Consider the following 144179-nt stretch of genomic DNA (forward strand, 5'->3'; position numbering starts at 1 on the left):
CTGCCTGCCTGTCTGATCACCCCTAACCCTCAGCCTGCCTGCCTGATTGCCCCTAACTGCCTCTGCCTGCCAGCCTGATCTCCCCTAACTTGCCCCCCTGCTGGCCTGATCGACCCTACCTAGCCCCTCTGGCAGCCTGATCACCCCTAACTGCCTCTGCCTTGGCCCCCAGCCTGGCCTCCCTCTGCGGGAGGCGATCTGGCAGATCAGGGGAAGGCACCGCCCCCATTACCCTGCTGCTGCTGCCACTGCCACCCTGTGCCTGGGCCTTTCGCAGCTGCCCGTGGCTGCCTGAGCCTTGGCCCTTGCAGCTGATGTGGCTTTGTCAGGAAGGTTGTCCGGAAGACATCTGTTCTAATTAGCATATTATCCTTTTATTAGTATAGCTTTGGGGACCATTACAACCACGCAGAACTTAAGAAAACACATGGCCCTGGATGATGGAGAGAGCATTGGCCTGTGGACTGAAGGGTCCCAGGTTCAATTCCAGTCAGGGCACATGCCTGGGTTGCAGGCTCTATCCCCAGTAGGGGGCCTGCAGGAAGCATCTGATCAGTGATTCTTATCATTGATGTTTCTATCTCTCTCCCCCTCCCCCTTCCTCTCTGAAATCAATAAAAAAATATTAAAAAGAAAAGAAAACACAAGATCTTCACTTTGGGCTTTGTCATTTTACAGTATCCTTTGTGCAGTATTTTAACTTCCCTGAACTTTCCTTTACACACCCTTAAAATGCAATCTATTTGGGGGAAGATGATCAGGAAAGTGATTCTAGTGGGTAGAAGTTTTTTTTGGAGGGGATGGGGTTGTGAAGATATTTAAAAATTGAGCATGGTGCTGGTTGCACCACTCTGAATTTACTTTAAAAAACCAGCACATGGTACACTTTAGGTGACATGTACAGTATATGAATTATATCTCAACAAAGCTGTTCTTTTATTTCTTTTTAAATAAAGACCAGTCTTATAATCAACTAGTGGCCCGGTGCATGAAATTTGTGCAGCAGGGGGCAGTGTCCCTCAGCCCGGCCTGCACCCTCTCCAATCTGGTACCCCTCGGAGGATGTCCGACTGCCGGTTTAGGCCCGATCCCCTAAACTGGCAGTTGGACATCCCTCTCACAATTCGGGACTGCTTGCCCCCAACTGCCCCTCCTGCCAGCCTGATAGTCCCCAACTGCTCCCCACTGCCGACCTGCTCGCCCCCAACTGCCCCCTGCTGCCCCCCCTGCCAGCCTGCCCACCCCCAAATGTCCCCCCACAGGCCTAACCGCCCCCAACTGCCACCCTGCCCCCAACTGCCCCACCACCAGCCTTCTCGCCCCCAACTGCCCCCCTGCCAGCCTCCTTGCCCCAACTGCCCCTCCCCCCTGGCCTGATCGTCCCTAACCTGCCTCTGCCTTGGCCCTGCCACCATGGCTTTGTCCAGAAGGACGTCCAGAAGGTCTCCTGGTCTAATTAGAATATCACCCTTTTATTAGTATAGACTAGAGGTCCAGTGCATGAAATTCATGCACAGGGGGTAGGGTGTGTGTCCCTCAGCCCAGCCTGCACCCTCTCCAATCTGGGACCCCTTGAGGGATGTCCGACTGCCTGGTGGGATCAGGCCTAAATGGGCAGTTGGACATCCTTCTCACAATCCAGTACTGCTTGCTTCCAACTGCTTGCCTGCCTGCCTGCCTGATTGCCACTAACAACTCTGCTGCCAGCCTGATCTATGCCTAACTGCTCCCCTGCCATCCCGATCACCCCTAACTGCCCTCCCCTGCAGGCCTGGTCCCCCCCAACTGCCCTCCCTTTCAGGCCTGGTTCCTCCCAACTGCCCTCCCATGCTGGCCATCTTGTGGTGGCCATCTTGTGTCCACATGGGGGCATCCATCTTGTGTGTTGGAGTGACGGTCAATTTGCATATTACCTCATTATTATATAGGATTACGGATGAATATTACCCCAGGATTTGCTTACCACATCCAGTTGCCTCCAGTCCTGGCAAATCTGGATGGTATGGTTTGCGAAGGAGAAGGTGGCAAGAGGCTTGTGGAATTTCTGCAACCCCATTCCCGTGGTCTCCTCATAGGGCACCAGGGCCATTTCCATTGTGCCAGTTCTCTGCTTCCTTTAACTTGTTGGCAAAAGAATCCTGCATGCTCTGGCCAGAAAGTGCATTCTTTCTTAGGTGGCCCAAATGCTTTTTTTAAGGTCATTTTATGGATTCAAAAGAATACACAGAGATGTGGAAAGCTTTTTTTGAATTCCTTTTACATGGTTCTTCCAGTCTCGTGGGAAGTGAGATGTGGCTCTGAATTCATCCCAAAGGATGTCTTCAGGCAAAAGCACCCAGAACGGCACAACTCCTGCAGGATGCCCTACACACTTCGCTGTCAGGACTCAGGGGGGGTTGGGGGTGAGTGAGGCGGCAGTGCCAGCACAGGACCCGGAAGAAGGTAGTGCTTTCTACACTGTCCAGGCCCATGTGGACTGCAGCTGCACCCACCAAGGTGGACAGGGTGTTTCTGCTGTCTTGCTTTGGTCTGGCATCCACCCCCTCAGCCACAGACCTGTGCCTGCACTGAGACTGTGAACAGCTCGATGGTCCTACTTTTTGGTGGACACACTCCCATCTCCCTGGCAGTTAGACATTGGCAGCTTCCTAGTCACTCACGGGGAGAGCATGGCCCTAGGTCCAGAACAGACTCGGGCATCTGCAGCTAGGCGGCTTCCCTGGGGTCCCCCAAACCTGCTGCTGCCCCCTCTATAGCACCCTCATGTGCACACTTCCTTCCCGTGGGTCCTGGAGCTCCCGGAATCAGGGTGGAGATGGGAGGTGGCAGAGGGGTCCACAGGGCCCTTGGGGACCCTCGGCCGAGCGAGTGGGATGTCCACCCACCCTGGGGTGCCTGGAGCTGCCTGGAGAAGGGCCAAGAGTGCACCAGGCCACTCCTGGCTGCCTAAGCCTGGGCCCTTTGCAGCCACTGCGGCTTTGTCTGGAAGGACATCTGGAAGGTCATCTGGAAGATGTCCACCCTAATTAGCATATTACCCTTTTATTAGTTCAAACTTGCTTAATTAGACCTGCTTTCTGACTTAAACTTTTTCCAGCCCAGTGAAGCACCCCAACTTCTCTTTCAGGTAATTGTCAGCAACACAGCAGTAAATATCACCATGAAGCAGATTATTATTGTAGATTATGCAGGGAAAACAAAGGGTAAAATATTTAACTGCAGCAGTGTTTACTATATTCTGTGCAGGGAGAAAACGTGAAATCATTTTCAAGGTCCACCATTTCTTACTTCTATTCAGTCAGGTCAAGTTTCTACACTTTCTAAATCTCCATTTTCTGGCTAATGAAAAGAAAATAGGATTCCATAGAGCAGGGGTCCTCAAACTTTTTAAACAGGGGGCCAGTTCACTGTCCCTCAGACCATTGGAGGGCCGGACTCTAGTTTAAAAAAAAAACTATGAACAAATTCCTATGTGCACTGTGGGCCGGGGATGAGTCGGCTGCTAAGCAGGACAGGCAGTGGCACCCGGCAGGCTGGATAAATGTCCTCGGCAGGCTGCATGTGGCCCGCGGGCTGTAGTTTGAGGACGCCTGACATAGAGTCTCCTATCTACTTAATCCAGGACTTCTGTGAGGATCAAATGAGACAAGGCACGGGAAAATGCTTCACAAACATTTGGTTAGTGTAAAATGTTTGCACCTGGCTATAAAGCAAGTCATGTTCCTGGGCTGAAGAAACTCCAAGGAGGCTAGTCACTAGGGAGAGGAAGCCGGGCGTTGCTACATGATATAATTCTCTGGTGCCCACAGTGACTGTTTCTGGGCTAGGCTGCATTTTGCACCATGGGTGTTGGCAGCATTGGCTGCGATTTGGTGGGGTGTTGCTCCGGGGTGGTTGCAGGGCCTGTGTCCCACTGGAGGGAAGCTGAGTGTTGCTTTGTCAGCGCCAGGTCTGCGGTGCCATTTCTTTGTAAATGGTCAGTGTGAGTCACAGCAGCTCCTGTGTTGAGCGTCTGCCCCCTGGTGGTCAGTGCCCATCACAGCGACCGGTCAGACAGTCAGAGGGACACTTAGCATATTAGCCTTTTATAGATACACCGGAAACCCATATAGATACACCGGAAACCCATAATTATATTAACCACTGTCACCCAATAAACTCAATTTCTTAAAAAAGAAGAAGAAAATATTGACCAAAGCATATTGCAAAACAGAAGCAGGTTGTAGTGATGGACTACTTTTGCTGGGAAGACAGTAGAGATGTATTATCCTTTAGATGTGTCTATTGCTAACTTTGTGGACACACATCTCTAAGATAATAGAAAAGATACTGCTTCAGGAGAAATGGACTAATTTTCCTCATCTATGATTTTGCATTTTCCTGCTTAATCTTCCTTTGGGGGACTATGGGCCCTCTTCAAAGGGCTTATGAACATTAATAATTCCACTTTAATTATTAATATTACATACTAGAGGCCTGGTGCATGAAATTCATGCATGGGGGGGGAGTGTGTCCCTCAGCCCAGCCTGCACCCTCTCCAATCTGGGACCCCTCGAGGGATGTCCAACTGCTTGTTTAGGCCCGATCCTACTGGGATCGGGCCTAAACAGGCAGTGGGACATCCCTCTCACAATCCAGGACTGCTGGCTCCCAACTGCTCGCCTGCCAGCCTTCCTGATTGCCTCTAACCGCCTCTGCCTGCCAGCCTGATCACCCCCTAACCAATCCCCTGGCAGCCTGATTGATGCCTAACTGCTCCCCTGGCAGCCCGATTGTCCCCAACTGCCCTCCCCTGCAAGCCTGGGTTCCCCCCAACTGCCCTTCCCTGCAGGTCCAGTCGCCCCCAACTTCCCTCCTCTGCTGGCCCGGTTGCCCCTAACTGCCCTCCACTGCAGGCTTGATCGTCCCCAACTGCCCTCCCTTGCAGGCCTGGTCCCTCCCAACTTCCCTCCCCTGCTGGCCATCTTGTGTCCACATGGGGGCAGCTATCTTGTGTGTTGGAGTAATGGTCAATTTGCATATTACTCTTTTATTAGATAGGATTGCTCTGCTTTGGTTGAGGTAGGTAGTAGGAGTTTAGGATACAGACAGTGCCATTAAGTTGGGCCAGAAAGTTAGGGTCCTCTTATTTGCTGTTATACTATTGAATCTGCATGACTAGACCAGGCCCACCACTACACTGACTGCCATTTCCCCAGTTCATCACATATTATATCTGGTCTGCAACTTTCCTTCTATCAGATCCTTGTGTTAACATTTGAATTTGTAAACTCCGCCAGAACAAAGCTTGGGCTAGCATTCCACACTATAAATGAGTATTCCCCAGTAAAATTTTATTTTTTTAGAAGAAATCCATTTGAAGTATCAGTGTTTGCCTCATGTATTTTTTTAAGATCTGAGAAATGAATATATACATATTTGTTTACATATATGATCTAAGCCAAATTCCCCATTCTCATCATAACTAAGGAATGACATTGATAATGTGCCATTTCAGAGTCCTTCCTGCTACCTCTGATTAAGAAAAGCTATACTGTCCAGATGCAGTTACAGGCACTAGATTTATTCACCCACTTGTAATAACCAAAACCAAACGAAACCAAAAACAAGAGACAAAATACATGAAACAATCGTTTTCATGATAAAATATAAGTTTATATTTTCAAATAAACACAAAATGGACCAATTAATTCTGAATAAGTAGTAACAACTTTATTTTAACGCAAAGTGCTGAAATGCCAAAAATATTTTCAGCAACAAGATACCAAAAGTATGTATCTCATTAACATGAGCTGATTAAAAATGAGGCTGAAAAGTTCAATATAAGTCTTTATATATTTGAAACTTGAAAATCAATTTCCCCCAGAACTAATATTTAAATAACTTTAGCAGAATTTTATCTTCAAAAGTGGGACTCAAGTTTTATCTTCATTCTAAAAACCTGAATGCACAATTAACTGGGTTACAGTATACAATGATAAACTCTAACAGAAAAAATTTAAATATAAGAATTCCTTTTCAAACATTAAGTCCACATACTGCAAGCAGAAAACACGGTGTGATGATTTAATTCCTAGTGAAAAGGAAGTCTTGCATATGGTAGGCACTCTATATTTATTCAAATGGACCTAAAATTTACATCATTCCATGAACACTTAAATAGAGCTCATAATCTGTATAAAAGAGGTTTGCAAAATACTCTTGTGTGTGAAAGTGCTGTCTTTATAATCTGAAAACACTAAAACCCACCCGCCCACCTTATTTTGCAAGAATATATTGAATATTTTTATTTTATTCAACAAAGAGCATGGAAGTCCAACTTGGAATAATTCAATACTTGAAGTATACTTGGCTATGAAAAAAGCTTGTGAGTTTAACAAAACAACTTACTGAAGTCCCCAGTGTTATATTTTAGTAACACTGGGTAGCATCTATGATTCACAATTTTGTAAAGAATTCTGCTTAGGTTTTAAAATTTATGCACAAAACTTAAATGGGTAAGTAAATTAGTAATTATACTTTTGGCAATTTAAGCTCTAACTTAGGTTCAGTTTTTTAAAAGCCAATAATGTTCATGACAACATTTTAAGAGATCATTAATATTTTAAACTTAATTTTAGAATTAATGATGTCCTAAAAAGGCACTGTTTGTCATGCAATAAATTAGTCACATTTTTGAGAATTATAATTTCCTCTATCCATCAACTGTCCCAAGTAAAGCACATTTAAATGATATATTTCAACTAGCCTGAACTTTCAATGTTTAACTGAGTCCTATTTTTAGAAATTCACTCTTTTGAATATATCACACACAAGTCCAAGTGAAAACAAGTACATGTACACTCACGCACACACATGCACGCAAGCGTGCACACAGATGCCTAAATAACCACATAATACATGCAAGGTTTTCCAATTACTATTTTAAGACAATGACACACGAATATTCAAGGAGGTAACAATGGCAGCCATAATATTATGGCACCTTCATATTTGTGCTCCAAATACCAATACACATTAAAATTCAAAAACAAAAAAGGCACAAATATAGTGTTTCCCTATCTGAATCTAAAGAACAGTTTTCCAATGATTACTTTTGTATTTATCTAATGTTTAAAACCAGTCACTACTTTTTAAAAAAAGTTCTGTTAAGGTGACAAAAGAGAAACAGGAGCAGGCTGATAATCAAAAGGCAAGACTGCTCTGGACAGAATCTGTGCCTACTGAAAACAATGAATTTTAATAACAAAAAAAAGGCTATTAGAGCACTTATTTCAGAATACATTAACAGTTTTCTATCACAGCCTCAAGAACCCACACAATACCAAAAATATACATAATAAATAAAAAAAATAAATCAGCTACCATATGGTTCTGTTAGTATAAAGGTAGGCATTATATTATCTGAAAAGTGGACATTTCTACAAACATGGATCTTCTTACAGCACAGTGTTTGACGTTTTTGGTACAAAATGTACTACCAAACTAAAATAATACTTATAATAAAAACCTTAAGATTTGCAATAAACATGAAAACAAGTGAGGGAAATCTGAAATGTTCATTATATGGTATTAGTGAAGTCACTATAGTTAGAAATGTAGATTCAAGCAGTGAATTAATTCACAATGTGCCTTTGTGCATTTGATATACATGGGTACACCAGCATTTTTTTTATATATATGACAACAAAATTCTATAGCCCGAGGAAGGAGTTTTTGTTTTCTTATAAGACCCAGTCAAAATTTAAATTAAAATCTTAGTATATATGTATGTGGGCATGTATTTTTTTAAATTGTACATTGCAAATTTAATGAATTCAATCTTATGGTGAAGTTAAGAAAGTGAATTTCTGCTTACTATAGCACTGATGGAGACCATTAATATGTAAGAATCTTTCTTCTATCCCAAGGTATTCTTCCAATTTAAAACTTAAGTTAACATAACAAATACTCAATGAAATTACAAAGAACAAAATGAAGATATCTGAAGAAATAAGATCTTTCAAACTCGTTTGTTATGGACAACAAATGCGTATTTGAAAGTGTTGTTCAATGTAAATATGAATCACTCTTGATATATTAGAATTGCTCAGTGAGAATCTAACAAAGAAATACCAAAAAAAAAAAAACTATGTTAAGACCTCAGGCTTAATTATATTCCTTTTGTACTAAATTAAAAAACTAAATAAACAAATTATACAAATTTTAATCTGGAGAATAGTTATGTATGCAAATATATAGGTATGTGCATTTTTTTCCCAGTGACACACTTCCCCTTGTGGTCCAACATCAATCTTGTCTAAGAAGCATGCTGTCCCTATTTCAGGAAACCAGATGTAGAACAGACCTCCACTGTGAACAGAGCTATCCAACACTGAGCATGTGTATGTGTTTAAAGCTGAAATTCATTTATAATAAAGAACTGGCCCATGAAAAGCAGTTTATAAATAGTTTATCCTGTTCACATTATGCAGAATTTCAGTATCATTCACACACAATGTTAGTACAGTAACTGAAACAGAAAGGAAAAAACTAAGGGGATGGGGAAGGTTCAGAATGTGGCCTGACAAGTTTCTGAAGGTTCTCTCCTTTAGTCTGCAAATAATATCAGTTTGTTGTTTTTAGGAGAGTAGACCGTCCAGGATTCACTTATTGTTCAGATGCCTTCTCCAATGTGTGATAAAAAAAAGAGTGAATTTAATGATGATTAACTGAAATGGAAACCAATTTAACTATAATGAAGGATATCTTTATCTATTACATCACAAACAGCCAGTTACCTCCATCTGTCTTAAAAAATTATTTCAAAAGTTAAGACACAATTAACTATACCTTATTAATTCCCTCAAAAGCAAAAAAATATATGTACCATTCAGCATACAAAAGTTACACATTAAAAGTGCATATATCTCTCTCTTAATTGGCCCACTCATTGAATTTACATTTGGTCATCCTTACTTTTAACATGTACAGAATTCTTCATATAAATGCAGGCCACTATAAATTTAAAAAAAATTAATTCAGCACAAAACATGCTTTCTTCTTATTGAAATCTTATCCTCAATCAGTTCTCAATAATTGTAAACTTGGATAAACCCACAAAGAAACACAAAGGTTTGTTATGCTTCTTAGTTTTCTAGACAGTTAACATATAAACATCACAAATTCTACTAAAAATCTGGGCCAACTCATTGCATAATTGCCCCTGAAATGAAAAATAAATTAGAACTGAAGCTGTGTATTGCCATAACTTACCTTGAAGGTAAGCAGGTTCTCCTGTATTTATAGAACTCAGACTGGAGACATTAACAGTTATCTCCAATACAAGTGCTTTTAAGAAGCTAGTCTTAAACTTTGAGATAGCATAGCACAAACCCTAGAAAATTAATTTTGTTTTTCTGAAGCTAATGGAAGATCCTTTTGAAACTTAGTATCTTCAGTTGTCAATATTACTGCATTATGGAGCTAGTGCAATCCTGCATAGCCTTGGTCAAAATGACAAGGCACAATAAAAAAATTAAAGTATCATATGAACAAGAGAAGTCACTGGAGATAATTTAAGGCCTTGAAGTGAATTAGAGTATAGTCAGTCTAATTTAAAGCTGAAGAATAAACCATAAATTATCCACTTGAAATGCAAGCCATATGCTTTTTTAGCTTCTGTTCCGTGGACAAGACAACAGAAACAACTCTTGCTTATGGTTTGTCTATTAGAATCCTTCTGGACCTGGAGGAATAAAAGTCAATTCCATTTTTCTACAGTTCATGGAAGATTTCAGGACTGTTTTAGCCGTTTGCGTGGAATGCCAAACTGTGGACACTGAGCAGATGCTAGTGCTCGGAAGGCTTCTGCTACTAAATGAGGGTGAGATTGAATCATGGACTTCCACCCTGATGTTTCCATTATGTCTGTTGCTTGGCTGAAAAATAAAATTAAGAGATGTTTGTTAAAGAATACTTTTCAAAATGCATTGTTGTATTGTCAATTTTTTTAATTTACGGATTTCAAAATGTTTTCAACACTCTGCCTCTGTATGTATTCAAACCACTTGAATTCATTAAAATATCATTCACAAAATACCTTAGTAGTATTTCTGTAACAATTGAAACTATTAGAATTTTCTGGAAATTCTATTATCCTGAAGCATGTGACACTTGTCCCCACAGTTTCATTCCCATTGTTACCATTTCTGAAGTGGCTCTTTCAAGAGCTCTTTTCCCTGGCTTACACTCAGGTTTTTTTCTAGAGTTGCAACTTTTGCCATCTACTCTTTTAACATTCATTACTCATCCTATCTCATCCATTCTTCACAATTTTAGCTATCATATTCAATGGTGACAACTACTGATTTGCTAAATCCTAAGTCTCCTACAAGGTTCATTCCCAACCACTTGTACTCTTTACTTGGATGTGTTTCAAGTTCTATAAAGTCAGCATTGTTAGATAAGAACTCAACATATCACTCCTATCCCCAAATTCTTCCTCTGTCATTTCCAGTCAGCTAATGCTTCCACCATCATCCAGTGAAAGTCAGAAACCTGGTTACCATCCTAGACCCTTTCCTTTCCAATCAATCATCAAAGCTCTGATGATTAATAAAAACACAAACCTGATCGGGCCCTGCCCTAGGCTGAAATCTTTTACTGGATTAATCTTTGAGTAATGTCTTAAAAAGCCCTTAATGTTAACTTACATGGCTTCCAGGATCTTATCCCTGCCTGCTTTCTCCAGCTTCTCACAACCTCTCTTTCACTCCATACTGTTGTTTCTTACCACCTAATCTCTGCATACCTGGTTCCCTTTTTCTGGGATACACTTTTCCACCTCTTCCCTCTTCTTTACCAAGGTACCTCCTACTAATGCTTCAGGTCTTTATTTATAGAATTCCTTGAAAAGGCTTTCTCTGACACCTAGATTAGGTTAGGTTCCTTTGCTATATGCTCGGATGGGTACGCTATACTTTACCTATCATCACACTTTATTTCAAATACTTGTTTAATTACCATTTATCTCCTGCTAAACCACAGACTCTGGGAAGCCAGGGAAAACATTTATCATATTCACTATTATATTCTTGACTAGTGGCCCGGTGCACGAAATTCCTGCACATTAAAAGGGGATTAATTAGAGGAAATAATTTAATATTGCTATTTGCCCTTTCTCTATAATAGAAGTGTCAGAGATGAAAGAAAATTAGTAAAATGTATATGAAAACCTTCCTCCTGTCGGAGTCTGGGGCACACCACGGGACCCAGAGTCAAGTCCCCACCCACCCACATGCGCCTCAAAATTGCGTGAGACCCAGACCCAGCCACCACCCCTCTCATTGGGATAGATCCAGACCTGGATAGTCCCACCCTTGTCAAGCCCCACCAGGCAGGGAACATAGCCTCAAGTCCCCTGGCCCGGCGCAGGACTGGGGGGGCATGGCCTGAGGTCCCCCGGCCCAGACCGGGGTGGGGGGGCATGCCTTGAGGTCCCCCATCAAGTCCCACCAGGTGTGGGACATGGCCTGAGATCCCCTGTCAAGCCTCACTGGGTGGGGGGCATGGCCTGAGGTCCCCTGTCAAGCCCCACCACGCAGGGGGGTGGGGGGCGGGCACAGCCTCAGGTCCCCCGGCCCAGTACTGGGAGGGGGGAACAGCCTCAGATCCCCTGTCAAGCCCCATTGGCAGGGGGGTGCAGCCTCAGGTCCCCCCTGTGCGGGGGACTTGGCCTGAGTTCCCCTGACCCAGCACTGGGGGTGCACCTTGAGGTCCCGTCAAACCCCGCCAGGCAGGGGGGCACAGCCTCAGGTCCCCTGGCTTGGTGCTGGGGCGGGGGGTGCAACCTGAGGTCCCCCAGCCTGGTGCCGGGGTGGGGGGCACAGCCTGAGGTCCCCTAGCCCAGCACCAGGACGGGAAGCGCACCTTGAGATCCCCTGTAAAGCCCTGCCAGCCTGAGGTCCCCTGTCAAGCCTCATGGGGGTGGGGTAGGGCGTAGCCTCAGGTCCCTGCTGATTGCTTGTTAAGACTCCTTATGGGAACTTGGCCTCAGCTGTGGGTGAGCCATCTTTGTGATGGAGTGATGGTTAATTAGCATATTCCCTCTTTATTAGATAGGATATTGAGCACAGTGCCTTGGGCCATATTTACTGAATAAATATAAATACCTATAAAATGAATGATTACTGCCTTTAGGCTTCTGTACTATAAGTTATCCTTTCTGTCTGCAATGCCTGTTATTTCCTTTTTAGTTCCTCTAATTCCTCTTCATATTTTAAGGCACATCTGACATCTCCAGTAAGCCATCCCTAAACCTCCAGCACATAACCTTCTTTTACCACACTGCTTACCATAGTATTAAAAAACTAGAGGCCCGGGGAACGAAATTCGTGCCGGGGGGGGGGGGGGGGGGGAGAGGGTGTCCTTCAGCCCGGCCTGAGCCCTCTCGCAGTCCAGGACCCCTAGTGGGAATGGCTGCCTGCCAACTTAGGCCCGATCCCCATAGGGCCTAAGCTGGCAGTCAGACATCCCTCTTGCAGTACAGGTCTCTCACAGTCTGGGACCCCTCGCTCCTTACAGCCTGCCTGCAGGGGAGGTGGGAAAGGCTCCTGCCACTGCCACTGCACTCTCTAGCCAGAAGCCAGGCTCGCTGCTCCTTAGCGCTGCTGCAGGGGCAGGAGAGGCTTCCACCACTGCTGCTGCGCTCACCAGCTGTGAGCCCGGCTTGGCTTCTGGCTGAGCGGCGGTCCCCTGTGGGAGTGCACTGACCACCAGTGGGCAGCTCCTGCACTGAGTGTCTGCCCCCTGGTGGTCAGTGCGCATCATAGTAACCATTTATTCTAGTCTTTCCACCATAATGGTTGCTTAGACTTTTATTATATAGATAACATATTCATATATTTGTTTCTTTCATTAGATTTCTATCTATATATAAATGACATATTCATATATTTGTTTATTTTATTAGACAAATTTCTCAAGAATAGGGACTTTTCCTCATAATTGTTTTTAAAGGCAGCACATTAGCATGGTGTTTGAGTCACAATAGATACAAGGTACATGTTTGTTAAACTAAACAGTAGCTAATAATAAAACTACCTTATTTGCCTGACATCAGAGTACCAATGTGTTTATAATTTCAACTATAGTTGTTTAGAATCACACAGATATCTCTTAATATACCTGACATTTTCACTTATTTAACAAATATCTACTGAAGGTCTGTACATACAACAGCTTCTTCAGGGGATATTAAAATATTCTGATATTTTTTGACATTGAAAAAGTTATACAAAGTAAAATATTTTCTTAACAGAATAAAACTAGAGCTTGTAAGTGGCTAAGTACAAAGGATCATAAAATTGTCATTTGTTGCATACACATTATGTTTTAAATTTAAACTGATTTTTGTCTAGATGACATACCATAATGATAACATAATTATCACACTGATCAATATTCAGAAAAACCAATAAACTAAAAGTAATCACTTATTTTTACTTTCAGAAAAGAGAACTCACAAACTGATAGGAATTCAGTTAACTTCACACATAGCAAAACAAATTAAAACAATAGGAAATAATTAAGTAAAATAACATTCATTTTATTGTCTCTAACACGGACTTCTCTGACTTTCTTTTATCCACTTGTCTTTTTTGACATACTTTTATCAACTTTTGATAACTTGCAAAAATGGAATTTAAGGGTTTACAAGCAAAAACGAATCAAAAGATGCAACTTTCAACCTATCAACTCTTTATCCTTTTTTATTTTGAATAATTATAAAGAATAAAAAATGCTCCCTAAAAATGGGAGAAGAAAACAAAGAAAGGAATAATAAGTTCTAATATTCAGAAAGTCTGGACTTAGAAAAGATATAAGAACTATGCTACCTCTTACAGTTTTACCAGGAAAAGTAAAGATCAAATTACTCCCATTTTTAGAATATTAGGCAGCTGGCTTAATAAAGCATTCAATGCAAAGTATTTGGCTAACCTAAGAAGCAATGGGTTAGCATTCAAATGTGAAGATACTTAGGGCAAATATGAAGGGTACATTCCTCAGAGAATAAAATGAACATTTTCCATATTCTTAGAAATGCTTTCTGAAGGGACAGGAAAAGGATCTCCAGTAGCCATTGAAATACCTGGACTCAGCTACATACTATGTGAGCATATGTGCTTAATAAATTAGGGCATTCATCTCAGTTCACATTAGCAGCTGATCTTCAAGGGGGCATAGCCTCAAGAATCCACTAAGTTAGTGAAATTATTATTTCTTTTTAAATAACCAGCAGTTTACTCCATATAACTAATATCTGGATTCCTACTTATTGTAGATGAACAAAAGGCCTATGCAAACACTTAATTCTATGTAGGCAGATCAACTTTAAGTCAGAAACTGATGTCATCTTACTTGCTGTTCCAGTTTTTCCCATCTTTGCACCCAAGCTGTCGAAGTACACTGCACCTGCATTGAAGATTTAAACACACTTAAAAAAGTCTGGTGAAAAACATTGAAGGTGTCATGCCGCTGAAATACAAGCATAGCTTACCTATTAATAAAGTCTATGGCTTGTGCTTTCAACTGTTCTGCACTGTGCAAATCTGCAAGGACAAGGGTATCAGCAACATTTTCCACTGAGAGGTTACTACACAGAGCTTCTTCACACAGGACCTTCAGCCGTTCCAGTGCATACTATTCAAAAGGAAAACAACCATTAAACATTTATTGAAAATAACAAGTTTTAAATACATGATAGTTGGACTTAGGAAATAAAGCACATTATACTTTGAGCTAAGGGTATTTTAAAAGTCTCTAAATTATTTTTAACCTAATATGAAGAAAATATTAATGAATATATTCAAGAGAAAAACCAATTTTCTTTAGGAAATTTCAATTTCTATAAGTGTAAAATAGGGTTTAATTCTTAAAAAACACACTCACCTTATTACTCAATACTTTTAATGAGTACAGTTCTCTTCTCTATTATTATGAACATGTGTGTACCAACCAGTACACTCACTGCATGTGTCACAATCCAATCTTAAAGAATGAATTACAAAGCTAAAGAAATCATATTCATAACCACTAAAAATCTTGTGTATATGTTATAACATCTTTAGTAGCTTTATTGAGGTCTAATTAACATACAATAAACTGCACTTATTAAAATTTATACTTTGATAAGTTTGTAGAAATATAATCACCATTAAATCAAGATAGTGAACATATTAATCATCCCAAGTTTCCTCCTACACCTTTGTAATCCTTCTCTTTCACCCCATCCCAAGCCAACACCTCACATGCTTTCTACTGCTAAAATTTTGTCCACAAAGTATAATTATTTTGAGATTCACGCGTGTTGTTGCCTGTGCATCAAAAGGTTAATGCTTTTTATTGCTGAGTAATATTCCATTGTATATAAACACACCACAATTTGTTTATCCATTCATCTGTTAATGAACATTTGGGTGCTTCTAGTTTTTAGCTATTACAAAGAAAGCTTCTATAAACCTTCATATATAAGTCATTATATGGGCATATACTTTCTTTTCTCTTGGATAAAAACCTGAAAATGGGTTCATTGGGTCATATGGCAAGTGTACAATGTTTTAAGGAACAGCCAGTCTTTCAAAATGGTTGTACCACTTTATATTCCCATCAGCAGTGTATGACAGTCCTAATTCTTCCACAGCTTTGGTCTGTGTAATTTCTAGTTATTATGATATGTGTGTAAAAGAATCTTGTGATAATTTTAATTTACATTTCTCTAATGGCTAATGATGTTGAGCATCTTCTGACATTGATTGACATTATTTTGGAAAAAGGCTGTTCAAATATTTTCTATTTTTAGAAATAACATTGCTTTTTTTAAAATTGAGTTTTGAGAGTTCTTTATATAATCTGAAATAAAAGTCCTTTATCAGATATCTTCTGAATAAAAGTCATGCATCAAATATATACTGTGAAAATATTTTCTCTCAATCTGTTACTAGTCTTTTTGTTTTCCCATGACTTTTGCAGAAAGAAGTTTTAAATTGTATTGAAGTCCAATTATCAAATTTTTAATTTTATGTAGTACTAGGGGCCCAGTGCACAAATTCATGCACCTTGAAAGGAACTGTGGGCCGCGAGGCTGTGGTAGGCACAGGGGTGGGTCTCAGTGCATCCTCCCCGGCCCCGCCCGGCCCCTCCTGCCATGGCCCCCAGTCCCATCTGCTGGCAGCCCTGCTCCCGCTGCCACCGCTCCCACGTGATGGCGCCAGCCCCGCTCGCACCCACTGACGGCACGGAGTGATTGGGGCTGGTGCTGGCTGCGGGTGCGAGTGGGGCCGGCACCGGCAGTGGGTGCGAGAGGTGGCTGCCGGCCCCGATCGCCCCTCAGGAGCAGGGGGAGGTGAAGAAGCCCTGAGGGGTAATCGGGGCCTGGTGCTGCCACTCGCACCCACTGATGGCTCTGAGTGATTGGGCCTGGTGCCAGGCGCCGGCAGCAGGTGCGAGCAGCGGCTCTGGCGCCAGCAGTGGATGTAAGCGGCGGCACCAGCGCCGGCTGCAGGTGCAAGCAGGGCCGGTGCCAAAAATTTTAATAATATTCAGATTTCCAGTCCATAAACAAGATTTATCTCTCCATTTATTTTGGCCTGCCTGCATTTCACTTTGAAATTAATTGTAATTTTCTGTATACATATCTTGAACATTTTTTGTCTATGTATTTATTTATGCCTATGTATTTAATATAGTTGATGCTAATGTAAATAGCATTTTTAATTTAAATTTTTATTGAGATAGTTATAGATTCATGTTCAGTTGTACAACATAATAGATTCTATACACATTTGGCTCAGTTCCCCTCAATGTTAACATTCCACAAAACAAGTATAATAACACTTTGCATACACACACACACACACACACGCACACACATTCACATATGCATATACATGGATGAAAGTCGCATGACAATACTTTTGGAGAAAGCTCCCAATGTGCTCTCAGGATTGAAAACTACTGGCTTTAAGATTTTTTGGCATTTTTGCACTGTTTCCCTACATTAAAAAAATCACCATCATAAAAGAGCATAAAATTATCATTATTTTCTCTTACTACACTATTAAATTAAAAAATCAATCTATAAATACAGAGAATTGAATTAGTCAATATAAAAAATTTTTAATTATATACGCTATTGTGTGTGTTCTTATAAAACAGTAAAGATGCACTAAACAACTGAGTTTATAATTTAATCTCCCATAAAAAATTTACTTTCTTCCATATAAAGATATTTTTGTCTTACTGATTAAAAAAAAATCTCACTTCCTTATTTATCCTATTGTATGCTATTTTTTAATACTCTCAAGAGCCACCTACAAATAGTATAAATTAATCCAATATTTCAAATTATTTGGGGTTTTCATTTGATGACAGTGTCTAGATATATCAGAAGCTTGAGGACATTTTTCAGCAATGTCTAGATATATCAGAAGCTTGAGGACATTTTTCAGCTCTTTAAGACCTAATTACTTACTTTGTCTGCAGCTGCCAACAAGTTGTCAGCCATTTTGTCAAGGTTTGGTGCTTTCCCTGTGTAAATGAATCTCATCATTTCTTTAAAAACCTCGGGGTCTACATCGTTTATTTCCACTCGATTCTGATATTGAAAACAACACAAAAGAGTTATACTTAAAGAACACAGATACGCAAACAAACCAAGGAGAAACTTTGACAATAATTTAAAAGCCCCAAATCTGTACAACTCAAATATAGATTATTTTAAAATTTATCTTCAGTAAGCTATGCAGGCAAAGTGAAACACTCAGATCTAAGAGGAAAGTATATGCACCAAAGACTACCTGTAGAAATATAAATCCAATTTCTTAATTTAAAAGAGTAAAACAAAAGTCTGTAGGCCAAACAAAATACATCTGCATGCAGTTTCTGACCTCTACCTTAGAGAAAGATGTCTATTAAGTTTTTCTTTGCAGAATTCCTAACCTGTAATACAATGCCTAAGATCCTGTAACCACCTTTAAGCAAAAGAATGGCCAGGCATCTTACTTAATAGACAAACATGTAAATTGACCATACCTCCGCTATGCCCACAGCCAATCAGAGTGAGTATGCAAATTAGAAGGCCAAAGATGGCTGCTGCCCAGCTGCTCCAGGCACGGAGTGGCCAGGCGGGGCAGGATGCCTGTTATGAGAGGGAGGGCGGGGGCACGTGAAGGGATCTACAGGAGCAGAGTGCTGCAGCGAAGACAAGACTGCAGACTCCGGAGTCTGCAGCGAAGATGAAGATGACAGACTCCGGCTGGAGTCTGCAGCAAAGATGAAGATGGCAGTCTGCAGCAAAGATGGCAAACTCTGGCCGGAGTCAACAGCAAAGACGAAGACAGCAGACTCCAGCTGGAGTCTGCAGTGAAGCCACGAAGACAAACCAGCTGGAGTCTGAAGCGAAGAAGATGGCAGACTCCGGCCAGAGTCTGAAGCAAAGATGAAGATGGCAGTCTGCAGCAAAGATGGCAAACTCTGGCCGGAGTCAACAGCAAAGACGAAGACGGCAGACTCCGGCCGGAGTCTGCAGTGAAGCAGCGAAGAGTCTGCAGCAAAGATGAAGAAGGCAGACTCTGGCTGGAGCAAAGGCCTGGGTCCCGGGTACCAGAGGAAAACCGGTGCTGGAAGCCAAGGGAAGGAAGGCCTATTGCACAAATCTCTTCATGCAACGGGCCTCTAGTATGAGATAATTCCAGAGCACCCATTACACCTCAGAACTCTTCCCTTTGCAAAATGGCATGTACTATTATCTACTGGCACCTCACCTCTTTGCTTAACACATGCTCAAATCCAAAAAGGACTAGTTCCTTTTTTATTCCTCTATCTTTGTAAATTTGGTTTCTTTCCTGGGATTAATCAAGCTAAATATCAAACAGTAAACAACAGTAAACTTTTTGAACCTTTGCTGACAATAGCACTTGACACATCATTGATGTAGCTTTTACTTGGAAGTGATCAGAAAGTTGATCATAGTACCTGCCCAGACCAACAATCAAAGGAAAGAAAACAGCTATTTTGTTGCAGCCTCTAGTTCTTCAGAAAGAATAAAGCTGAGCCCACATAAACCCTGGAGTCGTCCAATTGGAGCACTAAGGATGGATCACATGTAAAGCAACCAGCAAACAATCAACCTCTGATCTTTAATCTGGCATTTCAAGATGACAGGTGACAGAGAAACACCTGGGAAAACCAAATAGGTATTATTTTGATTATAGCTAATTTATAATAATGTAATTTATGCCATTTTTTGTTAAATCTAATAAATAGCAACTTATTTTAGTGGTTAAAACGTAGGCATTATTTTTGCTCTAAAAAACAAATTCCAAAATCAACTAATAAAATCTAGAAAGGAGAAATATACTTCTTTCTTTATTATGTTTTTATTGCTTTTTAGAGAGAGAGGGAGATAGAGAAATAGAAACATTGATGAAAGAGAGAGACGTTGATTGGCTGCCTCCTGCCCACCCCCTACTGGGGATCTAGCCCACAACCTAGGTATGTGCCCTCACAAGGAATTGAACCAGGAACCTCTTGGTTCATGGGCTGATGCTCAATCACTGACCCACACCGGCTGGGCAAGAAATATACTTCTTAACCAGAGAACTCCCAAATAGCTATGGCCAAGAACAGTCCTTTGATAACTACCCTTTTGGATAAGAACTACCTACTTATTTTTCTACCAAATGGGCACCCAAATAGCTATTATTTGGAATATTCATCAACTTTAGGTTACACTGACTGTTCTGCTAGAGAACCCATTTTTCCCATCTTTCTATTTTTTTTCTAAAATCATAGTATAACAATTGAGAACATGCACTGTTACTTTTAAAATATACAGTCCACTATTCTACTTTTGCACAAATTTATTGTTAACCCTTAAACTATGGTTACCTTTTTGCTTTCTTCCATTTCATGTTCAAACATTGCATTAAAAACTGGGGATCGAGCTGTAACAAGATTAAGCATCATTATTTAATGCACACATTTATAAGAGAAATGTACTATATTACCCAAAAGTAGAAAGTACCTGCAAGTACAGATTTATGAGCTCTAAATTCGTGTCCTCTCACAAAAAAACTGCAATCTGTAAATCTTGTGTTTTCCCAGAGATTACCTAAATCTTCTGCTAGTCGACATTCAGGAACCTTCAAAGTATTTGTATTAGTATGCCCTGATATATTTACTGAATCTTGGACCACACTCACCTAATAAAAAAGGGACAGTAAGAAAAACACTTTTACAATTTAATATCAATAATTAGTTACTAAGACTATACTTAAATTTCTTATCATTAAAATTATTTGAATAAGTAAATGCATTCCTGCTAAAGATGCTAATACCTGATAATTGAATTTAAGGATACAGTTTAAAGGTTGTAAAACTACAGTCTAGGATATGCAATTTGGGAAGTATTTTAAGTGCTATTCCTACATGTTTCCACTCTGGTAAAACTGATTTAAGTATATGGTTAAATTGATTTAAATTTTAAAGTATAAGAATTCTCACAAAAGCAACTGTAGTTATTAAAAGTTCATGGGATCTTTTATTTTTAAAAAAATCAACATTAAGAATACAAATATGATTTAGTTTGATTTTCAGACCTTTTATTTACCTAATTAACTAATCAATAAAAACTGATATAATTTCAATATTGCTTTTATACAAACTCAAATATAAAATATGGATTAAATTATTTCTCAATGAAGATGACCACTGTCTACTGAATATAATCTTAAACACTATTAAGTCTTATACACCACTTTAAAAGAATTCTACTATAAGAAATTTCAAATTGCATTTAATAAATTGAAGAAAATACTACCTCAACAAGTCAAGGATATGTTTTAGAGTAAATAAATCATTTTTTACAAAAGTGCTATATTAGTTAGCCATTGTTTTTAAACTTTTAAGTTTTGTGGTCATTTCTTTTTTTTTTTTTTTAAATCCTCACCAGAGGATATTTTTTCCATTGATTTCTAGAGAGAGAGATGAAAGGCAGGGAAGACAGAGAGAGAGAGAAACATTAATATAAGAGAAACACATTGATTAGCTGCCTCCACCACATGCCCTTACTGGGGCTGGGATCCTGCAACTGAGGTATGTACCCTTGACCGGAAATTGAACCTATGACCCTTCTGTCTACGGGCCAACACTCTAACCACTGAGCAACCGGCCAGAACTGTGATCATTTTTTTTTTTTTAAATATATTTTATTAATTTTTTTACAGAGAGGAAGGAAGAGGGATAGAGAGTTAGAAACATCGATGAGAGAGAAACATCGATCAGCTGCCTCTTGCACACCTCCTACTGGGGATGTGCCCGCAACAAAGTTACGTGCCCTTGACCGGAATCGAACCTGGGACCTCTCAGTCCGCAGGCTGACGCTCTATCCACTGAGCCAAACCGGTTTTGGCTGTGATCATTTCTTATGCAGCAATAGATACCTATGTTCATTTGAAAACATTTCATGTGGCTTTTATTAAATAAGAATAGGTATAAATAAGGACACATATAAATACAGTAAACTATGTAGAAAATGTAAATTACAAATAGGTAAATTGGACCAAACTACTAACATGCTAACACGTAAAGTGTAATAATAATCCAGTATAAAATATCTGGAGAATATTAAATCTCAGAAGTTCTCATTCATCTAGATGTATAAACATGTATCTCACTCATGTGAATGGGCACTTCTAAAGAAAAATTTTATTGAGGTATTTTTAATTAATCATTTTGTCTTTCCAACTTGCATTATTAACCTTTTGTAATCATGTGTCATAGAAAACATCTAATCAATCACCTTATTTGGTAAAAGTTTTCAAAGTGAGAGCAAGAGAAGGTAACCAAAGTGTCCTAAATCACACTGCTAGTCAATATCAGATGGAGAGTAGACCTATATTCCCAGATTCTATTTTTTCAGCACTCTCTTTGTACTGCACAATATTTCTTTAGATATATGTTTTTTAAATTAGTACTACTTTAGTGCAATTATGATTCAGAAAGGATTTATCACAACACTCTTGTGAGATGCTTTCCTAAATACAAGTGCCAAAATATTGTGTATATAAAGAAAGATTCTCCCAGTCTAGTGGTTGGCAAACTGCGGCTCGCGAGCCACATGCGGCTCTTTGGCCCCTTATGTGTGGCTCTTCCACAAAATATCATGGCCTGGGCGAGTCTATTTTGAAGAAGTGGCGTTAGAAGAAGTTTAAGTTTAAAAAATTTGGCTCTCAAAAGAAATTTCAATCGTTGTACTGTTGATATTTGGCTCTGTTGACTAATGAGTTTGCCGACCACTGTTTTTAATTAAGTTTTTAATTATCCAAATAGTTTCTAAAATTCTAATAACTACAAAATAGAAAAAAGCATCATCAATCTTTGCTTTATTGCCCTGTTACACCATTCTAAGTTAATGATACATAAACCAAATATGTTCGTGTTAATACTCAGGATTTAGTTAGGGATCAGTTTTTTATCACATAGTTAGTATTTATTTGTTCATAGAAAACATTTCTTTGAGATTTCTAGGCAGCAGGAACTCCATCAGTTCAATTAGTTGCATAAAGTATGCAGTGGAGTTATAAAAATGTAATGGTATTTACTTTAGGAATGGATTTCTTAAATTCTATACATTGCCTATTATCCTAACTCAAAACAGCACATTTAATGTAAAGATTTGGCAATAATCTGGTAACAGAAGAAATAAAAGCATCAAAAAATAAAGCCATTATTATCAGGCTAGAACGTGATGTTACATTTGTATTTTGTATATGTAATTATAATTCAAAAGAATTTATATTATTGACATACACATCTATTGTCATAGCAACCACAAATTTTAATTAAGGCATTCCATTCTTCAAAGGGTATTCAAAGGACTATTTATGGAGAAGTTAATCCTATCTAATAAAGAGGGAATATGCTAATTAACCATCACTCCATCACAAAGATGGCTGCACCCACAGCTGAGGCCAAGTTCCCATAAGGAGCCTTAACAAGCAATCAGCAGGGACCTGAGGCTATGCCAGCCGTGGGCAAACTACGGCCCACGGGCCGGATCCGGCTGTTCTATCCGGTTCTCTTGCTCTCCCCTCCGCTCCTTTACTTTGAATTTATATTAGTTCACACAAACACTCCATCCATGCTTTTGTTCTGGCCCTCCAGTCCAGTTTAAGAACCCATTGTGGCCCTTGAGTCAAAAAGTGTGCCCACCCCTGGCTACGCCCTCTTCCACCCCCGTGGGGTTTGATGTTTGACAAGGGACCTCAGGCCGGCAGGGCTTGACAGGGGACCTCAGGCCGCCTTCCACACCCGGCAGGGCTTGACAGGGGACCTCAGGCCACCTTCCACACCCAGCAGGGTTTGACAGGGGACCTCAAGGTGTGCTTCCCGTCCTGGTGCTGGGCTAAGGGACCTCAGGCTGCTCCCCCTGCCTGGCGGGGCTTGACAGGGGACCTCAAGGTGCACCCCCAGTGCTGGGTCAGGGGAACTCTGGCTGCGCCCCCAGCCCAGGGGAGACCTGAGGCTGCACCCTCCTGCCGATGGGGCTTGACAAGGGACCTGAGGCTGTTCCCCACTCCTGGTGCCGGGCTGGGGGACCTGAGGCTGCACCCCACCCCAACTGGCAGGGCTTGACGGGGGACCTCAGGCCATGCCCCCCACCCAGTGAATCTCAGGCCATGTGCCACACCTGGTGGGGCTTGACAGGGGACCTCAAGGCATGCCCCCCCACCCCGGTCTGGGCTGGGGGACCTCAGGCCATGCTCCCCATCCTGGCGCTGGGCCCGGGGACCTGAGGCTACATTCCCTAGTAGGGCTTGACAAGGGTGGAACTAGCCAGGTCTGGATCTATCCCAATGAGGGGGAGAGGGGGCGGCCAGGTCTGAGTCTCACGCGATTTTGAGGTGCATGTGGGTGGACGGGGACTTGAATCTGGGTCTCACGCGATTTTGAGGTGCATGTGGGTGGACGGGGACTTGAATCTGGGTCCTGTGGTGTGCCCCAGACTCTGACAGGAGGAAGGTTTTCATATACATTTTACTAATTTTCTTTCATCTCTGACACTTCTATTATAGAGAAAGGGCAAATTGCATATTAAAATATTTCCTCTAATTAATCCCCTTTTAATGTGCACGAATTTCGTGCACCGGGCCACTAGTAATCTAATAAAAAAATGACATGCATTACATTTTGATAATTATTTTCTTGATACCTATATTAAGAAGTTGGTTAAAATTTTAGTTTGTCTCTGGTACATGTTCAAATACGGGGAATAAAACATTCTTATTGAATGAAACCTAGAGTAAAAAATTCAGAAAAAAGGCTGAGATTCTTTCCTGAGGTTAAATTGTTCTTTCAAAATAAAAGGGCAAATGCACAATACTCAAAATTGACTACTGCTGCAAAGCAAAACCTCAAACTCATTTGACAGTTCTTTTTCAAATGTGCTTTTGGCTCAACTCTGAGACTACTATTCAGACTAAAAAGAAACATGTGCAGGCTCTTCTCAACTACAAGTACTCTGAAAATCTGGGTTTCCTCAAGTGTGGAATTAGGTGATAGCTGGTTCCAATTTTTAAAAAAATCTCAATTCTTTAAATTAATTCTGAGAGCTAGGAATTTACAAAGGTGTATAGGACTACAAATTTTGCTGCTCAAGTTAACTACCTAACCATCCCTCACACTGGTTCCAAAGTAAGAAAGTTTTAACAGTGCGGTTTCACAACATCTTATAGAATAGTGGGTCTTAGATTTTTTGATTTTCCTAAATAGGTGGTATCCTTTTTTAAAATCTGGGTGACAGAAACAATGTTTTCAACTTTTCATTATGCTATGAAAGAGCTTTTTAGAGAATAAAAGCCAACGTTACAAGTATTTTAAAACTAAAAGAATACCTTGGCAACAGAAAAATATTTATATGTGTGTGTATATCTATATCTATCTATCTATCTATCTATCTATCTATCTATCTATCTATGATCTATCTATAGCCCCCCCTCACCCCCAAATATGTATCATAGAATGGCATGGGTCTATAGACTACAAGATTATTTAAAATCTTTTGGATTTAAAAGATGAATTAACCTAAACAATATTTTATTTTTCCTATTTTTCTACTTGTTCCTCAATTCCTGCCCGTTGTATCACTGTGGGAGAGAAGGCACAGAGCTGTTACACAGCTAGGAATTTCTACCCCTGGCTACTTGATTTACAGTATGGAACTTGCAAGATTAAGTTATGTCTTGCACAAAAAAGGTAGCACCAAACTGCCTTACCTGTCTACAGCACCACTTGCAGGGGAGGGGGAGGAGGCAGTTCTTTACGTAGGGCAGTGCAATGCTTCCTCCTCTTCTGCAAGCAGTGCTGGAGATGCTGTAGAAGGAAGGGCATCAATGAGAGGTGTAAAGAAATGGTGGAGGGCATGAGGAATGTTTGTTCAAAGTACTTTTTGCCTTCCTATGCCTAATATGGTGCCCAGGGTATAAATGTCTACATTGATAAAAGCGTACTTAATTACAGTATCCAAACTGAATCTGATCAATGCCAACCTAAAATGCAAGTCACTGTGGGTTCTATTTTAAGGTCACTAGCACGCACAATGTATGTTGTAGTGGGTTCTATTTTAAGGTCACTAGCGTGCACAATCTAGCAGATAAAAAGTATACCTCAAAAAAGTATATTTTAAATTTCAGCCTTTATTCTGAATTTCTTGGTTGTCTAGGTTCCAATAAAACATGCTTAAGAACAATACTGTAAATAATATTTCAATTCTAAAAAAAGAAATAGTGCCTTAAAAAGTTAACATTAAAAGTTAATAGTAAAAGTCTTTACAAAAAGACTTTTAGCTACAGTAGTTTTTAATTGGATTACATAGCTTTTAAGGTTTTTTAAACTCTAAGATTACAAGATTTAAAAAAAATTAATATGCTAAAATTTAAGATAACTACTAAAATACTTGGAAATTTTATATTAAGGATGCTACAATTTTAAAATAATATGACATATTTATTTAATATACTTCTTAGAATCTCTATTGATAACAAACGTTTAGTTATTTAAAAAATTATTTAATAATCATTTCTGCTCAAGACATTTGTGGTAAGTACTTTATCAACCAAATAATTGTATTCATAACAAACTCATCACACAGTTCATTTAACTTGTCTAAGTAAAAATAAGATGTACTATATTTGCACTATTTCGTCTCTGGGGCCATGTTTCAATTATTCTTCTAACAGCATAATGGCATACAATTAGTTTGTAATCTTGCCAAGAAATTTTACACATTTTCTATGAAGAAATTAAAGCTAACTTAGTAGTAGTTAAGGAAGTTACTAAGTTTCCAAAACAATCATCTGTCTACAATAACCTATTGAAATATATTTAACACTGAATTTACCTGATTTATAACCTATTAATTGGCACTCCTTTGGAAATTATCAACTACTTTAAATTTTTTCAATAAAACTATGTAACCAATGCATATTCTTTATAAACTCTACTGGTAACATAATATAATTCTTGAATTCACTCGAAATCTCAACAATTTGTATATATAAAACTATATAACGATAACATGCAGACATGGGCATACTTAAAAATTTGAGAAGCTATTGATAAAAACATTATTTCATTAAATGAACCCAACTACTTGAATGAATAAAAAGCTTCCCAATCTTTTTCAGGCAGTTCACTGTTCAAGTATGGTTTCAAACTGATAAACTACTACTAATGTCTTAATGTTTAATATGTCCAATCTGAATATGGCAAAAAATATTCAGCATCTACATTAGAATTATTCAGAATGATGAAGATATTTACATTTTTCAAATAAAGATATACACACTCATAGTCTTCCTATAAGAAAGAAATGTTTAGTATGCATTAGTATAATTGCATATATAACTTACAGAAGAGATATGACCAAATTTTTTCATAGTGGGCTACTATACTGATTTCTAAGATTATCTAGTCAGCTTTTACTGGTAAAATATTTTCAAACAAAACCTTATAAATTATCCCAGTTACTATTTTTTATAATATACCCAATATTGTTGTGGTTTATAATTTTGCTCCATCGCTAAATATAACCACAAAGTTCCTTGAAATAAAAAATGTACCCACCTCACAAAATAATGTAAGCTTGTCATCTGGTAAAAGACCATTAGCTTCATCAAGCAAAAAATCCCTTCGAATGAATTTTTTAAAACCCCAGTCCTTTCCTTGTACAAATCGATATGCTCTTTGGCTTTCTAGTGGGAAACAGAATAGAAGTTTAAATAAAACAAGTATCCAAGAGACATTTTTGTAAATGATAACACAGTTAAGTAAATATGAAAAAATAGTAAGAAGTACAGATATTTGTGTTCATAAATAAAATGTGTCATAGGAGTTATATCAGGTAGAGCCAGATCATTCCTCAGCACTACTCAAATTTTGGCCATCAAATGAGCTCACTTTCAGATTCCTGAATCTCTAGGTAGAAGAAAATGCAGATCAAATCTCATGGATAAGAAAGATCTAGCCCTATAATAATAATAAAGTAAGATCAAAATACACTGGCATGGGTATATTGTTCATCATCTACCATCAGCACCTGATTACAAACACAACTCTCATTTCCTTCTTCTCCCTTTAAAAGCAGATGCTCTAAGTCATCAGGAAATCCCTTAAGCTTAAGCTTTCCTGGGACATCCATCCCACTGACTTAAGTTTACTGAACCAGAAGACACCCATTAACTGGTGAAAAGCTAAATAATGTCATTTATCATTCCCAGGTCTTTAGACATAATCCCCTAAAAACCATTTTTGTAAAAGTCTAAAAGACAGTGTTTAGTATAATTTAATAAATAAATGTCTGAAGTAAATGTTTCAAATGCCTATCATAATAGTATATAACAACTGTATGCTATGAAATAAACAAGATCCTCTACAGTCAAGTATTCATTGTCTGTTACACAAAAAATTAATTGGAGGTGGAACCAGTAGTAAATCTAATTGAAACACACTATGTTATGGACTTAATGTGTGTATCCCATCAAAATTCTTATGTTGAAACCATACTGTTACAGGATTCCAGGGCGGGAAAAATAGGGAAACTCAGAGAGAAAAGTTAAAACAAGGCCAATTTTGCAGCTAGCTTGTAACTAATAAGCCATTATCTTCCCCAGCCAAGGACAGGAGAGCATATTGTTAAAAAAAAAAAAAAAAAAAAAAAAAAAAAAAAAACCTCCCTAAGGAGAGAATGCAGAAAGGGAGGTGGGGGAAAGGGAAAGGAAAAAAGGGCAGTTTTACTCCCTAAGTAGAGAAGCCAGCAGTCTGAAGGGTTGGCAAGATAAAGTTGCCAGGTGCTTCTCATGATTTCTAAGAAGGCCACAATAAAGTAAAAAAAAGGGACCTTGAGAATTAACCTGTACCAAAATATTCAGCAAAGGAATTTTGAAACCTATAGACAAGAAGGTATATAAAGCCTCGGACCCCCTCCCAACTCGCTCTTCAGAATAGCTGAGAGCCCATCAGTGCTTCATAACCAGATGTACAGGTTTGCTTGCTTTGCTTCTTTAATAAAGGTGCATGCTTTAATAAATGGGCTTTTCACAATACAGTCAAGGTCTCTCGTATAAATTCATTTATATGAGACAACAAGGATTGAGGTTGGGAACAGCCCTCTCCCACTGACTCAGGGTGCTGTCCGGGAACACACCTCTCTGGAGTTGGTGAGAGGTGCCTATAATAATACCTCCCAATGTGATGGTCTTAAGAGTTCAGTGATTAGGACTAGGTAAGTACATGAGGGTGGAGTCCTCATGAATGGGAATGTTGCTCTTATAAAAGACCTCACAAAGCTCCCTAACTGCTTCCACCATGTGAAAACATGAGTAGTCCACAACCCAAAAAAGGATCTTCATCAGAATCTGACCATGGTGACACCCTGATTTTGGACTTCCCAGCCTCTAGATCAGTGAGAAATAAACTTTTGTTGTTTATAAGCCATCCAGTCTGTGGTATTTTGTCATGGCAGCCTGGACTAAGACACTCCCACTGTCTTAAATGCCAGATAATGTTAAAATACATGTGAAACTGTATTACTTTGGCAATAAAAGATATTAAATAGTATGTATTTAGAGGAGGTTATTTCGTGATGTTAACTTGACTCTGTTAAAACACTTAAAATTTAATGCGGCAGTTATGATATGTTGTCCTACTATGCACATTATACATCTTCTTTTGAAACTCCAGGTACATGATTTCAGCAGGTTACATATGGGAACAAATCTTAAGGCTAAGAAAAACTGACTTCCTTTCAGTCAATGTTCTGGTCTATTATTTAAAAAAAATTCTAGAGACAAAATAGCAAGACATTAAAAATCTTTCCAATATTCTTCAGATTTTATCTAACAAAAATAGCAAGGGAGAAGAGAAGTATTTCCTGAGCACCTATTACATATGCCAGGCATGGGATCAGCAACTGTGTTTTCAAATGACAAGTGAATGTCATTTTAGAACATGAGAAAATTAAATTTTAGTATTATTTTAAGTAATTTTACATGTCTATGAAGTCTAAAACTTACTACAAAAACTATAGCTCTACACTGGTGTTTAAAATTAATTAATAGCAAAATTAAATGTTTCAGGTTAAGCAGACTTTAGTGGGAAAAAATATCCTAAGTTTTGTAGGCAAACATGCAGAAGTCACAGCAGGTAGTTACAAGAGTCTTCATTCAGTTTGCAAATCACTTACCCATTGCTTTTGTTTCTTCCCTTTTAGCGTTCAGAAGGGAAAATTTGAATTTTGCTCGAACTTCACTTTTTGGGCAGCTGACTAAAAGCAAATATAAGGACAAGTAGTCTTTACTTTCATCATCTAATCCTTTTGGATTTACCCTCAGGCACCTAAAATAAAACAACAGGCTCACATGGAGGAATATAATACTTGAAACATTCAGAAAAGAGAGGCAATACTGAAATCATTTGTTATTATCCCATCAATACCCCACAGTTCTTTACAATTCTCTATACTATTCTTAGAAATCTAAGATAAAATAGACTAATCTCTGTTCAGGAACAGTAACAACAAAACAATAAAGTAGCCAATGATAACATCTAAACTCTAAGCAAACAAAAATCTTACCATTTCATTTTGTCACTTGGGCTAGATGAGAACGTTGAACTTTTTAACACTTCACCCATTTCTTCTCGACAAAAACTGAAGTTATTAATGGTCCACATGTAGGAAAATTTTACTACTTTAACCTAAGAGAGTCAAAAAAACACTTTCATAATGAACTTTATGTTTTTAACCTGTCAATTTTTAACCTGTCACGTGTTAAAAACATCCTATGAACCAGTCTTTTAACATTTTGGTATTTCTAATACCAAAGTACTTCATAATAGTCTCAAAATACTGTAAAATTTGTAAGTAACAAAGTGAGGCATTTCTACAACATGTACCTGTGTATAACACCAGCTTTCTGCTATAGGAGCAGTAGACATATCTCCAGGGAGAGGTGGGGTGGGTTCCCGAGACATTGCCGCTTTATTGCAGTCTTCCAAGATTTATGCACTATCCCATACAGTTGAGTACTTTACTACAAAGAAAAAAAGTTTCATTTACTGATCAAAAAGCTTAACTGACTAAATTCAGGGAAGAAATATTTAAACAATCATAAAACAATTATATGGGAACATGTATTTCATTATTTTTATGATTTTAAAAAAATGAAATCAGCCTTTGTAATATAATACTAGAAACATAAACAAACCTAATACTTGTAGATAAGACATCTACACCAGTGGTCGGCAAACTGCGGCTTGCAAGCCATATACGGCTTGCAGTCTGCCACTCTGTTGACTAATGAGTTTACCGACCACTGATCTACACTAATAAAAGAGAAACATGCAAATTGACTGTCCCTCTGCTATGCCCACCAGCCAATCAGAGCGAGTATGCAAATTAACCCAACAAAGATGGAAGTTAATTTGCATACGCAGCCTCAGCAGGCTTTGTTCCCTTCTCTGCTTCGCTCCGGCCGCAGGAAGCCCTATTCTTGCAGGAATCTTCCTGCAACGGGCCTCTAGTTATTTTATAAAGGTAAACTTCCCAAAATATCATGAATCAGAAATTACATGGCTTAACAGTACGATCATAAACACAAAATCACAAAATAATATGGAAACAATATTTGATTCACCTTCCTTCATCTTTTTATTGACATATTTGCAAGAATCCAAAGGGTTCTAAAGTCAGAAGAGCTTTGGAAATTACAAATATTGGTCACTCATCTGGTAGATCCCAAAATTTTGACCAATGAAACACAGATGGGACCTAACTATGATGCTGTACAGTAAGAAATGCATAGATTTCCACAAAAGTCTAATTTTATTTCAGAATAAAACTCCATCCCTATCAGTTTGTTCCCTATTAAAGACTATTTATCATATCATAAAATTTCCTCCCAGTTAGCTATTCTCATACTATATCCATTTGGGTGCATAATTATTTCCTGATAACCTGGCCAGGACATTAATGTCTAGATGATTATGCTTTGTAACTTGGAAAGTCTATGAAAGAGCTGCGTATTTAGCTTAGCAGTGGTAAAGGTAGTGGTGGTGGGGGGGGGGGGGGTGTGACAATTACATTCCAACATAGAAACTCAAATCTGGAGAATCCTCTTTTCATTTAAGAATAATTAATAAGGAAAGAAAACCTCATGAGTCCTATAAAAAGAAACTATTTGGGGGGAAAAAGGGGAGAATTTCAACCAAAATGGAGAAGAAAATATTTGCTATATGTCTATACCCAGTAAAATAACAGTGTAAAATGAGAAAACAAAGACTGAAATATACATAGAATCAACTGGCTAGCTCAGTTGTTGAGTGTCAATATATGAACCAGGAGGTCATGGTTCAATTCCCGGTCAGGGTACATGCCTGGGTTGTGGGATTGATCTCCAGTGGGGCGTGTGCAGAAGGCAGCCAATCAATGATTCTCTCTCATCATTGATATTTCTTTCTCTCCCTTCCTCTCTCTGAAATCAATCAATAAATATATGTGTGTATATGTGTGTGTGTGTGTGTGTGTATATACACACACACACATACATATAAACTAAAAAGACCTATAAAAGGTATGAAAACATTTTAAACTACAAATGAAGAAGGATGTTAAAAATATGCACTAGACTTGAAGTTGTGGCCTCGTGTAGCAGATGACCATTGTTGAACCTTGCCCGATCTCTTGATGTCTCTCAAACCTTTGTGCTTGTCCAAGGAGCCTATTATTTTTTAACTAGAGGCCCGATGCACGAAATTCATGCAAGAGTAGGCCTTCCTTCCTCTGGATGCTGGCACCAGCTTCCCTCTGGCACCTGGGACCCGGGCTTCCCTTTGGCAGGCATCCAGGACTCAGGCTTCCCTTACAGCCCCGGCTTCGTCGGGAAGATCATCCAGTGTAATTAGCATATTATGCTTTTATTATTATAGATAGCTCCCAGTAGTTAAGCATATGCCAATACTTGTCAGTGTCCCAAATGGGAGGATGTAAGCACCTAGATACAGGATGATTGGCAGCCATGCTCTCAGGAAGCAGCTTTTAAAAGTATGCAAATATATACAGTCTATGGGACCCTGCTACCCATCAGAGCCAGGTGATCTGGAGGTGTCCCCTGGTGGCAGTTGCAAAAATAAGGGCTCCAGATGCATATAAAAGCTTTTTGTCTGGAGCAAGGCAGAGGGAGAACACCAAAAGGTGTGCAGAGCCTATAATCCTTGAGAGCAGCTATTTAGGACACTACACTTGTGCCAAACGTAAGGCCTGCCCCTCAGGCCAAAGCTCCAAGACAAGCAAAGAGGTCTTGCCTGGTCAGCAAAGCTGCTGGCTGTCTGTCCCCTTTCCTTCAGATCCGGTTTGCTACTTTTAGCTGACAAAGCCATAGGTTCCCCACCAGCAGACCCAAATCCAATTCACCTATCTGGCAGCAAAGATACTTGGTTTTTCTGCCTAGCCCCAAGCTGGTAAAATTGTGCTGGGTATGAAAATAGGAGTAGAAATATGAGTTGGATATTTCTCTTTAGCAAATTCATTCTATATAATAAAAGGCTAATATGCAAATCGACCAAATGGCAGAATGACCAGTCGCTATGACGCGCACTGATCACCAGGGGCAGACACTCAACACAGGAGCTGCCCCCTGGTGGTCAGTGTGCTCTCACAGGGGGAGCGCCGCTCAGCCAGAAGCCAGGCTCATGGCTGGCGAGTGCAACGGCGGTGGTGGGATCCTCCCCCCATCTCCGCTGCAGGGGGGCAGTAAGGAGCAAGGGGTCCCGGTCTGTGAGAGGGCGCAGACCGGGCTGAGGACCCCTCCCACCCAGTGCATGAATGTGGTGCACTGGGCCTCTAGTAGCTAATAAATATACTGAAAGAGTAATGATTCTCAGAATTACCAGTTAGAAATATGTGAAAGGGTCTGAGGCAATACTTCTGCCAGTGACTCTGACACCATGACCAATTTCAAAACAATAAACCAAGAGAAGTATTTGCAATGCATATAACACATAAAGGTTCATTTCCCTAATATATAAAGAATTCCTAAAAACGATAAAGAAAAAGTAAAGACTATAAAACACACAGAAAAAGAACCTAACTCATAATTAGACAACTACAAATTAAAACTAAATTAAGACACAATTTTTTAGCCTATTAGACAAGCAACAATCCAAAAGATTGGTGAAAATATAAGCACAGGCACTCTCATACATTTCTAGTGGAAACATAAATTGTAAAGTTGTTTAATAATTTCCCTTTTCACTTTTTATGGTGAAATTTCTGGCAAAATAGGAAGAAAATGATAAGTTATATAAAAATGCTGACAGAGTATTTGATGTCCATGAGAACCATTTATATGTAGTTCCTGACAACTAAGAATGATTTTAGAAACATTCATAAAAAGGTATTGAGATGAACAAGCAATTTATAAGAAAATAACTACAAAGGGAAGAAAAATCTTAACCTCATTTATAATCAATGAAATACAAAAAGAAGCCATACCATTTTTCACCAACAGTATCAACAAAGATTCTTTTAAACTGTCAATCCCTACAGTCAACAAAATTGCAGACATTACTAATAAGACTTCTCTGCAGGACAATTTTACAATTTGTATCATCAAAAATTCTTTCTCAGAGTCATCCTAGAAATTAATCCTGAGAAAAATGTTACAACTGTGGGGGGAAAAAGTTAGCTATAAACATAGTATGTGTTGGAATATATTTATACACGAAGAACTATGCAACCACTAAGATTGTATTAATGACAGGGTAAGTATTCAAGATATGCTATATATTTAAAAAATCAGACAGAGTATGCATGCCTGAAAGGACCTCACTTTTAAGTAGAGATTGAGAGATGTTAGGTCAAAGAGGATGATAAATCAAAGAAAACTTTTATAAGACTCTAATTTATTACTAATAAAATACTTAAATAATAAATAAGTTTTAAAAGCCTGAAGAGTAAAGAAGAAACAGTTCTTTAAAACCTGTGTAGGAGTTATTACCTTCCTAAGTGTAACTCACAAAATAATCTATACATATAAAGAGGTAATATGCTAATTGCTGTTACAGTGTCCCAGTAACGACCAATTTGCTTATTGACAGACCAGCAGGAGGCTGTGTGCGTAGCAGGGGGCGGGTGGCCACAGCCAAGTTCCCAGGGGTCTGAGGAGAGTGCCTGACAGGAGCCCGAACTGCAAAGAAGGAAGAGGAAGCAGCCACGGGGAGCTCTTCCAATCCCTCTGCACGGACACCCTACCCCAGCCCCCGCACCCCCGGGGGGACAGGGAGGCTGACCGGACAGGGAGAAGACCCAGCCTTGGGGGTAGCTGCAGCCCGCACCTCCAACTCCCAATCTCTTGCCCCGCCATCCCCGCCAGGGGCACCCACAACAACAGCATGCCAGCGACCACCAGTCAGCGCCCCCAAGGCACCCGGGGCCCATGGTCTGCCGCTGCTGGGCCCCTACGCTGGGGCCGGGCATGCCTCTCCTCCCCCCTACAACTCCAGACCCGGGTGGAGGCAGGCCAGCCTGAGTGACCCCGCAGGGTCAGACCCTCCCCACCCCCCCACTCCCCGACAGCAGCAGCGCCATCTCTGCAGCTGAAGTGCGCTGAACCTCGCTGGGGGCACAGCTAAACCTGCCCTCCTAGTCCGCCTGGCTCCGCCCTGGCCCGTCCCCCAACTCCAGGAGATTGGAGCCCCACCCCGAGTAGGTACAGCTACGAAACAGCCACATACAATTTAAAGAATGGCACCAAGAGGGAAGGTTTGACAGTTACTCCCCCTTTGACCTCGCCGCCCCCCTACTGCCCCCCTAATGCCCTACCCCCGCCAGCGCCTCCAGGGACGACCACCGCTACAGGGCTGCTGGCCAGAGCCCACACCTCCAAGGCCTGTGGAACCCTCTGAAAAGCTTCCATAGCTACAGTCCCAGGAAACAATCATGCCCTCCTCCCCTAATCAGCACCTGCTACCTTCTAGGGTACCTGTGGGCTTAAAAATAACAATCCCTTCTCGTTTAGACATCACTTACTTGATGAAACATTTCTAGGTTTATTAGCTCAGAACCTCCTCATGACAACCCAGTGAGGTAGGCGGAGAAGAGATTACAATTCCCATGGTATATGTGTATGTATGTATTCAGAAATGAAGCTCAGAGAGGAAAAGTGTCAAGCCCAGTGGTTCCCAAGGTGCAGCACACTCCCCACGGGGGGGGGGGGGGGGCAATTTGATTTTAAGTGGGGGCAATTCGAGAATGAGTTAACAGTGAATTTTTTGAATTTCTTATGGGTCTAGGGGGCCTCATCTACAGTGTATCCTACATAATAAAAGGCTAATATGCAAATGACCGAATGGTGGAATTACCGGTCACTATGATGCGCGCTGACCACCAGGGGGCAGACACTCAATGCAGGAGCTGTCCCCTGGTGGTCAGTGTGCTCCCACAGGGGGAGCGCTGCTCAGCCAGAAGCCGGGCTTATGGTTGAGGAGCACAGAGGCAGTGGTGGGAGCCTCTCCCACCTCCGTGGCAATGCTAAGGATGTCCGACTGATGGCTTAGGCACACTAAGCCGTCAGTCAGACATCCCCCTTGGGCTCCTGGACTGCGAGAGGGCACAGGCCAGGCTGAGGGACCCCCTCCCCAAATGCACGAATTTCATGCACCAGGCCTCTAATCCTATATAAGAAAAGGCCAATATGCAAATAGACCAAACGGCGGAACAATCAAACAACTGAATAACCGGTCACTATGATGTGCGCTGACCACTTGGGGGTGCACACAGAACATGCTTGGCGTCAGCAGCAGGCGGCAGAGCATGGATAAATGGCAGGCATTGGCCGCGGCAGGATGGTGGAGCAGGTGAGCGAGGGCGCCAGACCGAGGTGGGCACTGGTCACTATCATTGGGGCAAGCCTCTGCTGGTTACTAAATTCTTTGTTCCTGCATGCCATGGTCCCACCCAGCACTCACAACTGCTGCTAGCGCTGGCCCCATTCGCACCCACTGCCGGCGCCAGAGCCGCTGCTCACACCCACTGCTGGCGCCAGCCCCAATTGCTCCATGCCGTCAACAGGTGCGAGCGGGGCTGGCGCCGTCATCACATGTGATCCGCGGCAGCAGAAGCAGGGCTGCCGGCAGACAGGTGACTGGGGGCCGCAGCGGGAGGGGCTGAATAGGGGTGCGGAGGATGGGCTGAGACCCGCCCCTGTGCCCACCACAGCCTACGGCCCACAGTTCCTTTCAAGGTGCACGGATTTGTGCACTGGGCCCCTAGTTCATATATAAAAGTAAACTAAATAAAAAGTAAAAAAAAATTGTTTTCATTCCAGCTACTCCTTCAAATGATATAGTTGTGGGATGGAGACATGGAGAACGCTAGTGAGCAGACTGCATTGGTTAGCACTTATAAGACATTATGTACCAACACTGTTTATTCTTCAGCAACTCTATGAGATGGGGTGGTTATAATCTCATCTTAACCATGAGAAAATTATTAGATTGGCTAGATAGCTTACTTTACACTTTAAGTAACCAGAAAGTAACTGAACACAAATTTATCTGGCTCCAAACTCTATACTCTTTCTACAGAATCATGCTAAACCTCCTAATATTATAGAGCTAAAATAGCCCTTAACTATCTGGTGCCACTCTTAACTAACAGATGAGGACCAAGATGAAAAATAGGTTAGACTAGAAAAATAAACTGTCCATGCTTACACTTAGATAATTAGGAGAAAAAGATGTCCCAAATATTCATTTCAGTGCTATTTCCAGTATTCTATTTTTTCCTTCTCTTCAAAAGGAAAAAAAAAAAAAGATAGAATATCCACTACATCAGTGGTCGGCAAACTGCAGCTCGCGAGCCATATGCGGTTCACGAGCCATGGTTTGCCGCTCTGTTGACTAATGAGTTTGCCGACCACTGCACTACATTGAGGATGCTCAAGACTTCCTATTCTTGTTCCTGCAGAAAAGCTTGCAGAAAGAGAGAGAACAACCAAAATAAGATCTAGAGGATATAAAACAAGCAGTCTATACCAATTATCAAATAAGTAAAGGATTCTTCCATGTAATTTTTTTATTTTAACAAAATATTTGCATGTCAGAATTAATGTTCTATATGCACATCATAGACACATCCATAGCTACAGAAATTATAAGAATTTCAAATTTTCAGAAAACATACAAAGAATCATGTCAAACAACCATCTTTTCACCATCCTTGAGTATCTATCCCCGCCACTATAATCAAATCTTCTCCCCTACCAGAAGTTATCTGTATCCTGAATTTGTTACACCAATGACATTATGTACCAACACTGTTTATTCTTCAGCAACTCTATGAGATGGGGTGGTAATAATCTCAATGAATTCCTTCACATTCTTATTATTTTTCTGTGAATCCTACACTGTAGAGAAAGAAGTTCACAGATATGTTATAAAGTATATGCACACAGAAGTCAATAAAAATGGCAAAGTGGGGAATTCTAAAACTCCATCCTTCCACAAAAGCAGTGAATAAGCTGACAGTAACTATCAGAATCATTTTTTTGGAACTCTGGAATCAAATCAATACTTACAATCTGGGTATCGCTTAATGAAGAATGCAGCTGCAGGTTTTTAGGGGAAAACTGGTATTTTAACATACTCACTTACCATGCTCCCCTCCCCAATTCGGCAGCAGTCATGAAGACATCGGCCTGGCCTGGTGCAGATTGCTGGTACCAGAGGGAACTACATATTAGACCTATTCAAAAAGAACAGTGTGGTTGTGTGCTTTTTCTAGTCTGGTAGGTCCCTAAAGATTCAGTTCAAGGTCTTAGCTTTGTTTCACCTTCCCTGGAGCTTCCCCAAGGGAGAAGCACTTCTGGACAGCAATATTTGTCAAAAGCATTTAAAAGAAAATGTATTAGCACAAGGAGTAAGAGTTGGGACTAGCAATAGCCAAACAGGAAAGCCTGGGAAAAAAGAAGCTGAGAAATATATTTGGGGAAAAGGGGATTTGAAAAGTTCCCATACTAGAAAAACTAGAAGGCTATGTGCATACCTGGGACCCATCACATGCTTGAAAAATATGTGAGAAGACCCTAAACTATCAACTTGGCTGACCATTAAAATACCAAGCAAACAGAAGGTGAAGACTAATGGGCAAAACCGTAACTGGCCTAAGAGTTGAAGGAGTGTCCCCAAAACAGAACCAATCTCTACAAATACAAACAGCAGAAAAAGAACAAGTGGTGATCACCAGGTTAATAATTTTAAAAACAGCATTTGGGCTACCTGAGAAAAGTAGGGCCCTCCTCTCCCCTCCCCCAAGCATGGCAGCTGTGGCTTTTACCATCATACCAAAGCCCAAGAATTGTCCTCTAAAGGAACTGGGCCATCTGTCTTTATAATTCTGGAGTAGGCAAATATTTCTTAAGCAATACATATAGTGAAAGTACATGCAAGTTCTTCCCAACTGCACAGAAAACATTTACCCAAACTGATCACATATATTATTGCATGATAAAGAAAACCTTGCAAACAAATTTCAGATCATTGAAATCACAGTGGAACTAAAGTAAAATCAATAAACAAAAGATAACAAGAAAATACCCAAGTCCCCAGAAATTAAACAATAGCTTACTAAATAATCTTGGGTAAAAAATGAAATCACATGGGAATCAGAAAATATTTTGAACTTAATGATATTAACGATAAGAAATTTCCCAACTTGTAAAACATAAAATTTTACTTTATAATAAGCTACTGCATAGCCAATATTGCAGAAACTTATCTGTTCTGTAAGGAAAGAGATATCTAAAATGTATAACTAACATTTTTCTGAATAGAAGCAATTTAATAAGACCAAGATTAGATATGTTTTAAAGACTTTCTATATGCCAGGCTTAAGTATAATTTGATTCCCAAAATAACTCTATGAAGAAGGTTGTAAGTGCTTCTGCCAATACTATGGATGAGTAAACTAGAGTACAAAAGGCTATGTAACCTGCCCAAGATTATAACTCTAAATATGGCAATGCCTGCCTGGATTTCAGCCAAAGCTTACACTAAAGACATGTATGTTATTAAAGATACCCTTTCCAGCACGTTAGTAACCCCCCTGGACAAAAACACACACAAAACACCTCATTTAAAAAAATTTATAACAAGGGGAATTACTCACTCTTCTAAACTCATGACATAAATATAAATATAAATATAAATATAAATATAAATATAAATATAAATATAAATATAAATATAAATATAAATATAAATATAAATATAAATATATAAATATAAATATAAATATATAAATATATATATAAATATATATATATATATATATCAGATATTGTACCCAAGATGGAACTTTGAAAAGAGTATATTGCAGAGAGAGGATCCAAGATGGTGGCGTAGGTAAACACCTAAACTGCTGCCTCGCACAACAATTTCAAAACTACAACTAAAAGACAAAACGTTTATCACCCAGAACCACGGGAAAGCTGGCTGAGTGGAAGTTCTACAACTAGAAGGAAAGAGAAAAGAGCATTGAGACGTGCACAAGCACTGAAAAGCTGAGGTACAGAGGCGCGCGATCCGGGCTGGCAGCAGGCGTTGCTTTTTTCAACCCGAAGGGAGACAAGCCCCCGATTACGCTGAAATCCAGTTTCTGGGGAGACGCGGGGGACCCAAACTCTTACGGGGAGAAGGTGGACTGTCTGCCATCGGGTCGGAAAGTGAGGGTGGCTTGCTTGCAGAGCTGCGTGCAGGAGTAATTGTTTACTACGCTGGGGCGCAGGACACCAGACGCGGTTGGAGACACAGAGCCGGCTAACTGGCAGCCATCACTGTTTGCCACGCCCTAGCCTAGTGACGCCCTGAGACCCCGCCCCGCACAACCTACAAACCCACCCAAGCTCCAAGCAGCGGCTTTAGCATATGAATGGCCAGCCCTATTGCAGCTTAACCTAGCAAACTTGCAGCCAGGGTCAGACAGCTCCAAAACCTCCAAACCCCAAGCAAAGAGGAGAAAACTGTAGTTCTCGCTGTAGCTCCTGCTGGGTGGCCTCAGACAGTAGCTGACCTGCCCCCCATTGGAGATCCAGAAGCCAGTGTACCTAGTGGTCAGTGTGAGACACCAGATTTCAACTCCTCACATCCATAAGTGACACATTCAAGAGGCAGACTCAGTGAGCACCAAAGCCCCACTGAAACAAGTCCTGCACCATAAGCGTGTCTCCAGCGCAGCAGTTCTTCCATTATAGACACAGCGGGTCCTCACAGCCAATTGGCCTGGAGGTTAATTCCTCCCAGTGTACCAACAGCAATCAAGGCTTAACTATACCAAGACTTTGCACTCAGCCCACAAAGGGGTGTACCAAGAGCGTCCACCTCAGGTGATTGGGGAGGCTGAGCTACTGGTCCCTATAGGTCACCTACCACACAAAGCCACTCCATCAACACAGGGAAGCAGCCAAAATGCAGAGACAAAGAAACATGTCACAAATGAAAGAAATGGAGGAAAGCAAACTACTGGACGACATAGAGTTCAGAACCACATTTATAAGGTTACTCAAGAATCTTCTAAAAACCTCTGAGGAACTTAGTGAGACCTTTAAGGATCTTAATGAGAATGCCAAAAAAATGGAAAAGGACCAGTCAGAAATTAAGCATACACTGTCTAAAATAAAGAATATACAGAAACTCAACTGTAGATCAACGTACCCCAAGAATCAAACCAAAGATCTGAAATATGAGGAAACAAAAAACAAAAAGAAAAAAGAATCCAAAAATATGAAGATAGTGTAAGGAGCCTCTGGGACAACTTTAAGCGTACCAACATCCGAATTTTTGGGGTGCCAGAAGAAGAGAGAGAGCAAAATATTGAAAACCTATTAGAAGAAATAATGACAGAAAACTTTCCCTACCTGGTGAAAGAAATAGACTTACAAGTCCACGAAGCGCACAGAACCCCATACAAGAGGAATCCAAAGAGGACCACACCAAGACACATCATAATTAAAATGCCAAGGGCAAAAGACAAAGAGAGAATCTTGAAAGCAGCAAGAGAAAAACAGTTAGTTACCTACAGGGGAGTACCCATACGACTGTCAGCTGATTTCTCGGCAGAAACTAAGCAGGCCAGAAAGGAGTGGAAAGAAACATTCAAAGGGATGAAAAGCAAGAACCTACAACCAAGATTACTCTACCCAGCAAAGCTATCATTCAGAGTTGAAGGTCAGATAAAGAGCTTCCCAGACAAGAAAAAGCTAAAGGAGTTCATCACCACCAAACCAGGATTACATGAAATGCTGAAGGGTATTCTTTAAGAAGAGGAAGAAGAAGAAAAAGGTAAAGATAAAAATTATGAACAACAAAATGACATCAAATACATACCTACCAACAAGTGAATCTAAAAATCAAGTGAATAAAAAATCTGAAGAACAGAATGGATTGGTGAATATAATAGAATCAGGGACATAGAAAGGGAGTGGACTGACAATTCTCAGGGGCAAGGAGGTGTGAGGGGTGCAGGAAGAGTTTGGACAAAAATCTTACACCTATGGATGAAGACAGTGGCGGGGGGTAAGGGCATTGGGGTGGGGTGGAGAATCACGTGGAGGGGAGCTATGGGGGAAAAAAAAAGAGGAACACCTGTAATAATCTGAATAAAGATTTATTAAAAAAAAAAGATTTAAATTAAAAAAAAAAAAAAGAGTCCATTGCTCAAGGCAGTGAAGTGAGAACACTTATCTGTTTCTTTTATTTCCCAACATAACAATGAGATGACAATGAACATTTACAAAAGAATGAAGGCGCCCAGCCAGCATGGCTTAGTGGTTGAGCATCGACTTATGAACCAGGTCATAGTTCAATTCTCAGTCAGGGCACATGCCAGGGTTGCGGGCTTGATTCTCAGTGTGGGGCGTGCAGGAGACAGCCAATCAATGATTCTCTCTCATCCTCCTCCCTTCCTCTCTGAAATCAGTAAAATTATATTTTTAAAAAAGAATGAAGGCATAAAAAGGGTTGGAATATAAGAAAGGGTGATATTGGTAATCAGAAAGTGAGAAATTCAAGGCAGATATATGGAAACAAATTAGCAGAGAAATCAATCAGATGGGAGCAAATTAGCAGAGAAGTTAAGAGAAAAAATCACAATCCAAGATACTATAGGTATCTATCCACAGTTTTTTCAAGGAGGCCCAAAGAAGAACCACCTCTTCATCAAATATAAACAGCAGAAAAAGGGCAAGTGGCGATCATCAGGTTAATAATTTTGGAAACAGCATCTGGCCTATCTGTGAAAAGTAGGGCCTTTCCCTTTCCCCAGGCTGGCAGTTGTGGTTTTTACCATCATACCAAAGCCCAAGAATTGTCCTCTAAGGAACTGGGCCATCTGTCTGGGTACATTCCTTATGAAAGTGTCAGTGCCTGAGAGACAAACAGGATTGTAAAAGTGTCAGTGCCTGAGAGACAAACAGGATTTAAACTGGACTATCTCTGAATATCATAACATATAGGGATAAGATGGTGAGAAGAGATAATTCCTAACAGAAATTATATATTAAATCTACACAAAATAAAGCCCTCTTTACTTTGACATGTGTGGAGGTTCCCAACCTACAGTGAAAAATCATTACATTGAAACACTTTGCCCACTTACACTGAATGCATCCATAGCCCCTTCCCTTTTAGGGGAGAGGCCTGCCCCAGGTCTACTTAACTTTAGAGAAAACCAAGCCAGCCAGATACCATTACTTATTAACTTAATTCTTCATCTCAAAATATTAATGGAAAACCAAAGGCAACAGGTATTTGGGAAAAGAGCCAAAGAAAATAAAATAAACCAATTCAAGTAACCCTGGTAGAAATAGAGACAATTAAGGGGCAAAATGGTATACTTAAAGTATACTTGAATAAAACAAGAACAAGATGCTTTAAAAAAAGGTCAGAAAACAAGAAAGGATTCTTGGTAATTCTCATTATGTATTAATAACTTATATACAAGGCCCAATAAAACAAATATAAGCCTATCTGAATCTATATTAATAGCCATAACTACTTAAAATATATAAAGCAAATATTTCACATTTTTAAAGGAGGCCGTTTACAGAAATCTTATAAGGACAAAATAGGGATTTTTGAAAAATCAGCTTTATTTAGTTGATATGACAGTTTATAACTATGGTTAATAAATCTCACGAGGTAAGATTTTAAATTATAATAATGTATAAACTGTGGTGAATTAAAAAGGGGAGAGACTATAGCAGTCAGGAGACTACTCACTGTGGACAAGTTTCAAGACCTTTCTGGTTCTTTCTTTCTTTTTAACCATTCATTCATTCAGTTATTTTCTTTCTTTCTCTCTTATTCACTGACCCATCTGAAATATTTTGGGGGAACTTAGACTGAGGCAGGACCTGTGAAAACAAAGAAGGACAATAGAAAGGCAACACCTGATCTCATAATTTGAACTAGATCTCAGAGGTCCTGTGGATAAAATCCTATGGAATAAAAGGCTAATATGCAAATAGACCGAATGGCGGAACAAGCGAAGAACCGGTCGCTCTGACGTGCGCTGACCACCAGGGGGCGAGTGCAGAACATGGCAGGCGTCTGCAGCAGGCAGCAGAGCATGGAAAATGGTGGGCACTGGCTGTGGCAGGATGGTGGAGCAGATGAGCGAGGGCACCAGACCAAGGAGTGGCGCCAGTTGCTGTCATCGGGGTGAGCATCTGGTTGTTACTGAAAATTCTTTGCTCCCGCAAGCTCTCACCTCTGCCGGCACCGGAACTGCCACTTGTACCTGCTGCCAGCGCTGGCCCCAATTGCTCCATGCAATCAGTGGGTGTGAGTGGAGCTGGTGCCGTCAGCATGTGGGAGCGGCAGCAGCAGAGCAGGGCTGCTGGCAGACAGGGGGCCGGGGGCCGTGGTAGGAGGAGACAAGTAGGGGCACAGAGGATGAGCCAAAACCCGACCCTGTGCCCACAGCAGCCTCATGGCCCACAGTTCCTTTCAAGGTGCACAAATTCATGCACTAGGCCCCTAATCATCTATAACTTCAAATGTGCTTAAGAGAATAAACAACAGCAAAAGCTTGATACCTTTTCTGATAAAAATTTCAAATAGCTGAAACCAGCCCCTCTTCCCCCATTCAAGCTCTAATCCTATATAATAACTCCCTTAACCGGGAGTTCGAATGGGAGTTCAACCAGGGAGCAGGGCCGACTAGCCACCTGCCCGTGGCCCCTCCCCGTGGCTAGCCCTGCTGCAGATCGGCCCCCTCACCCCGATCGGGGGTGAGGTCAGCCCACCAACCGCCCGCGGCCCTGCCCCCGGCCAGCCCTACCCCTGATCGCCCCCCACACCTCGATGAGGGTCAGGGCCAGCTAGCCAACCTCCCGTGTCCCCTCCCCCTAGTTGAGCCAGCTGGGCCTGACAGGCCCTGATCGGGGTGGGCTGGCCAGACCCCGATCGGGGTGGGCTGGCCAGACCCCATCCATGCACGAATTTGTGCACCAGGCCTCTAGTTTATAAATAAGGTAATACCCTTATCCAAATCAGAGAAGTTATCTCAACTAACAAATCATAATTTAATCTTATCCCTTCTTTAAACACCAACACTGTACTGGAATCTGCCCATCTTTTTTTAAAAAAAATTATTCAACTATAGTTCACATTCAATACTAGTGGCCCCGTGCATAAAACTCATGCACATTAAAAGGGAATTAATTAGAGGAAATATTTTAATATTGCTATTTGCCCTTTCTCTATAATAGAAGTGTCAGAGATGGAAGAAAATTAGTAAAATGTATATGAAAATCTTCCTCCTGTCAGAGTCTGGGGCCCACCATGGGACCCAGAGTCAAGTCCCCACCCACCCACGTGCACCTGGAAATCGAGCGAAACCCAGACCCAGCCGGCCCCAGCCCCATTAGGCTAAATCCAGACCCAGCCGGCCCCACCCCCATCAAGCCCCGCCAGGCGGGGGGCGCAGCCTCAGGTCCCTTGCCCTGGCCCAGTGCCACACAGACTCAGGTCCCTGCTGATTGCTCATTAAGGTTCGTTACGGGAACTCCGCCTCCGCTGTGGGCGTAGCAGCCATCTTGTGTTACAGGATCCCCACCTCTGTTGTGGGCGCAGCCATTTGTTACGAAGTGAGGGTCAATTTGCATATTCCCTCTTTATTAGATAGGATTAATTTCAGGTGAACAACATAGTGGTTAGACAAAGTCATGTACCCACCTGACACCACATATAGTTATTACAATATTGTTGACTATATTCCCTACACTATACTACACATCTCTGTGACGATTTTGTAACTTCCAATTTGTACTTAGTATAATACCTTCACCTTTCTCATCCAGTTCCTAACCTCTCCTCCCACCTGGCAACTGTAAGTTTGTTCTCTGTATCTGAGTTTGTTTCTCTTCTGTTTGTTCATTTATTTTGTTTTTTAGATTCCACATAAAAGTGAAATCATATAGTATTTTTCTTTCTCTGACTTATATCACCAGCATAATACCCTCTAGGTCCATCCATTTTGTCACAAATAGTTTAAGTTTCATTCCTTTTTATGGCCCAGTAATATTCCATTGTAAATATGTACCAGTTCTTCTTTATCAATTCATCTTTTAACTAAAACATTTAATCCATTTACATTTAAGTGATTATTGCCCTAGCCGTTTTGTTTCCGTGGATAGAGCACTGGCCCCCAGAGGGTTCCCAGGTTCGATTCTGGTCAAGGGCACATTCCTCAGTTGCAGGCTCTGGGGCATGTGCAGGAGGCAACCAATCGATCTCTCTCTCTCTCTCTCACATTGATGTTTCTCTTATCTGCCTCTCCCCCTCCTCTTCCAGTCTCTCTAAAAAATCAATGGAAAAATACCCTTGGGTGAGGATTAACAACAAAGAAGTTATTATTGATAGTTATGTAACAATTGCCATTTTATTGTTTTCTAATTATTTTTGTAATTCTCTGTTCCTTTTCTTATCTCTTCCTCTCTTCTCTTGTATGGTGATAACATTTTGTAGTGTTGTGTTTGGATTCTTCTCTTGCTTTCTTATATAGCTCTTGTAGACTTTTGGTTTGTGGTTACCAGACGCTTCATATACAAAAAGCTATGTTTATAGCAGTCTTAAGTTGACAATCCCTTAAGTTCCAACACTAAAATCCCTACCATTTTTATTCACCCCTTCCACATTTGTTTTTGTCATTACTTTATACTTCTTCTGTGTGTTTGTGTATAACCCTTAATTTATTGTTGTAATTACACATGATCTTAATTTTGCCTTTTGACCTGTGTTAGTTGACTGCCTTTGTCAGTAAATTTCTTCTCTTCTCTTAAAGAAGTCTCTTTAACATTTCTAGTAATACTGGTTTTTGTTTTGTCTTTTTAAAAAAAATATATTTTTATTTAATTCAGAGAAAGAGGGAGAGGGAGAAAGAAACATAAATGATGAGAATCACTGATCTGCTGCCTCCTGCATGCTCCGCACTGGGAGTGAGTCCGCAACCTGGGCATGTGCGCTTGACCGGAATCAAACTCAGGACTCTTCAGTCTGCAGGCGGACACCCTATCTACTGAGCCAAACCAGCTAGGGCTAGTAATACTGTTTTGATGGTGATGAACTCCTTCAGCTTTTTCCTGCCTGGGAAGCTCTTTATCTCTCCTGCAATTCTGAATGATAGCTTTGCTGGGTAATCTTGGTTGTGTAGGTCCTTGCTTTTCATCAATTTGAATATTCTGTGCCAATTCCTTTGGCCTACAAAGTTTCTGTGGAGAAATGAGTTAACAGTCTTATGAGAGCACCTATAAGTTATTATGTAACTAACTACTTTTCTCTTGCTGCTTTTAAGATTCTTTGTCTTTAACCTTTGGCATTTTAATTGTAATGTCTGGACCTCTTTGGGTTCATCTTGTTTGGGACTCTGCACTTTCAGTTCCTCCCTTTATGTCCTGGGCACTTTTCTAGCTGTTGTCTCTTCACTGTAGCTTAGGGTGAGTGTTTCTGAGCAAGTGAGTCTATGCAGAGAGGGCTGTCCTTTAAGAGGATGCCTGCTTCTGCAGCCCTCTGTCTCACCCACACTGAGTTCCTGCTAATTTTCAGAGACATTTATTATGAGGACTCCTCTTTGCAGCAATGCTGCTCCAGACTAGGGAGCTTGGGGTGGGACTGAACCCCTCGCTCCTTAGAGAGGATCTCCGTAGCCAAAATATCCCTCCAGATTTTTTTTAAAAAAATATTTTTATTGATTTCAGAGAAGAGAGATAGAAACATCAATGATGAGAAAGAATCATTGATCGGCTGCCTCCTGCACACCTCCCACTGGGGATCCAGCCCGTAACCCAGGCATGTGCCCTGACCAGGAATCAAACCCTGACCTCCTGGTTCATAGATCAATGCTAATAAACCACTGAGCCATGCTGGCTGGGCTCTCCCAATTCTTAACCACCACACGTGAGTGTGGGGTTAAGCTGCCCATCTGTGTCTCTGCCCCTTTTACCTATCTCAATATAGCTTCTTCTCTATATACTTAGTGTAAGACTTCTGTTCAGCTAGTCTTCAGTTAGTTTTCAAGGGTGGTTGTTCCGTAATTCAGTTGCAATTTTAATATGATCATGGGAGGAGCCAATTCAACATTGACCTACTCTGCCATCTTGAGGAGAACTTGAATCTGTCCATCTTAAAAGTCACCCTTGTCATAAAACTTTTAGTAACCAACCTATGTCCCCCCCATACCATTTTCGATAGTAAAATCACTGAATTATTCCCTAGCTACCTAAGCACTTTTATCATAAATGCCTCTCACATAGAATTAATCAAATTCATTGTAGTTATTAGTATAATAATCTATAAATCTTACTTCATACTTTAGAACTTTACTCTTACAGATATTATCTCACTTGATCCTCTAAACTACCCTGTAAAGTAAGTTGTTACTTCTATTTTACAGATAGAGAAACTGAAACACTGAAGCAATGTGCTCTAAGGTCACAGAAGTTAAAAAACAAGCAAACAGACAAAAAAAAAACCCCAGCAAGGAGTCATAAATTGAACCCAGGATTTAACTGAAAATTCTATTATTTTTCTGGAGAAAAAGGAGACCTTGTGCACTGTTGGTAGGAATGCAAATTGGTGTAGTCACTATAAAAAACATTAAGAATGTTCCTCAAAAAATTAAAAATTAAAATGCCTTATGACCCAGCATTCCACTTCTGGGTATATATTCTTAGAAACTGAAAACACTAATTCCAAAAGACATATGCACCCCTATGTTCAATGCAGCATTACTTACAACTAGAGGCCCAGTGCACGGATTAGTGCACCGGTGGATTCCCTTGGCCTGGCGTGAGCCCTCTCGCATTCCGGGACCCCTTGGGGGATGTCAGACTGCCGGTTTCAGCCTGAACCCCACAGGCCAGGCCAAGGGACCCCACTGGTGCACAAATCCATGCACCGGGCTGGTTTTGGCCCGACCCCCACAGGCCAGGCTGAAACTGGCTCTCTGACATCCCCTCAGGAGTCCCAGATTGCGAGAGGGCATAGGCCAGGCCAAGGGACCCCTCCGATGCATGAATCTCTGCACCAGGTCTCTAGTATGCACATAAGATCTTTAATTAATCTCTTCCCGCCCTCCCTGCTTCCCTCTGAGATTCATCAGTCTGTTTCCATGCCTGTGTGTTTAGCGTCTGCCCCCTGGTGGTCAGTGCGCGTCATAGCTACCAGTCGAATGGTTGAACAGTTGCTTAGTCTTTTTTTTATTTTTTTATTTTATTGATTTTTTTACAGAGAGGAAGGAAGAGGGATAGATAGTCAGAAACATCGATGAGAGAGAAACATCGATCAGCTGCCTCCTGCACACCTCCCACTGGGGATGTGCCCGCAACCAAGTTACATGCCCTTGACCGGAATCGAACCCGGGACCTTTCAGTCCGCAGGCTGATGCTCTATCCACTGAGCCAAACCGGTTTTGGCAATAGTCTTTTATATATATAGATAGCCAGGATATGAAAGCAACACCAGTGCTCATCAATAGACGAGTGGATAAAAAGTTGTGGCATATATATACAATACAATAGTATTCAGCCATAAAAAATGAAAAAGAAATCTTGCCTTGCCCAGGTGGCTGGGAGCATTGTCCTGTACACTAAAAGGTTGCGGGTTTGATTCCCTATTAGGACACATGGCTAGGTTTTGGGTTCAGTCCTGGTCAGGGAATGTACAGGAGGCAACCAATCTATATTTCTCTCTCTCTCTAATCAATAAATATATCCTTGGATGATGATTAAGAAAAAAGAATGAAATCTTACTATCTGTGACAACATGAATGGACCTAGAGGGCATTGTGCTAGGGTGAAATATGTCAAACAGAGAAAGATAAATGCCATTTATATGTGAAATCTGAAGAACAAAATAAAACAGAAACAGACTTACAGATACAGAGAACAAACTGAAGGCTGTCAGAGGAGTTTGAGGAATAGGTGAAAAAAGTGAAGGGATTAAAAAGTATAAATTGGTAGTTACAGAATAGTCACAGGGATGTAAAGTTCAACACAGGGAATATAGTCAATAATATTTTAATAACTATGTATGCTGCCACATGAATACTTGAATTATTGAGGGGTTTGTAAATTACATAATTGTCTAACCACTATGCTGTATACCTGAATTTAATAAATAATATTGAATGTCAAAAGAAAATACTATTAGTTTTCCAATTCATCAAATCTTCTTGAGATTACTATATTTTCATCTTTTTTTTTTAAAAAAAAAAGTCTTTATTGATTTCAGAGAGGAAGGGACAGGGAGAGATAGAAACACCAATGATGAGAAACAATCATTGACTGGCTGACTCCTGCATACCCCACACTGGGGACTGAGCCCACAACCCGGGCATGTGCCCTGACTGGAAATCAAACCTTGACCTACTGGTTCACAGGTCGAAGCTCAACCACTGAGCAACACTGGCTGGGTTATTTTCATCTTTATGTAACCACTGCCTAGTACAGAACTTGCCAGATAGTAAGCAAAGACACACTGACTGGGTTTGAAGTCAACAGCTGAAAAAATATTACATATTTACTAGATAAATGTATTACCTTCTAAAAATCAAAGTACCAAATATAATTTAGTATTACAAAATGATCCAGAAAAAATCCATCAGATTAAGAATTTGGTTTCTAATATTAGACGTAGGTTCAAATCCTAAAGCTGTGTGAGCTCTCTGGAACTTAGTTTTCTTATTTGTAAAATGAGAATAATAAAGGGAATTATCCCAAATAACTGATATATCAAATGGGGATGTATAGAAGACACCGATCATAGTGTCTGGTACATAGAAAGCACTCAATAGACTGTTTTAATATGTATTAATATTAAAATAAAATTCAAAGATAAAACTAGTTTACAAAGCAGTAATAATCTCAATGAACTATGAAGGAGAATGAAGTTAAATCTGCCTAAATATGTCTTTTGAAGTTTTACTTTTTCAACCTTGAAAACTTGGCTTTGCATCAGTTATTACACATCAGCTATTAGCTCTGTTGCTCACAGATTGCTTATCTCTAACAGATTCCATCTCTTTTTTTTCATGCAAATAATGTAGAGGTGTAGTTGCAAAAAGACCGAATGATGTCCAAAATGTCTCTTAGGACTTCAAGGGAACTTTCTGGAATAATGGAAATGATTGAGCTGTTGTTACACAGGTGAATACATCTGTTAAAACTACTGAAATATAAGGTTTGTGTATAAAACAATGCAAAGTTATTTTATTTTTTAGGTTTTACAACTCTTGAACAAGTTAATTTCCTTTCCTGGCCCTTAGCTTTCTCATCCTTAAAAAGGAAATAATTCCTTACTCAAAAAGATTATAGTGAGGCATTTGTTCTCTCTCCCACCCCCTCTATCGGGAGTAGGCCCATGCCTCTCCCCATTTCCTTCTTTCCTCAGCATTTCTCTCTCTTTGAAGCACGCCCCAGCCTTTCCCCATCTCCTTTCCCTAGGCCCAGTATATCCTTCCTTTCTTTCCCTAAGTTCCAAGGGCCCTTCTTTTGCCTCTGTAACTTGTTTCCTGAGCCCATGCAGCCTAGCTGGCTCACTTTTTCTACCTTTGACTTTCTAAATTAAATAAACTTTTGCTTTTATTTGAAAAAAGAAAAGATTACAGTGAGTAGCCCTAGGTGTTTTTGCTCAGTGGTTAGAGCGTTGGCCTGCAGACTGAATGATCTCAGGTTTAATTCTGGTTAAGGGCACCACATACCTTGGTTGTAGGTTTGGTCCTGGCCCCGAAAGAGGCCCATGCTGGAGGCAATCAATCAATGTGTCTCTCTCACATCGATGTTTCTCTCTCTATGTCTTTCCCCCTCCCTTCCATTCTCTCTCTAAGGAAAAAAAAAATCAATGAGAAAAATATCCTCGGGTGAGGATTAACAAAAAAAAATAGTAAGATTATAGTGAGTTTAAAGGAGATAAGGTCTGTAACATACTTATATGTCTGCATAGTTAGCTGCCAATTCTGGATCCACTAATATTAATCCTAGGCATTTTTCCAAATTCACCTGAGTCTTAAAACATTCACCCAAAATAAAAGCTGTATTCTCTCCCTCTCCCTTTTCCAACCACTTTTGTTTTAGAAAAATATGGCTAACATTTGTTTAAAACTTTTGCCCCCATAAGTTTTTTGTTTTCGTTTTACCAAAATCAAGTCTTTTGCTTTCATTCTTCTCCTCCTGCTCATTTAGCAATATCTAGAAATATTTACCTTAAATCACTGAAGACTTCTTTACCTATCCTGCCCAAAGTTAACCTGCTACAATTCCTTCCTCAAAAGCCTAATGTGCTAATGAAAGGAAAAAGCAAAATAACTAGTTGCCAGCCTGGCCAATGTGGCTCACTGGTTGAGTGCCCACCCATGCACTAAGAGGTCGCTGGTTCAATTCCCGGTCAGGGCACAAATCCCGGGTTACAAGCTCAATCCCTGGTGAGGGCTAGGCAGGAGGCAACCGATCAATGATTCTCTCTCAATACTGATGTTTTTATCTTTCTCTCCCTCTCCCTTCCTCTCTGAAATCAAGAAAAATATATTAAAAAAAAAAAGTTGCCAGAGATTAGAGTTGTAATAATCACTGAAAAGTCTGAAAGGTATCTATCAATTGTGCATTATCCTCAATAGCCTCTAAGAATCAAGAATAGGCCCCCAAATATCCTAGTTACCTTAAATAACCCATTAAGAAATTATCAACTACCAATGTATGTTAAAGGTTATATAGTTCATTTCCTATATTACCTTTTGAAATACATTAAAACTTGGGTAACTAAATCCATACTCTGAAAACACAATTGTATTAAAGTAAGTTCATTTTACTAATTTTCAAATCATTTTTTTTTAATCCTCACCCAAGGATATTTTTCCATTGATTTTTAGAGAGTGGAAGGGGGAAAGGAGAGAGAGTCAGAGACATTGACTGGTTGCTTCCCCCATGCTGGGGCTCAAATCTACAGCCTATGACCAGGAATTGAACCCGTGACCCTTCAGTGTGTGGTTAGACGCTCTAACCACTGAGAACATCAGCCAGGGCTCAAATCACTTTTTTATAGTATTTAAGCAACACTCTTGTTCTAAAATTCCAGAACACTGAACAATTTCACATTTGTCTAGCATTTACTGAACAAACATTTATTAGGTATCTACACAGGTTTGGCACTAGACCAGGGGTCCTCAAACTTTTTAAACAGGGGGCCAGTTCACTGTCCTTCAGACCGTTGGAGGGCGGGACTATAGTTTAAAAAAAACAACTATGAACAAATTCCTATGTGCACTGCGGGCCCGGGACTAGTCGGCTGCTAAGCAGGACAGGCAGCGGCACCCAGCGGGCCGGATAAATGTCCTTGGCGGGCCGCATGTGGCCTGCGGGCCGTAGTTTGAGGACCCCTGAAACACATTAGCCATCTTTTTTCAAAGATTATAACTTGGAACTTATTACCTGGAATAGTTTGACCCACTATGAAAATAAACCTCAGTATATCATTTTATAATATAACTAATTCCTGATGTTATCAATTTAATCCCTAGTATCTCTATTACCAACACTTCATTGAGTCTTTCCCATTCTTCTTCTCTTTATTTTTATTTGGGGGGGAGGGGCAGTTAATCCTCACCCGAGGATATTTTCTCCATTGATTTTAGAGACAGTGGAAGGGAGAGAAAAACATCTACGTGTTTTCCCGAAAATAAAACATCCTCCGAAAATAAGACCTACTGATAGGTTTCCTTCTGCGTGAAATATAAGGCATCCCCCGAAAATAAGGCCCCAAGGTTCTGTCTCAGAATGAAAATTAATTTACCGTAAACTGGTCGCTAGGGCCGCCCCGACTGGCGTCTAGCAACCAGTGACGTTACGCGGAGTCCTGACGTCATTGCTGTGTGGAGGTGGAGCGGACGTCGGAGTGAGTGGTGAGCGTGGGGCGGGAGAGAGGAGGAGACTTTCGCAGATGCGTGTAGAAGAACAGGAGGATTAGAGCGGACGGGACGCGGCGAAGGTGGTGAGTGCTGGTCTGTCTCTGGTGACACTACCTGATGCTCGCGGCCGCCTTCATGATGACTGAAGGTTCTCAGTCAGTGGCAGACCCTGCTCCAGCCCAGATCCAGGCCCCAGCAAGCCCAGTGACAGTCCCCAGGCAGGCCCCAGGGGGTAAATGTCTGATAAAGGGGTAGGGGAGATGTCTGGTGAAGGTGTTCACAAGGGTGGGGGGAGGGGGATCACTTAAAATGACACAGGAGGATCAGAGGGGGCAATCAAAATGACACAGGAGGATCAAAAGGGGTTACTAAAATGGTAATCCCCCCTCTGATTCTCCTGTGCCATTTGGATTCCCCCCCTGATCCCCCCTGTGTCATTTTGAGTGATCCCCCTCCCCCCACCTTGATATCCCAATTCCTTTTTTTTTTTACCCCTAGAAGTGAGCGCAAAAAGAAAAAGCTACTCCGTGGAGTACAAGAAAGGAATCGTGGAAGACTCTTGGGGCCAAAATCTTACTGCTTTCTGCAAAGAGATGTTGAGTATCCTATTGGTCCGAAAATGGCAAGCAGAGTATGGTAACCTCATTGAACAAGTGGACAAGGGAAATGCTAAAAAGCACAAGTGTGGATCAGGTCGGCAACCATTATTTTCCGAGCTGGAAGACCTGATCTGTGAATGCGTTGTTGACAGGCGAGCAAAGGCTTTGGTTGTGAATAAGGCTCAGATTCAAGAATTTGCCCTTGCAATGGCACCACAGTTTGACATAGCCCCCGAAGACTTCAAAGCATCACAACACTGGCTGGATAATTTCCTTCAGCGAAGTGAACTGTCTTTAAGAAGATCTACAACATTGTTTAGGTTGGAAGATACTCAAGTTATTAAGCGAGCACTTGCATTCAAGTCCTTTATTGATGATGCTGACTTCTCTAAATACAATCTTTCCAACATGATTGCTATGGATGAAACTGCAGTGTTTATGGGCCAATCATTTCAAACAACAATTGAACAGCGGGGTGCCTCCTTAGCATACATTCCCTCCACTGCTTATGAAAGTGCACGTGTTTCCTGTATTTTGGCAATTCGTCTGGATGGCACTAAAATCCCACCTTTAATCATTTCTAAGGGCAAGAAGGAAAAGATTGAACGTGTTTTGGGCGTTTTTATTCTTGAAACTGAAAAAGCCTGGGCCACACAAGCAGTTATAAGGAAGTGGGTCGATTTAATGCTGCCGCTTGTTATGCAAGGGAGCCAAAGAGGTCTGCTAGTCTGGGATGCAGCCAGCACTCACCGCGCTAAAGACATGAAGACATTTCTTCACGAAAGAAAAATAGATCAGATAATGATTCCCGCAGGAATAACGGCCTATCTCCAGACTCTTGATATTGCAATAAACAAGCCATTCCAAGACAATTTGCGCATGGAAATTAATGACTACATTGAAAATAGAATGGAGAGAAATCAGCGTGGAAACTTTGTGAAACCTAAACTGCAAGAAGTTGTGACTTGGGTGAAGAATTCATGGGAGAAAATCACTGACTGTTGCATTGCAAATGCACTGCGAGCAGGCTACCTTGACAAGAAGTACTCATTTAAAGACAGTGCTATTGCTAAACATGAGATTTGGTCCACTGATTCTGAAAGAAATGGAGTCACAAGAAATTCACCAGGAAATTCAGGAATTGGATTGTTATGATGATGTTCCAGAAGATGATGACATGACTGTCATTGAATAAATGAGTAAATTCTTGATACTGTAGGATTGACAGTTTGTCTGGTTTGTGTTGACAACTACTGTACTACCCTACCATATACAGGTAATAAATTTCCTTTATTTTCATTTAACAATAAATGTGTACCGTATTCTTCTTCATGGAAAAATAAGACATCCCCTGAAAATAAGACCTAGCGTGTCTTTGGGGGCAAAAATTAATATAAGACACTGTCTTATTTTCGGGAAAACAGGGTATGAGAGAGAGAGACACATCAATTGATTGCCTTCTGCATATATTCCAACTGGGGCCAGGGATTGAATCTGCAATCCAGGTACATGCCCTTGACTAGAAATCAAATCGAGACCCTTCAGTGTGCAGGCCAAGGAGCCATACTGGCCAGGGCTTCCCTTCTTCTTAAGTCATTATCCCCATTATGGCTTCACTTCCATATCAATCTCAAAACCCAAAATGCATCATTTCAAATACTCTCTAGCAAATATGCTTAACATTTCACTCTTTTTTTCTGTAAACCCTTCACTGTAATTACCCACTGTCTGCTCCTTTATTTTCATTGCTGAGCAATGTTGTAGAAAACCTTTAAAAAATCAACATAGCAACTTCTTCTTAAGTGCATACTTTCATTAAATACATACTTCTATTTTTTTTTAAATATATTTTATTGATTTTTTACAGAGCGGAAGGGAGAGGAGGGATAGAGAGTTAGAAACATCGATGAGAGAGAAACATCGATCAGCTGCCTCTTGCACGCCACCTACTGGGGATGTGCCCGCAACCAAGGCACATGCCCTTGACCGGAATCGAACCTGGGACCCTTGAGTCCGCAGGCCGACGCTCTATCCACTGAGCCAAACCGGTTTTGGCGACATACTTCTATTTTTTAACTAAGGGGTTTGTTGCAAAATAAGTCCTACCTAATAAATTAAATTAGAAATTCAGTTTCTCAGTTGTACTAGACTCATTTTAAATGCTACATAAACACAAGCGGCTAATGGCTACCATAATAGAAAGTGGAAATTACAAGACATTTCCATCAATGCACAAAGCTTTATTAGATAGTGCTGCTCTACACATTATATGGCAGGCCTGCTCAGCCACATTTCAGCTCACATAACCTTTATTTTCCCACTGACACCACCTACTGCCATCTTTGTGACTTCATGAATCTTGCAAGCTGCAGCATTAACATGAAACAATAGGCTGGTACAAAAGTGGACAGTAAGAGCAGTGGCATCAAATCTATCTCTTACCATCACTTGAGACCAAAGAAGTTAGTTGCCCCTAATCATTTGTGTCCTGGCCCACTTTCAATCCCAATACTGTCATTAAAGGAAAGTGTTGGAAAGAGAGGTGTACCTTCAGTTCCTTTCAGATTTTACCATTTGTTAAAGATAGAACTTACACTTCTCAGCCTTTTGGCTAAGATCGAGTGTAGTATTTGTTATTAGTTTAATATCTGATATGTCCTCTATCTGAGGAAAATATTTTACATGGATTTTTGGAACTAGGAGATGGAATAGAAGCTTGCTCCCTCCATTCCACACATCGACCTGGTATTACAGTACTTTCATGATCGGTGCACCAAAACACCAACGAAAACAAAAGGGAAAAAAAAAAAAGAAACTCATTAATGCACTTGACTCTCACCTATTGCTAGACTATAGCATGACAGCAGCTGGACATAAAAATCTACCAAACTACTCAGGCTCATTTTAATGCAACTATTAATAATAGTGTTGTTTTTTTCTAAATTATCTATTATAATCCTGGCCAGTGTGGCTAGGTTGGTTGGGTGTCATCCAGTGCATAAAAAGATGCCGGGCTGATTGCCAGGTCAGGGCATATACCAGGTTGCAGGCTTGACCCCTGGTAGGGGCGTGCAGTGGCAGCCGATCGACATTTCACTCTCACATCAATGTTTCCCTTTCTCCCTCTGCCTTCCTTTCTCTAAAAAAAATAAATAAAAAAGCTTAAAGAAAGTCTATTACAAATGCTAAATCAAAAAAAGGTTGCTGGAAAACAGACATAAACTAGGACTATCCTGGGCAAAAGCAAAATAAACCATTATGCTTAAAAAAGACAACAGGAACTACTACGTTTTGGACCTTTAAATTATAAAATCTAAGGGAAAAAATTGACAAATAGCATGCCATAGGGTAAACAGTAGTAGGGAATCAATCTATATGCCTATATCATTACCATTAAAATGGCTTCATTTTCCCTAAAGAAGAAATTTTGCCATATAGCTGCATAGTTTACAGAAAAAAAGAAAGACAAAGAAATGAAAAGAAAAAAAGAAAGCAACGAAGTCATATGATCCAGGAAGAGCAATGTGTAAGGGGACTCTGGATTTTAATCAAACCTTTTCTAAAATGAAGTAACACATAGTCAAATTAGACTTAATAAAAGGAAGCTATTGCCATCTAACTACCAGCCCTATCTCTCTCACAAAGAAATGCTTTGCAAAACAAAATGAATTGTTCTTGTACCTCATAGAAACTTTTTAAGGACATGAATGCCATCTCAGGTCCTGTGCTGATGAGTTAGTAATTCCAAGATTCTAAGGGGACATCTGTAATACTTTCAACAAAAAAGATAAATTAACAAAAGTAATAATTCCAAGATTCTTATGACTAGCAATAATCAGTAAATATGAATATGCAGAACACAAGTATTTATCAAACAGCCGTTCTACCTTGAAATAGTACTTTGCAGCAGTTAAGAAATGAAGTCAGATATAAAAGTATTAGCTACAAAAAGGCATATAAAATATTGAAAAGGAAAAACTATGGACTTATCTGCAGTTATGAGTCTATATGTGTGTTTTAACAGATGAAATCAACAACTTAATTATGATGCCCAAAAGGTACAAGAATGGTGATTCCCTATATATGATTCTAACAATCTACATTCATTGAAGAATGTGAAGAGACTAATAACCAAAATCCTAACACTGAAAAGAATACACAAGCACAAATTTTTTTTGCATTCTTGTTTTCATTACACAATTTGATCTGAGAAACACATATTAGCAACACTGCCTCTGTGACACAAGGAAAAAATCCATAAGTAACAAGAAATTAAATACAAAACCACTGCGTGCTGTGGGCATACTTATGGTAAAATTTTCTCAATTTTACTTTCAAGTTCTGAAAACTGAGTAAGCTCTACTGCATATACAGTATTTCCCTTATTTACGCAATAGCAAACCTCACAAAATAATGAAAGAATACAAATTACAATCTAGGTAGAGACTCAAGTAAAAGCAAGTACATTTCAGCATTGCATAATTAAAGCTTCAGACCAATGTTACAAACTCACTCAATAAAAGAGCCTATAAAACTTTTCCCCAGCTTGCAAAATCTTAAATCCTTTTCCATGTTTAGCAATAGTTAGGCAGAAATGCACCATTTGTCAAAAAGCCAATGAACTACAGTGACAAGGCAACCAGAATTATCCAGAGGGTTTTGTAAAAATAAACATGTCTCTATTACTTTCCTTTGGTGAGCACATGCGATGGGTATGAGTGGAGAAAGGAATTATATTTATTTTTAAAAACTAGCCTATCCACAATGCAATACCCTTTACACTCACCAGGATAGCTAAATTAATGAGACAATATTAAGCAAATGCTGCAGAGTAGTTGGAACAAATGGAACTCTGATTCCCTACTAATGAGACTACATAAGTTGGTACAACCACCTTGGAAAGTACTGGATAATATATACTAAATCTAAACATAAACACACCCTACGGCCCAACAATTCCACTACAAGTTACATGTCCTAAAGAAATTTATACATGTGCACCAAAAATATGTACAAGAATAATCAATAGGGGCACTTTTTATTGTGGCTCAAAAATGGGAACCTAGATGTTCATCAGCAGTAGAAAGGATAAAATATAGTATATACAGTCATACAATGGAATAGAATGCTACAGAACAACAAGAATGAATTAAGCTACTACTACACACTACATGCATGGATAACATCAAAATAAAAGTTTATGGTAAGAAACCAGGTAAAAGGGTGTACATGGTGTATGGGGCTGTATGCATGTCTTTGTACGTTATACTTCAATAAAAGTTTACTTAAAATTTAAAAGCAAACAAATATTTAATAAATAAATAGGCAATCTTCATGTCAAGAAAAATAGATATCTATATACTAGAGGCCCGGTGCACGAAATTCGTGCACGGGGGCGGGGGGTGTCCCTCAGCCCAGCCTGCACCCTCTCCAATCTGGGACCCCTCGAGGGATGTCCGACTGCCCATTTAGGCCCTCCCCTGTTGGCCATCTTGCGACGGCCATCTTGTGTCCACATGGGGGCAGCCATCTTGTGTGTTGCAGTGATGGTCAATTTGCATATTACTGTTTTATTAGATAGGATATAAAAGCCTACTGGGATCGGGCCTAAACGGGCAGTTGGACATCCCTCTCACAATCCAGGACTGCTGGCTCCCAACTGCTCACCTGCCTGCCTTCCTGATTGCCCCTAACCGCTTCTGCCTGCCAGCCTGATCAACCCCTAACCACTCCCTTGGCAGCCTGATTGATGCCTAACTGCTCCCCTGCCAGCCTGGTCACCCCTAACTGCCCTCCCCTGTAGGCCTGGTCCCCCACAACTGCTCTCCCCTGCAGGCCCAGTCGCCCCCAACTTCCCTCCTCTGCTGGCCTGGTCCCTCCCAACTGCCCTCCCCTGCTGGCCATTATGTGGTGGCCATCTTGTGTCCACATGGGGGCAGCCATCTTGTGTGTTGGAGTGATGGTCAATTTGCATATTACTCTTTTATTAGATAGGATATAAAAGCCTAAGCGACCATCGCAACCGAACAGATGACCAAACAGGCTGCATGGGGCAACTAGGCCGGCAGGGGGGTTAGTGAGGGGTGACCAAATGACTGAGCAGCAGGCTGCATGGGGCAACCAGGCCCACAGGGGGGCAGTTGGGGGCGATAAGGCTGGCAGGCAGGTAAGCAGTTAGGAGCCAGTGGTCCTGCATTATGAGAGGATGTCTGACTGCCGGTTTAGGCCCAATTCCAAGGATCAGGCCTAAACCGGCAGTTGGACATCCCCCGAGAGGTCCTGGATTGGAGAGGGTGCAGGCTGGGCTGAGGGAACCACCCCGCCTTGTGCACAAATTTTGTGCACTGGGCCTCTAGTCTATATATAAAAGCCTAAGCAACCGAACGACCGGTAGACCAGTTGCTATGATGCGCACTGACCACCAGGGGACAGGCGCTCAATGCACAGGATCGGGCTCCCTCCTGCCTGGATCAGGCCTGTGGGGATCGGGCCCCCTCCGGTCTGGATTGGGCCTACGGGGATCGGGCCGAAACCAGCTATCTGAGAGCCCCCAAGAGGGCGTAGGCTGAGAGAACCCACCAGTGCACAAATCCGTGCACCAGGCCTCTAATTCATAATAAAAATCCTGCTCCCAATGCCATGTTCCCATCATCCTAAATTTGGGAAATAACATTTTTTTTAATCTCCCCTCAGGCTAATTTAAAACATTTTTATATTAAAACAAAGAATGCTATATTAAGGTAACAGAATGTAAGAGTCAAATCCTCTTTAGGAGAAAACACTAATTTGAAAAAATTTTAACACCTAAGTACTCTCTCTCCACCACTACCCTGATCACATTCGATATTCATTTCCTTTCCATCTGTCAAGGTTCTTCTTTTCTGCCATTTACCAGGTGTACCAGTTAATAATGAGGATTTTGTAATCAAAGAAAACACAATAATTTCCAAAGTAACATCAAAAGTGCTTTATTCAAAGTAATGTCCATTGCTAGCTACACATTTCCCCCATCTTTCAGGTAATTTGTGGATACCGTCCCAATAGAACTTTTCTTGTTTTGAGGCAAACCATTCAGAGACCTGATTTTCCACTTCTTCGTATGTTTTGAAGTGCTGCTCAGAAAGTGCATGTGCCATTGATTGGAACAAGTGGTAATCTGAAGGAGCAAGGTCTGGTGAATATAGCAGGTAGGTTAATACTTCCCAGGCAAGATCTTTTAACGTGTCTTTAACTGGTTTTGAAGTGTGTGATGGTGTGTTATCATAAAGCAAAATTACTTTGCTGTGTCTTCTGGCACATTCTGGTCGTTTCATGATCAAAGCGTGGCTCAAATGGATTATTTGTTGTCAGTAGCAATCAGTATTAACAGTTTCACCTGGTTTTAGAAGCTCATAATGCACCACACCTTCCTGATCCTACCAAACGCAGAGCATTGTCTTCTTTCCGAAGCAGCTTGGCCTTGCAGTCGATGTTGATGGTTGACCTGGATCAACCCATGATTTTGTGCATTTGGGATTCTCAAAATAAATCCACTTTTCATTGCCAGTCACAATTCGATGCAAAAAAGACTTTCTTTCGTGCCATTGAAGCAACATTTTACTGATGATTTTTCAGTTTTTTATTTGTCTTTCGTTCAGTTGATATGGCACCCATTTTCCTTCCTTTAAAATCTTTCCCATTGCTTGTAAAGGATCGGAAATTGTTTGCTGAACAACGTTTAATCTTTCTGCAAGTTGTTTTTGAGTTTGACACGCATCTTCATCCAATAATGCTTGTAATTGTTGGTCTTTAAACTTTTTCAGTTGACCTGGACGTTCTTTGTCTTTCACATCAAAATCATCACTTTTAAAGCGTTTAAACCAGTGTTCACAAATATCTTGAGATGGAGCATGTTCACCATAAGTTTCCTGAAGTATAGGATAACTTTCAGCAGCACTTTTCTTCAAAATAAAGTAATGAATTAAAACTTCCCGCAAATGCTCTTTTTTTGGCACGAAATTCAACATTTTTAAGCGTAAAAATATCTATCATGTTAACACCTTCAGAAAATTTGACATATGAAGTTTTGAAGCTTGCTGTCAATACAACAAAATAGTCTACATATCAAATCGCATATATATCAACATATGTGTAACTCCATCTATTGAAAAAAATCCGCATTATGAACAGGTACACCTGATATTTAGTAGTTACATTTGAAAAGTAATGGCCTACCCTAACAGGGTAGTGATGACGATTTAAAAAAAAAAAAAAAAGTGTAGCCTAGTTGGTTAGAGCATCGTCCCTATATGCCAAGGCTGTGGATTCGATATCCGTCAGGGCACATACAGGAATCAACCAGTGAATACCTAAATAAGTGGAACGACTCTCTCTCTCTCTCTCTCCCTCCCTTCCTCTCTCTAAAATCAATCAATAAAAAAAATTTTTTTTAAAGAATATGAGCACTGAGCCTAAGCACTCAATGATCAGACGGATTAATAAACCCCAAATAGTAAGTCTTCCAATTCTATTTCTAATTCATCATTGTAGACACAAAACCTGGCATTTAATAGTTGGGTCAATAACTATTCGTGGAGTAAATGAACGATGTGAGCTCAAAACAGGAAAAAAACAAGGCAAAAGTGGGAATGAGGGAAAAAAAGCAAGTTCAAAAGGTCACAACCTATTTTTGTTATCAGGGTATATAACAAGATTTTTAAATCTCAAGACAAAGCAACAAAATCATATACATATAAAACCACTAAAATAAACAAAAACTGCCTCAGTATTACTTTTCTTCCATATACTTCACAATGGAAAAATGGGATATTTTAACTAAAATTAAGACATGTTTCTTTAATATTGAAACTCTTTAAAATATTTCTGAATGAATTCTTTATGAAGTTGACAGGAATCATAAGTATATTACAGTTATTTTTAAGACATTCATCACAGCACATCAATATTCTGACTAAATATGTCATAACAGAGATGAAAGAAAAGCAGATTTCAGCTGAACCTTCATAAGTATTTTTTATGAAAACAGAAATACAATTTAGATATCAAAATTGTCAAGACTGCAATCTTACATTAGTTTTCAAAGACAAATCAATGAAATAATTTAATATTCATTTTGTGCACAAAATATCAATGAATGATTTGATAAGGCCCTTTTCCCCTCCACTTTAAGCACATCATTTGCTGATATATCTTAGGTCAGACATAGCATTACTATTTTTCATTAACCAACATTTAGACAAAGCACTAAACTATGTGGAAAACACTACTCTAACTGTAAATATAACTCATTCAGTTCTTAGAACAGCCTGAGATAGACACTGCTGTCATTTTCATTTTACATATGAGTACACTTAAGTAGAAATGGTAAGTAACTTGCCTAAAGTCACAAAACGAAAGCTTTAAATAGTAGACGGATACATACTCTTAGCCTCTTTGCTATGCTGTCTGGAGAGCTTTGAAATAAAGCAGAACAAAATTTATTCTGACTTGATGTTGGGAGGTTGGCTATTTTGATGACCTTGGGTGATAACCATAAAATGATGCAGCACTAATGCCACATTTCTTTAATTCTAAGAAACCCATTTTATGTTCCATATTTTAACATTTCTGAAATTGATGGCATTTTACAATTGTAATTGATAGTGCCCTCTCTCTTTCGGGTACATAAAATAATGGAGCATATGGTAATTAATGACAAGTACCACTGAAAATTTATATTCTCTACACCTCATGGGTTAGTAATAAGAAGTAAATGAAATAAAATAAAACTAAGGTACTTGATACTGTCTGGTACAAGTGCCTTAAAAAGGGTAGTTCATTCCTTTAAACCAAAATGACCTATAAGGAAATTCTATTAAAGCTATTTTACACGAGGGTAAGTTGTCAGTTACTCAGGTCCATGTTTAAATAATCCTGGTTATATTCTGACAGGAAAAAATACTGGTTTCATTACAAAATTTGATGAAGAAAAAAATTTTTTATAAAGGACTTGTGGTGGGGGGTGGGGGGAGGCAGATAGACAAAAGGACAATGGAAATAAAATACCTGAGGGAATAAAATAATCAACAGTGAAGCATAAATCAAGATACCCCAAAATATCACTTGGTTCAAGCCAGTTCTCAAATGCCATTGATAAAATATTTACATAAAAGAATGTTTTCATGTTTTCAAAAATACACTTGGAATACAATCAGAAATGACCAAATCTGTTTAGTGAGTGCCTATATCCCACTTGAGCTTCTCTAGCAAAACTAGACATAATTGAACCGCCATGTCGAATAACTGGTTAATAAAGGTTCAAACTGATCCAAAGAGTTGCCAACAAAAAAAAATGAACTAAATAAAATCCATTTTAGCCCGGCCAGTGTTGCTCAGTGGATGAGTGTTGATCTATGAACCAGGAGGTCATAGTTCGATTCCCAGTCAGGGTACATACCCGGGTTATGGGCTCGATCCCCTCGGCTGATCAATGATTCTCTCTCATCATTGATATTTCTCTCTTTCCCTCTTCCTTCCTCTCTGAAATCAATAAAAATATATTTTAAAAAATAAAATTCAATTTATTTAAGTATTTGATAGCTTCTTATATTGATAGTAGAGGGCCGGTGCACGAAATTCATGCACAGGGGTGTGTGTCCCTCAGCCCAGCCTGCACCCTCTCCAATCTGGGATCCCTCTCACAATCCAGGACTGCTGGCTCCCAACTGCTCACCTGCCTGCCTTCCTGATTGCCCCTAACCACTTCTGCCTGCCGGCCTGATCACCCCCTAACCCAGCCTTGGGCAAACTACGGCCTGCAGGCCGGATCCGGCTGTTCTATCCGGTTCTCTTGCTCTCCCCTCTGCTCCTTTACTTTGAATTTATATTAGTTCACACAAACACTCCATCCATGCTTTTGTTCCGGCCCTCCGGTCCAATTTAAGAACCCATTGTGGCCCTCAAGTCAAAAAGTTTGCCCACCCCTGCCCTAACCACTCCCCTGCCAGCCTGATTGATGCCTAACTGCTCCCCTGCCAGCCTGTTTGCCCCTAACTGTCCTCCCATGCAGGACTGGTCACCCCTAACTGCTCTTCCCTGCAGGCCTGGTTCCCCACAACTGCTCTCCCCTGCAGGCCTGGGTCCCTCCCAACTGCCCTTCCCTGCAGGCCTGGTTGCCCCCAACTTCGCTCCTCTGCCAGCCAGGTCACCCCTAACTGCCCTCTGCTGCAGGCTTGATTGCCCCCAACTGCCCTCCCTTGCAGGCCTGGTCCCTCCCAACTGCCCTCCCCTGCTGGCCATCTTGTGGCGGCCATCTTGTGTGTTGGAGTGATGGTCAATTTGCATATTACTCCTTTATTATAGGATTTGCCTTGATAATTTCAGGATGAATTTTGTGTTTGATTTTGTTTTTGTATTATAGGATGGAAACTATTTACTTTTAGGGGAGTTTCCCACTGCAAAACACCAAAAACTGTATCCAAATCACAATGAAAAAAAAAAAATGCCTTGAGACAACTGCACTCTTTACCTTAAAAATCAATTATCTGAGTGGCAGAGACAATACAGGAAAGGAGGAATACAAGTATATTTTACACAAGAAAAAACTTAAATTTGTCTCAGAAACCATACCCAGACCTAGCTGGTTTGGTTTAGCAATAGAGCGTCAGCCTGGGGTATAAAGGGTCCCGGGTTCAATTCTGGTCAAGGGCACATGCCCAGGTTGCACACTGATCCCCAGTAGGGGGTGCGCAGGAAGCAGCCAATCAATGATTCTCTCTCATCATTGATATTTCTATATCTCTCCCCTCTCCCTTCTTCTCTGAAATCAATAAAAATATATTTTTTTTAAAAAAAGAAACCATACCCAAACAGAAAACAATTTTTCCTTAGTTAAGAAATCTCAAATAATATTTAAAAAGCATCATACTAGTTTTCAGTTTTACTACAACCTTTGAAATCTTGCATTTCTAATACATGAGTGAAACCCTTCTTTTTTCATTTTGAATTGTTATTTCCAATTATTTTTACTTCTCTATCTAATAAAGGATGAAAGCAAATATGAAAACTCTAAAGGAGTTTGTGCATGTCTGTGTGGAGTATCTTCTAAGCACATTCATATCGCACAGCTGAATTACAGTATTCCCACCATACTTTTGCTTCAGGTATATAAACAACCTATCCCAACCATAGTATGAAGGTAATTAAATTTTATATTTGTAGATAAAATTTTAAATCTATCTTTAACTATGTAAAGTTCTGTTTCACAACACAATTCAGAATATAATGCTAATAATTATTATGGAAAAGGGAGCCTGTTTTTAAAAACCATAACCCTATATAATAAGAGCCTAATATGCAAATTATCCCCTCGATCGGGAGTTCGACCGCTTGCTATGACGTGTGCTGACCACCAAGAGGTGGTGCAGAACATGGTGGGCATCAGCGACACAGTGCTGGCAGTGGGCAGCAATGGAGGCACTGCCGGCCCTGACAAGAGTGGGACCACAGTGGGATGGTGGAGCAGGTGAGCAGGCAGTGCCAGGCCAAGGCGGGTGCAAGTTGGGCCCAATCGCCCTTCAGACGGCAACCAGTGGCGGCGGTGGGGGGGCGGGGCTGCTGCCCAGCTCCCAGGCACTGAGGGAGCCAAGCAGGGCCCAATCGCCCTGCCGATCACCCCACAGATGGCGAGCAGCATCCATTACAGAGAAAGGGCAAATAGCAGTATTAAAATACTAGAGGCCCGATGCATGAAAATTCGTGCAAGAGTAGGCCTTCCTTCTCCTGGCTGCCGGCACCGGCTTCCCATCTCCAGCTGCCGGCAGGCACATGGGACCCGGGCTGGCTTCCCTTGGGCCTCCCGCAGACACCTGGGACCCAGGCTGGCTTCTCTCGGGCCGCCCGCAGGCACCCGGGACCCAGGCTAGCTTCCCTCGGGCCCCCCACAGGCACCCGGGACCTGGGCTGGCTTCCCTCTGACCCCGGCTTCGTCAGGAAGGACGTCTGGAATGACGTCCGGAACACCTCCAGTCTAATTAGCACATTACCCTTTTATCATTATAGATTTCTTCTAATTATTTTCCTTTCAATGTGCATGAATCTGTGCACTGGGCCACTAGTAATATATAAAAAGCATAGAGTTCTTACAGAAGAATTTAGTTATATTTAAAAAACTAAAAACCAGGGAGAAAGCAAGAGTAAAAAAAATATTAAAGCCAGTAAGAACTAATAAAAATAAATTTTGAAAGTTATAATTTTCTTAGTATAAAATTTAAGGAAGACTGACTTAGTAGATGTTTCTACAATAACACAAGAAAGGTATATCCGAAGTTTTGATATAACCTATCCCCTTTTATTTTAAAGCAGATGTCTCCTAGAACCTTTATTTACTGTGTTTTCAAAATCCATTTTACTATCATTTTCCCTTCTAACACACTATTTTTATGAGACTTTGATCTTGCCAATTAAAGTTTTGCCAATTATAGTTTTCTTCAGAAAGTAATCCCTACAGATGAATTGTTTTCCACTATGGTAGAAAAGATCATTCTAAGGATGTTGAGATGTTGCGGCAACTAACTAAAATAGCATTTAAGGCAGTGGTTCTCAACCTTCCTAATGCCGCGACCCTTTAATACAGCTCCTCATGTTATGGTGACCCCCAACCATAAAATTATTTCCGTTGCTACTTCATAACTGTAATTTTGCTACTGTTAATGAATCGTAATGTAAATATCTGTGTTTTCCGATGGTCTTAGGCAACCCTGCTAGCGGTTCTCAACCTGTGGGTCGTGATCCACAGGTTGAGAACTGCTGTTGTAGAGCCTAAGACCATTGGAAAACACAGATATTTACATTACGATTCATTAACGGTAGCAAAATTACAGTTATGAAGTAGCAACGGAAATAATTTTATGGTTGGGGGTCACCATAACATGAGGAGCTGTATTAAAGGGTCGCGGCATTAGGAAGGTTGAGAACCAATGATTTAAGGTATCAAGGGGCTATTATTATACTACCGAGCCTCTAAGCACCATCACTGACCATATATCTGAGGTTTAGCAGTCAACTCTTACCAAGGCCCTCATTTAACTCTCTAAATTGGAGAAAAAATTATATGCATAAAATTTCTCCCATTTAAAAAAATATATCACTGAAGCATAACTGAAATACTATTTAAGTAATACTACTGGTTACTCAATAATTTTATAAGTATAGGTGTGATATATGAAATATAAAGCTAACCAGCCAAAATAAAATACCACCTTAGACAATACCACAACAAAGGTAATCTTTAATTTTTGAAGATATTCAAAAGATATCTCCATGTTGGGTAACTATGAGTGGTGATAATATTAATTAAAACAGAAAAGAGGTACAAGTTCAAGAGAAAAACTTTTGAATTGCATGGCCAACCTCACTAATATACCATCCATATGCTATAACCACAATTCCTTGCATTTGCATGCTTTCAAAATACCTAGAATATAATTTCTTTAAACTCTTCTACCACTGCACTGCTGTCTCCACCTCTCCACTAGTCCTTTGGAAACACTCTGCAGAAGTGTCACTTTCCTTAGAAAACCTTCCCTAATGCACCTTTTCTCTGTGCTTCCAAGGCAACCTGAGTAAACGGCTATGACAGCTCTGATCACACTATAACAATATTTAATTGTTCATTGCTCCTAGTCTCTGAGCTCTAATGATATTCCTAAAAGTCTAGTATTCAATGCCTGATAAATAGTACTTAAAATACATATTCTGTTTGAATATGTCTTGAATGAGTTGAGATGCATTTAAGTATATCCAGATGTTGATAAATAAAAATGAATCTGAGCTCAGGAAGGAAGATACAGATGATGCTATAGATTTCAGTTAGTTCTAAATTTAGGACTGTTGCTTTGGCAGATTAAAACAAAATTCATCATCAAATAGTTGATAAATGGACTGCTAAGAAATACATAATTTTGTTCATGTAATGTGTACGTTTTAGTTCCCAACTTAATTGATTTCTCAGCTTCATTCAACATGGTTGATTAGCCACTCCCTCCTTTTTCAAACTGTCTATTGCCTTGGCCTTAGTGATGCCAAGGAAAATTTCCCCCAACCTCTGCTACACTTTCTCAGTCTCCTTTGCTCCATTTCTTTTCCCCCATGTTTAAATATTGAAGATTCATAGGGGACTATTTCCCTGTATCTTATCTTCTCTCTATATACTTTCCTCTTAGGCAATCTCACCCCTCACCTCCCACACTATAACATCAATGCCCAACTGTATTATGATCAATACCCACCCCTTCCCAGAAACTACCAAACAAAAAACTGGTATTTTCCCCAATATTCCCTGTTAGGTACAAGAACCGCTTACCCAGAAATCAGCCTTCTCCTCTCCCTAGACCCCAAATCTAAACCATCATCAAATCCTATCAATATTACTTTGCAAATATTTGTCAAATCTAGCTACTTTATCTCTATCACCGCTATAGTAGACCAAGATTCCATCATCTCTTGCCTCAGCTGCTATAAAGCCAAACTCAATTCTACTCAAAGTGGTCTGTGGACCAACACTGTTTCACATACTATTATTACAAGGTAAAAACTAAGAGGGAGCATTTAGAAATTTTTATAGTAATTTGACACTGCCACAACATTCATTTTATTGTTACTAAAGTACCAGTATGGTTTCTTAGGAAACACCAATCAGAAAGGATATATGCACCCCTATGTTCATAGCAGCACAATTTACAATAGCTAAGATTTGGAAACAGCCTAGGTGCCGGTCAGCAGATGACTGGATCAGAAAACTATGGTACATCTACACAATGGAATACTATGCTGCCATAAAAAAGAAGGAATTACTACCATTTGTAGACACCTGGATGGAATTAGAGAACATTATGCTAAGTGAAATAAGCCAGTCAATGAAAGAAAAATACCACATGATCTCACTCATTTAGGGATAATGAAAAACATTATAAACTGATGAACCAAAAGATAGTTACAGAGGCAGTAAAGCATCAAACAGAGTGTCTAATTACAGCGGTAAGGTTAGGGAGAGGTGGGGGAAATAAGAGATCAACTGAAGGACTTGTATGCATGCATATAAGAGTAACCAACGGATGCAAAACATTGGGGGGTGAGGGCAGGTATGGGAGTGGGGTGGGGGGGGGGCAATGGTAAGATATGTACACATATAATACCTTAATAAAAAATTTGAAAAAAAAATAAAAAATAAAAAATAAATAAAATAAAATAAAAAAAATAAAGTACCAGTATGTATTAGAAACCAAAACAAAACAAAACAGGTCCTTAACCAGATAATTTTGAGTAGCACTGGCCCAAGTGGTCTTGGTTTTTACAGTTGCCTCTCCAATCTGTCCTCCACAGAGGAGCCAAGTGTTTTTAAAATGAAAATCTAAGTAACTTACTCAGCTGTTTAACATTCTGCAGTGCTTCCCATTTCTCTTAAGATTAAGTACAAAATGCTTAGCAATAACTGACCAGTGTGACCTGTTCCAGTCTCATTTCACATCACCCAGCCTCACGTGCTAAGGTCCAGCCCCAACAGGACTCTTCAGTTCTAGAGAGCTGAAATCACCAGCAATACTTGAGTAAGTCCAGTTGATTCTTCAGGTTTGAGTCTAAAAGTCCTTTCTTCAGAGAAGCTTTCCTTGATACATTAACAGGCTTTCACTGTTTACAATAATTTTCCTTTGTGGCAGTTATCTTAACTGTAATTGTAATTTTTGTAATTATTTGTTTAGTTTCTTTATTCCCCAACAGACTTTTGCCTCCATGAATACAGGTACACTCCATTTGCATGTGTCACCAGAGCCTAGCACAGTGCCTGGCACAAAATCAGTTGTTCAATAAACTCTTGCTAAGGAATAAATCCAAGTCAGGAAACAAAACAGTGAGCAGGACCACCAAAGGTAAATGCTTTCAATATCTAGTCATATATAAGACTTAGGATAAGTCTGTGTATAGGTGCTTTAATAACGTTAAATCTTTTTTTAGTTTCCTAAACAATCTAAAAATAGAGAAACCTATAAAAAACAAACAAATGCAAAAAAAAAAAAAAGAAAAAAGATTTTTCAGAAAGATGAACCCTATCTAAAGTAACCAACATGGAATTGGAAGGTCTGAGAGGTGATAGGCTCTACAACCATGTTTCCTGGCTCTGCTGCTGACTTAGCTGTATGATTTTGTGGAAATTAAGTAACCGCTCTGTTTCTCAATTCCTCATGTGTGAGACAGAGATATAATAAAGCTTTCTTCAAAGGATTGTTATGATGTTTAAACAAGTTAATATATATAAATATTTGAAACACGGCTTGGCATAGTGTTTTATCAATGTTAGAGATTATCATTATCTTTAATATAACCAGTATTCCCTGTATTATTATTCTCTGACGAAGCTTTTGTCAACCAAGGTTCTGTAAGAATTAAACCCTACAGAAACTGAATTAAGTAACTATTTCCTCAGTTCTTTCGCTCAACTATGGTATATAGCTAGTACCATTTTGGGTGCATAGGAAAGGAGTTAATTCATTATATAGTTTGAATGCCTTAAGCATTAGGGCTTGATATTCACTGAAACCCTGGTTGGGAAGGGCTGCTCTTATGTATCCCCAATGTCTGGCATGAAGAAGGTGCTCATTAAATATTTTTGGCAAGAATAAATATTTACAAAACCAAAAGAATAGTGCTTAGCACAGAGTAGATGCAAATGCCAATTTTACTGCACCCCTTCAAAGTTACCATAAACTTTAAATGTCTGATTCCAGAGGAGTCATTTTTTCTTGAATGAGACCTGCCGGTATTATTCAAAGCCAAAAATACAAAATACAGAAAGTAGAAAAGCCAAGAAACAAACCAATGTTGGCAGGAACCATGTGGAAATAGTAAGAGGTAAAAGGTGGGTAGAATTTGGATATGCAGGGAAAGGGCAAAGGTTATTCTAGGCCAGGAAATAGCTTAAGCAAAGGCAGTGTCACCTAAAGTTTGGAGTACATTCCACTTGACACAAAAGTGATATTAAGCTACACATGGGCAAACATCTTTATGCTGGCAGTTGCATATACACATAATTTTATGTGTAATTAGGACAGCAATTTGAGATTTCAAAATTTTACTATTTATAACATGAAACAGTACCTATTTGATATTTTTGAAGTGAGTTGTTTCAAAAAATGTATTAAGAAAATAATACACAGGAGGTAAGCTAATAGCACAAAAATTGTCAGGATTTTAAAGAGTAAAATTTGGGAAACATCAAGGAATGGTCATGTGAATGAGCATAACATGTTAAGAGAGAAAAGCTACCAGTCTTCTGAATGAAGCCAAAGCTCTACCTTGAGTTAGCAAGTCAACATAAAGGACAGATAGATGTGAAGAGTCTCACCAATTTTGAGTATTTAATTTGTAGTACTAAAATTCATATCTATAAAATCCTCATTTTCCACTGATATTTCTGCTAAATAGTTCAACTTCATTTACTCTCAAAGGTAAAATTTTAAAATTTCTAAGCAGGTATCTGAAATTGGGACTGACCTGCTTATAGCCTGGTAACTTACCTGAAACTAGGGAGTTAACACTATATTTTTTACACCAGAAGGATTTATTTTATACAGTAACAAAATATGAATCCTATCTATATCAAAAAGGGTATTAAGCGAAAAAGAGCAAAAAGCCAGCTTTCGATTTCTACCTTCCTCTTTCAAAGTTATCAATAGTAAAACCAAGTCAAGAGGTAATAATAAAGAACATTATTGGATGCCTACTGTGCGCCAAGCACGGTTGCATTTTACCTGCATTAAGTCATGCAATTACCACCACCTTCTTATGAAGTATATCACTATCCCCCTTTTATAGTTGTAAGAATACTGAGGCACAGAGAGATTAAATGTCTTGTCCAAGGCCAGCGCTGGTAGATGGCAAGGCAGAGGTTTAGATTCTGGCAGTTTAGCTGGAGCCTGAGGTCTTAACCACCAGGCACCATTTCTCTCAAGAATAACAGGGTAATTTGAAATACTCCACCTTTCCCATTATGGCAGGAGGGATGTAATTTTTCAAGACATGAACCTTTTACTACTTAAGTTTCCAGTCTAAGAAACAGTGGATTCAACTGTAAGTTAAAACGGGTAAGATGAGTATCATAATGGAACAATCTAGGCCCGGGATTACTCCGATATAGACAAAGCATCAGAAGACCCAAAAGTACAGCAGAATGACACTATTCACAGAGAAAGAAACCAAAGAGTTGTGGTGAACAAAAATGAATCTTATTTCTATTGGATCCACTGCCTTGAGGGAGACAATCCTACCATCCCCTTCCCTTTAGGAGGAATTGGGAGAAAGGATAGCAGAAGGGAATGGAATGAGGAAAAGTCAAGACTTGGCCCAGAACTGCCGAGTTAGCCTGTGCCTCGGTGAACGGGAGAATTGGAGAGGGCAGGGCTATGTGTGCTTGGAGGTAAGAAGGCGGAGGGCACGACCGCTGGGTGGGGTACTGGCTGGGGAGGGGGCATCCACCCTAAAATGACAATTTCGAGTAAGAGGGATGACAATTTCGAGTGTATATAGTTGAGATGAGGAAGCACAGATCTGGACGCTGGAGGGGTGGGAAGAGACAGGTATAAACGGACGGGCGCGGAGGCATACGGGTACAGAGGAGGATGGAGACTGAGGAAGGAGAGGGGCCAGGCTAGTGGTGATAAGTCTGGGGGCTCCCGGTAGGCGGGAGCTGAGAGGGGGGAGTCCCAGGAGAAGTAGAGACTCGCCCGGGGGAGGGCGGTCTGGGGGGAGGAGGGTGGGGCTGAGGGGCGGGGGAGGAAGACAACCCTGAGAAAGGGGGAGGCAGGCCGCAGGAGCGGGGTCCCCGACCAATGGGAAGGGGCGCGGTGAGGGGAGGAGGAGGAGGCCGGCTCCAGCGCCGGCGAGTCCGCGGGCGAGCGGCCAGGGCTGCAGCGGGGACCCCGGCGGGGGAGGGGCACCTACCCGAGCGTGCGGGGCGTCGGCGGACAGTCCCGGTGACGGCTCCTCTCCACAGAGGCGGCGGCTGCGGAGGCCGTGGAGGCAAAGGTGATGGCGGCGAGTCCCTGTGGCGGCCGCCTCCGCCGAACCGCATCCCTCCTCCCGGCCCGCCCTCCTTCCCTATCTCCCGGTCCTAAACTTCTTCCTTGGGATAAACAAACCCGCCGCCAGGGGCGGCCGCCTCCGCCGCTCCCGCCCCCGCCGCCCCCCCACCCCCCGCCCCGGGCCCGTCCGGGCTCTGGCTTCCGAGTTGCGATTCCCGTCCCAGCCGAGCCCGCGAGGGCGCGTGCGCGCGGCAGCGACGACGGTGGGACTCGCGAGGCTCTTCCTCCCTCCTCTCCGCGCCGGGACTTCCGGTCCAGCCCGGATCTACCGCCGGGTTTTGGAAGTAGCCGCCGCCGCGCCGGGCACTTCCGGGCTATCCCGAATCTACCGCCGGGTTTTGGAAGTAGCCGCGGCCGCGGGCGGGCACCGGGTTCCCGGCCGGCGGGCCGCCTGGAAGAGGAGGCGGACGGACCTGGCCTGCGGTACCCCACTTTGGCCCAGCCTAAACCTTTCCTTCCCTAAAACCTCCTAACTGGTCTGGCTGACCCACGTAGGGTACGAAAGGCAAAAACAATTTCTGCGCACAATTTCCTTGGGGCTGCCCGGATAGAAAGCCCCCGTTGCGATCTCAGAACTATATAAACTGCTGAAACAAAAACAGCGGTATGCAGTCTCCAAGGAGAAAAATCAGCGCCTTAGCGGAATGAGTTTTGTTTGGAGATGAGCTCAAATGGAAGGAGGGGAGGGGTCCGCCGAGGGGCAGCCCAGGAGCAGGCGGTCTCCAAAGATGGGACATTGGTAAAGAAAACTTTACCAACCTCATCTCTTCAGACTTTTGCTTCAAGTTTTCTTTACCAACCTGGAGTTTAAAGAAATGGGTGATAAAGAACAACTTTATTCAGCAAACAATGGGCAAAAGATTATTGATCCAATTGCCTAGAAGATTCTCATTAAAGAGGTTTGAGGGACTTGCCAGAGCAGGCATGAATATCATTTAAGGACCCCCAAGTCATTCCACCGCAACTGGGCATCACTAAACTGATTGCTTATGTGGGTTTCCAAGAAGAGAATGGGAGGAAAGTGGGAGGAAAGCACATATTATTTTACTATGTATTGAGCACTGTAAGCCGACTTGTATGATCTTTTTTAATCCCCTCAACTTTACAACTTTCTGGTAGAAATCATTCTCATCTAACAGTTCAGGCAACTGAGAAGCAGAAAGAATAACTCATCCTGTTGTAGAATCATAAGAAGTTAAGGAAATTCCAAGACAAATGGAATAGGGAAACTAGGACAGATAGTTAAACAGCAGTTTGCAGCCACCTACTAAATCCTGTCTTTCCTAAACAAAGGACATTTAAGAGTAAATAGTTTGCATTTCTCCTCCCCAACCAAGGGTAAATAGCTTAAATCACCCTACTGAGGGAGACAGATAACAGAAATCTAATTAGGTGCCATTTGCCAACCCATGACAGACAAATCCTATCTAATAATCCTATCTACTAAAAGAGTAATATGCAGATTGACCATCACTCCAACACACAAGATGGCTGCCCCCATGTGGTCAAAGATCCTGCCCCCATGTGGACACAAGATGGCCACCACAAGATGGCCAGCAGGGGAGGGCAGTTGGGAGGGACCAGGTCTCCAAGGCAGGGCAGTTAGGGGTGACCAAGCCAGCAGAGGAGGGAAGTTGTGGCGACCAGGCCTGCAGGGAAAGGCAGTTGGGAGGGACCCAGGCCTGTAGAGGAGAGCAGTTAGGATCAAACAGGCTGGCAGGGGAGCAGTTAGGCATCAATCAGGCTGGCAGGGGAGTGGTTAGGGGGTGATCAGGCTGGCAGGCAGAAGCGGTTAGGGGCAATCAGGAAGGCAGGCAGGCGAGCAGTTGGGAGCCAGCAGTCCTGGATTGTGAGAGGGATGTCCGACTGCCCATTTAGGCCCGATCCTCGGGCATCCCTCGAGGGGTCCCAGATTGGAGAGGGTGTAGGCTAGGCTGAGGGACACCCCCCCTGTGCACGAATTTCGTGCACCAGGCCTCTAGTCCTATCTAATAAAATAGTAATATGCAAATTGACTGTACCTCCCCTATACCAACAAGCCACACCCATAAGCCACACCCATAAGCCACGCCCACCGGCCAATCAGGAGCGAATATGCAAATACACCCAACCAAGAAGGCTATGGCCACAGAGAGCAGGAGGGAGGCTTGGGTTTCCCCAGCAATGGAGGAAGCCAAGCTTTCCGCCTGCCCTTGCCGGCCTAGGCCTCCACTCAAGGCTACAAAGTTTCAATGATAGAAGATACATAAACCCAAACGGAAATGGCTGCAGCCACGGAGCTGGAAAGAGCAGGAGGCTAGGGTTGCCCGCGGCGATGGAGGAAGCCAAGCTTCTGCAGCCCTGGCCGGCCCAGGCCTCTGCTTAAGGCTACAAAGTTTCAATTATAGAAGATACATAATCCCCAACAGAAATGGCTGCCGTCTGGGAGCAAGCAGAAGGCTTGGCTCCACTCCAGGCTACAAAGTTTCAATTGTAGAAGATAAATAAACCCCAGATACCAGGGCCTCCACTTGGGTGGCCAGGGGGCATGTCTGGCCTGCAAACCACCACAGGCCCCTCGCCCAGGCCGCCTCACGCCCCAAGGGAACCCCCACCCTGATCCAGGACACCCTTCAGAGCAAACCAGCTGGCCCCCACCCGTGCACCAGGCCTCTATCCTATCTAATAAAAGAGTAATATGTAAATTGACCATCACTCCAACACACAAGATGGCTGCCCCATGTGTCCAAAGATCCTGCCCCCATGTGGACACAAGATGGCCACCACAAGATGGCCAAAAGGGGAGGGCAGTTGGGAGGGACCAGGCCTGCAAGGGAGGGCAGTTGTGGGTGATCAGGCCAGCAGGGGAGGGTAGTTGGGAGGGACCAGGCCTGCAGGGGAGAGCAGTTGGGGGCGATCAAGCCTGCTGGGGAGGGCAGATAGGGGTGACCAAGCCAGCAGAGGAGGGAAGTTGGGGGTGACCAGGCCTGCAGGGAAGGGCAGTTGGGAGGGACCCAGGCCTGCAGGGGAGGGCAGTTAGGGGTGACCAGGCCTGCTGGGGAGGGCAGTTAGGGGCAAACAGGCTGGCAGAGGAGCAGTTAGGCATCAATCAGGCTGGCAGGGGAGTGGTTAGGGGATGATCAGGCTGGCAGGCAGAAGTGGTTAGGGGCAATCAGGAAGGCAGGCAGGCGAGCAGTTGGGAGCCAGCAGTCCTGGATTGTGACAGGGATGTTTAAATGGGCAGTTGGACATCCTCGAGGGGTCCCAGATTGGAGAGGGTGCAGGCTGGGCTGAGGGACACCTCCCCCCCCCCGCCTGTGCACGAATTTCGTGCACCGGGCCTCTAATTAAGAGAATAAGTCTCTTTTGGGTAAATTAGCATAAAGCTAATGGATGTTCTATTGATTCTCTCCTAAAGGCCCACCTTTAAAACTGAAAATGAAGGTCCCAGCACATCTCAGCAGGCAAGTGCCATTCCCATCCCCACTCCTTCCCCCACGGGTCCCTAAGGCACCCTATGAGACTTGCAACCAGGGAGCAAAGGGCAGCGACTAGTAGTAGACTAACCCTCTGAACCTGTCTCCAAGGCCCCCTTTTCTCCGACTTTCCAGGGAGCCAAAGCAGCTCAGCCTAGCCTCTCTTGCTACTTCTATGCCCTTGCCTGTTTCATGGTCCTAAGTATATTTTTGCTGTGGTCAGTACATTATTGCTTTCTTTTCTACAATTTGTCTTTTGATTGAAATCTTTTCCTCAAGAAGACAAGAACCGAGGTCTCCTCATTTGGTCAGTAACAATCCCAAGTTTACTGAAATTTGAAGATCTCCATCGCTCAAATTAATACTACATTGGCAATCATATATATTTAATATACAAAACGTGTGTTTAAAAATAGCAGAAAAATGCCCCGCCAGTGTTATTCAATGGTTGAGGGTCCACCTGTGAATCGGGAGGTTACAGTTCAATTCCTAGGCAGGGCACATGCCGGCATTGTGGGCTCGATCTCCAGTGGGGGACAGTGCAGGAAGCAGCCAATCAATTATTCTCTCTCATCATTGATGTTTCTATCTCTCCTTTCCTCTCTGAAATCAATAAAAATATATTTAAAAAATAAATAAAAATAGCAGATAAAGATAAGATCAGCCATAGAGGTCAAAGTTGTCTTAGGCCAAGAGTTTAAAAACAGAAGTGAAAGAGAGCACTGGCATGCTGGTGACTTGATGGGGAGAGAAAAATAATAGTGTAAAAATTCACATTCTCCAAACATGAATAAAGAACAATTAAAGTTATTTACTATACTCATATGGGCCTTTGTTAATGTCATGATATGTGATAGAAACAGTGAAAATTAGTACATGTAATTTTTGCCTAGACCTTTTAATTATTTCAACCCCTTAATATTATACCCTGCCCTCTCTCCCACTGGTCAACCATTAGGCACTAATAAATGTAAAACGCTCAAGGAATCAAACTATCATAAACCTTTAACTAGATTTCCAATTGGGAGTTAAGAAATGAGTGGTACTGATGACCCTTGACACTTGACTGAGTTCTAGTCAGGGAGTGGTTCAATAAACTAGACTATTATAATAGGCTTTAGTTTATTGCTGCTATAAAAATAAGAGTTTTATCACTGGTGTACAGCATAGTGTACTTCCACTTGTCCTGTATCAGGCTTACATCGCTAAAGGCATTAGCTATTACAATCACCCAACTAACTCCTTAGTCATCAAGAAACTATAATACTCATTTTGCTGCTCCTTTGTCAATTTTCTATAGGAAATCATTCAGACACCTCAATGTATGTGGCTGACTTGGGAGTTTTACTTATTGTAATTAATAGGTTGGCAGTTAGTAAAGATCAGAAGAGCCATTCTCTGAGCTTAATGAGCACCGATGAGGACCACACTTTAGATCTTCTTGGCTCAACCCTATGAGGCTCTGTCTGAAGAGCCAACAGATCATCCCACTTTGATATTTAGGGACTGCAGCATTTTATTCTTCTTTTCCAAAACATCACGGGTTGACTCTCATCCATACTTCAGACCACTGCAGAGCTTTCCTCTGCTCTGATGGCCTGCATGCCACAAAACCCTCTGTATTCTTTGACCCGGAAGTCTCCATTGATTTTTTTAGAGAGTTGAATGGAGGGATGTGGAGAGAGGGAGAGAGAGCAGCATTGATATGAGACACACACATTGATTGGTTGCCTCCTGCACGCACCCAACGGGGGCCAGGGATCAAACCTGCAACCCTTTTGAGCAAGGGCTGATGCTCTAATCACTGTGCTACACCAGCCAGGGCCCAATTTTCCTTCATTTTGGTAAATTGTGTTTTTCCAATGAATTTATTTCACTTACATTTATTCATTCAAAATGTCTTATTATCTCTTTAATATTTATAATCATAGTGACTCTTCTTCATTCCTAACATTAGTTTTGCCATTTTCCCCCCTTGATCATTCTCACCAGGAGTTTAGCAATTTTTTAATACATATTTTTATTGATTTCAGCAAGGGAGAGGGAGAGAGAGATAGAAATATCAATGATGAGAGAGAATCGTTGATTGGCTGCCTCTTGCACGCCCCCTACTGGGGATGGAGCCCACAACCTGGGCATGTGCCCTTGACCAGAATTGAACCCAGGACTCTTCAGTCCGCAGGCCGATGCTCTATCCACTGATATAGCTAGGGTGCAATTTTTTTTCTTTTAAAATAACTGCTTTAATACATTTTTTGCATGTTATATTTCCATTAATTCCTGCTATTATTTTCTTACATTTATTTGAATTTAATTTGAGGTTATTATTCTGGTTTCTTAAGAATGTTATATAGCTAATTCATTTTTAGCCTTTCTATTTTCTTGTTTTAAATATACTTTTATTGATTTCAGAGAGGAAGGGGTAGGGAGAGAGAGATAGAAACATCAATGATAAGAGAGAATCATTGATTGGCTGCCTCCTGCATGCCCCACAATAGGGATCAAGCCTGCAAATCAGGCATGTGCCCTGAACAGGAATCAAACCGTGACCTCCTGGTTCATAGGTCGACATTCAATCATGGAGCCCATGGCAGCTGGGCTAGCCTTTCTACTTTCTAAGATATGCATTTAAGGTTATAAACTTCCCTTTTTTAAGTATGGCTTTAAGCACACCCCAAATATTAATAATTTCATTCAGTTCAAAATAATTTCTACTTTCCACTGGGTTATTGGGATGTACATTTCTTAACTTCCAAATTTTGTAATTTTTGTTGTTGTTATTAATCCTCATCTGACGATATTTTTCCATTGATTTTTAGAGAGAGTGGAAGGGAGAGAGAGAGAGAGACAGAAACATTGATGTGAGAGAGAAACATCGATTGGTTGCCTCTGCACATGCCCCGACCAGAGCTGGGGATCTAACCTACAACCCAGCTACATGCCCTTGACCTGAATCAAACCTGGAACCCTTCAGCCCACAGGCCAACACTCTTTCCACTGTTCCAAACAGGGTAGGGCAAAATTTTTTAATTTTTGTTACCAATTTCCAGTCAGAGATATACTTGAGGGACCAACCACATCTTTTAATCCAGGTTCTGGGTCCTCAAACATCAGACAAACGTAGTCATGTGTATTAGTTTCCTAGGGCTGCTGTGACAAATTACCCAAAATTGGGTGGCTTATCAGAACAGGCCAGAAGTTCAAAATTGAGGTGTCAGCCGGGTGGCACTTCTGGAGGCTCTATGGAAGAATCTCTTGTCTCTTCTAGTTCCAGGTGGCTGTCAGCATCTTTTCACCCGTGACTACATCTCTCTGTTGTCTTCACATGACCTTCTCCTCTATGTCTATTATTTTCCTTTGTCTCTTATAAGAACACTGGTGATGGATTTAGGGCCCACTCACATAATCCAAAGGAATCTCCTCATCTCAGAATGCTTAATGACATCTGCAAAGACCCTTTCCTAAAACAGAGTAACATCTACAAGTTCCAGGGAGTAGGGCTTTGTATTTTGGGGTAGCCATTATTCAACTTACTATACTTGTGTTTAATATTTTCCAAATAAAGGAATGAACTAGTGGAAAAATAATTAATAAAAGAATAATAAAACATCACAGGTTGGCTGGGTACACACAATGGACATGGCAAATAATCCGCAAATACATTATCATCTTTTGTTTAGAGGATAAAAACAGAAGTGATATGCTTGTTAGTAAATATGATATACTTCATGAATCCTAAATGATGACTCTCTGAGCTTCCCTGGACATTTTGTTCATCCCATACTCTGTTTAGTGTGGTTCACCAAGCTCTTCCTCCCCTAATGAGCTGGCTTCCCATATTTTTCTAACCTTCTATCTTAAATTTTCTTTAAGGGAACCAAACTCAGGCCTTACTTCCATAAGCTAACACTTGTGATCAGATATTTAAAATAACATTTAGCTTTTGGAATTTATGTGGAAAGAAAGGAATTACTAATTATTTTTCACTGTTTTAATTACTAGGCCTTTTATCTGGAAAAGAACACTTAATACTCTTTTTTTAAAAACTTGAAGTTATCTTACACATAATTTCATTTTCTCTTCCCATGGCTTTCCACCTTGTTTGTGAGTTGCAATTTTGTAGTTCTTTTGCATTAGATGATACTGTTTAAGAATCCAAAAATGTCAGAACATCCCTACAACCCTTGTGTAGTAATGCCTATAACAAACAAAGGGCCAGTAAGTTTGATAGACTTATCATTCAGAAATCATTCCTGCCCCGCTGATGTGGCTCAGCGGTTGAATGTCAATCTATAAACCAGAAGATCACAGTTCGATTCCCAGTCAGGGTACATGCCCGGGTTGCAGGCTCAATCCCCAACAAGGGGTGTGTAGGAGGCAGCCGATCAATGATTCTCTCTCATCATTGATGTTTCTATCTTTCTCTCCCTCTCTGAAATCGATATATAGGTCCTTCATTGATACCCTTATTTTCATGTCCGCAACCACATTATGTCAAATATTTCAGGATGCTCCCTTGTTTCAAATTAAATAAACATCCATATATTTAATGCTTTGGTCCTTAGGATAATCTGTAGAGTCAACTATAGGGGAGGTGATTTTTGCTGTTTTTCTTCTATCACCATGTAAAGAGTAAGGGTTGAGTTGTAGTTCACTAGTTGGTGTACTGATAAAATTTTATAGCCTTTTAATCAAATATTAATTTTAAGCAGGTTTGAAACATTTGAGGCTCTTAATACTTTGGAGTAATCCCTAGATTTTGGATCAATAATGTCCAATGTATGGGAAATAGCAATACCTCTACCTAGGCAATATAACATCTTGGAAAAATCTTGGTCACCCCACCTATAGGTCCTTTATTTATACTACTAGAGGCCCAGTGCATGGATTCATGCACTGGTGGAGGGTGTGGCCTGCAGGGATTGGCCCGCTGTGGGAGCGCTGCTCATTCTGGTCAGCTGAGCGGCACTCCCACTATGGGAGCTCATTGACAACCACGGGGCAGCTTCTGCATTGAGCATCTGCCCCTGGTGGTCAGTGCACATCATAGCGACTGGTTGACCTGTTGTTCTGGTCTTTCTGCCGTTCAGTCGCTGGGCTTTTATATCCTATCTAATATAAGAATAATATGCAAATTGACCGTCACTCCAACACACAAGATGGCTGCCCCCATGTGGTCAAAGATCCTGCCCCATGTGGACACAAGATGGTCACCACAAGATGGCCAGCAAGGGAGGGCAGTTGGGAGGGACCAGGCCTGCAAGGGAGGGCAGTTGGGGGCAATCAAGCCGGCAGAGGAGGGAAGTTGGGGGCAACCAGACCTGCAGGGAAAGGCAGTTGGGAGGGACCCAGGCCCGCAGGGGAGAGCAGTTGGGGGGGACCAGGCCTGCAAGGGAGGGCAGTTAGGGTTGACCAGGCCTGCAAGGGAGGGCAGTTAGGGGCAAACAGGCTGGCAGGGGAGCAGTTAGGCATCAATCAGGCTGTCAGGGGAGTGGTTAGGGGGTGATCAGTCTGGCAGGCAGAAGCGGTTAGGAGCAATCAGGAAGGCAGGCAGGCGAGCAGTTGGGAGCCAGCAGTCCTGGATTGTGAGAGGGATGTCTGACTGCCTGTTTAGGCCCAATCCCGGTATGGGTCCCAGATTGGAGAGGGTGCAGGCTGGGCTGAGGGACACCCCCCATCCCCGTGCACGAATTTTGTGCACCGGGCCTCTAGTGTATAGATAATAGGAGAAAACCACAAACATGATCTCTTCCATAAGACTATCCAAAGCTCCTGCAGCATCTCTTCAGCCATGCCCTGAGAACTCCCACTCAAGGTCACTTAACAGTTGCTGGAAATCTTTTACTGTACCAGGATCCAGGAAGCCGCTGTTGCCATGATCTAATAGTCTCTGATGACCTCTACTTTAGTTTGGCCAGCTAGCTCTCTCCACTGGTGCCCTGTCCCTGCCCCTTCAGTGTTCTCAGGTGACCCGAGCCATTTCTGCTGATTCTGGACCCTGGAAAGAGTCCCAGGTAAAGTCTAGAGCTCTCCACTGTCTTCTTCAGCCAAGGTCACCAGCCTCTGCAGCAGCCCCACAGGGGTCTGGAGGTGCAGCTGCTCAGTCTCCTCCTCTTTTATCTCTGCTCAGTCATCACAATGTCTCTGGGTCAGGGGCTTTGATCCCCTCCCAGAGAGACACACCCTCTGCCTAGCAGGGCAATTTCTGGCCAGAGGATTTAATTCAAAGATCTGGCCTTGCATGCCTACAGGATGGTTACCTGTCTCTTTATCTTTCTTCTCCCTAAAAATTGGTGTCACTCCATTCCACTCCCCTCTGACCCTGACTCAAGAAATGGCAACTCCACCCTGGCTGGTTTGGCTCAGTGGTTTAGAGCGTTGGTCCTCGGACCTAAGGGTCTCAGGTTCGATTCCCGGTCAAGGGCACGCGTTGCAGGTTCCATCCCCGGCCCCAGTCCAGGTACATGTGGGAGGCAACCAGTTAATGTGGCTCTCTCACATCAATGTTCTTTTCTCTCTCTATCCTTGGATGAGGACTAAAATAAGTAAAATAAATAAAATGAGTTCATATTAAAAAAAAAAAAAAAAAGAAAAGAAAAGAAAAAAAAAAAAAGAAATGGCAACTCCATGGCTGTTTTCTCTGGTCACATAAAGGGGCCCTGCCTGCAGCATAACAGATCACCTGTTTCACTCAGACTAAGACACCCCTCCTCCCCACGGGGAGGCATATAGAATGGGCTCTTGCTCTCAGACCAGCAATCTGGGTAAACTCCTATGGTGTTCCTGGGATGGCCCTGCAGCCAATCAGATACACTGAGCCTAGGAGTCTTTGAACCTCTGTGCCTTAGGAAACCTTAACTCCCTGATTTCCCACTCTGCTGCCTCAGAAGAACTGTGGTCTCCCACTGGGCCCTCCCTCCCTTTCTGCCACTTCCCGGCTTTGGAAACTAAGCCCTGCTGTCTAGCGGTTGCCAGTTTTGCACTCATACCCCAACACAACGCTGAGGGGCCACCTGTCTCCAGATGGTTCTCTCTGCTATTCAGAGCCCTTTGCTGCCAGCGCGCCTGCTGGATTGGAAACGCTGGTATGGCCATTTCCAAAATTAGAAACAGGACTGTGCCATCTCTAGGGACACTGCCTCTGCACCTCCTAGCACCTGGTAAAGCCCAGCCTCTGGCACCCATCCCCCAAGCCTCCTTCTCCCTCCCTCACATTGCTGTCCTTGGTGATTTGGTTTTTGGCTTCCCCTCCTGACCTGCCCATCCTTGCCAAAGTTTTAGCACACTCTTGACCTTCTATGTGTGAACTATGCCAGGCTGGAGAAGAGCCAACTCAAGGCCATATAAACCCTGGATATGGGGCCTCATCTCACATACTAACAAACATTGGAAAATGTAACCATATTCCACATGAAAAATATAATGCTTTGTTATGTAAAATGAAAGGTTTATATAATTTTTCTCTTGAAATATTTATTAGTTTCATTTTACAGTTTTCTTTGTATTTGAGAGCCAAGATGTTTCTTTTCCAGCTCTCAAGCAATTTGATAAAACCTGGAAAAGTTTACGGGCCTTGGGCACTGTGCCTATAGTGAAAACCTGTGCCTTATAAAGATTAAAGAAATGGCTTGGGAGGGAGGAAGGTGAACACTTACACACTTGACTCAGTTCCAAGCTCCTCCCACACTCCAGGCATCTCTTAAATCTTTCTCTTCCCCAATTTTTAATAACTGGGCTTCTGTGATCCCCTCCTTCAGTCACCCACCCTTTCCTGGAGCTGCTCACACAGATACTTCCCTTATTCCAAATGCCAGGGGGCCTGCCTGGATTTCACAGCATCACCAGCCCCGGGATTGCTTTTCACTGACCCCTCCCACCTCTTAGGTCCCTGGGTTATTGTCCTCAAGCCTCTTTTCCCCAGGAGACTGCAGCTTTGGACTAAGGTATTTGTTTGCTTGACCCTGTAATTATCATGATGTGCTCCACACACTGGGCTCTGGTAAGTCTGCAGCTACAGCAAGCTCTCTGCCCATCCCCCACACCACCTCCCACTCAAGTCCAATACTGTATTTTGGATGCTTCATTCTTACCTTATCTTCTGGGACTGACCCGCAAAGCACACTTGTGTCTGAAGCAGGATAGCTGCCAGAAGTCACACTTTATATTTTCCTTCTTAAGTGCCTGCTCACATTTCTCTGTGCTTTGAGTGTTTCCTTCTGTAAAGGAGGCCCTTTAAGCCTCAATTACATATAGCATCACTGATACACCTCTCTGGAGGTTCTCCTGATCATTCATTATGCAAATTGGACATACACAAGAAAACAAAAATGTTCCTAGAAATTACCCCAGATTACCTCTCTTTTAAATATTAACCACTAGAGGCCTGGTGCACAAATTTGTGCATGGGTGGTGAGGTCCCTCAGTCTAACTGGTGATCGAGGCCTATTTGGGGGCCGGCTGGCTGGGGGGAGAGACTGCAGGATGTTGGCTGGCCAGTTGAAGGAGGGAAGGGCTGAGGGAGGTTGGTCGGCCAGGGGGAGGGGCCGCGGGAGGTTGGCTGTGGGAGCGCATTGAGTGTCTGCCCCCTGGTGGTCAGTGGGTGTCATAGCTATTGGTCGACCAGTTGTTCCAGTTGTAACAGTCGCTTAGGCTTTTTTATATATACCAGAGGCCCGGTGCATGAAATTCGTGCACGGGGGGGTGCTTCCCTCAGCCCAGCCTGCACCCTCTCCAATCTGGGACCCCTCTAGGGATGTCCGACTGCCCGTTTAGGCCCAATCCCGGTGGGGTCAGACCTAAACGGGCAGTCGGACATCCCTCTCACAATCCAGGACTGCTGGCTCCCAACTGCTCGCCTGCCTGCCTTCCTGATTGCCCCTAACCGCTTCTGCCTGCCAGCCTGATCAACCCCTAACCACTCCCCTGCCAGCCTGATTGATGCCTAACTGCTCCCCTGCCAGCCTGTTTGCCCCTAACTGCCCTCCCCTGTAGGCCTGGTCACCCCTAACTGCCCTCCCCTGCAGGCCTGAGTCCCCACCAACTGCCCTCCCCAGCAGGCCTGGTCACCCCTAACTGCTCTCCCCTGCAGGCCTGGGTCCCCCCCAACTGCCTTTCCCTGCAGACCTGGTTGCCCCCAACTTCCCTCCTCTGCAGGCTTGATCACCCCCAACTGCCCTCCCTTGCAGGCCTGGTCCCTCCCAACTGCCCTCCCCTGCTGGCCATCTTGTGGTGGCCATCTTGTGCCCACATGGGGGCAGGATCTTTGAACACATGGGGCAGCCATCTTGTGTGTTGGAGTGATGGTCAATCTGCATATTACTCTTTTATTAGATAGGCTAGAGGCCTGGTGCACAGGTGGGGGCCAGCTGGTTTGCCCTGAAGGGTGTCCCGGATCAGGGTGGGGGTTCCCTTGGGGCATAGGCGGCCTGGGCGAGGGGCCTGTGGTGGTTTTCAGGCCGGCCATGCCCCCTGGCGATCCAAGTGGAGGCCCTGGTATCTGAGGTTTATTTATCTTCTACAATTGAAACTTTGTAGCCTTAAGCAGAGGCCTGGGCCGGCCAAGGCTGCAGAAGCTTGGCTTCCTCCATCGCCGCGGGCAACCCTAGCCTCCTGCTCTTTCCAGCTCCATGGCTGCCGCCATTTCTGTTTGGGTTTATCTATCTTCTGTCATTGAAACTTTGTAGCCTTGAGTGGAGGCCTAGGCCGGCAAGGGCAGGTGGAAAGCTTGGCTTCCTCCATTGCCGGGGAAACCCAAGCCTCCCTCCAGCTCTCTGTGGCAGTAGCCATCTTGGTTGGGTGTATTTGCATATTCGCTCCTGATTGGCTGGTGGGCATGGCTGGTGGGTGTAGTGGAGTGATGGTCAATTTGCATATTACTCTTTTATTAGATAGGATAGATTACTTATCTGAAAGAACCATTGGAAGTTTGGCTTTTACTTTCCAGGATCCCAGTTTTTGCATTAGTGGTTCTACAATTTCAAAATACTTTTAAAAAATGAATTATGCATATTCAGAGCACACAGTGAGCCAGTTAAGAGGGAGAGTCTATAGCAATATGTTATTGTCTCTTTGTCTCCCTTTTCATTTTTTTTTTCCCCAGAAAGAAAATTAGGCAAGCTTTTTAAAAATTGTGTTCCGCTACAATCTACAATTTTTTTTACCTTCTGGTTCATGACCTCCTGAGTCTCCCTGGCCAGGCTACAGTCTACAGTTTTGAGAAAAAAGGTAATGAATGTTTGTGGGGTTTTTTATAATTATTTTTAAAATTATTTTTATATTGTCAAGAGCTCAGCAAGAATTTGCTTCTATTTTGAATGTGGAGCCTATTGTGTGCAAAGCATGTGACAAACTTTCAACTTCCTTTCTGAATATCTATTAGAGCTGTTTTCTCTCTTTTCCATCTTATTTCTCTCAGTTGTAATCACTTAATCATAAAAGGTCTAAATATTTTTTAAAATATATTTTTATTGATTTCAGAGAAGAAGGGAGAGGGAGAAAGGGAGAGTAACATCAATGATAAGAGAGAATCATTGATTGACTGCCTCCTGCACACCCCACACTGGAGATTGAGCCCATAACCCAGGCATATGCCCTGACCAGGTCAAACTGTGACCTCCTGGTTCTTAGGTAGAATCTCAACCACTGAGCCATGCTGACCAGGCAAAGGTCTGGATATTTACACAAAATGTCATTGTGCTTCGTTTGTCAAATTTCTTCTCTCTTCTGAGTTTTATTTATTTATTTATTTATTTATTATTGAGTTTAGAGAGAGGAATGGAGGTGAGAAAGGGATACACTGATTTGTTGTTCCACTTATTTATGCATTCATTGGTTAATTCTTGTATATGTCCTGATGGGATCAAACCCACAACCTTGGGGTATAAGGACAATGCTCTAACCAACTGAGCTACTGGGCCAAGGCTATTTTACTTACTTATTTGTTTAGTCCAGAATAGACTTAAGACATGTTTTCCTAGATGCTTTGAGCTAATTCACAATGTCCTTCCATTAGCATAATGCCCCAGGTCATGTGATGGTTCTGAGCCTGTTTGCCTTCAGATCCATCTCTTGCCTTCTTCTCCTCTGCTTCACATCTCAGCCAGCTCCTACAGGCTGTTTTCTGGGCTCCAGCTGGGCCAGGCTAGTAGAAAGCACTGTCTGGAACCTGGAAGGTGAAGGGAAGGAAAAGCCAGTATATTTATTTCTTCTGCTCTCTTTCTGCTTTAGGCACCATCTACAGTAGCAGCTATGTCTGCTCTCAGGCCCCATCTCCTGCAGGGAACCAGCCCTGAACCCTGGCAGTATTACCTCCTCCTTTCAGCCTGGTTAAAAGTTTAATGGCTTCCTGTCGTTGGTTGCTGAAACCTAGATTCTTCTCAGTGTTCCCATCACCTGTGCAATAGATTCCTTCTCTCAAATTCTCTGTTGCAAGTAATGAGTGTGGTTTCTGTTTTTCTGGTTGGACTCAGTACATTTGTCCATTTTATATTTTCATAAGGGTCTTTTCATGTTTAAAGGAGAAGGAATGATTTTCACAGGGAAGTAGTCACTTTAAACTTACGAATCTATGTTTCTCCATATGACTTGACTGTCATTGTTCTTTCTGCTCCTTACCTCCCATACTTGCTTCCTAATCCCATAATACCCAACCCATGCCCTGCCTTCTCCCACTCTTCATCCTTAGAGCAAATGGCATTTGTCTTCTCTAGTCATATTCCACAGATGCACAATAATTTACTTTAAAAAAATTTAAATCCATTTTTATATAATGTTCTTAACAAGAATATCATAGCTGTAGGATAGCAACAAAGTCACTAGATTTTCCATCCAGAATTTGAACCTGTGTGACCTTGCTTGAATCACTGAGCCTCTTCCTGCACATCAGTGCCTTTGATAGTAAACCAGGAAAAAAATGACTTCATCAGAGCTATGAGCAACAAATGAGAATAAAGCACATGAAACAATTTTGTAAATGATAAAACAGTAAGAATGTAAGAGGTTATTATTTAAAAATAGTAACTAAGACTACTTACTTTTTTTGAAACATGTAATTTTAAAATTTAGCAACAAAGGTATTTTCCACTTAGAATTTACATGGAATAAGGAGGAATCTTCAAGGGGTACCCCTACAATGAGGGAGAGTGGTATTATGGAGGGAGATATGAGATTCAAAGCTGAACTTTTGGGTAAAAAAGGCAAAAGAAACAAAAAAAGATCTAGAAGCCATAAAGAACAGTAAGGAAGACACTTAGGTCCCCACCAGGCCCAGTGTTATGTGTCACCTGAGAGAAGAAATTGACTCTACTTGTGAGGATTACAGGGGAAGCTGTTTTCCAGGGAAGAGATAGGGGCATGTGGAAATGCATGGACTAAGTTTTTGGTTGTCACAATGACTAGTGACTGGAGAGCTATAGAAATTTAGTGTCCAGGTAAGAGGGATGCTATAAAAGTCCCAGAAGCTACGGACAAATGGAAATAGAATATACACTAGGAAGCTAACGGCGGAAAGCACATTGAGAGAAGAGGCTGAGGATTCTCTTAGTTGGGTGCCTAGAGAAAGCAGCATTTGAGGTGCTGGGGAAACTAGTAAAGGAAGAGGAAAATGATCTAGGGAAAAGGAGTCAACCAAGGGTGGGTAACTGGAGCAAAACCTTGTGGGAATAAAAAATGGGGAAACCTAAGAAAAGAACAAAACACACTCTTCATAATCTCAAGGGTGAAAGAGCTAAGGCAAATACACAACATCTGAGAGTTATTGATGGAGGACTACGTATCTGAGGGATATGGGCAAGGTACTGATGGGATGTAGAATAAAGGTTTATCTGTAGGACAGATATGATAAACAGAATTGCAGGGTCTAACGACAAGTACATTTGTAATTTCAATAGACCTCTTCAAATTGTCCATCACATAGATTATACAAATTTACATTCATACCAAAAATGTGTGAGTGCTTATTTCTTCATACCCTCCTGAAGTCTGTTTTAATTAACTCTAATCTTCTAGTTAAACAAGCATTTCAGTGTAATTTTAATTTATCTTAATTAGGACTAAAGTTGACAATCTTAACATATGTATAATAGCCTTTTTTATTTCCTTTTCTGAAAACTGCATTTCTTCCAGGTTATCAGTCTTTTTCTTATTGAGCTGTAGAAAATCAACCCTTACTTATATGAGTGCAAATGTTTTTCCAGTTCATTGTATATCTTTGGAATTTCCTTATGGATTTCTGTCTATTTCTCTCCAACTCCACTGCTGGACCAAGGCTCCAACAGCTCCCACCAAGCCTACCAAATCTTCCTATCAAATCTCTGCTTTCATTCCTGCCTCTTGGATACTATTCTTTCTCTATAAGACACAGTGGCCTTGATAAAATATGAATCACATCATACTACAACCCTACTCAAAATACCCCAAGGGCTACTCTCAGAACATTTAAATCTAAACCGCACACCTTGCTTACTTCCTTGAACTAATCTTCTATTGTTCTGTCTAGAGAATAATTTTCTTTGGGAACCTTGAACAAGCTGGACTTGGTTGTGTCTATGGCTTTTGTGCTTTGTGCTTAACATTCCTTCTGACCGGAATGTCCTTTCCCATATTTCACAGGATTTATTTCTCCCTCAGTTGGCCATCAGTATGCATGTCACATCATGAGAGAGGCTGCCCCTTCCCATCAGGGTCAGAATGGCACACACACCTCTACCCATACCCCCAGTTTCCATTTCTCCTCTGACCCTTTGTGTTATCTTTATTTTAGTACTTAGCATAATACCTAGAATATAAGAAATTCTTAATATTTTACACAAAGTATGCCTCAGAATAAAAGGATATTATCTTACATTCAGATTCTTATAATTCTTTCATATTTAAGAGAGTTTTTGAAATTATTTTATTTTAAACAAATATTGTTTGGAGAACACAAACTGAAATAGCCAAAATCAATGCTAGTTTTAAATGCTTATACAGGTCATTGGAACTGTTTTAAAGGAAAAAGGGGAAAAAAAGAAAGCACAATAATGTAAATAGTTTAGGGGCTTTTTTTTGGGGGGACGTGAGGGTATGACCTTATAATTGAAAAATAATCATATAAATAAGCCTCTCAAATATCACTTAAAAAAGCAATGTAGCAAATTAAATATTGTAATGATAGTGAAAAGAAAATAAAACCTATATTAACATTATATAGATAGACACTATAGCTTAGCATAAAAATTATGTTGATAGCATCCTATACAGATTTAAAGAATGTTCTCACTTAAATGATTTTCATAAAATTAAAATTAATATGCTCTGAAAAACACTAGAGATGGTTGAAGCACCCTCAATTTGCCTGAGAAACAACCTTGATTCATAACAGACATATTAAAGAGAAACAAATTTTTTTGTTGTTGTTAAGCTACTAAGATTTGAGGTTGTGTTTTTTTTATTTTTTTAAACAAAGCATAATCTAGCCTATACTTACAAATACAACTATCTACTGTATAATATAACCTTGAATTTCAATATAAAATCTAAAGACAGATTCATTTGGTTTATTTATATCTTTTTGTTCTTCCCTACATTATTTTAGGAACAAAGCAATGTTTAAAATGATTCTATATATATATATACATATATGTAATGTATATATATACACATATATATGTATATTCTGTACATGCTGCCCAGAAATATTCTCACCTATAAGTAGAAAAATTTAAAAACTATTGTTTTAAAAAAATAAAAATAATTCCTTAATTTCATCCATCATATAGAGTTTATATTTATTTGTTTTAAAATATCATAACCACAGCATTTAAAAAAATCAATTTTTGGATCTTATTTATGTATTTATTTATTCAGCACTTTTATTGATTTTAGAGAGGAAGGAAGGGAGAGGGAGAGATAGAAACATCAATGATGAGAGAGAATCATCAATTGGCTGCCTCTACACAACCCCCACTGGGGATTGAGCCCACAACCCAGGCATGTGTCCTGACCAGGAATCGAACTGTGACCTCCTGGTTCATAGGTCGATGCTCAATCACTGACCCAACCTGGCCGGGCTGGATCTTAATTTTTAAATGTTTGCATTTTTACAAAAAATATGAAAACCAAAGATTTTATTCTAAAACAAAAAAGGAATACACATGGTCACATGCACAGGGAGCTGGTAGTGTTAATTTACCAGATAGAGGTCTTTGTCTACACTGTTCATGCAAATAATCAAATCTCCAGTTTGATAAATAATGTTGAACCCATAATATAGAAATATATTCTTTAATTAATTTAATGTTTTATAACAAGATGTAGTTTTATAACAGTAAACTGTATTTTTCATATTCCAATTTTCCACTGGATATGAAGATTTCTCAAAAGCTAGTTGGAGATGGCCACCCAGCCTTCTTGAGAGTATTTGTGAACATACCACTTCCCTCTTCTTGGTGCATTTGTGTGGTTATATGCTCCCTTGGAAAACCAGGGTTTTGACTGAGCTATGCTTAATGAAGAGTGATGGCATTATCTGCAGCAAGGGTAACTAACAATAGTGTAAAGCCCATCATCCCCATTTGGATGTGTTTAATCCTAGCTTTCCCATATCCTTTTTTATTCACCCCTTCTAGACCCATTCAACAAGGGACACAGGGACCACAGCAAATTTTTCCCATATCGCACCAGCGTGTGCTACCACATCTTTCTGTATGCTGCTTTTTTTCTATTTCTTTGTTTACAATTCTTGATTCTAGAATTTTATCTCAGATTAGAATATATTCACTATGACACAAAGGAATTCTATAATTATATGCATTGGTATGAGAATCTAATAATTACCAATAATGCTTCTTAACATTATTTACTGTTTTCTTAAAAGAAAAAGATGTTTTATTGCCCACAATATTCTATGAAACCATTGTTTGTTTTAATTATGAAGCCATTATTGTGAAGATACTCTTTAATCATCGTCATCTAGCTTGCAAATGTCACAGAACTGAATTACTAAATTAATGTCCATGACCTAGTTTACAACAATATGGCTTAGATCAGCCACTGTTTCAGAAGAGAAACAGCACAGTGTGGTGCTAGATCAAGGCCCTCCACGAGAGGCAGTTGTCCTGAACCTCATGCCCTCTGAATATCAGTGAGACCTCAGCATAACATTGAACTTCACTCCATAAAATTAAGACATGGACATAACTACATTTTATTGGTTAGAACACAGAAGATAGGGCAAGATGATATCTTCAGGTTCCTTCTTTTTTAAAAATATATTTTTATTGATTTCAGAGAGGAAGGGAGAGAGAGAGAGAGACAGAAACATCAATGATGAGAGAGAATCATTGAGAATGTGCCCTGCCAGGGACTGGAACCATGATGCTCAACCACTGAGCCAGGCTGGCCAGGCTGCAGGTCCGTTCTAACACTAAAACCATTGGCTGACTTAGAATCAGGGTCACTCATATTAAGAATTGAAAGTTGTAGAAATTACTTGTCCTTTTTGGGTGGAGATCTATTTATCCAGAAATAAAATGTCTATTTATCTGAAACCCCTAGCTAGATTAAAAAAATACCTATTCTTCTAAAAAGAAATTTTTAAAAAGTATCAAAACTACCAAAAGATCTTTTCAATTTCATTGTTAAATATTATGACTCCAGGAAAGAAAGAAAGAGAGAGAGAGAGAGAGAGAGAGAGAGAGAGAGAGAGAGAGAGAGAGAAAGGAAGGAAGGAAAGAAGGAAGGAAGGAAGGGAAAGGAAAGAACAGCCAAGGAGTTAATGTTTTATGAGTCAAGACAGCTCTTTAAAGGCACAACTCCATATTTTTTCTTTACAAGTGTAACAGAAGGATGGCCAAGGATTTATTCCAGGTTTTCCAGCTCCAGGTTGCTGCACTGTGGACTAAAAAGAAAGGGGTAGGCCTGTATTACAGAAGAAAGTCTTCTCTTTTGAAAGAAAGTACTAGTAGAAGGACAGCACATTTAGATTTGGAAAAGTACTGATTGATAGAACACCCTCCCACTAACATTCAGATCAATTGGGATGGAAAGGGGGAAAAACACACAAAACCTTCAGCCAGTTCATTAAAAACATTTCTGTTTGAAATCTCTTTTTGATTTGTGGTTTTTCTTGATGACTTCTCCAGACATCTGCTTTTATTCTCCTACAACTTATTTCAAAGGATAATGAAAGGTGGGTAGAAAAGATTTTTCATGCTCTGTGAAAAAAAGAAAGTATACATTATTTTTGTCCTTGCTTTGATCATTCTTTCCATGACTCTCCAGTCAGCTTCATAAACTATTACTGAGATCAAAACATAATTCCTGTTACTGCTCTAAACGAGTATCTGCCCAAATACAGAGCAGACGTTTCTTTCATTGGCCAGCTCAGGAGCACGGTTTTCAGAAATATATAGCATAGAACTCCTATAACCCTGTTCATTAAAAACGAATTTGTCGCTGACAAGGAATCCTTGGATTCTCAGCACATAGAACAGCTTTGAAATAAGACTCAAGTGTCAATTCTTTTCATTTAGCTACAGAGGTGTACCTGTTGTCCCTAATGATCTCATTCTCCCTATTTTTGTTGTCCTCAGTTTCTCCCAACTGGAGACAATAATGTCCTCATGCTGGACCCAGCTGACCGCAGTTATCTAGCGGAGCTTGGTCAGGTCAGGAGATCAGAACAGTTTTGTTCACACTACCTATCAATAGAGCCTAGAACTATTCTTCCTGCTTTGTAATTGGCATGAATGTAGAAAACTCTTGGATTGGAGCGTAAGAACATTTTGTTGCAGGTTTTTTTCCCCTCATTACTCACTGTATTAATAAAATCATGAATTTACTCCGCTTTCTTTATTGGACTTGAGATTCTCTCTGGGCTGGAGCTCACTTGGCTGACTCCAACTCCCAATTTGACTAGCCCCAAGTCTCTTTCCTGTGGACCCTGGCTCCTGGCAAGAGGTTTGCTATGAGGGAGTGATAATCAACGTCAGATATGGATTCCTGTTGTTGTTCTCCACCTGACTGATGGCGACCTTTAGTTACTCAACCTTGAGGCCGCCATGTCCTTTGGCTTTTGGGTGTTTGACTTTCTGGCTACTCCCCCAGAAGCTAGCTGCTCAAGACTGGTTGGCATCCTCATGCCCTGCTCTTCACACTATCAGCTTCTCATCATTTCTTGGTTATACCTGTTGCTAAGGTACCGGGATGTCTCATGTTTCAGTCTGCCCAGTTTATGATACTATGACATTTTTCCTAACATGCGCATATAAATGCATGTGTTCCATTATCTTAAGATACACTCACTAAAGATGAGGGCACTGTATCTCCAACTTTCCTTATCCTCAGATACTGATGTGGAAGAAGGTAGTCTTGAAGCTACTTGGAAACCCTTGAAGTGACTTCTCAATCGACTCTAGAGAACCATAGTTACTATTTATAACCCGTCCATCCACTTCAGGATCTTTGACATGCCTGAATGACACTTCCTGTATCTACCTGAGGCTGATAGAAATCACTTCTCAGAATTCCATTTCATGATGATTTCTGAACTCCCCAGAACTTCACAAGGCATTCCTTCTCCTACCAACCCAATTAATTCCTAAAGTTGATTTATATTTAGTCTTTGACTCAGTTAAGCAAAACCCATGATGCTGATATCTAAATAATATGATTTGATTTTATAGGTTCTGGTAGCTGAGAGATATCAAAGTTGTTCCTCTAACACTGGAGTTTTATTTCCCACATCAGAACTTGAGTACTGCTGAGTTTCTTCCCATCTACTAAAAGCATTCTTCTATCAACACAAGTTTAATTCTCCTTGGCCTCCTAGAAATCAATTCTGGCATCTGGCCCAGATCATTTCTTCAACCTTATTCAGAAATAAATCTTCATTTTCTCTAATATACCAAATCATAGCAAAGAATTCATTGCTCAGAATTTTTATTTTAAGCATGTCCTTTGTAATGGAGATTAGATTCTTTTTCTGAACACAGAATATAAAGTTGATGATAATCTCAGGAAAAGGTATAATTATGGCACATCTAGGGCACTGGAAAGTGTTCTTGGTGTCCCTACTTCCTGTGCTCACAGTGAACTACAAACTTACGTGTTTATGCAAAAGAATGGTCAGGCAACTTGTATGTTTTTGTCTTGGTCACTAAGAACTCCTGTTGATAATATTGTTTTGAAATCTGGCTTTTGTCTTCCTTTCAAGCTTCTGATCTGATACATATGAGTAATTTTTATCTTCTGAATGTTTCTGTTTCCCTTATGGATGTTAGACATCCTATCCAACATGGTCCACAGCTGCTATTCTGGAAATTTGAGTCACTGTCATCCTGGGACTGCCTTCATCTCTCTTTTAAATTGAATTCACAGTTTGCTTGATCCCAGTCTTCCTCTTTTTTGTTTTTGCTGAAGCATATTCTCTGGTAGTTGCTTGAGAAAGGTTTTATGAGAGTATGTCAGAGTTGAACCAGACAAAACAGAACCCATGGGAGATAGACACTAAGGGATTTTTGCAAGGAAAGGGTTTATGTGATGTGGGAGCTGAATAGGCAAGTCTGAAATTCATAGGGGAGGCTGTCAGGAAAGGCAGGTTGGAAGTCTCAGATACAGGCTGATGCTGCAGTCCACAAGTGGAATGCTTTACTTCCTCCAGAAACCTCAGTTCTGCTCTTAAACCTTTCCACTGATTGGATCAAGCCTACCCGACATATCTAAAATAATCTGTTTTACTTAAATTTAACTGATTATAAATGTCTACTTTTTCTATTCTTTCCTGAGATTCTAAAAGTTGTCTAAAGGCTATAAGAAAAGCTTGATGAGCCATCCTGATTCAATGAGTGTACACCCCGGGTGACTTAAATACACTATCTCTTTTTCTTAGATACTGTTGAACAACTTGCTATGAACCTTTACTTTTGGTTCCCTTTTTTTCTAGTCTCAGTTTGAATCACTGTGCTTCCATGAACACATCCCAGCCTTTCTACAGATAATAAATGGGTATAATTAACTTACCGCTTTTTTAAATTTACATTTGGTTCCTTGCCTGGATTTTTTTTATCTCCCCGGGAAAAAGAAAAGATCTCATGAATATGGAACTTCTACAGCTGGCTACTTTCATCTACTGTAGTCTCCTCTTATCCATGGGGTTTATGTTCCAAGACCCCCAGAGGATGCCTGAAACCAAGGATAGTAACAAACCTTATACATACTATTTTTTCTTATGTGTCCATACTCATGATAAAGTTTAATTTATAAATTAGGCACAGTAAGAAAGCCCTGGCTGGGTAGCTCAGTTGGTTAGAGCATCATCCTGATATGCCAAGGTTTCAGGTTCAATCCCTAGTCAGGACAAGTAAAACAACAAACTGATGTTTCTCTCTCTCCCTCCCTTCCTCCTTCTCTTTCTCTCTCCCTCCCACTCTCTAAAATCAATGAATAAAAATTTAAAATAAAAAAGAAAGTAGGAACAATAATAGATTAACAACAATAACAATAAAATAGAACAATCAAACAATATACTGTAATAAAACTTATGTGAATGTGCTCTCTCTACCTCTCAAATATCTTTTTATATGGTACTCACCCTTGGTCTTCTTGGGATAATGTGAGATGATAAAATGCCAATGTGATGAGATGAAGTAAGATGGATAAAACATTATTAAGTAAAATAAGGGTTACTTGAACACAAGCGATACTATGACAGTTGATCTGATAACCTAAAGGACTACTAAGTGACTAATCGGCAGGGAATGTACACAGCGTGGAGACACTAAACAAAGAGATGATTCACACCCTGAATGGGATGGCACAGATTTCATTACGCTATTCAGAACAGCTTGCAATTTAAAACTTATAAATTATTTCTGGAATTTTCCATTTAATATTTTCAGACAACCATTGACCATAAGTAACTGAAACAATTGAAAGCAAAACCAAGGATAAGGGGAGAATACTGAACTGTGTGTTTTAATTCTCATTACATTCAGTCTCATATTTTGACCTTTTTCTGATCTTGCCTAAGATTCTAAGAGTTCCTCATTATAGCCATTCAGATAATATAAACTATACATAAATTTGAACTTCTAGTATGAAAATTCTAAGAATCTGGACATTCTGTTCTTTCAAAAGCAAATTATAAAGTTTAGCATGCAATTTGCTACTTACTACTATGACAAATTCCACCCTAAACAGCATGGGAAAAATGCATTCCAGCTTCATCCACATTAGCAACAAATTTCAATTCATAACCTTCCCCAGTTGGCTTTAGAAGTACCAGCAATCCCTTCCCATATCCTTATCTATAGCTTCAGCTTCCAACTTCGTCCCTGAGACATATGGTTCTGTATTTCTTGGAAAGTTTGCTGCAATTCATTACTATGTTCAAAACCCCTTGACTCCAGCTTCAATGCTGGGGTAATTACTCCAATGTGGAAAAGAGTCAAATGCATGCGAACGTGCTTCTCCAATAATTTCTAATCCAAATCTTCAAAGCAACAACACATATTGTTGCTTAGATTTTAGAATTGTAGGGTGGAAGCTATTAAGTGTTGTGCATAATGCTACTTTGGACAGTGAGCATTGGACTTTATTCAGCTTTGAACCCTTGGTATTTAAAAATATTTCTACACCAAAGAAAGGGCTGGTCTGCATTACTGCTACTCAATAGTAGCTTTGTCAACAAGCAACTGGATCAACCAAATGAAATATTCACAATCAATAAGTAGCTGGGGCAACATTACTTATTGTCAAACTATTTTAATGCTATGGACTCCATCTTAACAAATGATTTTATGTGGAATCCCAATATATGAAACAGATAAGGAAAGGATTGCTCAGGTTCAGGAGTATGAGATGCAAGTGAGTTTAGCTTTCTTTTCATATCATGGTGGTCAGCGGAGTACATCTGTAGAATTTTAGAGGTCCTCAGAACAAGCCAGGAAAACCATAAATCTATATTAGTTCCAAGAACACTTTTCTTATTTGCTTAATAATATATTGATTACTTTTGCTGTGTAAGGTGTAGCCAGTAAGCACAGTTGGTGAGCCAACTTTTGGGAGGACTCATTGTACAAAGCCTTAAAATAAACATCCAAGGGAAGAAATTACCATGGAAAATAAAATATTTGAACCTGGAGAGAATCTTCAATGAAAACATAAGGAGGGCACTATTATGTAAAAAAAACTTGGAGCACAAATGAATATAATTACAACCCAATATTAAAAAACATACTAAATAGAGCACACCTGACTTTGTTTGATCTGGGAAACTAAGTAGAGCTAATCTTGGTAAGTATATAGATAGGAAATGCCCAAGGTTACTAAGAGCTATCTGCATGCCAAATAGTTTTAGAGTAAAGATGTAGTTGTGCTTACCAGGAAGCCATTAAACATAATGCTGTACTCACCAGCACTTTGGCACAGTTGTTTGTCTTGTTGTGAACACAAATATAACTAAGACACACCAGGATCCTAAAGTGCTTTATGAGTCACCAAGAGAAGATTACACTATATCCAGCAGAAATATAGTTATATGATTATAATAGAATACTAGAGGCCCGGTGCACGAAATTCGTGCACTGGGGGTGGGGGGTGTCCCTCAGCCCAGCCTGCACCCTCTCCAATCTGGGACCCCTTGGGATGAAGCCTAAACCGGCAGTCGGACAACCCTCTCACAATCCAGGACTGCTGGCTCCCAACCACTCGCCTGCCTGCCAGCCTGATCACCCCCTAACCACTCCTCTGCCAGCCTGATCGATACCTAACTGCTCCCCTGCCGGCCCAATTGCCCCCAACTGCCCTCCCCTACTGGCCCGGTAGCCCCCAACTGCCCTCCCCTGATGGCCCGGTCTCCCCCAACTGCCCTCCCCTGCCAGCCCGGTCCCCCTAACTGCCCTCCCCTGCAGGCCTGGTCCCCCCCAACTGCCCTCCCCTGCTGACATGATTGCCCACAACTACCCTCCCCTGCCAGCCATCTTGTGGTGGCCATCTTTGACCACATGGGGGCAGCCATCATGTGGGAGGGCATGAGGTAATATGCAAATTTATCATCACACCATCACAAGATGGTGGCGCCCACGGGGGGGGTGGGGGGCAGGGCCGGCCACTCTGCGTGCCTGCCACAGGAGTCCCCTCAGCCTCGCCGGAGGCCTCGGGTCCTCCTGCTCCCCCCACTGACTGACAGCTCGCCCAGGTTCCTCTAATGAGCTGCCCATGCCTCTCTTCCTCCCTCCCGCAAAGCTAAAGCCTGACTGTGGTGTCTAACAAATTGGAAGTTATAACTCATGTCATTGAGAGTATCCTCCATTCCTCAGCTGGGGCCGGCCACTCCACCCCTATGTGGTCAAAGATGGCTGCCCCCATGTGGACACAAGATGGCTGCCACAAGATGGCCTGCAGGGGAGGGCAGTTGTGGGAAGTTAGGGGTGACCAGGCCAGCAGAGGAGGGCAGTTGGGGGGGACCCTGGCCTGCAGGGGAGGGCAGTTGTGGGCGATCAGGCAAGCAGGGAGGGCAGTTAGGGGTGACTGGGCCGGCAGAGGAGGGCAGTTGGGGGAGACCATGCCAGCAGGGGAGGGCAGTTGTGGGGGACCAGGACTGCAGGGGAGGGCACTTGGGAGGGGGCCAGCCCTGCAGGGGAGAGCAGTTGAGGGGGACCACGCTTGCAGTGGAGGGCAGTTGAGGAGGGACCACGCCTGCAGTGGAGGGCAGTTGGGGAGGGACCACGCCTGCAGTGGAGGGCAGTTGCAGGGGACCCAGGCCTGTAGGGGAGGGCAGTTGGGGGGGACCAGGCCTGCAGGGGAGTGCAGTTGGGGGGGACCAGGCCTGCAGTGGAGGACAGTTGTGGGGGGGGACTCAGGCCTGCAGGGGAGGGCAGTTGGGGGGGGCAAGGTCTGCAGGGGAGGGCAGTTGGAGGTAACCAGGCCTACAGGGGAGGGCAGTTGTGGGCAATCTGGCCAGCAGGGAGGGCAGTTAGGGGTGACTGGGCCAGCAGAGGAGGGCAGTTGGGGAGGACCAAGCCTGCAGGGGAGGGCAGTTGTGGGGGACCAGGCCTGCAGGGGAGGGCAGTTGGGAGGGACCAGGCCTGCAGGGGAGAGCAGTTGGGGGGGACCAGGCCTGCAGGGGAGGGCAGATGAGAGGGGGCAAGGCCTGCAGGGAAGGACAGTTGTGGGGGGGCAAGGCTTGCAGGGGAGGACAGTTGGGGGGGACCCAGGCCTGCAGGGGAGGGCAGTTGGGGGGGACCAGGCCTGCAGGGGAGGGCAGTTGGGAACCAGCAGTCCTGGATTGTAAGAAGGATGTCCAACCACCCATCGGTTGGACATCCCTCAAGGGGTCCCAGATTGGAGAGGGTGCAGGCTGGGCTGAGGGACAACCCACCCCCCCATGCACAAATTTCATGCACCAGGCCTCTAGTCCTATATAATAAAAGGCTAATATGCAAATTGACCGAACAGCGGAATGACTGGTTGCTATGATGTGCACTGACCACCAGGGGGCAGACACTGGATGCAGGAGCTGCCCCCTGGTAGTCAGTGTGCCAAAAGCCAGCTGACGGCCAGCGAGCGCAGCAGCAGTGGCAGCAGCGTCAAGGATGTCTGACTGATGGCTTAGGCCCGGGGCTTAGGCCTACTCCCCACACTGCCTAAATTGTCAGTCAGACATCCCCCAAGGGTTCCCGGACTGCTAAAGGGCACAGGTTGAGCTGAAAAACCCCCCTCCACGCGAGTGCACGAATGTCATGCACCAGGCCTCTAGTTAACTATAAGATGAATAAGTTCTGGGGATTTAATGTATGGCATGGGGACTGTATTAACAATTTTGTATTGTATATTTAAAATGTGCTAAGACAATAGATCTTTTTTTTTTTTAACATACATATGCATAGAATGATAACTATGTGATGTGAAGAGAGTTTTTAACTTTATTGTGGTAATTGTTTCACCATGTATACATATATCAATCATCACGGTGTACACCTTACATTTACATAATGTTATTTGTCAATTATATTTCAATAAAACTTGAAAAAATTAAAATTAAAAAAAAAGAAGCATGGAGGGTCCTGGAGAGTATTATGCTAAGCAAAATAAGCCAGTCAGAGAAAGACAAGTATCACATGATCTCACTCATATGTGGAATCTCATGAACAAAATGGATGAACAAAATAGATCCAGAGACATAGAAGCATAGAACAGACTGTGGAATCTCAGAGGGAAGGCGAGGGAGGGTGGGTGGGTGAGAAGTGATCAACCAAACAACTTGTATGCATATATGCATAATACATGGACAGACAATAGGGTGGTGAAGGCCTGGGGCAGGGGGTGGGGGTGGAGGTGAGGGCTAGAAGGGTCACTGGGGGAAAAAGGGAGCATATGTAATACTTTCAACAATAAAGATTTAAAGAAAAAGAAGAAGAATCTCTTTTTGTTTGCACAGGTTTAAATTCACTTTTATTTTCAATTGGCATTTACCTTCCAAAAGCTGGTTTGTGCTTCAATGACAATGGCAATAATGCTTCCTTTGTGAATCTATTTGTGTGACCTTGGCCAAACCAGCACATTGTACACATTTGCTTCTTCTTCCAAATGGTACTTGATTTTGGTGGCAATGCCACATAAATGGCATTCAGATATAACAGTTGTATCTCCATACAGTGGTGAGCCCGTCCCCAGTGCTTCTAAAGGCTGAATGTTTTGATTCTGAACCAAATGATACAACTGTACAGACTAAGCCTATCCTGACAAGGCATGCATCCTCTCAATTAACATATGTAGCTAGTTTTTTAAGGGGGTTAATTGGTCGCTGTATAGCTGCTATAGGGCATATAAAGATTGATCCAATATAGCTCTGTCCCCTAAGGATCTTGTTATGGTTATTCTTATATCTCCCCTTCTGCCCATTTCTGAAAATTTCTCACTTTTCTTCTTGAAACACCATGTTAAGATTAGATTTGCTTCCAGGGACTGGCCAGGGCTTAGAAAAATGAATCTCCTGCTTGCCAGGATCCCCATACAGACTCTGCCAAGTCAAATGTAGTGCCAAAGGGAATGTGTGCTTTGTTTGATCAGCACTGATTTCTGAGCTGGGGCCTGGAAAAAGAAAACATGGATTTTGTCAGTATTTATAGAGCCAGAGAAAAGTGTCCTGATTGCAATCTGTCCTAATTACAGTTGTGCTGGTACCAAGTGTGGTGCTCAGAACATCTACCGTGGTCTCATAGCAACCCAACTCAATTTCTCCATGCAGGAAATGCTAGGGCTTTTAAAATAGATTAGCTGTATAACTTGTCAAGTATTTAATTCCTCAGTTGGAAGTGGCTTTGTCTTTGATAACTTCGCCTTCCTCATGAAAATCCTGTCTCTACTACCTACCCAGAATGTCAGGTTCCTTCTGATCCCCAGGATGATCCTTAAATTATCTACCTTGAACTCATGATGATGATTGGATTCAACATTATAATTGCACATGCCTGACTTTTCCACTCTGTCATCAGCCTCTTTTCTGGAGTATCTCCCAGTGTGCATGTCATATCCTGTTAGGGAGATTTTGAGCCTATAGGAATACATCTCATAATTTTATGAGGAAAGGTTACATTTAATTCTCTGTCATTTTCAGCACTTAACACATTGCTGGTGCTTTGAAAAGATGAAACAATTCCTTACCATACGTAGGTGTAGGGCATTTATAAACTTTAAAATACTTATGTTTGTTATCTTCTGCAATTCCCTCAATTACCCTGTGAGGTATGGCAAATTCTTCTTTGACAAATAAGGAAACTGAGGTATAAAGGTTAAGTGTTTTCACTGATGTCACACAAATAGTGACAGAACCAGATTTAGGATCAAGTTCCCCTGACTGCTAGTTTCAGACATTTTTTTGTTAAATATTGTCTAGTCCCTTCCTTATTCTCTGAAAGCTATCCCCACCAGAAATCTTATTTTAATTAGAGATTTCATCCCTTGAAACCTTGCAGTGTGGCTGGCATTTATAAAATCATGCTGAGTGGAGGCAGTGAACACTGTCTGGGTTGCTCAAAGTAGCAAAAAAGATAGAAAGACAAAATCAGCAGACAGATCTTTTTCAATGACTCTTTGAGACAGGATCGTGCAACCTCAAGTCCACCTGGACACCAAGTTACCATGAAACTGCTCATCACGAGACCACAGGTGCCTTTCTTACAGCCACTCCAGCTTGGTTTTACCACAGTGTTCAAATAGTGAGAGAGACTCTGCTTCGTTGAGCTTTCTGCCATATCTATGGATCTATGATCCTGACTGTAATTTTAGAACATGGAAGGGATCTTAATAAGGATCAGGAATCACATTTCACAAATGAGGAGAGCGGATGTGAACTTGAGTGACCTGCTCCATCAGAGCGACGGAGCCAGTTAGGCTTCTTTATTCATTAACTGATTCACTCAAAAAACGTTTGTTTGAAAACTTACTTTGTTCCAGGAACTATTCTGGGCACTGGAAATATAGCACTGGAAAGAAAAAAGACAAAAATTATTGCTTCAATAGAGTTCATATTCTAGTGGAAGAAGACAAATAGTAACTAAAAATAAAAAAAGTAAATTATAGAGTATATCAAATTGTGACAACACATGAGAGAAAAATAAAGCAGGCGTCTTCAGTCTTCTTGGGTTGCTAAAACAAAATACCACAGACTGAATAGCTTAAAAATAACAGAAATTTATTTCTCACAATTCTAGAGACTGGAAGTCCAAGATCAAAGTACCAGCATGGTCATCTGGTGAAGGTCCTCCTTCTGGTTCATGGTTGGTGTCTTCTCACTGTGTCTTCACATGTGTTTTTTTTTTTTGTTTGTTTGTTTTTTATGAGTACTAACTCTATTTATGAGGACTCCCCCTCATGATCTAAGGCCCTCCCAACGGCTTCTTCTTTTTATACATCACATTGGGCATTAGGATTTTATTTATTTTTCCTTTTAAAAATATTTTTATTGGGTTTTAGAGAGAGAGAGAGAAGAAGAAGGGGAAAGAGAGAGAGAGAGGTTGAGAGAGAGAGAGAGAGAGACATTGATGTGAGAGTGAAACATTGATTGGCTGCCTCATGCATGCTTCCTACCGGGGATCAAGCCCACAACCCTGACATGTGCCCTGACCGGAATTGGACCAGCAACCTTTCTATGGATGGGACTACGCTCAACTGAGCTACAACGGTCAGGGCTAAGATTTTGATATTTGAATTTGGGGTGGGGTGGAAGATGGGCACAAAACATTCAAACCATAGCAGCAAAAAAGGAAGGTAAGGAATAGTTCTGGGAACATTAAGTAAGTTTTAAATAGGGTGGTCAGGGAGGTATTTATTGACAAGGTGATGTTTTTGAGCAATAACATAATGGAGGTGAAGGAGTAAGCAATGAGAGTATGTGGGGAAAGCCCGTGCAAAGCCTCTATGGGCAGGAACATGATGACATCTTTGGGAGCCAGAATCAGGTGGCTGGGGCAGAAAGAGCAAGGTGCAGAGTAGTGAGATAAGAGATCTTAGAGGTCATGGGAAACCAGATCTATGTAGGACCTTGTAGGCAAGGGCAAGGAGGACTTTGGTTTTACTCTGAGATAAGGAGATATTGGAGACTTTTTAGCAGTGCAAGTAATATCTTTGGGCTTAGTTTTTAAATGGATTGCTCTGTTTTTTGTGTGTTGAAAATGGATTAGAGTGAGGCCAGATTAGAGCCTGGGAAACCAATTGTTAGGAGACTGTTGCAATAATCCAGATAAGAGAAGATGGTGGCTCAAATCAGATGAGAAGGGTAGAAATAGTCAAAAAGAGATTGAATTCTGAATATTTTGAAGGTGGAGCCAAGAGGATTTACTGAAGGATTGGATTTGGGGTGAAAAAGAGAAAAATTAGAGATGACTGCAAGGTTTTCTAACCTGAGCAATTGGAAATGTAGGGTTGCATTTAACTAAGACAGCAAAGTCTACAAGAGAAGCAGGTTTGGAGGGCAAGGAGCAGTTTGGAGGGAGACGAACAGTTCAGTTTTAGAAATGCTTTGTTTGAGATGTCTATTAGATATCCAAGCAGTGATTTCAAATAAACAGTTGAATATAAATCTAGAATTTAGAGAAGAGAATTGGACTAGATAATTTAGTGGTCATCAGAGTATTGATTATAATTAAAGCCATGAGAATACCAAGAGAGTGAATGTAGACAGAGAAATAAAAGAGTTCCAAGAATTAGGCCCTCAGATACATTTAGTAGATGAGTCTAGAACTCAGTCTTATGATATCCTCACCAACAATGAATACTGGTTTCAGGCTCATATAACTAGTTTAACTCTAAGGTGGGCTACTGAAGCCAGCATATTATAAAGGCACCTCAAAAATTCAAAGTTTATCATAAAACAAGCTTGCCTCCAATTTGAGATGTACGGGGGTGTTGTTCATATTCATGGGAGAAGATGAGGCAACATTTCACAGGGCTGCCTCCACCCCCAACTTCCTGGATCTGATGCTAACTTGTTCCTTATTATTTTTTGCACTTTCTCCATGCAAACTACAACCCTTTGCCCAAATATCCCCAGCAGACTGAGTAGTGGCCATGTTCTGGATTCCTACATCTATGTAAATGTAGTGCTTTGTAGGACTTTAGAGCTTTCAGATAACTTTGATTTTTTTTCCTTGTAGAATGAGAAGATTTTCTGAGAGTAAGTTTAAAGGTGGTTGAATTCACTTTTTATTCCTATTACTTAAGCACTGCTTCTCAGATTGTAGTCTATGTAAGCATCAAAAGTTGCTGATTAAAATGTAGATTCTCTCTGGTCTTATCTCCAGAGTTTCAGATTCATTAGGTTTGGACTGGAGTCTATGGCTTTGCACAGCAGGTGATTCTGATGCTGATTGATAGAAGAAAAAAATTGTAGCTTTTTTGGGTAAGTTTATGGACAAATTATGACCTTAAAAAAGTCCTAAAAGTGGATTGTATTAAGTCAAACAAAGTGTACATTATAGAAAGGAGGATATGAGTCCATGTAAGGGAGATTTTCCTAATAACTAGCTTTATCAAGTCATGGGAACCCTGCTTGTGAATAAATGTGTATTTTGTCATTGAAATACAAAAGAAAACACGAATCATCATGTTCCTGCCTATGGAGACTTTGCACAGATTTCCTCTCTGGGAAATAAGGTTTTGCTCCTTGACTTCTTCTTCTTCTTCTTTTTTTTTTTTTTCAATTGTTTAAAGTATTACAAATAGTAGTACATATGTCTCCTTTTTTTTCCCCATTGACCTCCCCCTGGCCTCCCCTACCCCCCAGTACATGCCTTTACCTGCCCCTCCCCCCCGGTGTCTTGTATCCATTGGTTATGCTTATATGCATGCGTACAAGTCCTTCGGTTGATCTCTTACAACCCCCCCCCCCAACCTCTTCTGCCTTCCCGCTGTAGTTTGACAGTCTGTTCAATGCTTCTTTGCCTCTGTATCTATTTTTTCCCCATTTCTTTCCTTTAAAAAATCTTGCCTCTGCAGACTAGAAATAAACATATAATAACAAAAAATGTTTGAGTCCCAATTTCAATGTCCAACAGTTCTGAGTCCCCGTTTCAATGTCAAACAGTTCCTTATGTGTACATGTCAACAATGATATCTGGATGGTGGGCACATGGTAGCAATGCAGGTCGGACCCTCTCTGGTTTGGTCCTAGGCAACCTGCTGCGACGCACAGCTGCTGACTGCTAGCGTGGCAAGGCGTCGTCAGCGTCTTCCATCTCTGGACTGTTTCTCCTCTTGTCTTCATAGTTGGAGCAGACCTGTCAATTCCTCTCTGTTGCAGGAGTCCACATGGTCTTGGATTTGTTTTCTGAAAATATACAAACATATTCTCGACTAAAAGTTAATAAAGGAATCTTTTCTATATAATTGATTTGGGATCCTTTTTATTTTTGCCCAAACGATTTTCCTTTGTCTTATTTAGACACCATGTGTGTTTTTCATGGGTGTCTTGCTGTTAGCATTACAAATTAAAATTAATTTTGTAAAGTAAAAATTTTCTAGATGTAATTTACTTATAGGATATCTTTTCTTACATGATATTACCCTACTCTCCCCCCTTTTTTTGATTAATGGAGGCTTTTGTAAATTTTATAATGCAGTCTTGATAACTTTAAATTTTAATTTTTTGCACAAAAATATGACTCCTGTAGGTTCTTTGCATGTTCAGGAATTTTACCATGAGATGAACTACCAATAGAAATTTTCGTTACTACTTTAGGAACAGCTTTTTGTCCAGTACAATTAAATTTTCTTGAATATTCACTTATTTCAATTAGCCTATTTAAATTAATCTGAAAACTTGATTATTATTTTACTGTCAAACTTAATTCTCTACCAACAATCTTAGTTTACCCTGTAAATATTAGTGGGAAGGATTATTTGCATTCTTGAGTAGGCCCTGAGCATTCCTGGTGCTAGGCTGGATTTAGATATAGGGCAGCTGCTGTCGGCCAAGTCTCTGTCTGTTACCTGGGTCCCAATCTGAGCTGGGCCAAGTCACTGTCTGTCACCTGTGTCCCGATCTGAGCTGGGCGTGGGAAGCAAAGCAGCCATGGAGGCAGGAGACTTCCCTCAGATGGGGTGAGGGTTCAGGCCCCTGCAAGGTTGCGGGGGGGTAAGGGTCTGTGCCCCACCTCTGTTGACCCCCGAGTTCTCTCCTGATGGCCCCTCTGCGACTGTGCCTGTCTTAGGTTGTTCCTTCCCTGAGGAATCTTACCCGTCTCTGGCTAACCAGTCATCCTCCAGGGCCAAGCAGGGTGATGCGAGGTTCAGTTCTGTCTCCTTGGTAGCCTATGCCCCCATGGCCTCCACTCCCAGCACCTGCCTTGGGATCCCCTGGCCTGCTGGCGGGGCCCCAGCACTGATCACATATCTCAGGGAACTCAGGTTTCTTCTCCAGGGAGGGCCCAGCTCACACAATTGGGCGAGAGACAGATCCGTGGAACCAGTCACCACGAGGCTTCAAGCTCAGCATGAACAGAAAGCTCAGGCAACAGCTGAGGGCAATTGGATTGTGAGAAGAGGGTCCCTCTTGGCACAAAAGGCAAGAGGGGCCAATATAGAATGCTACTTGACTTCTAAAACCACTATAAGTTATTTTAAAAAATAAAGCAGGAATGTCTAAACAAATAATCTATTAGGTCCCTACCAATTTGCAGATTCTTTGAGTATTTTTAATGTACTCAAAAGAGAGAGAACTGGCTCATATTTTCATCATGATTTTTTTTCTACTTCTTTTAACCCAGAGACTTTGTGGTGGGGTTGAGCATTTTGAAACCCTTTCCAGATATACTGAAAAAATTTTTCTTCCTACTGTGGGTAATATAAGAATGAATCAGAGTTGATATGACTAGGATTGCTATTAACTTTGAACAAGCCATTTAAACCACATGAATAACAGCGAGAGGAACTATTACATGAAAGGTCTGTATGAATGATTTCTAAGCTCTCTCTCTCTCTCTAATTCTAAGTCCTCAAAGTTCTAAAACAGTGAGTTCACACAGTCCTTATCTATCCTTGTGAAAAACTGTTTTATTTGCTGGAAAACTCATAGAATCATATATTTGTTTCTCATTCCCTGAGTAAATTTATGGGCAACCAACCCATCACACACCAATAACCATTGCTCTTTATTCCATTTTTAAATAATTTATAGATATCAAATACTTAATTCTAGCAAATGCCTCATTATAATCAAGAAAAACAGTCATGGCAGTTTGCAAAAAAGAAGGTTTTAACTTGCATGTAATATGCTTTTCAAAATTCCTTTCAAAATGCACTCACTGTCTTATTTTGAATTCTCAGTGTCATTTTATTTCCCCTTGAGTGTTCTGTATGTAATGATTTGTCAGTCAATGGCATCCTATAGGTACATCTCTGTCAAAATTCCAGAAGCACATTAGCAGTGGTAAAACAAAGCCTTCAGAGGTAGGCATATTTTAGTGTCAGATAACATTCCCCTTTTAGGCAATGTTTGCCATGTGTCTTTGAACATCCAGAAATTGTATTATCTCCTTGTAGCAGAAGGCTCAGTGTTTTCTAATGTAATTATGTGATGAAAGAAAGTGTAGTTTAGAATGAGCTATATTATGCTGCTTATGTTTTCAAATGAATTTAATAACAGTAAAACAGGTAACCATAAGTAACATACTAAGAGAATAATATAAAGCTACGTCTAACTTTCGGTACCGAGGACTTTCTCGAATAAGTCTCTGTAATCATCAAATGACTTTCTAGAATAAGTCTCTGTAATCATCAAATGGGATAATTTTGTTTGTTACTTACAGTGATATTTATTTATTTATTTTGTTATTTTCATTTTTCAATTACAGTTTATATACATTATTATACAGTCAAATCTTGGTTCTCGAATATCTCCCATCTTGAACAATTCGCTTCTCAACCCAACAACCCTTTCATGCTGATATCCTTATGATCAGTCATGTGTCTCCCAGGCACCAAAAGTAGGAGAGAAAATGAGAGTATGAGTCAAGTTACTGCTATTAACATCTCAGGAACTTGTGCTGTAAATATTTTCATGATTTTTTGCTTTTGTTACTGCTTGTTATTATTAAATTTTCATTTTTACTGTACATTTAATTTATTTTTTGTTAAATTTTCATTTACATTTCATGTCCTTTTTGTTTTTAAACTGTTTATTTATAGATTAAAGAGTTTATTAAACATGTATAGTATATAAGAAAGGTTAAAACATGGAATCATTTGGGGGTCTGGAATGGATTAATTCAATTTACATTATTTCTAATGGGGAACAAATGCTTCGGTTTTCAAACAGCCTTCTGGGACAAATTAAGTTTGAGAACTGAGGTTCAACTATATTAGTTTCAGGTGTACACCTCAGTGATTAGACATTGCCTAACTCATTAAGTGATCATCCTGATAAACATTGTACCCATTTCATATCATACATAGTTATTAAAAAATTATTGACTATATTCCCTATGCTGTACGTTACATCCCATGACTATTCGTTAGCAACCAATTTGTACTTCTTAATCCCTTAACCTTTTTTCCCCATTTTCCCCAAACCCCTCCATTTGACAACTGTCAAAATGTCTGCTGTATCCATGAGTCTGTCTCTGTTCTGCTTTCTCATTTATTTTGTTTTCTAGATTTAATCATTGGTAGATATGTATTTATTGTCATTTTATTGTTCAAATTTTTTATTTTTTTTCTTCCTCTTAAAGAAGAATCTTTAACATTTTATATAATACTGGTTTGGTGGTGGTGAACTCCTTCAGCATTTTCTTATCTGTGAAGCTCTTTATCCTTTAATTCTAAATAATAGTTTTGCTGGGTTGAATAATCTTGGTTGTAGGTCCTTGCTTCTCATCACTTTGAATATTTCTTGCCACTCCCTTCTGGCTTGCAAAGTTCCTGTTGAGAAATCAGGTGACAGTCTAATGGGAGCTCCCTCTTAGGAAACTGCTTTTCTCTTGCTGCTTTTAAAATTATCTCTTTGTCTTTAAACTTTTGCATTTTAATTATGATGTGTCTTGGTGTGGGCTTCTAGGCTCATCCTGTTTGGGAATCTGCTTCCTGGACTTGCCTATTTCCTTCACCAAGTTAGGAAATTTTCTATTATTATATTTTCAAATAGGTCTTCAATTTATTGCTCGCTCTCTCTCCTCCTTCTGGCAACCCTAGGAGGCAAATGTTGGCATGCTTGAAGTTGTCCCAGAGGCTCCTTATACTACCCTCATTATTTTGGATTATTTTTTCTTTTTGCTGTTCTGATTGGGTGTTTTTTGTTTCCTTATATTCCAAATCACCGATTTCATTTTAGGCTTCATCTACTCTACTGTTGATTCTCTGTGAATTATTCTTCATTTCAGTATGTGTTTCCATCATTTCTGAGTGATTCTTTTTTATGCTATTGATGTTCTTACTTAGTTCATTGAGCATTCTTATAACTAGTGTTTTGAACGCTGCATCTAGTAGATTGCTTATCTCCATTTTGTTTAGTTCTTTTTATGGAGTTTTGTTCTGTTCTTTCACATGGGACATGTTTCTTTTTTTCCTCATTTTGGCAGCTCCCTGTGTTTGTTTCAGTGTATTAGGTAGAGCTGCTATGTCTCCCAGGCTTGGTAGAGTGGCCTAATATAGGAGGTGTTTTGTAGGGTCCAGTGGGACAGCCTCCCCAATTACCCAAGTTGGGCACTCGAGGTATAGCTAGCTGCTCCCCTCCCCAACCCCAGTGTTGGCTGTGTGCACCATCCTGTTGTAGCTGCACCTTGGTTGCTGTTGACACATCAATGGGAGGAATTTACCCCCAGGCCCATCAGATACAAGGACTGGCTGCAACCACCTACCACTGCCTCTGACCACCATGGAGGATTAGCTGTGCAGAGGCCTACCCCATGGAGCAGGACTTACTTCAGTAGGGCTCTGCTGCCTGCTCAGTCCACTCCTTCAGTGTGTTGGTTGTGGAAGTGGTTGGGTGGTGATGCTTCATTGTGTTATAAGCCTGTCCACTGGGTGCACTGGCTCTGGGGCCTCCTGAGAGGTGTAGGCCAAGGTCAGCTGCTGCCTCTGTTCTGCCAAGAACCACTAAACATGAGCTACAAAGCGATCTGCAGATGGCTGTTACTTATGCTGGGCTTAGAGGTGCCCAAGAGAGGCCAAGCTGTGGACCAATGTTTGCTGCTGCTAGTGCCAGGCCTGGGGCCACTTAGGAAGAGGTCTGGGGCATGTTGAGGTCAGATGTTGCTTGTTTGAGAGATTTTAGGAAAACCTGATACATGAGCCATGATAGACCATTCATATAGAAAAGACACTGAAAATAGCTTGGGTGAGCCTGAAAATTGGATGGGGCAAACAGTGTTAGCCAGGTTGATGGAGTGTCAGATATGGCACCTGCCTGTGGGCTCTGTGTGGGTAGGGCTCATCAAAGGAACAATGGCATCTGCCAGCACATTTTCTGGGAGAAAGCTGCACCCCCAGCTCTCCACCTGATGCTGGACAATTCAGTTCCTCTCCCCCTATGTCTCTGGTACCTTTCAGCTGCAGCCCCAGCACTGGAACTCAGAGGGAGTGAGTCTGAGTAAGTCCATGAGTGGGCCCTTTAAGAGGAACTCCCTGAGACTCCAGCAGCCCTCCCTCTTTCAGCCTCAATCTCTGCTGGTTTTTACAGCTAGAAATTATAGGACTTCTCTTACTGACACTGGACTCCTGGGCTGGGGGTCCTGGTGTGGGTCTTGGACCTCTGCTCCACTGAAGGACCCCTACACTGAGATAACCTTCCTAACTTTCACCTGCCATACATGGGTGTGGGACCAGCCTGTTCTGTGTCTCCACCCTCCTACCAGTCTCCATGGGGCTTCTTTAATTCCTTAGTTGTAGGATTTCTGTTCAGCCAGTTCTGAATGATGATTGTTTTGTGATTTTGATGTGGTTGGGGAGGAGGTGACTTACATTTGCCTATGCTTCCATCTTGACTAGAAGTCTCTAAATGGGATAATCTTAAATCAGTTTAATTTATTGGGTTTACCTGAGGCAAACCTTTTCCCTATAAAGTTTCATAAATATAAATAAAACATTGGGGTATTTCATTTCATTTCATTTTTAGCAATCCAGCATCCTTTTCTTTCTCTGATTATAGCACCATGGTTTTCTCTTAAAAATTATTTCTCATCTACTGTTTGCAATCTTGTTAACTGTTAACCAAAGTCCCTACTCTCACCTGGTTAAGGGGTGAATACATGAATCAATTGGATGTTCTTTCCCAAGATTTGACTCTTGAAAGGAGTGATAGAAGATAGAAAAAAATAGGTCCTATTTGTCACCCCAGAGGGGAACTGGTTTCTGACTGATTCCTGATAGCTGCTTCTTGCTCCCTGAGTCCCTGGAGCTCTTTGTTGAGCACACTTGTTCAGTTTCTCCTTTGGTTTTGTGAGTCACCTCACATCCTTCTACGAAGTCCTTTTATTTTCCAAGTTTTCTAGAGCTGGACTTTGTTGTTGCAACTATAGGTCCCTGACTAAAAACAAATATTTGCACCTCTTCTCAACTGTGTTTGCTTCCTAAAGGATTATACAGAATTTTTAACATTTTATATCATTATATAGATATAAAATATTTACTCCTTTCTAAGGATATGTGTGTGTATGTGTACAGGCTTGTGTGTGTGTTGGTTTGCAATTACCAAGACTCCACTAGCATCATTAAGAGATCTTGATATTTCCTACTTAAGGGAAATTATTGGACTTAAAGCAGAAAACAGGTGTATTTTGTCTCCCTTCACACTCCCTCCAGTTGATTGATGAGTTTATAAGCCCTACTTTTGTCAAAAGAAAAGAGAAAAGTTCTTTTAAGGCTGGTAAACAATGCTAAACACATACTAATTTCATAACAACTTTGTGCTTGATATTTGGAGAAAGAACTTAGCTAGTTAAGTTCTATTAACTACCATGAATTCACCTTAGATATTTATTTCACCTTTTATATCTATAAATTTCCCAACAGTAAAGTGAAAATAATTTGTTATCTACCTTATAAGATTGTATAAAGATGAAATGAGCTACCTTCCCATGAGATAGAGAAAGACAAATACTGTATTACCTCACTTATATGTGGAATCTAAAAACATTGAATTCATAGAAACAGAGAGTAGAATGGTGGTCATCAAGGGCTGAGTGGTGGGGTAAATTGAGAGATGTTGATTGAAGGGTACAAACTTATATTTATTAGATGAATAAATTCTGGGGAGCTAATGTACAGCATGGTGACTGTAGTTATCAATACTTTATTACATACTTGAAAGTTGCTATGAGAGTAGAGCCTTAAGGTTCTCAATGTAACAACCACAAAATGGTAATTATAGGGTGAAGTATGTATTAACCAACCTTATTGTGGCAGATATTTTATAAAAGGTATATCCTATATAATAAAGAGGTAATATGCAAATTGACCATCACTCCAACACATAAGATGGCCACCCCCATGTAGTCAAAGATGGCCACCACAAGATGGCCAGCAGGGGAGGGCAGTTGTGGACAAATAGGCCAGCAGGGGAGGGCAGTTAGGAGGGACCAGGCATGCAAGGGAAGGCAGTTGGGGGCAATTAGGCCTGCAGGGAAGGGCAGTTAGAGGTGACTGGACTAGCAGGGGAGGGCAGTTAGGGGCGACCATCTGGCAAGGGGGGGAAGTAAGGGGTGACCAGGCCAGCAGGGGGGCAGTTAGGGGCGACCAGGCCAATGGGAGGGCAGTTGGGGGAGACTAGGCCGGCAGGGGGGGCAGTTGGGGTGATCAGGCCAGCAGGGGAGCAGTTAGGGGTAATCAGTCAGGCAGGCAGGTGAGCAGTTAGGAGCCAGTGGTCCCGGATTGTGAGAGGGATGTCCGACTGCTGGCAATCGGACATTCCCTGAGGGTTCCTGGATTGGAGAGGGTGCAGGCTGGGCTGAGGGGGACCCATCCCCCACCGGGCATGAATTTTGTGCACCGGGCCTCTAGTGTATTATAATGATGATTCTCTTTTCCTCCAAACTTTGGAGAACTAAGCTCCTTTGTAAAGGAATCTGAGGCCAGCCTGACTTCTTCCCCCATGATAGTTACTGGTTTTCTCTGTCCTTTGCTTGAATTTTTTTTTTTGTTAGAACAACTCAGCAAAATAAAATTCCCATTTATTGTGTACAACATTGTTTCACACATACATCAAACAGGCAACAAAAAATAAACAGCAATTTCATAGACAAAAAAAGGGAAAAAAGAAACCTTTTTATCTTTGGCCTTTTTAACCATCTCATACAAACCAACTACTTATAGTACAGCTAAGTACACACACAAAGTTACTGGAATGCTCGGAATAAGATTTTTTTTTGCTGTTGTTTTTGCTTTTTTTACAAGGTTTTTTTTCTCCTTTGAGATTATAACGAACATGGTCACACCACAAGTAAAGTCAGAAGTAGGACAGAGAATGCTCCAAAGGCTGGTTTGGTCATCCCAAGATCATTACAAATGGCTGACCCCTAACAATATGTACAAAAATATAAAATGTAAATAAAAAATACAAACAAATTTTCCTTTTTAAAGTACTTTTAAGAAAAAAAGCAGGGCCTTGGAAGTTTTGGTTCTTTTTTTCTCCCCTGTTGCAAATTCACGTTGTGGTTTTGGTTAGGTGGTGAAGAGCGCGTGTCATCTGCAGGTGGCGCTGCCCGAGGTGGGTGGGTGGGCAGGCGGGCGGGAGTCTCTACTCGAAGGTGACCACGTTTAGATTCTGAGAAGGTGACCACGTTTAGATTCTGAGACGGGAAGTGGAGGGTGAATAGGTCACAGAGGCCTTTAACTTTTCCTTTTTTTGCTGTCTAGTCATCCTCATCAGTCTTCTGCTTCTTGGTGTCAACATCGTCATCCTCATCATCTTCAGCTGCCCGTTTGCCTGTAGCTGCCTCAGCCTCCTCATCTTCATCTCCATCCTCTTCCTCACCATCACCTTCTTCTTCCTCCTCCTCCTCCTCCCCTTCTTCTTCCTCTTCTTCATCTACCTCATTGTCAGCCTCCTGCTCCCCATTTTCCTCATTAGCATTTCCATTCACAGGTGCATCTCTTCCATTCTCTGCCTCCTCCACAACTTCCATCTTCTCCTTTAAGTCCTTGGTGGTGATCTCGGAGCTGGTGTCCATGGCCATGTCTGACATGGTGGGGCACGCCGGTGATCCTATGCAGAGGATTTTTTTTTAAAAGCGAGAGTTGGAGGACTCTGGCGAAGAAGCTGCCGGAGTCCTCGCTGCGGAGGTGGTTGCAGCGAGCCGAGAGGAAGCCACAGGAACAATGCAAAGATGGCTTTTCAGAGCAGCCAGTGGGGCTCTATTTTTGACAATAGCGTAACTAACATGATGAGAATAGCATAGGTAATATAAATTGATGTTGACTGCTCTGCACCAAGTTTACTTCAAACACAGCATGTTCCTTCAGTTGGCAGCATTTATTTTCTTCATTTCAGCAAAAATTTTCTTGTTTTATATTTTCAAACTTGTTTTATTGCTTTATTTGCTTTTTTATAACCCACTATTTTTATGTCAGATCATTTTTATCTATCTTTCATATCTAGAGCTTCTTTCTAATCTTTTAGGTTTTTCTCCTCCTTCTTTATCTTCTTCTCTTTCTCGTCCTCCTCCTCCTCCTCCTTCTTCTCCTACATTTATTATTATTTATAGCCTTTTCTCTATGACAGTAATACCATATTCAGCAGAGCTTTATAAAATTTTCTTTGCTCTTTCGAATTTATGTAATTATTTATTTCAATTTGACCAATATCAGTTTCCGTTATCACAAGTCAAGATCCTGGCAGGAAACATGATTCACCCTATATGCTTAAAAGGTTAAGAGCGAGAGCGAGGGCGAGAGCGAACAAGGAATAGTAAGATCCCAGAGACTTACAACAATGTAAAGCTACTACCACCCATAGGACTACAGGGGAAAGGGAGGAAATTGTGTTTCTGAAGTCCACTGACAGTAGACACTGGAAGGGGGGGGGGGGGTCCCTACCGTATAAACTGGAATAAGTGGAGAATCACTTATATTGCCAGAGAAATGTATAGAAGCAGGGAGATAGGGAGAAAAAAATACTTAGGCTTCTCCCTGCTCCCACCTGATACTTTCTGCCCACTTGAAAACCCCAGCCATGGTAGCAAGGCTGATAGGTTTCTGGGGTCAGCTCCCCCTGAACCAAAGTGGGGCAGAGAATGGGAGTGGTAGTGGTGGGAAGTTGGCCAATAAGAATAGCCAATACATACTTGTCAATTTATATTACTTTCTTAAAGGATCACAGAGATTTTAACTCTTTAATAAGTCTCAAATATTTACTCTTTTCCACTGATACTTGCATATGTTTTCCAAATTTTCACCAGTGTCTTCAGGAAGACTTGATCTTTCCAATCTTGAGGTAAGAGTATACTCTTCGAAACAGGAAACAAGTGGTATTCTAGGGAATCTCCTCAAACAATGAGTCTACTTCATTTCTTGAGTTCATCAGCTCTATTTTATTTAAAGGAAGAGAGAAGAGGCAAAGGATTTTATAGCCAAAGAAAAATGTTATCCTTCCCAAATTATTTATCTCAGATTGGCAAATTTTATCTTCATCTTATACTGTTGTTTCATTGATTAATTTTTGAGTCATTTAAAATATGAATTTATACTCATTAACTACATCATAGCTTGAAGCAATTGTGAGATATTTCCTTTTCATTTTAAGCTATATTTTCTTCTAAGTTGGGTTCTTTTACTTTGCGTTAAATATTTGTTTTGGCCATGTCATTATTTTTACCTGGATCATGCTTTGGTAATACTCCAGTGATACAGTGTTAATGCCTTCTTCCTACCACATGAGGAAGACCTGTTTTTCTCACATCTACAGGTGGTGGGCTGAGTATTTTATGTTATATCCCCTTTTCTGTAGCCTGGGGGAATGGTAGAAGCAAGGGGCCAACTCAACTGATGGAAACATGTACAATCTTCATCTTCATTAGAGTGCCTGGACTCTGTTCTTCTCCTGAGGGTTTCTCAAAGCTTGGCACCAGATTGCTGTGTTCCAGTCTCAAAGAGACAGCCATCTAGATATGTTTGGCAATCATTGTTAAAGAATGTTGGAGTAAAGAATAGGCCATGCATCAAGAAATGAAATAAGTTAAATTTCCTATGCCAAGTCAGAGGTATCATCTAGATAGACAACCTAGAATTTTTTTTCTTCTGAGATGAAAATAAATCTTACTTGTCTCTCTTTGAATCTATTATCTGTAACTAGCAGTTACCATAGTTCTATTCTGGTACTGGGTCTATGAATTGGAAAGAGGATGCCAACAACGAATTTGGGGAAGCTCATGAGCATCATCCCAGAAACAAACACCTAAATAAAGGAGTTGGGTGAAGATGTTTCTGGGTAGTACAATGGAAATGAGTCAGTGAAAGGAGCTAAGAAATAACTGGCTTAATTCCGTTTACATTTCCATGAGCTCCAGAAAGAGTCCACTAAGAGTAGTATTAAGCTACACAGATTTTTGTCCTAGTAATTTGATCATATTTTGTTTCTCTTTAGTAAAAAAAAAATCTTTAGAAAATATTAAAGGAGTTCTGTGTAAAGTGGGCAAGTATTTTTTTTTTCTGCCTAGCATCTGTCTGGTACTTTTACTGTAGTTTTGAGTAAAAAGATGATGGGGATAAGGTGGGGGAAGGAGAAGAGAATTATTACCTGTAAAAATGATGTAATCCTCGCACTCCTGTGGCTTTCTTTGCCACTTTGTCAGGAGAATTTGCCCAGAGCAAAACAGAGACAGAGTAAGTCAAACCCTTGAGGATATAATTTGAGCACTATGATTTAGCCATGCCTAAAGTTCATTGTTTGAACTTTCTAGTTAGAAATCTAGACTAATTTTTGTTTGTTTCAACTATTACTAGTAGGATTGCTGAAAGAATTTCCTTATTAATATAGTATGCTTCCTAGAGATTGTGGGGAAGGGAATACCTAGACTTTGGAAATAGCTAGACTTTGGAAAAGAGCACCCTGTTGGGAAGATGAATGTAGTCAACAAAGAAGGGGAGCACTTAGCAGATGAATGGAAAAAACACAGCAGAACAAACAATAACAACAAAAGTGGTGAAGAACTGAAATCCCAGTGACCCTGCCTGGAGGTCGGGCAATTTGTTGATGACAGTTATTGTCCCAGTTGATTTGTCTGATTTTCCTAGCTATGTGAGTGTCCTTTGCTCTGTTTCTTCCCAACTAAGTTTCTCATGAGGTAGAGGAAAATGTCAGGGGATTTTTTGATGGAGAGAACCATTAGGAAGTGAGGATGGGGGTGTTGTTATTACAACTGTTTCTGTGCTTTTGATCTTTGCAGGAGACAAAGTTCTTTGGAAACATGGATTGTATCATGTATTGCTTGGCTCATCCCAGTACAGCAGACCCTGAGATAATGTCTTTTCGTTCAATGGCATTTCACTATAATGTTGATGAGATGCTATAGGAACTTAATTCTTGCTTTTAGCAATTAGCCTTTTTCATATTATGGCACACATAAACTAATTATTAAAATTCTGTGGCACATAAAAAATATATCATATTTTTTGCTAATCTGACAAAAAAATTAGGTATAATTGTGATTCACTCATACCAGATGGCTATTGTTGTGTTGGCTGTTGTTATTTTTTTATTTGACAATCTAAAGGAAATGAGGTCAGTGCTCCTGACTAAATAGTCAGGCATTGCATGTTTTAAAAATTCTTGCAGCACAGCGGTTGAAAATCACTGAATTAACCTATGGTAAAACTGATTTTGTTAGAAGCCGTTTCACTAAAAGTTACAGAGCTCACTGACGATGTTAAGTGAGGACTTACTGAATACCTAATGCTTGGTACAGTGCTAGATGACCATGGAACTGAATATATGTTTGTGACAGAAACTAGTAACTTTATCTCAAGCTCAAAATCAGTTGACTTAGGTCTGATAGAAGTGTCTTGCTCAGAGGAATGACATAACAGAAGACTCAGAAAGGTTAGGAACCAAGTGCCAGCTTATAGCCTAGAGGTATCATTAGCTCTTGACTTACTCTGACATTGCTAAAAAACTGTCTCCAGAGAGAGGGGGAAAAAACTGCATGGTGTAGTATGCATCTGTCTTGTATCAAAATAGAATATTGTGCTGATTTTGTAAATAACAATTTTAATTTTTAAGCCATCACTTTGTGACTAATAATATTTTGCCTTTTAAACTTCTGAATGATGTGTCATGGGATTCCATGAAAATGTAAACTTAGAGTTATGAAGAGAAATAGTACTTCATTCTTTTTAAATTTATATGTATATATATCATATATATATATATACATTTTTATTGATTTCAGAGAGGAAGGAAGAGGGAGAGAGAGAGATAGAAACATCAATGATGAGAGAGAATCATTGATCAGCTGTCTTCTGCATGCCCCACACTGCGGATCCAGACCACATGTGCCCTGACCAGGAATTGAGCTCATAACATCCTAGTTCATAGGTCAATGCTCAATCACTGAGCCACGCCGGCCAGCCCGCATACTTTTTTTTTTTTTTAATGAAAAGTTGCAAAGAATATTTTGAAATATTGTGATAAAGATCCTGAAGACAGTTCAAGATTTGCTTATCTGATTGCTTGGCCAGTTATTCAAAATTAGGCAATAGGTTGGAAAAACATGACATCATCATTTGAGACAGACTTTGACAAGGTTATACAGCAGGAGAATTTCCAGATGGGAGGAGGGGTTGAGGGTCTGGGTGAAAAAAATGAAGGGATAAAGAAGTACAAATTGGTAGTTACAAAATAGTCATGGGGATGTAAAGTACAGCATAGGGGAAATAGTCAATAATATTGTAATAACTATGTATGGTGCCAGGTGGGTACTAGACTAATTGGGGGAATCCCTTCGTAAATTATATAAATGTCTAACCACTATGCTGTACACCTGAAACTAATATAAAATAATATTGAATGTCAACTTTAATTGAACAATTTTTTGTTGTTGTTAGTCCTCACCCAAGGATATTTTTCCATTGATTTTTAGAGAGAGTGGAAGGGAGGGGGAGAAACACAAAGAGAGAAACATCTATATGAGAGAGACACATCGATTGGTTGTTGCTGCCCACGTGTGTCCTGATCAGGGCAGGGGATTGAGCCTTCAACCAAGGTATGCACCCTTGATCAGAATCAAACCTAGCACCCTTCATTCTATAGGCCAATGCTCTATCCACTAAGCCAAACAGGCTAGGACTAATTGAACAATTTTTTTTTTTTTAAAAAAAAGGAGAAAAAAAATAAGCAGGAGAATTCGATCTTCAGAAAATGTCATTTTCTCTTTCTAACCTGATCCTATTTTCAGTGCTCTCTTCTTCCTTCTAGCTGATCCCAACTAAGAGAATAATCAAAATACTAATTTAGTCATGCTACTTTAGATTGAAAGTGGCCTTTGTCTCCTTGCTGTTAAAAAGAAACAACAGACCCCAAATGGAGTCACTTGCGGTAAGCCCCACCAAGACTTAATACTTAACCTAATTTCAGTTTCGGTCTCTCCCCGAAGTGACACTTTAAACCAATCGGTCTGGAATTTCTTAATCAACATTAGTGAAGTAATAAGACCCCCTGCCATCCCCTAAAAAAAGATGACCTTGCCTGAAATAATCCACTCTTTTAATCTCCTTGTCTCGCCTTCCTTTTGCCTATAAAAACCTCCCATTTTGTAAAACTCCTCAGAACCCCTTCTATCTGCTACATGGGATGCTGCCTGATTCATGAATCATTCAATAAAGCCAATTAGATCTTCAAATGTAATTGGTTGAATTGTTATTTAACATAGGATAAAATCCAGTTTCCTTAGGATAAACACATTGGTTTTTGTGATTTGGATCTTTCTTAGCTCAGGGATTTGCCAATGTATTTGTTCCTTTTCTGAATTCACAGTTGTTGCTTTTGTCCCACACTTTGTCAAAAAGGTCTTCTAAATAGCATACTTCTTCCTCAGCTAAGTAAGGAACCAATTGAGAAATAAAACAAAATTATAAGGCATATGGGGACTGAAATATGATTTTTGTTACCAATAGAGTTGATATTGGAAAAATTTCCCATTGGTGGACAAGTGGGCTTCCTAATAGCAGTTTCAGACATCATACTAACCACGTCATAGGCAGTGCTGGACAAGGGCAGACCTCCCCACCCTTGGCCCCCATTTGCCCCATAAGCTACTTCTCTATGTACAGCCTATATCCCAAGCAGAAAGGGAGAAGGGGCTGGACTACTTAATTAAGCCCAGTGTCTCCTTGCAAAATTTCCAGTCACCTTAACTTACTCTTCCTCAGAGGAATGAATGAGCTGTGGGTGGGATGGGGTGAGGAAGGCTAAGATTGGTATGCATGTGGAGGAACCTCCAGATGGTATAAACCATAAGGAGTGGAGAAAAAGCATCACTCTTTTTTTTGTTGTTATTTGAATTTATTATTTTTTAAATAAATCTTTATTGTTCAGATTATAAAGATTGTTTTCCCCCCTCATAGGTCCCCTCCACCAGTTCCCACCCAACCCCATGCCCTTATCCCCCTCCCCCACTGTCCTCATCTATAGGTGTAAGATTTTTGTCCAGTCTCTTCTCACACCCCCTTCCCCGCAAGAATTGTCAGTCCACTCCCTTTCTATGCCCCTGATTCTATTACATTCACCAGTTTATTCTATTCATCAGATTTTTTATTCACTTGATTTTTAGATTCACTTGTTGATAGATATGTATTTGTTGTTCATAATTTTTATCTTTACCTTTTTCTTCTTCTTCCTCTTCTTAAAGAATACCCTTCAGCATTTCATATAACACTGGTTTGGTGGTGATGAACTCTTTTAGCTTTTTCTTGTCTGTGAAGCTCTTTATCTGACCTTCAATTCTAAATGATAGCTTTTCTGGGTAGAGTAATCTTGCTTGTAGGTTCTTGCTATTCATCACTTTGAATATTTCTTGCCACTACCTTTTGGCCTGCATAGTTTCTGTTGAGAAATCAGTTGACAGTCGTATGGGTACTCCCTTGTAGGTACCTAACTGTTTCTCTCTTGCTGCTTTTAAGATTCTCTCTTTGTCTTTTGCCCCTGGCATTTTAATTATGATGTGTCTTGGTGTGGTCCTATTTTGATTCCTCTTGTTTGGGGTTCTCTGTGCTTCCTGGACTTGTAAGTCTATTTCTTTCACCAGGTGGGGGAAGCTTTCTGTCATTATTTCTTCAAATAGGTTTTCAATATCTTGCTCTTTCTCTTCTTCTGGCACCCCCATAATTTGGATGTTGGTACACTTGAAGTTGTCCCAGAGGCTCCTTACACTATCTTCATATTTTTGGATTCTTTTTTCTTTTTGCTTTTCCTGTTGGGTGTTTTTGCTTCTTCATATTTCAAATCTTTGACTTGATTCTTGGGATCCTCTAATCTGCTGTTGGATCTCTGTATATTATTCTTTATTTCAGTTAGTGTATGCTTAATTTCTGATTGGTCCTTTTCATATCCTTGAGGATCTCACTAAATTTCTCAGAGGTTTCTAGAAGATTCTTGAGTAACCTTATAATCGTGGTTTTGAACTCTATATCCAGTATTTTGCTTTCATCCATTTCTTTCATTTGTGACATGTTTCTTTGTCTCTGCATTTTGGCTGCTTTCTTGAGTTGATAGAGTGGCCTTGTGTGCTAGGTGTCCTATAGGGCCCAGTGGCTCAGCCTCCTCAATTACCAGAGGTGGACACTCTTGGTGCACCCTGTTGTGGGCTGTGTGCACAGTCTTGTTATAGTTAAGCCTTGATTGCTGTTGGTATCACTGGGAGGAATTGACCTCCAGGCCAATTGGCTGTGGGGACCAATTGGCTGTGTCTACAATGGAAGAGCTGTTGTGCAGGAGACACTCTTATGGGCAAGAGTTGCTTCAGTGGGGCTTTGGTGCTCACTGAGTCTTCCCCTTGAGTGTGTCAGTTATGGATGTGAAGAGTTGTAATCTGGTATGGTCTCATACTGACCACTAGGTATACTGGCTCTTGGATCTCCAAGGAGGTGCAAAGTCAGCCACTGCCTGGGGCCACCCAGCAGTAGCTACAGAGATATCTGTAGATTCCTCCTCTTTGTTTGGGGTTTAGAAGTGCCCAGATGAGGCCCAGCTGTGAAGCAATGCAGGCTGCTGCTGCAGGGCCTTAGGCCTTCTTTTGGAAGCTTTGGAGCTCTCTGACCCAGCTGCAGTTTGTTAGGTTTTAGGTTGCAAAAGACAGGCCATTCATATGCAAAAGCTGTTGGGCACAGCTTGAGTGGAGTTGTAAATTGGGTGGGGCAGGGTCTCAGGGAATCACCATGGCAGAGCAAACAGCAATGGCTGCCAGTCTGCCCTGCCCCAGAGAGGTCCCCAGGTCTCTGTGTCCACAGCCCCATGCAGGAACAATGATTGTTGTGAACACCTCTGTGAGAAAGCCGCCCTCACGTTCTGGCCCAATGCCAGACAGTACAGTTTCTCCCCGTATGAGTTTGGGTCCCCAGAGTCTCACCCAGAACTGGAGTTCAGAGCAATCAGGAGCTTGTATCTCCCTCCCCAAAAAAACAACAGCACACCCAGTTGCCAGCCACACTTCTGCACCTCTGCACCTCCTACCATCCTAATGCGCTTTTTTCTTTGCTTCTAGTTGTAAAACTTCCACTCAACCAGCTTTCCTGTGGTTCTGGATGATATTTGTTTTGTCTTTTAGTTGAAGTTTTGATGTGGTTGTGAGAGGCAGCAAGTACAGGTGTTTACCTATGCCGCCATCTTGATTGTTTTCAAGAAGCATCACTCTTGTAAGATGGACTGACTTCCCAGCTTCACTTTTCTTATTGCCAAAGCCCAGAGTTCTTTTAGTGAGCATTTATGAATGATAGGGTTTTTATTCCCTGTATGTCTGAAAATATCTTTATTTTTCTCACACTTTTGAAAGAATATCTAGTTGGTTTTCAGAAGTTACACAGATCTTCCTCAGTGATTGCTATGGTGGTAAAGGAAAGGAAAAGTGCTAACCTGGAAGTGGGGGGTGGGTGGACTAGCCCAGGTCCTACCTTCCAGCTACAGCCATTCTGTCTTTATTTATTACTATTTTTTTTACATATTAGGTTTCTGCATATTATTTTGCACAAAGATCTTATCAATAGATAAAGTTTAAAATTATTATTGTGGACTAATTTTTCTTATAATAATAATAATGACAACAAACAAATAACATTTATAAGTGAGGTACAAAATTAAGTGATGTTTGATGTGTGTGTGTGTACAAACATTAATTTAATTCTCAAAACAACTCTGTGAAATAGTTTAATGACACCCCCTTATTTATTTATTTTTAATTGGGGAATAGTATTTTATCATAATTTGCCTAAGCTTATATTATTGGCAATCCAAGTAATTTACATTTTTATTTCTTATATTCAATGTTTAGATGGTTTAATAATATCAAAGTATTAACAATTAATGCTTTCCATGAAATTCTTTTATCTATAAGAAAAGCAATAATTTAGAACTACATTTTCTAGTGGTGACGTGAATTGGTGGTGAAAAACAGGAACTTTAAAGTGTAAGCTAAAATCCAGTCAAAAAAGCAAGAACAGAAGTTTCAAAGTTGGTTACTGACAGTGTAGATACCTACACTGAATTTGAAAGCAAAGATGTGTGGACTTTGAGAAAGAAGACACCTACCAAGAAAGAGCTCCTGTTGGCTAACTGGGAGGAGAAGAAGGAGGAGGAGGAGGAGGAGGGGGAGGGGGAGGGGAAGGGGGAGGGGGAGGGGGAGGAGGAGAAGGAGAAGGAGAAGGAGGAGAAGGAGAAGGAGAAGGAGAAGGAGAGGAGGAGACAACAGAAACAAAACCAGAGCCTAGCAGCTGTTTCCAACAAGGCAAGCCAGCTTCAGGGAGAAGCCTGCACTGAACCTGCCCCCAGCCCTGACAATCTGCCTGCACTTCTTTAGGTGAGATCAAAACACAGAGAAGTTAGATACTTTTCTAAAGTTATGCAGCTAGTTAAGAAGTGACCCCGGAATTCTGAATTCAGACTGGATATTATAAACAATCGCACCATTGTGAGCTCTAGACAGTTAGAATGAATATCACGTCTACATAATGGAAGGGGAGAAAAAGAATCTAAATTTCCTTACTTTTTTTCAAGACTTTTATTACTATGCCACACCTTTTTCAGGGTGGCCACTCACTCTGTGAACAGGTCATGTTGACCCTGGCCAACGCTGTGTTCACTGCTGTTGATTTAGTGGCGATGACTCCAGGCTTGGAAAATCAACATCCTACTGGATTTCACCAGTTGGATGACTCACAAGCTTCTCAAACTTAGGAAGTTCCAAACAGAACAGGTGATTCCACACCCCACAAACCTGTTCACCCTACCCAATCTGCTTTCAGCTGCTATTACCACCCATATCCTTTCTTATCTCCTCAGAATGAGCTCCCTCTATACACCACCTGCTTTTCCAAAGGTTTACACACTCAGTACACTCAATAACAACACTCTAATACCTTTTCTTGTTTTGTAACCTTATTTTTGTGGAAAATAAATTTAAAGTCACAAACATCTCCAAATTTATCCCAAGAAATCACATTTCCACAAAAATTTCTTTCAAAAAGCACTAAGAAATTGTAAATATACACATACTACAACGGTCTTATCCCCAATTTATTTTATGTTTGATCTAATTTCTAATTCATATGGCTGCAAAGTTGTTATATTTGAAGTAAGCTTTTCAGGCATATTTCTGTAATTTGTCACGAAACTCTTTTGCTATCTGTCTCAGTATTTGACTTTTCAAGATTTCATATCAAAATATATACTTAGGAAAGTTTAATTTCAAACAAGTAACTAAGCTGTTTTGAACTTATTTAGTTTAGGCATATTTTAATCTTCTTGCTATTATATTGGCATGTTACAATGAATAGCCTATTTGAAATTTCATTAAATCTTCTATTATTAGAGGTTCATAACTGCAGCATAAAAATTTTCTCCAGGCTGAAACTTGTTACACAAGGTCTCAGGCTAGAACCAATTAAAAAATTAGTCATTAAACAGTTTATTTTTTAATGCAGACTTGTCATTTTCATTAATTTTTTTTACTAAGCTGCTTAACCAGGTCTATATTCCACATGCTAATAGCTCTAAAAATGTTTTTGAAATGTTCATCTGAATCGTGTTGGAAATAGAAGACACAATAGACTGAGGAATGGCATGGCTCCCCATGCCCAATGTCCTCCAGTCCAGTATTCTTCTGGCTCACCATCGCCACCAATAAAGCTGCATTCCTCTTCCATCACCTATCTGAGCAGGATAGAGAGTTGAATTCTAACAATATTTTCAATACACTTTCCTTTTTCAGCCCCACATTCACATTCTGTTAAAGGGGGTACCAGGTACCACTAGTTTCTGAGCCTCCTCAGGGTTCTGCAAAGAAAATCAAGTTGTTTCTTGGTTAATCAGATGGAATAATGATAAAAAAAAACAATTACTTGAGTTTATATGATAATCATGCCTACTTCAAAGAATTTTGATGATATTTCCTTTAGTCCACCAATATTTATTGAATGTCTGATGTATACCAGGCACTGTTCTAGGTGTCGTTGGTATAGCACTGAGCAAAACAGAGATAAGAAATGCTAATGATTTTTCTAGATGTCTGAGATATAAAAAGTACTAATAAATGTATGTTGCTCTCATTATTATTTTCACCTTCATTACCTTCATTATCACCATCATTCTCATCAGCATCAATATGGACTAAAGAATATCTAAAGGGGTCCAAGGTCATGAAATATTTGTAAATCTGGAATATAATAAATGCTTGAAAGAACGGTGAAAATAAAAAGAGAAAGGGGAATAGAATTAATCAATTTTTTACAGATCAGAACTAAGAACAACAGGTAGAAGAAGGGAAAGTATGGCTTGATATAAAAATGAATTTTCACAAGTTGAATGAGATGGCTGTGAGGGAGTGATTAGCTCTCATAGGTGCTATTCAGGTAGCACCATCAGGAATGTTGTATTGGGTATTTCTATGTGGGAGTGATATGTTGGACTTGGGAGTTTCTAAGATCACTTGTGAATATAAAATGAAGAAAATCGATAACATTTCTAGAAATATAAATTAATCATCCTGCTTTGAATTTTGACTCATTTGTTCTAAGATGAGTCACTTAATTTCTTTGGGTGTCAGTTTGGAGATCTCATCTGTAAAAGATGAGGCCACTTTCAGTGACATTTAATGGCTTTTTATTTCTAAAATACTGAGATTAATTAATGAAAGCCACCCGAGAAATCTTTTCCCACTTGTTTTCAGTTTCTACATTTCTTTGGACTAAGAATATGGAAAATGCTGGTCTACATATAGTATATAATTCTTACTTTTATTTTCCATTTAACTTTAAAGATTAAAAATATATGAATTATATTTGAAAGAAACCTTGAGCTTTGCTAACAAGCAAAGATGGCTTGTTAGCAAAACTGCATTTCAGAGAGAACAATGTGCAGTGTAGGTAAAATCAAACATTTAGTCTTGGTTCTGAAACCTGAGCTATTAGAAGTGAACAAAATTGCAAATAATTGTTGATATGAGAAACAGCTCCTGCTTGGCAATCAGGATGGGTATTCTGATCTGCAGTGAGGGTTCATTTCGTGGTGCCTGGGAGGATTATTGAGAATAAGGCAACCCTTTCTAGCATATGTAGTTTTTAAAAAATACTTGTCTGTTTTTCTTCAGTGCTCTGTCTCCTTGTCTCTTATTTTCCTGTGCCATTTATTTTTGTTCTTTCGAATTCAATAATTATTTGAGTGTATATTATGTGCTCAGTATAACTGATGAAGGATAGGGCAAGGGAATATAAACAAGTGTAAGAATTGGTCCATAATTTTGAGGGATTTATAGATTATTTAAGGAAAGAAGGGTGGAAACTAAGCTCTTGCATTGACCTTGGTATTGTATTAAGTGCTGTGAAGAGAAAGATTCAAGCCTTCAAGTAGATTACAATCTAGTATTTGGCAGATATTACTCTTTTTTTCCTTCTGTTTCCTTTTTAAATTAAATTTATTGGGGTGACATTGTTTAATAAGATCATATATGCTTTAAGTGTACATTTCTATGATACATGGTCTATATATTGCATTGTGTGCCCACCACCCACAGTCAAATCATTGTCCATCACCATATAATTGGGATATTATTTTTTAATCCTCTCAACAACTGGTGAGATACTTAGCATATCCTCATTTTGCAAGTTAGAAGATAAGAAATGTGTCCATGTGTGTCTGAATCTAAAGCTACATTTCTTTTTACTACATTGTGCTGCCTTACAGGAACAATAGAATATAACTGGATCAAGTGCATTGTGCGGTGGAGCAAGCTGTATTTATAATAGGCATATGAGGAAAGGAAAATAATATTACAGGTTGTTGGAAAAGATGGGTGAGGACTTTATGGAGAAGTGGGGACTTGAGTCATTTTCTCCCTTCATTTTAAAAATATTTATTAAGTACTGTATGCCAAGCACAGTGCCATACCTGGCTTAGCTGCTTGTGACATACAAATTTTAAAAAGCACTGATGCCCACAGAGATAATTATAACCCAAGTTTTATAAAGTATGTTGCATAGTGGATAATAGCTATGTTTCATAATATTCTTATTTCTTAAGTTCCATGGACATAAATTAATTTCAATTTCTTGAATTAAGATGAAGCCCTAAGATCTTAAAAAAAAGTCAGCCAAGATGTCTGCTTTATGTTTGTTTTACACTTTAAATGAATATTTAGTACAATTGTTTCTCAAAATAACTGAGCATAATATTCACCTGGAAAACTTCTTACAACTAGGAATTCCAGAAAAAATCTGGAAATCTATATTTTTAACAATATCACAAGGTTATGTTTATCATCAGCAAGTTTGGGAATCACTAATTTAGCCCAAAGCCATTTGAAATTTAGCCTTGGATTTCTTTTCTTTTGTTTTGTTTGTTAATCCTCAACCGAGGATATTTTTTGCACTGATTTTTTTAGAGAGAATGGAAGGGAAGGAGGAAGGGGAGATAGAGATAGAGATGAGAGAGAGAGAGAGAGAGAGAGAGAGAGAGAGAGAGAGAGAGAGAGAGAGAGGGAGAGGTGAAAGAGATACATCGATTAATTGCCTCCTGCATGCTTCATGACCTGGCCAGGGATCAAACCTGCAACCCAGGTATATGCCCTTGACCCAGAATCAAACCCAAGACCCTTTGGTGTGCAGGCCAACACTCTAACCATTGAGTAACACTGGCCAGGGCTAGCGCTGGATTTCTTGATAATCAATTCAGACTTGCCCAATCTATGCTGGTTTGATGCAGAGCTGCAAACATCAGTCAGGTAACTGGGACAGATGGACTTGAAATTGGCCTTAAATTTTGATGGAAAAACATCATTCTGAATATATTTAGATGAACAAAATTGAACATAATTATTTTTTAACATATTAGTGAAAAGAAAAACAACTGAACTCAAATTGGTGCCATTTCAAAATGCTTTTGAGAGAAAAGAATCAGACGGGGAAGTGAAAAGATAGTGGCAGTAGTATTCATTTTACTTTTATGCCTGAGTATTTGAAGCAATTCAAGTATGTAGGAATTATGGAATCTTTTTTTTTTTGAGAAAGATTACTGGTGGGTTTTTTTTTTTTTCATTTTTTTTTAGTTTTAACAGAATTTCAGGCTGGATAGCATAGGAGTAACCAAGAATTTTAGTGAAAAAATTTTCAGATACTGCACTAGGGCAGGTTAGTAAAGAAAAAGATCTATTTTACATATAAAATACCTGATACATATTTCTTAATGGTGATTATGTTAAGCTTTCTTAAACCCAGAGTTTTTTATTTTATTTTTTTGATTAAGCAGCCAAAGGCTGCTTGTGGTACAGGGAAGAAAAGATACTTTAGTTTTTCAGGCCTTGTGGTAAGGACTAATGTGATCTGTCCTGAATATTATTCAATATGCTAGGTTTGGGTTGGTCTTGGAATTAACTTTACTATGCTTTTCATTTTCAATCTCTGTCAAAGAAACTTCATTAACAATACATATTCTATGTATTTATAAATGACTGTGATGGTTAAATGAGATAATGAGTACAAATTCAAAGAGTTCTTAAACTCCACTGATAATAAAAAAAAACAAATTCTGTATATTTTGTTTTCACAATGGCCTGAAAATTATGATTCCACACTGTTCAAAAAAATATTTGGTTAGGGAACCTAACTCAAACAAAGCCAAGTCCCCCATGAATTCTAGAGATCCTCCCAGTGCCCAAATTCTTTGAGGTGACACAGTTATAAGTCCACCTCATCACCAGAAATCATTTCAACATCCAAGAACACAAGCACCGTGGTGTGGGAGCCACTCTCGCCAACCTTCCTGTTCCCTGCTCTACTCGTTTAGCAGCTCAGGAGAGACTGCCCCTATCTACTGCGGGCCATTTGTACTCTTTTCATGAGCCTGTAACTCGGCAGCTTATGTTCTTTCCTAATTTAAATGCTATGCTGTTGCTCCCTTGGAATGCCAAGTGGGAAAATGCTGGCAATGCAAAGGTTAATAGAAGCGCTGACACAACTCTAATTACAGCAGCTCAAACCTATCTCTATAATTGTAGTTAACACTTATCTCAGTTTCTCATACTCCTTCAGCCCATTGAGATCTGCCTCAAGCTGAGGATGAAAAGGGGGCCTCTGGAGTTGCTTGAGCGAGCAGGGTGTGATAGAGCTATCAGGCTTTTGCAGATAGAATGCCTGCCACTGTTGGGTACTTGTCATAATCAGTATTTAGGCAAAACACCTGGACTTCTGCAAGGACCACCACTCCCCTCCCCTCCTCAGCTCTATACTGGTGTCTCATCATTCCACTGACTGGGAGGGACAGATGAAACTGAAAGGGATAAAGGTGCCAGTCTGAACTGGTTGTCAGACGCTTGACTGAAAGTTTCCCATTAGGTCATTGTTTATCCTCATTTGAATATATGTTTATTTTCATTCTTAGGACGGTATTGGAAATGTGCCCAACTCATCTACAGTAACTGAGTGTAGCATTTAAAGCCCACGCATGCTGATGCTTGTTGAGTGTAATTGGCCATGCTACATAGGGATGGCTTTGGGAGGGTAGAGATGCTAACTTTGCAACTTTGGGATCGCAAGTCAGCTAATTTAATGAGGATGCAGACTCCTTACTGTCAAAAGAGACTCTACTGAGATTGACCATTACCATTGTTTATCTCAGAGTTAGCATTGAACTTTTACCTAAATTCTGTACCTTATGGTGCCAACTAGACCAAGTTATTGGATTAATATGTGTAGGGGAAAAGGTTGGTAATGGGTTACTTAATTTTAATTTTCTAATCTTTGTGTGTTTGGTTCTGCTTAAAGATTTCATGGAGGTACATTGTATATGAAAATATCTATCTATTTAGCTATCATCTACCATCTATCATCATCTAGCCATCTATTTATCCATATCCATCTTTCTTTCATTTATATATGTATGTATGTATGTATGCATGCATGTAAGTATTTTGGGGTTTGCCTAAGCTAATTATAGGTTACCTGAATGATACTATTATGTATATGATTGGGGATATATGTGTTCAGTATTTTCACCCTATTCCTGGGAAGGTCATGGAGCTAACATTTTTCAAATGAAATTGTGTATATAGAAAGACACTTCTATAACTTTGTTGAATACCTGAAACTAATATTATATTGTATAACAATTTTAATTGAAAAATTAAAAGATACATTAAAAAAACACTTCTGCAACTTTCTGTTGATTTTAATTCAAAGGCAAAGGCCTTTGCCACCTTTTACAGACTCATGTCTAATGCACAGGTTTGCTTTTCCCACCTCAAGTCATTCTCTTTCCCAGCAGAATTCAATGCACTCAAGACCTCACTTCTGTCATCCAGTTTGATAATTTATTCACACTGATGGTTTAGTAAGTTATCTATTTACAGTAGCATTTTGTTTGAAAGGTGGAGCATAGAGAGAGAAGAACTGATCTAATACAATAAAATGAGCGCTAAAAATGACAGAATTCCAGTGATGGGTGTCAACGATACTTTCAGCAATAGGATCCTCCAAAGTAATGATCACTCCTATGATCAGCTTTGGTAAAGAGGTCCCTACTCTGGACTATGAATATTACAACCTGAGTCATGAGAATAAGTGGGTGTATGAGTATTTGGGTTTGTATAATCAGGGAGATGAAACACATGTTGAAGAAATAGCTACTGAAAATCAAAACAGCTCTACAGAACATTGTAAAGCATGACATAAAGAAAGGAAACACCCTGAATAATTAAATATATGTGCAAATGACAGACTTAAAGCTCAATTGTAGCATTCTCACATGGCTAATAATATTAATAATTATAAGCCAGCATTTATTGAGCTTTTATTATGTACCAGAACTGTGTTAAGTGTTTCATTGTGTTATAAAATTCTTGCAGCCACTCTGTGAGGGAGGTGCAGTTTTTATTTCCACTTTAGATGAATATCTGAGGTATAGGGAACTTAAATAAATTGTCCAACATAATAAGTTGTCAAAACTGGATCAAACCCAGGTGACTCTCATGCCAAATCCGGGGTTACTCAATGTTCTATGCTACTTCCAACAAAGCCAGTTCAGAGTTTTCTTTATTTTTCATTCTCTTCTTAGAGGATTATATATGTATGTTCAAGTCAAGGAAGGAAAAATGGCTAACTGGGAGACAAATTACATGTATCTAAACCATGAACTCTATAAACTACAGTATTAATTAAGTATCTATGCATTATCAGGATCAGATCAGATAAAGAGAAAAAAGTTATATTTGAGACCCATGAAGAGAAATTTTAAATAAAGCACTGAATAAAATGCGTGGTAAGGCTCTACTTTGATCTCTATATATTTTGAGGGGAAAAAAACAGTATATGTACTTTATTTTAATCAGGAAAATTGTATATTTACTGCTTTGGGCTTTATGTATAAACTGATTCTTTGAAATTCCGAGATTATGAGGCTCATTTGGAACTGGAGTTACCTTTTCCTCATTGAATTTCAACTCTAGGACAGGGATGGTCTTTTGAGGCAGTGGGAGAGTGACTCTCTGACATGAGGAAGTGGGATGCAATAGAGGTGAGACTGGCACTGGATGCCTGGATTCAAATCCCAGCTCTACCTTTCCCATCTGTGTGTGACCCTGGGCAAACCAAATCATTTACACTCTCTAAAGCGGTGGTGCTCAAACTTTAGCACCCTTATTCAAACACGGAGTGCTAGGCCCCTCTCCAGAGTGATTCAACAGGTCCAGTTGGACCCAAGAATTTGCCTAACAAGTTTCCAGGTGATGGTAACACTACCAGTCTAGGACACTTTGAAAAACTCACAATAAATTCTACATGTTTTAATCTTGGAAATGGAGATAATGGCACCTATCTCATTAAGGTTTGGAGACAGAATTTTAAATGGATTTTTTTACCTATGTGTGTACACCCCACAATATGACCACCTGTTTGTTTAGTGCTTAAAGTCTAACATTCACATCCTCTACTTGGATTGTAAAAAGGATATTGACAATTCAAGTGTCTTTGGAAAGGTTCACTGAAAACTTATCAGCTACCAGATTTGCAAAAGTGGCAGACGTCAGAGAAGGAGGGAGGACAGAACCCGAGATCTGTGCTTATGCCAGCAGGGAGAAGGTGCTTGGAACAAGCCTTCCTTCCTTGATGCGTAACAGTGGGGAAGGTCTCTCCTGAGGTTCAGCATATTCTAAACAAATAGTAGAGAACTGATCTGACTTCATTCATTTATTTAAAACGTATTTACTGTGTATTTGTTTATCCCTGTGCTGTGCTGGACTCCTACAACACAAGGAAGAGAAAGATATGATTCCTGGCCCTAAGGAACTCCATTAAAAAACACTTTGAATCTTTGTTTCTAGATTAAATTTCCCAGCTGTTATTTTAGTGCACATAATACTTTATAAGACTCACTAATCTAAGTTAATTGTCCACATGTATTGAACAGCACATTGTTCTCTGCCCTTTATTAGGTTTTGTGGATGGTACAATGAAAATGCAGTAAGGATCTCTGTGACTGAAACTGCTTCCTTCATGTGGTGGGCCCTGACCCCTTATAATTCAGAGGTGACTTAAATTGAGTCATTAAAACTATGACTTTTAACCTTAATCCAAACTTGGAGCCTACCTGAAATCTAAAAATTTCTAAAGTATATGGCAAACAGAAATACGTTTGGCATCTTTAAAATTTTTATTATTTTTTTAAATTGAATTTACTGAGGCGGCATTGGTTAATAACATTATATAGGTTTCAGGTGTACAATTCTATAATACATCATCTGTATATTGTATTTTGTGTTCACCACCCCAAGAAATATGTTTGACTTTTCTCCATACAAGTACTATTTTAAACTTCTATATCCACTTTTTGTGTTCTAAAGATTCCAACTCATCAAGGCATTTGCTGACAATACACATGAAGCTCCCTAAGTTTGTTTCTTGATTCTGAATTCTAAGTGACTCTACCCAAATTTGGCTAAAATTTTTACTTGTAATTAGCTTTGTATATCAGAAAAAATGAATACACAAAGCTTACTGTATAGTTTGATTTCAGTCATAAAATCCTCTTAGTAAATCTCTGGATATTTAATTAAATGTGGCATCCTTGATGGGCAACATTGACACTATTGACATAAGCATATCATTATTATGTTCATTTAGTGGATAGGTACTTGAAGTCTATTTTGTTTCACCAGAAATGGTTTTGTACTGATTTTTGCACAGCTTGACTCCATTCAAATTGAAAAGCTCTCATGTTCAAATTTTCAATTGGAACTAAGGAGATAGGCAGAAGACACAAAACAAATCTGTCATCATTTATTATAAATAAATCTATACAATAAATTAAATTTAAATACATAAATTATATATAATTTACATAACATTTATATATTTTAGATTTGAGATTAAGGATCATTAAATTTATGTAGTTTAATATACTTATACTAGAGGCCCAGTGCATGAAATTTGTGCATGGATAGGATCCCTAGGCCTGGCCGGGAATCAGGGCTGATCTGTGGGGCAACTGGTGGGGCGATCAGGGGGCCCCCACTGGCACCTGCTTTGGCTGGCCTGGCGCTGCCCGCTCACTGGCCCCACTCCACGCCGCCACCTCTGGTCCCCTCCTTCTGTGGGGCAACTGGCAGGGTGATCGTGGGGCCCCCACTGGCACCTGCCTTGGCTGGCCTGGGGCCTGTGGGCTGGGAACAGCTCCTGCATTGAGCATCTGCCCCCTGGTGGTCAGTGCGTGTCATAGCAACCGGTTGTTCTGCAAGTCATTCTGCCATTTGGTCAATTTGCATATTAGGCTTTTATCATATAGGATAATATATACTTTACATATATAAAATTTAATATTTATTTATGGCATTATTTATATCATGTAATAAAGTATATATTTATTTTATATATATTATATTATATTTTTACATTAAATTTGTATATTATAGTTTGCCAACACCTGACAAATTGAAAGAAATTTATGAAACCAGTTGAACACTAACCAGTTAAAAGAATAGGGGTAGGACAACAAGAGTAATCCCTGCTATCAGGAAAGGAGAACAATGGGAAGCACAGAGCAATTACTGGTCCATAGACATTTTGTAATACCATTGAGCAAGATGCTCTTCTTTCTCTGGAGGGGGGCACTGTTCCATGTGTACACCCTAGTTTCTGTTCCTGTAAGTAGATTCTCAGTCTGTTGTGTTCTCCAACCTTTAGCTCTATCTATCTTCTTCCTACCTTTTCCATTACCATCCTTGGGCATATCTGAATATGATCTCCTTGGGGCTAAGCAACCTCTCAGCCTGCTTCCTTCTGTGCTAAATTGTCTATTGTTGACTTAGCACGTGGACTCTTCTTTAAGGTTGGAAACTAATTTCTCAGAGTCCCCTTCTGTGTATGGCATAGGAGAAAGTTGGCCAGTTAGGTGAACTTCTATGAGATTTGGAAAGCAGAAGAGAGCAGAAGACACTACTGTTGGAGGGTTTTGATGGTCAGACATGAGAGATGTTTGGTGGGCCTCCTGTGCTCTGCTCTTGCTCCAGCTCATCTTGATTGCTAGCTATACTGGCCAATAGCTGCCTCAAGTCCACCAATTCCGAATATAGGCCCACAGAGGCTGGCACAGAACTCTCCCTCAGTTCCTCCTCTGCAGGTCCTCTAGTCTCTCTCTGGCAGTGAGATGCACAGGCTTCTTGTATTTCCTGCAAGTCCTAACTTGTTCTTCTATGCCAGTGCTTCAGGATACACTCATTAGTGACTATTTCTCTGATCCCTCAAGTCCTACTTCCAAGCTCCAACCACATTTAGGTAAGTTCAAATTACTATATTAAATATTTTATTCCTTGTAATACTTATAGAAGTTTTGGTTTCCTGAATTAATCTCAACTGATACACTGGCCATAGAAAGTTAAGGGCTACAAGTCATGTATGTCTCAAATGATCATTCTTTTTTAGTCCAGAATGAGTGATCTTTTGGAGTACAACTCTCTAAAAACTGACATGGCTTATTCTTATCTAGTTGATTTCATTTAGTTCCTTATACCAATACCCACACCAACATTTATTTTGTTTTGTTTTTTTAAAATATTTTTTTAAATATATTTTATTGATTTTTTACAGAGAGGAAGGGAGAGGGAGAGAGAGTTAGAAACATCGATGGGAGAGAAACATCGATTAGCCGCCTCCTGCACACCTCCTACTGGGGATGTGCCCGCAAACAAGGTACATGCCCTTGACTGGAATCGAACCTGGGACCTTTCAGTCCGCAGGCTGACGCTCTATCCACTGAGCAAAACCGGTTAGGGCCCAACATTTATTTTGGATGCCTGCGTCTTTCTCTAAAGTTAATTGTGGACACTTTAAGCCTATCAGATTTTCATAGGGGAGCCACACCTTTAGTCCATTCTTCCTCTGCTATTAGTCCAACTGCAAGGAATTTTGTTTGCTCTCTAAATTGATTCAGAAGTTTTAAAATGAGTTTTATGGTCATATCCTTGATTTTATCCTTCCCATGGAGTTTCCTTTTTAAAAAATATAGATTTTTCATTGATTTCAGAGAGGAAGGGGAAAGAGAGGAAGAGATAGAAACATCAATGATGAGACAGAATCATTGATCAGCTGCCTCCTGCGTGCTCCCCTCCCACCCCCCAAGGGCAGGAATCAAATTGCAACCTCCGGGTTCATAGGTCAACTTTAAACCATTGAGCCATACTGGTCAGGCTGGAGTTTCCTTTTTAATTGGTCTTTTTCACCCAAAGCTCTCTCTTTGGCTTAATCTTTTACCAGTTGGAGAAAGAGTTGCATCTTTCAACACTTTAAGTCCCAAAATTTCTGTACTCTATTTCCTATTACTCTTGCTTTTATGCTATTATTTTCTGAGTTCATGTCTTTCTTGTAGTAACTTATCAAACACAACCAATAGCAACCAAGGCTTGTACTAACATTATATCTTCACTTAAAGGTACAAGCTCATTTGGTACATCATCTTTGTTCTAGGTTATTTCAGTTTGCCACTACATAACCAGGGTCATTTTCTCACTGCAAACAAGATTCCTTGCTATCCATACCCAGGCAGTGAAGCTAATACCACGTGTTTTGAGTTTTGTTCTGGTAGTACCTCATTTCACTTTGGGATCAATAAGAAACTTACTTCTAGAGCAGTAAGGTTAGGCTATACTGTGCTGCTGTTATGCTATTTAAGCAATTGTTTAAAACAAGAAGGATTTTTTTCTCACTCTCATTACAAGGTTTATCAAAGGTCAGCCAACATCTGTTCTACAACGTCTTATGACCAAAACTGAGGAAGCAGTATTGATGGGAGATATGTGCAGTCTCACCATAGAGAGAAAACAGCACAGTAGAACCACACACAATGGCACCCAAATCCCCACCTTGGCAGTGAGTTATCAACACGGGGACATATCACTTTTCCTGCTGGAAGGTATTTGTCAAATTATATGGTCATGCCTGAAGTCAATAGGGCGGGGTTGTATAATTCAACCATAGGGTGCGCACTGTTGGTCACATAGCTATGTCTGATATTACAAGAGGTGAAAGGTGTAATCCTCCCCAATGTAGTGGAAGACAATAGTTTGACACGTAATACAAACTGTCTCATCACTTCTCATAAGCAACACGATCAGTTAGTTTTACACTTGTGTTCCAGCTATGGTGTGTTTTTTTTTTTAAACTTTTTTTTTTAAAATATATTTTATTGATTTTTTACAGAGAGGAAGAGAGAGGGATAGAGAGTTAGAAACATCGATGAGAGAGAGACATTGATCAGCTGCCTCCTGCACGCCCCCTACTGGGGATGTGCCCGCAACCCAGGTACATGCCCTTGACTGGAATCAAACCCGGGACCCTTCAGTCCGCAGGCCGACGCTCTATCCACTGAGCCAAACCGGTTAGGGCCAGCTATGGTGTGTTTTAACCTGTCTATTGGATTCTAAACTCTATGATGCCAGATACTACCTTGTGTCAAAAAAATACCTCATACTCGGAATTAAACTTGAATTAAATTGAAAAAATATTATTCCTTTAAGGAATTTCATTGTAAATAACTTTTGCTTAGTGATTAATTGAAAATGTTAATATTAAAATTTTTCTTTCTAAAAAATTTTTGTCTTCAGAGTATGGCAAGACATCTAGATTTTCACAAATTTCCTAGAAACTATTTGGGGAAAAAAATCTTACTACAAAATATATGCTTGCCTGAAATGTGGATTTAAAAATGGAACATTTGCCCTGGCCAGTGTGGCTCAGTTGGGCAGGCGTCGTCCCATGCACTGAAAGGTTGCTGGTTCGTTTCCTGTCAGGGCATATGCCTGGGTCCCAGGTAGAGGACCATACAGAAGGCAACTGATTGAAGTTTTGGTTTCACATCAATTTTTTTTCCTCTCTCTTTTCCCTTCCTCTCTCTCTCAAAAATAAAAATTAAAATTAAAAAAAAGAAGTGGAATATTTGCTATGATTTTCTTTATCCTCCTAGCTTATATTGCACAACTCTACACATTCTTAGCTATTTTACCATTATTTGTGGGTTTGCCCTTTACTGTTGAGTCAGATAGTAGACATCTTTTAGTAGGAAACATTATTTCATGATAGACTGCAAGCTGAAGTGTATTCATTTTTCATCTTCCAAACATTTGTTTGGTACTTATTTATCATTTTGCAAAAGGTGACACATTATTTTGCAATGGGTTTTTGTAAGATTACTCCTTTTCCCAAGCAACAAATTTTAAAAGAGCCAAGACATGCCATGAAAATAGCCTAGGCACAATTTCCAAGGCCAATGTAATGCGATAGAATAGGAAGAAGTGTGCCTTTGAGTGCGGTGGATAGAATAACCGATTTAAAATCTTCCCTTGCACTAGTAAAAGAATCTATTAATTCCTTACCATGGCCTTGTTTTAGACAGAATGTGCTCCTTGCCTTCTTGTCTTGGCTATATGACTTGCTTTAACCAATGGGAAGTTAGCTAAGATGGTACAAGCAGAGGGTTGAAATGTGCTTGCAAGGCTGGGCTTGCTCCCTGTGCATCTGCATAACCAGGAAGGACATGCTGCACAGTGCTGTTCCGCCAGCGTGGTGGGTGGTCCTATGGGCTCATGGCCAGGCTCCTGAGCCAGAGTTCCCCAGCCCACCTGCAGGCACATGAGCCCGAAATATATACTATGATAGTTATATTTGTAAAAATAGGGAGATAAAACATTTTATGTAACATTTTTAAGGTTGATTTATAACATTTAAATATTTAGACATATGCATATAGGTCTTCTTTTTTTTTTTTAAATCTTGCTCTGGACTTTGCAAAGGTAAAAAGCTGGTCTGCAGTAAGTCAGATAATAGTCCATCACTTCAGTGATACCACTTCTATTTGTAGTCTGATTCATATACCTTTTCTGAACGCACGTGTGTGTGTGTGTGCGCGCGCGCTAAGAATATGAGGGGCCGTCTAAAGTGTGGGACCTAAGGAGAGGCCTGGACTCCCTGAGGGAGGAGATGGTGAAATAGTAAGGTCATTCACAACATTAGTGCCATTTTGAAGAAATTGGGTGGTGGGCCCTTTAGTTGTGACTTTGTGGGTTTTTATCATGTCAGGGGTAATTGACCAGAAGCATCACATATATCATTAAATTTGAAAAAGTATGGCAAGTACAATAGATTAAATGTTTGTGTTTCCCTACATGCCCCCAAGATGAAATTCATACCCTGAAACCTAATCCCCAATATAATGGTATTAGGAGGGGGGGCCTTTGGGCGGTGATTAAGTCACAAAGGTGGAGCCTTCATGACTGAGATAGTCCTCTTATAAAAGAGGCCTCAGAGAGCCCCTTGCCCCTTCTGCCATTCGAGGACACAGAGAGCAGAAGACCATCCATGAACCAGGAAGCAAGTTCTCAACAGACACGGAATCTTTTGGCTCCTGGACTCCCACCCTCCAGAATGATGAGAAATAGAAGTCTGTTGTTTATAAGTCATTCAGCCTGTGTATTTTGTTACAGCAGCCTACTGGACTCAGGTCTAAGGAATCCCCTTTCCTTTCCTTACCTAGAAGCCACTCTTCTTCCAAGGTGCCTCGCTGCATGCTGCTCTTTGCCCTGTGTGGCTTGTGTTATCCTTCAAGGCTGTGATCGATGTAGATTTAAATTTAAATCTAATTACTGAGTAAACATGCTGAAACCCAGAAGACCTAACAAAACATTTTGTTCTAGACCTTGAAGTCCTAGGGATTGTTTTTAGTTCATTGGGGAGAGGGGAGGGAGCGGAGGAGGAGAATGGGGGTAGGAAAGGGGGGGTTAACAACAACAACAACAAAACAAAACAAAACATTTTCTCCTCTGAAAAAGATTTCCCCAGAACTCAGGCAGTGCAGATTTTGTCTCTTGGCCTAGACAGATTCTTAACACTTAATTCTGGTTCTACCTCTGATTGTTTTGATGGAGATGTAACCCACTTAGCTGGATTTTAAGCATTGCATAGTTTTCCAAATAAGTTTATAATGTTAAGGACATGCCCAGAACACCCGGGACACATACACCAAGGGGGGAGGGGGGGAGATAGGGGAAACACTTTCAAATTGCAAGATAATGACATACACATAACCCTGCTTAATCAAATTCCCAGCTAATCATAAATATCAAGGTCATTTGAACAAATAAATTGCTTTTGCATACTGAAACTCTGATTTAAATTCTCAAGCCTTCATAATTTTAAAATCAATAAACATTTATTATTGTTCCCATTTGTACCTCTGAATAAATCACTGTGTAATTTTACCTCTTAATTCTCAAAGGTGTAATATAAAAATATTGATTTTAATAGTTTCTTGTGCTAGTAAAAGGAT

The 144179-nt window shown here is 40.6% G+C and overlaps 2 protein-coding genes across 4 annotated transcripts; both read right to left on the bottom strand.

Annotated features, from left to right (window-relative positions):
* Nucleotides 1-5690: 5690 nt before the first annotated feature.
* SPOPL (speckle type BTB/POZ protein like) lies at nt 5691-74855 on the bottom strand. Of its 3 annotated transcripts, XM_080667771.1 has the most exons (12): nt 74620-74855; nt 43870-44003; nt 30493-30629; nt 30173-30294; nt 29783-29934; nt 27166-27293; nt 20066-20243; nt 19930-19985; nt 17513-17635; nt 14540-14682; nt 14401-14454; nt 5691-9920 (listed from the first exon to the last, which is right to left on the bottom strand). In XM_080667771.1, exons 3-12 carry the CDS (start codon nt 30568-30570, stop codon nt 9776-9778), a joined length of 1179 nt encoding a protein of 392 aa, XP_080523897.1. In that variant the 5' UTR covers nt 30571-30629; nt 43870-44003; nt 74620-74855; the 3' UTR covers nt 5691-9775. The 3 variants fall into 3 exon arrangements, with proteins under 3 accessions (XP_080523897.1, XP_080523896.1, XP_080523898.1); XM_080667770.1 differs by lacking the exon at nt 43870-44003 and having other exon boundaries at nt 74620-74824; XM_080667772.1 differs by lacking the exons at nt 14401-14454; nt 43870-44003 and having other exon boundaries at nt 74620-74806.
* Nucleotides 74856-117456: 42601 nt separating this feature from the next.
* On the bottom strand, nt 117457-117906 carry LOC308248925 (uncharacterized protein). Its single transcript, XM_080669399.1, has one exon. It carries the CDS (start codon nt 117865-117867, stop codon nt 117535-117537), a length of 333 nt encoding a protein of 110 aa, XP_080525525.1. The 5' UTR covers nt 117868-117906; the 3' UTR covers nt 117457-117534.
* Nucleotides 117907-144179: the final 26273 nt, after the last annotated feature.

This window comes from Plecotus auritus (assembly GCF_963455305.1).
Source record: "Plecotus auritus genome assembly, chromosome: 5".
NCBI classification, from domain to species: domain Eukaryota; kingdom Metazoa; phylum Chordata; class Mammalia; order Chiroptera; family Vespertilionidae; genus Plecotus; species Plecotus auritus.

Excerpts from the sequence above, each read along its gene's own strand:
- SPOPL (XM_080667771.1), bottom strand. The coding sequence starts at position 30,570 with ATGTCTCGGGAACCCACCCCACCTCTCCCTGGAGATATGTCTACTGCT. Across the intron at positions 19,986-20,065 it reads TCATAAATCTGTACTTGCAG|CTCGATCCCCAGTTTTTAAT; the intron begins GTACTTTCTACT and ends ATCTTGTTACAG. Across the intron at positions 9,921-14,400 it reads GGGAAAAACTGGAACAGCAA|CCAAGCAACAGACATAATGG; the intron begins GTAAGATGACAT and ends TTTATTTTTCAG.
- LOC308248925 (XM_080669399.1), bottom strand. The coding sequence starts at position 117,867 with ATGTCAGACATGGCCATGGACACCAGCTCCGAGATCACCACCAAGGAC.